Source organism: Hetaerina americana, unplaced genomic scaffold (genome assembly GCF_022747635.1).
Source record: "Hetaerina americana unplaced genomic scaffold, ioHetAmer1.1.p SCAF_1, whole genome shotgun sequence".
NCBI classification, from domain to species: Eukaryota; Metazoa; Arthropoda; class Insecta; order Odonata; family Calopterygidae; genus Hetaerina; species Hetaerina americana.
The window spans coordinates 117,463,628-117,607,806 of NW_027286069.1; the positions used below are offsets into that span (position 1 = coordinate 117,463,628).

Genomic DNA, 144,179 nt, shown 5'->3' on the forward strand with positions numbered 1-144,179 from the left:
CCTGCCTCCATAGGATTTCTCCCAACAAACCCCTCTCTTCACCCACCATACCAAATACTTCCTCATTTGTTTTCTTCTCAGTCCATTTCACCTTTTCCATTCTTCTCCACACCCACATTTCAAAAGCCTCCAGTCTACGTCTATCCTCTTGCTTCGATGACCCAGTTTCCGCGCCGTACATAGCTACGCTCCACATCAAAATTTTTACGAGTCTTTTCTTGATATCCTTACTCAACGTCCCTGTCATCAACTCCCTCCTCCTTATCAAAGCCTCTTTGCCTAGCGCAATTCTTCTCCTTACTACTTTGACCGTGTTGGTCAAAAACACTATCGAGATATGTAAACTGTTCTACCTGCTCTAGTTTTTGCCCTCCTATTTTAACATTTAGCTTAGTTTTTTTCTTTCTAGAAAATCGCATAACCTTTGTTTTATTAATATTGATTCTCATTCCATACCTGTCGCACTGAATTTCCAATTCACTCAGCAATGCTTGCAACCCCTTGGCTGTCTGACAAACTAAAGCTTGGTCATCAGCGAACCTAACTGATTTCATGAATTACCCACCCACTTTCATTCATGCCTCCTTAATCATTTCCTCTACATACAGGTTGAAAAGCAACAGTGATAATGGGCAACCCTGCCTTACACCTCTTCCTATCTCTGCCCATCTTTCCCAGTTCCCCGCTCGCACCTGAGCAGTCTGAGGCATGTACAGGTTGCGGATTAGCTTCCTATCCCTCCTATATTTTCCTATTTTCTGCAATATACTCATTAGTTTTCCCAATTCACTCTATCAAACGCCCTTTTGAAATCTAAGAAACAGGCAAATACCTCCTGGTTGTGTTCTATATTCCTCTCGATTAATAATCTCATTATTGCAATGGCATCATGCGTAACTCTCCCCTTCCTAAACCCAAACTGAACATCCCCTAAGTAATCATTGCCCTATTCTCTATCCTTTTGTTTATCATTCTGAGAACAACTTTAGCTGCATGGGATATCAAACTTATTGTCCTGTAGTCCTTACATGATGTAGCCTTTACCTTTTTTGGAATAGGAACTAAAACTGATCTCATATATATATATATATATATATATATATATATATATATATATATATATAACATATACATATATATATATATATAATGTATATATATATATACATATACATATATATATACATATATATATATGTATATATATATGTATATATATGTATACATATACATATATATATACATATATATATATATACATATATATATACATATATACATATATATATATATACATATATATATACATATATATATATACATATATATACATATATATATATATATATATACATATATATACATATATATATACATATATATATATACATATATATATATATATATTTATGTATATATATGTATAACCATAAACACAATAATCAACCCGAAGTTCGGTTTGGTATGTGATGGTAGTTCACTCAGTACTAAGCCCGACAGCATGTGAAATTCACACATCAGGGTAGTTCCTTTCCCTGAGCCAGTTATGGTTTCCCAGGAAGATCTGGAACGTGAAAAACCCCATAGCTTGGGTGGAGCTGCAGGTGATGGCCTTGCCCAGGAATCGAACCCGGGCCCCTCTGGTCAGCAGTCCAACGCTCTACCCCCTGGACTGCTGCGACCCACAATTAAATACATATATATATATATATATATATATATATATATATATATGTATCTATATACAATATATCTATCTATTATGCATAGATAGATATATTGTATTTGTCAAAGAAGAGCGACACTATTTTTTCTGGACACAACAATAAAATTCAAATTCCACAGAATTTATATTCTGTGTGATACGACATGCAACATCCTTGTGATTTATTTGTTCTTTTTCCATTTTTAATTTTATACTCTTCTTTGCTTAAATTCCGGTTTGTTCCATAACTGTGCAAAAGAAACCATGAAAGTGAATTCAGGTGGAAATTCAATGGAAAAATGAGTTCCTATTTATGCTAAGTTAATCATGAAAACCGTTCGTGAAAGTACTCTTTCACATATAAGAAAATTATGAAGCTTGACTTTGAGTCTGAGAAATGACAAGAATATTGAATATACGAGGGGATTCGATTGTGAAAAATATCAAATGCCATCCATTGTACTAGCATGAGGAATGTCCTGAGAGGGATGAGCCTCCTTTACTGGATGGAACCTCCTTTACTTTCTCACCATGCCCAAGCAGAGTTAAGCGCAATGGGCCAGAATGCCTTAAATCTTTTGCTGAGGGTCAGACAATCATGAATACCTTAGTCTTCGGTCCATGGGTGCCATTGTCAAGTCCAAGGGTCTCAAAAACAGCAGCCGAAATTCAGTTGTTTTGTTATCTCTACCTCACCCATGGACATGGGTGTGGTATCTTCTCCCCTATATATCCAGCGACGTAAATTACAGTAAATCAGTTTAATGCATATGGATAAGTTTTATCCATATACATTTAACTGCTAAATATTCTTAAATGACAGAATTTCAGCATGGGCAATGGCTTCAATTATTTGTACCATCAGTAATACGATGCTGATGAGCTCCTAGTTCTTCCGAACTCTTGTAATATCTTTTTTTTTAAACTGGCTCAACCTTAAAGAGTATTTTAACAAGTCCAGCAAGTTTCCAGAATTAAAGCATACATTGATTATAATGAAAAGAGAATGGGACATGTGAGTGAATAACAGATTTAATCACACTGTATGAGAGGCCATAGTTGTCTCACTTGTAGAATTTTTAGATTTTTTTAGTACATTGATTATGTTCCTTGTTGCGACCCAGCACCATTGAAATCAAGGACACAGAGAAGAAACAGAAACTTTGGAGTAGCCATAGGTCATTACATCTTGAACTTGTAAAATGTAATGTTTATTAATCAATGAAGTAGCTGCTAGAAATTTCTGGATGAATAGAGACAGGGGTGTAGTTTTTAGCTGCCCCTGTTGATTACAATCGAGGCAAACTTACGTTTCTTGGAGGAACTGTTTTTGAAGTCATTGTGAGCATCATCTTTTGCATTCAGTACTGCTGCTCTCCGAGTGATTGTTTGAATTCAAAACTAACTTCTAATGCCACTTCCCTAATTTTTTCCATCTCGGGAATGGATCAGTGACCATGAAAGTTATTATAATTATGAAGTTCAGAGGAAATAACTGATATTATCTTATATTTTAACATTGTAAAGTAACAAAATGAAGAAAATAAAAAAATAAAAGGCAACAATTTTATTTAAGTATACTGGAGAATTTGGAAAAATGCCCTCAAGTTGATAAACTAGTCAAATCCACTCCACCAAGTAACATTTAAAATGCACAAGGACAGGAGAGCCAATTGGTTAGATGGACTCGTTGCTGATATCCATTTTTGGTCTGAAGCTGATAAAGAATGGCCATATCACCTCAAACTAAGTGGTCAGAGAGGCACGTTTTTCGCCAGAACTGTATAATGTATTTTTTTTTAATGACTGGTTGATAATCAGCTCACAATATGACCTTCCCCCTCAGAAAAACACTGAGCAATGCACTTTATTCCTTAGCAGCATTGTGAAAAATTGAATCTTTCCCAAAGGAATATAAATAGCACTCATGGCCTGAGCTGCATAAGACCCAGGACATCACTGCCCAACCTTATTCCAATGGACCGAATTCACAATGAAATGTCCATTCCAATACCATAAATATAAAAATTATCCCTGGACCTGAATATGTTACCCTTACGTGGGATATTTTACAACAAACATACAGCATAAGAAACCATAGAAGAGCCACATATTTGATCACTTATTTGCCGTGACTATAACCATTGGTGGCAGAATGCATGTATTAGTCTCCTCATATTAGTGTACTCCACCTAGCTGCCCTTACAAAGGTCACCACATAAAAATGTTTCCTCTGTGACCAATTATCCATTAGGGTTTGCAGATTGACTGACATTAAGAGGTCCTCTTGTCAATAGCTATATTTTTTTCATTATTAGAGATGACTACTAGTGCACAGCACACAAACGCAATCAATTACCAAACAGGCTTGGCCAACAATGGGATCCTCTGGGTGGTTTTCTTAACCTTAGGGCTCACTGAGTAGTCTTTTGTAGAGATATAATTCAGAAATGTTTTTTGATTTCCACTCACAATCGGTACTCATTACAAATGCACTTACACCTACATGGGAAAATTCACTGAAAGGCACACCTTAAGTTCTTTTGGCATTCCTGTAAAATGCAAAAAGTCCAGTCCAATTGCATACATACACTCTCTCTTGTTTTATCAAGTCGCTGCAGTAAGTTGAAATTTATATGTACTTCTATGAATTGCTTTTAACAAAAGAGAATTGGTTAATAAACAAATGTAATAATTTCATAAAAGTATATTTCAGGATTGAAAATTCTGAGATATAATGTATACAAATATGAAATGGAGATGGACAAAATCATTTTATATTTGTTAGCTGAAAAAGGACACCATTCAAACAAGAGAAAATAAGTGTATCTCTTTTTTAGTTCCACATTCAACTGCTTGAATATATCAATACAACAATTTTAACAATATTTACACAAGTTTACAAATAAAGGTATGGGGATGTGAGACTTCGTGACAAAAATAAAGTGTATTATGGATATTAGATCTATGACACCACGTATTATTCAAGAAATAAATTCAAAGGTGGAGTCAACATTAAATTGTACATCACAATGACAGGAGGATATTGATGGCCTGCAAAGAGACAGACAGATAGTGAAGTTTTGTTGATGGTGAAGCCTCTTCTTGATTTTTCATCGTGGCCTGTGCACGGGATGCCTCAAAACTAATGCACTTTCAGCAGATATTATCGGAAGTTCATTTTCACAATGGTAGTTGATAAGGTGGCTCACACTTTCAAACATTCTGTCCTTAGTTCTCACCTGAAACCAGAATAACATTCATGAATGTCACCAGTGAACATTATTACTACATCCAATTACAAAATGAAATTACAAAAGTTAATGTGAGAAGAATTCTAAAATGAAAAACTTTGCGCAAAACACTGATCTGGTCTCAGGATGTCAGAGGGGAATGAATTGGGACAGTAAATCATAATCATGTGCATATTTGTTAGCTGAAAAAGGACACCATTCAAACAAGAGAAAATATATAAGAGAAAAAGCTTATAAAATCTGTCCGCCCTATTCTGATGCTACTCCCTAACCCTTATTTTACAATTAGCCATACACCTATTTGTACTAAATATTATTCATAAACATCAATAATAATAAATTAATCTGTATTCCTCAAAGAGGAGCACTTGCTACTTAAGATGTCCTCAAAAGAAAAACATACAAATGCATACATTTATTACCATGTTGAACAGATACAATAGCATTATAATTTAATCCATGAGAAGTCCAGTACAAAATATTCACTCAAAGAATACAAGGAGTTTGAAATCAACCAATCCTCAATTACAGTTTTGAACCTATTATATCTAGTCAGTCCTGCGGGGAAGTCTGCTATAGAATTTTTAAGGCAAGGTTATCAACCTGGTTGAAGGTTTTGGACAATCTGCATTTGAAAATGTCTAACATATTTCTTGACCTTGAATTACAGCTGTGTATATTGCCTCTTAACATAAAGTTATTCACATCATCATTTACATGAATTAAGCACTGGTAAATGCATATGTCCTTCATCACTCTTAGCCTGACAAATACTGGACAAAAGTGACCATGATGGCAAGAGCTAGTTATAATCCTAACTGCTTTCTTTTATAACACAAGCAGAGCTTTTGTGTCACTTGCATTAAGCCTTAAGCCATAATTAGGTGACTTTGGAAAAATGCAAATCAGGCAAGCCTCTAATGTTTCTCACAAACACGGCATTTGAGTTTCCTGATTGGGAAGAGATACTTGCAAAGTTTTTTGGAGGCTGAAGTTAATTTATTAGAGACACCATATACATACATCTCTACTTTTCGATCTCTTATATTTGGCCACCACTTCCAATATTTCAGATGGAGTGACCCACTTCCAGCAAAAGGTTTCAGTAGGAGCAGGAGATCTATTGAGGCAATCTTTAATATCCAGGTACGAATTAGGAATTTTACAAAAAATAGTCTCTAAGGAACTTGTGTAGAAGTTATCAAATTCAGTGGGATGTATTGCCGTATCTTTTGTCACATTAGTTGAGGGACCGTTTTCTTTACGACTGACCTGGCAGTTTTACATTTATTTGGGGAGCTGTCAATAATTTCTGTACGGTAATTGCATCTAGCCAATGATAGCTTCTTATGGTATCCCTTTTTGAGCTCATTGCACATTTTAAGGTCAGCATCAGTTGAATTTCTTTTAACATCATAGCAGTTCCGCAGCCGATTTTCTCTTCACTGTACAACTTCAGGTTTAAACCAGTTGCTCTGTTTATTTATTGGATCAAGCTAAATTAATTTTAGCGCGAATGCTTGATGGAATATTGAAATGAATGTTTCAAAGAACAAGGTAAAACTCTTGAAGGCCATTATCTGAAGTGAGCTAGGACACCCAAATCTATTTTGGCAAGAAGATGTTTTTGAAATTTGCTTATACAGCTTGGAGTATTTAGTCATGTAATTGTAGTTTTTAAAGAATTCACAACTGAAGTAACATTCTGCAAGGAAGGTCTGACTGAACTCCATCCTCAAAGATGGAAGTAACATTGCTATCATTCAAGAGAGCACTGCAACGAGAACTGTCCTCATCACACACTCAAATATTGGGTGCAGACACTCTGAGGGGAAAGAACCTCCCGACAACCACCTCATTGGGCCAGGTGAGACAATTAAACACTTTTTCATGTAGATGTGTAGGACCTGTAAGCTTAAAGAACAGAAGGTCTTCCCTTAGCATAATTTCGGATAGTGAAAGTTACTATTGGGGAATTTCTTGCAAAGGAGGTTAACTTTTTTGTCAGGAGTGGTTTCAGGATTATCCCACCCAACATACAGGAGTAGAATATGCAGGACACCTGAGAAGGTTGATTCCTCTTCTGTGAAAGAATTATTCCCGACCACAACGTTCAGCTTTTTCCATTTGTTTCTCTTGTGCCGGACCGCCTCAAAATCATCATTGGCCATGGAAATATCGCCATTATTCATATAGCCAGATTAATGGATTACTTTCTCTTGCGAGGACTTAATAGGTGCTCCCAGGATCAGTCTTACTTCTGTTTATTTTATACGCAGCAGGGTTTGCAAATTCTCGTTGACTTTGGGCATTTAGAGTTTAAGTAGCACTTTTTGTCTTAAGGCCTTAAGTACATTCACAAATGAGTCACTTTTTTCTTCGCTGATCATCCACTAAGTTGCATTTGAGAATTCTCAACTCTAATTTTAGAGCCTAATAATAAGCCTCCATTTTGACGAATTGAAACTTTCAATGTCGACATAGAAACGCTTCGAGTGCATGTAACTACAGTCACTCAACAATGCCGTTTAAACCGGTTTCCATTTATGATGGAAAAGTCACTATGGATTTTGCAAGAAACTCTCTTGTCTGCACACATGACTCAATAATAACTATAGTCTTTATTGGCTTCTAAAGTCTAAACTTTGGCACAAAGCAGAGTCATAGTTTACAACGAAGAGTTTAATACAAATCTGGTTACACAAAATAATCTTTAACTCCTAGAAACTTTTTTCCCGGAGGAAGGTTCTCAGTTTTTTTATTAGATTTTGGCCGTAAGAGAAGATTTCACAAATGCTGGGAGTTTATCATAAACTCTTGTGGCTGAATTTAATACACCTTGTTAATAGGGTATCAGTATGTAATCCTATCTAGGTGCATCACCTTTCTGACGGGTGCCACTGTCAAATCAATGCCCATCAGTCACAAAATGGATCTAATGGTATTCCTCATACATCTGTCTCTATCTCTTTCGATTTCTGAAGAATGCTCAATATCAAAAGAGAAAGACCTATTGAAGAAACTGGAAATCAATTAGTATATTTTATTTGGCAACAAACGGCTTAAAATGGTGTGCTTTGAAGGGAGTTGGATGAACCCAAAGTGGGAGAGTGAACGCAAGATGTGAGGTACAGTTAGGAGCTGAAGTGCCTTACCACTCCCTCAGGGTCCACGAGCAGGAGGTGCTTCTTGACACCGGACTGCATCCCTGTGAGGACATACTGCCCCGGAGAACCCTGGGACTCTCGCACAAGGAAGTCTCCATCCTGGAACACACACAGAGTAAAAAATTTGTTTAATAAACAACCAGCAGAGGAGGAGAACCATCGAAACAAGGCCAAGGGTACTCTTTTCAGCAAAATCCATTGCAACAAGTCCTTTCTCCATTGGAGATACATGTTGAAGTATGCAATGAGGAACTGAAATGACACAAATGGGAACCAGATTTCCATCATCTCTATAATTCATATTATAATTCATTAAACTCAATTATCCGCACTCAAATTATCCGAGTTTCTTCAAAGAGAAGAGAAAATGAAAATCATAGAGCTTACAGAAAAGGAAAAATTGTTATGTATACATAATCCACTACCGTGCAGTCAATCTTACACATTACAATGAAGAGACTCACCAATGATGCTGAAGCACCAATGTGCTTTATGTAGCGCTTGGTGATCTTTTTGGAAAAATTTCCTTTGCCCCTTGCACTATAATGCAGCACTTGCCAATGGCGCATAGTGTATGCCTAAACAGCAAAGACAACAGTATATCCTAACCATGCACTGCATGGTTAGGATATACTGTCGGCAGTGCATATTCGTACACTGCAATACAAATACAAGTGGTTGCGAATGACACACTTCCTTTCTAGCAAAAATTCCATTCCTGACACCTGAAGAGAATAATACCAACCATGTGTATTGATAGCACATTGACAAGTCAATCACAATCCCCTTCTTTTCTCATCTATTCCGCAAGCCCACCACCTACCCTGCCCAAGTTTCTATGCATCTCCTCCATCACACAAGGACTCACGACTGGAAGAAGACAAAAGTTTGAACTGAAGGCAGACATCATCTATGTTTAGTGTTTCAGCACCCACACCACCTCATTAGCTGGTGACTATTTGACCTGCACTGACTTGTTCTTGAATATTACCTTCACTTTGTGCAAAACCTTTTTTTTTAATTTTGCTGATCCTATTTTGCCATGAACTGGCATTACATCTAAAGCCACTTTCATTGCTGACTGCCCCAGAGTTAACTCTCATTTGCTCTTGACATGCATGCTTTCTGATTTTTCCCTTCATATCGACACGGAACCCACTACAAATTAGCAGTTATCGCAGGTTTCCACTTCAGAGAAAACGAATGCCCATACTAAGTAAGAAATGGTAAACCTTCAATTGTTTCTGGCTCAACCTTGTGGAAATTCATTTTAATGAAATTAAGAATACAAAGTAACTTTCCACTGTCCTTTATTAGCGTACAACCGGTTTCAACGCTCAGCATCTGATGATGCTTGAGCGTTGAAACCGGTTGTACGCTAATAAAGGACAGTGGAAAGTTACTTTGTATTCTTAATTTCATTTAAATGGTAAACCTCCCCAAGGATTGACTCCTGGCACAGACAAGAAAGTTCAATGCCAAAGGGATGATTCCATCACATATTTCAAAGATGATATTGATACAATTTTTCAGGTAATAAAATTGATATTATATGAATACTGATTTTATTGCTCAATGGCCTGCCTGCAATGCACAAACTTTTGAAATTGAACCATAATTTCAAATAATGCACGAGTTGATAGAAAAATCAAGAATTAAATTAATTGATTATTTCAAATTTGGGATAATTTTTTCCCAAGCCAATCGGACGCCCATGTCTCTAGCATAGCTTTAATCCAGAATACCTTGAGGAGTATGGTTTCAGCTTCCTTCCGACTGATTGGCCCATGGAACCATGCCTCGCTGTGGAGTTGGGCCTTCTGACTGGCGGGATTCAGCGGCACACCACTTCTGGAACCAGGTTCTCTTCCTTGCGTTGCCAGTGTCAGAGATGTACTGAATGGTTCTGTTGGAAGCAAGTAAACGGCTTAGTCTCTTTCATACACAATAATCTAATTGGAAGAACCCAACAGGATTGAAATTTGATCACCATTGAAAATTAGAGTTAACTTTTTATGCACTGAAGAAAATGGTTCTATATGTTGTCATGCCAATAACAAAAGAGAATACTGTCAAGAAAATGATGTACTCAGTTCATAAATGTTCAGGGACGATTAATTCCTTTTCTTTTCCCTCGCATTAGAATTTTTATAACAAAGTTAGCAGGTTTTTTGCTCACTTTCAACCATCAGATCCATCTCACAAATCTCTGCACCTTGCTATTTTTGTCAAAACAGCGATCCTCACTACTCATATGGAAGTGAGGAACACTCTGAGTGGCAGAGAGAAAAATTACTCCCAGGTGAGGACAATCCCATGATTTGCATGAAAAATCATTTTAAAATACAAAAGTTCTGACTTTTGAGATAGAAAACGTACACACACTGCCTCATACCATTTTCTCTTTTATCTGACAGACAAATGAGCAAACCATCAATATGGCATGACCAAACCGGCAATATCACAGCAAAATGTATTGAGAAGAACAGTTTATTAATTAAACAAGGGACAAGGGTACCAAGAATGAAAGTCAATATGACATAACATTCGGCAAAAACTGCAATGGGAACCTCCAAATCCAGGAAGATAACCATTATCTTAGGAAGGGTGAACTTGTAGTGTGAATATGAATATTGAGCAAGTGGTTACACCAGGAGATATGTCATCACAAGTGCAAGTGCTGGATGCTGTCATGATGAAATCCTTTCAAGATTACATGAAGCCATTTTATTCAGGATGACTCTCGGCAGGAGAATTGCTATTAAATCCGATTGAGAAAATCAAGCTTTCAGAGTTATGAGTTCAAGAGTTAATCAAAGCTTTTTACTGTAAATGGATCATTTCAGTATAGAAGAAATATATCCCAATACTTTATCTATGGAAAGAAAAACTGGATGGTACTGATAATAACTAGTCAAACAAGATGGTAAGAATTGAAGAATACAAATTGAAAAAATTTAGCTATACTCTTAATGGTACAATAGAATACACATGTCACAGCAATTTTATAAATTAAATACCTTTTGGGGGTTGAGAGGAGGAGGAAAACTGTTCCTTTTGGGTACACATGGTTAGCCATGAGCTTTAGGACACATATTACAGCAACTTTATTGTATTTAAACCCAGTGAAAGCAGAAACCCACCACACGTACAAGGTTTGTACAAACAGTAATGTGCTCCACCATACAAGTCCAGTGGTGGGAGGTCTGACCGGTATTGCGGGTCAAGCACCTTTGGGTGTTCGTGGGTGTTCGTTCAGGTTGGACTGAGTTTTAAGTGGACCTCTATTGAGTGACAAGGTGCAAGTTCAAAATGCAGTGAATTATCAATCAACAGAACGACATCAAATTTAGTGCTGGACTTGGGAAATCGAGCTTGGAGACATTGAGCATGATTTGCCAAATGTTGTAGGATAAAAGAATGGGTGTACTACATACTGTAGTTTTTAAGTGGCATAAGCTCTTCAAAGGATCCCTACTCTGGATGGCTGTCAACTTCTAGAACCGACAACAAAGTGCAACGTCTGCGTGAAGTGCTCAATTCAGAACACCGGTCAAGTGTGCACGTAATCGTAGATCGTATTGGCATTGATAAGATAACAGTGCTACTAACATTATCACTGAAAAAGTGGCAATGCAAGAGATCTGCACTGCACTGCAGCATGACTGGGCACTGGGCACCTAGCCAAACCTACTCCAAGGTGACCAAAACTACCTGATGAGAAAGAGCATCACAATGAATCCCCAACCTCCTCACAGTCCCAACTTGGCACCAGCGGACTATTTCCTATTCCCAAAAATGAAATCCTCCATCAAAGGACACCACCATGGAACCCTCAGTGCCATCAAAGAAGGTTACATGCATATCCTTATGGACCTCCTCGAACCTGCTTACCAGGGAGCCTTTGAGTCACGGAAAATCCACTGGCAAGTGTGTCTACACTCTAGGGATATACTTTGAAGAACTTGGAGGCATTGTAGCCATATCTGAAATAGATCTAATTTTCCTAAACTTTTCCTCATACTTATGTTATCTCTTTCACACTTCTAGAACCTTCCTATCAATTTGAAGACCCATTATCTTTATCTGTCCAACCCATAGAGTACCTTAATTTGTACCCTGATTCCCTTAGATAATTGCTTCCTCTCTATTCCCGCCTCTTAATTTGCCACATCATCCAAGGTATGCATTTCCTCACTCACGATTCCATTTAATTTTCCCTTCCATCACAAATCTATTACAAATACATTACCTATGTCACAAGATATGTACACCTTCTTTTACACGGGGTATTCCATAGTAAAGGAAGGAATACCTCTCATTTAAAGCTTCATTTAAGAACTATCCACTATTGATTTTCCTCTATCACATTTTGTGAAAAATTATAATACTCTTCAGTATATATTCCAAATTATCCAAGTTTTTTTTATCAATACATGAATGCCTAGCCCAATATGCCTAGCTTTCTCATAGTGATCACTAGTTTTCAAGCCTAATTTATTTTACTGCAGCAGAAGTCTTTATAATACAAGCACCTTTGTATTGGCTGTTCTGCATTGGACATGGATACTGTTAATCATCATTTTTAATTTTGTTGACGCATTGAGGATTTAAGAGGAGTTCAGTATAATGTCTGTATATCATTTATGATTCTCTGTGATTATAATAATATTATTGTCAAATGGAACATGACAAATTGTTTTACCTTGATATATATATTTTTAAGAGTTTTTCACTGCTTCTTCGACCAGCAAGTACAAGGTCCAAGCAAGTGGAAGGTTCTTCGAAACCTTCTTAACTCACATTTACTGATTTTTATTTAATCTGCAGTGTTAATCTTCCATTTTCTGTGGAGTATGTGAATGCTTCTTAATTTTTTCAATACATACAATAGAGGCTTATCAAGATACCTAACTAAATAAGGTCCCACGTGACTTAACCAAATGTCATTTTTCACTTAAGAATGCACTGTTGCTTTTTCACACTGTCCATCAATAATTTTACAATAAATTTTACTTTTGCACAAATTGTTCTGCTTTAACCCAGATTTTTCATACCTATATCCATTTGATATTAAATCGGGCTTGATACATAACAAAATTAGCAATTCATGTGGAAATGCTACAGCATAAAATCTGGGAAAAAATATTCACAGAATGTCACGTCACTAACAAAGAAAGTGGAAAGAGAGCGAGTGTATAGGTCAGAGCATCTAATGGGGAAAATGAAGGAAAGGAATCGCTTAAGTCGGCACATACGCATGTCAAAGACGTCCCGGGTGGGCGCCCCGATGCCGGTTGTTGCTGTGTCAGTCCTGGGCCTGGCTGGGAGAGTTGCCCCACCGCTGCTGTTCCCTCCTGGGTGGGGCCAGCCCCACCCCACCACGAGGTCGTTCTCGTAGTCATGCTCTGGTGGAGGCACAGGAACTTCACAGTGGAAATCTATCAGATTGTTTGTACTGCCAGAAATCTCAAGTCCTGTAAGTGAAACCAACAACCGGCTATACATTTCCAATCATAAAGGAAATTTTAAAGGTAATGCAATGCTTGTAACTAACTTCTTACATTTCCTTCTTGTTTTGAAACACCACCCATTTTCATGTGACTTTGCGCCAGCTTTATAGCCGTTTTGTACAATGATATTCATAAATGCTAATAAATATAGTGCTGATGCGAGTACCAACAACTGGTGATATAAACAAATACATTTTAGTCTACCAGGGATATTATATATATATATATAAATATATATATATATATATATATATATATATATATATATATATATATATATATACACACACACACATACATATACATACTACCTTGATCAAAAAGTTCCCGGAATAACCACCGTGTGGCGCTCCCATCGTTCCGATTTGAGTTCTGTTTTTTTTGTTAAATTGGTACATCTGTTGTTGATATTCCCTTTAAATCTTAGTGTCATAACTTGACATTTGCAAAAGTTACGTAGCCAAGAGTACATCTATCTCTGTGTGTGTTGGCGATTTTTTACAATTTCAGAAATGGATTTAAATTTGCAACAACGAACTTGTATTAAATTTTGCGTAAAAAACGGATTTAGTGGCGCACGGACGTTGGAAATGTTGGAAAAGTGTTTCGGCAACGATTCTCTAAAAAAAACGGTCGTTTACCAGTGGCACGAGCGGTTCAGAAGTGGTCGTGAGTCAATCGAAGATGATGAACGCAGTGGCAGACCATCGACATCGAAAGTCGGTGAAAAAATTGATAAAGTAAAAGAAATGTTGGTCAATAACCGCAAATTAACCATCAGAGAAATAGCGGAGGACTTGAACATTGCCTATGGATCCGCCCAAGACATTGTGGTTAATGATTTGGGTTTCCGTCGTGTAGCAGCAAAGTTGGTGCCAAAAGACCTCAATTTCATGCAAAAAAGAGACCGTGTTGACGTTGCAAAAGACATGATTTGCGAGGCTGCATCCGATCCCACATTCATCAAAAGGACCATTACTGGAGACGAGACGTGGGTTTATGAGTATGACACGCAATCCAGACATCAGGCAAGTGAATGGGGTTCACCAAATGAGCCGAGACCAAAAAAACCACGTCGTTTTCAGTCAAAAAAGAAGGCAATTCTGACGGTTTTCATGGATTACAACGGTGTAGTGCATCATGAATTTTTGCCAGAAGGCCAGACAGTAAACAAAGAGTATTATTTGGGCGTTTGCGTGAAGCAATTCGCCGAAAGAGACCAGAAATGTGGGCAGAAAACTCGTGGATTTTGCACCATGATAACGCACCGTCGCACAGTGCTATCATTATTCGTAATTTTTTGACGAAAAATGCAACAAATACCATCCAACAGCCACCGAATTCACCTGATTTGGCTCCCTGTGACTTCTTTCTGTTCAATCGAGTTAAAAAACCATTACGGGGAACGCGTTTTAGCAGCCGAGAGGAAGTAATGGAAAAATCGCAGAAAGCACTGATGGACATACCGAAAACCGAATATAAAAAATGTTTCGAGGATTGGATCAAGCGCTGGCATAAGTGTGTTGCAGTCGATGGGGATTACTTTGAAGGGGACAATATAGATTTAGATGAATAAACTTGTATTTTTAATTTCCTGAATAAATTCCGGGAAATTTTTGATCAAGGTAGTATACATATACATATATATACATATACATATATATATACATACATATATATATACATATATTATTATTTGGTAATCTACCGGTTAAGGTAGGTTTTTGGATGGACATAATTACTAATTAAATAATTTGTGACCCCTAGCAAAACACAACATCCTACTTTAAAGCAGGTCCCTCTTCAGCTCTGAGTACTTTCTTCCTCCTTTCATCCCGTCCAACATCCATATCCTATTCCTTCCCTTTCCTCGTTTGCCTAACATTCTCCCCTCAATTACAGTCTTCAACATCCCGCTGCCGGTCAACACCCCCTTCAGCCACTTTTCCTGCCTCCATAGGATTGCTCCCAAAAAACCCCTCTCTTACAGGGGTACAGGTACCATACCAAGTACTTCCTCGTTTGTTTTCTTCTCTGTCCATTTCACCTTCTCCATTCTTCTCCACACCCACATTTCAAAAGCCTCCAGTCTACGTCTATCCTCCTGCTTCAATGACCACGTTTCCGTGCCGTACATAGCTACGCTCCATACCAAAGTTTTTACGAGCCTTTTCTTAACATCCTTACTCAACGTCCCCGTCATCAAATCCCTCCTCCTTGTGAAAGCCTCTTTGCCTAGCGCAATTCTTCTCCTTACGTCCCTACTACTTTGACCGTGTTGGTCCAAAACACTACCGAGATACGTAAACTGTTCTACCTGCTCCAGTTTTTGCCCTCCTATTTTAATGTTAAGCTTGGCCTTTTTCTTTCTAGAAAATCGCATTACCTTTGTTTTATTAATATTGATATTTAATCCCATATCTGTTGCACTGAATTTCCAATTCCCTCAGCAATGCTAGCAACCCCTTGGTTGACTGACAAACTAAAGCTTGGTCATCAGCAAACCTAACTGATTTTACGAATTCCCCGCCCACTTTCATTCCTACATCCAGTTCTCCGCATGCCTCTTTAATCATTTCCTCTGCATACAGGTTGAACAGCAACGGTGATAATGGCATTACTGCAATGGCATCACGCGTACCTCTCCCCTTCCTAAACCCAAACTGATCATCCCTTAAGTAATCATTTGCCCTACTCTCTATCCTTTTGTTTATGATCCTGAGAACAACTTTAGCTGCGTGGGATATCAAACTTATTGTCCTGTAGTTCTCACATGATGTAGCCTTTACCTTTTTCGGAATAGGAACAAAAACTGATCTCACAAAGTCTTCCGGCCAGATTCCTTCCTCATAAATACTACGGATCAGCCCATATAGCCTCTTCCTCCCACATTTTCCTAAGCATTTTAAAAGTTCCACGGGAATGTTATCCACCCCCACGGTCTTATTTAGTTTCATCTCCCTTAATGCCCTTTCTATCTCATTGTATAGTATGCCTGGACCTAAGCTATCATCCTCTACATCATATTCTTTTTCAATGTCTAACTTTGTTGGTCTGAGTTCTTTACTACACAGTTCTTCTATATATTCCTTCCATCTCTCTTGGATTTTTCCTGCGTCGACTATTTTCTTACCCCCCTTATCTCTAACTGTAAGCATAGATCTCCCTTTCTTACTGTATATATATATATATATATATGTATATATATATATATATATATATATATATATATATATATATATACACACACATACGAGGGTCATCCGGAAAGTAGTACCCGTTCGTGCCGCATGAAGTGCTGACGACGCGAGTAGCCGCTGGACGAGGTCAGATAGCTTCAGTGGCTTGTCTGCCTTCTCTGAGCCAAGTTGCGTGACGCTAGCATTGCCTGTGTTGTTTCTGTGATTGTTTACAATGTTTAAAAAAATTGAGAACGCCGCCAGTTGTGAAGTGAGGGCAGTGATTAAATTCCTCAATGCAAGAAACATTCGCCCATGTGATATTCATCGCCAATTAAAGGAGGTGTATGGAGACAATGTAATGGACGAGTCGTCTGTTCGGCGGTGGTGTCGCAACTTCAACATGGGGAGGGGGAACACACACGACGATGAGCGTTCGGGGAGACCGTCTGTCATTACAGACCAACTGGTGAGCTCAGTTGACGAATTCGTGAGGAACGATCGGCGCGTCACAATTGATGACATCTGTGAGCATTTTCCCAATGTTTCTCGAACAATTGTTCATGAAATTGTTAAACACCATCTGCATTATGCAAAAATTTGTGCAAGATGGGTCCCTCGCGTATCTCAATGAGCTGGCGGCGAAGGACTATGCAGCAGGAATACAGAAACTTGTCACACGTTATGACAAATGCCTTAATTTGCTTGGAGATTATGTTGAGAAGTAGTTTAAAGTATCCTCTTTCAAATAAAATTTTTTATGTTTGTTAATATTTACTTTTGTGTCTTTATTTCACGAACGGGTACTACTTTCCGGATGACCCTCGTAAATATACTACCTTGATCAAAAATTTCCCGGAATTTATTCAGAAAATTAAAAATACAAGTTTATTCATCTAAATCTATATTGTCCCCTTCAAAGTAATCCCCATCGACTGCAACACACTTATGCCAGCGCTTGATCCAATCCTCGAAACATTTATATTCGGTTTTCGGTATGTCCATCAGTGCTTCCTGCGATTTTTCCATTACTTCCTCTCGGCTGCTAAAACGCGTTCCCCGTAATGGTTTTTTAACTCGATTGAACAGAAAGAAGTCACAGGGAGCCAAATCAGGTGAATTCGGTGGCTGTTGGATGGTATTTGTTGCATTTTTCGTCAAAAAATTACGAATAATGATAGCACTGTGCGACGGTGCATTATCATGGTGCAAAATCCACGAGTTTTCTGCCCACATTTCTGGTCTCTTTCGGCGAATTGCTTCACGCAAACGGCTCATAACGCCCAAATAATACTCTTTGTTTACTGTCTGGCCTTCTGGCAAAAATTCATGATGCACTACACCGTTGTAATCCATGAAAACCGTCAGCATTGCCTTCTTTTTTGACTGAAAACGACGTGGTTTTTTTGGTCTCGGCTCATTTGGTGAACGCCATTCACTTGCCTGATGTCTGGATTGCGTGTCGTACTCATAAACCCACGTCTCGTCTCCAGTAATGATCCTTTTGATGAATGTGGGATCGGATTCAGCCTCGCAAATCATGTCTTTTGCAACGTCAACACGGTCTCTTTTTTGCATGAAATTGAGGTCTTTTGGCACCAACTTTGCTGCTACACGACAGAAACCCAAATCATTAACCACAATGTCTTGGGCGGATCCATAGGCAATGTTCAAGTCCTCCGCTATTTCTCTGATGGTTAATTTGCGGTTATTGACCAACATTTCTTTTACTTTATCAATTTTTTCACCGACTTTCGATGTCGATGGTCTGCCACTGCGTTCATCATCTTCGATTGACTCACGACCACTTCTGAACCGCTCGTGCCACTGGTAAACGACCGTTTTTTTTAGAGAATCGTTGCCGAAACACTTTTCCAACATTTCCAACGTCCGTGCGCCACTAAATCCGTTTTTTACGCAAAATTTAATACAAGTTCGTTGTTGCAAATTTAAATCCATTTCTGAAATTGTAAAAAATCGCCAACACACACAGAGATAGATGTACTCTTGGCTACGTAACTTTTGCAAATGTCAAGTTATGACACTAAGATTTAAAGGGAATATCAACAACAGATGTACCAATTTAACAAAAAAAAACAGAACTCAAATCGGAACGATGGGAGCGCCACACGGTGGTTATTCCGGGAACTTTTTGATCAAGGTAGTATATATATATATGTATATGTATATATATATACATATATATATATGTGTATATATATATATATACACACACACATTCAAACACTAAATCCTGCCAAACGGCAAACAAATACTCATTTATATAGAAACAGATGTAAGGAAAAGGGATAGGAACACACATAGAGGACGAACACAGGAAAGAAAAAGGCGGGAGGCTGAAAAAAAAAAAAATATATATATATATATATATTCTTACTTGAAGAAAGCCAAAAGCTTAAACAATCTACAATGTTGAATGTCTATTTTTATGTATATATAAATATATATGTGAAATGGACCGAGAAGAAAACAAATGAGGAAGTACTTGGTATGGTAGGCGAAGAGAGGGGTATGTTGGGAGCAATCCAATGGAGGCAGGAAAAGTGGATGAAGGGGGTATTGACCGGCAGTGGGATGTCAAAGACTGTGATGGAGGGGAGAATGTTAGGCAAACGAGGAAAGGGAAGGAACAGGATAGGGATGTTGGACGGGTTGAAGGGAGGAAGAAAATACTCAGAGATAAAGAGGGATCTGATGTATAGCAGGATGCTGGATTTTGTATTTTGCTAGGAATCACAAAATATTTATTTAGTAGCTGTGTCCATTTCAAAAAATTAAAATAAACTAATAAAAATAAATTATAGATATAAAAACGAATCAATAAAGAAAGGGTAAACCAGGAATGATATTTGCTTTCCTTACGCGGGTAATTCCATTAGATTCTTAAAAATGCTTCACATTATTGAAACAATAATATGGTAATCCCAAAAAAGATACTTTGCCTTGTTCAGAAGTGATTGGTCCAGATTTCTGGGGTTCCGTCGAGATCCTCTCCTGGGTGGGTGAAGGGGGAGAAGGACTCCAGTGTCACTCACCTTTACCATGGCCGTCACCCGTAGTCACTATGGTAGTTGACCTCGCTTCTGCTGGGAAGGGGGGAGGATGTGGAGGAGGCTGGGAGTCCATTTCGCGGGTTGATGGGTGGGGGCCAGCCCCTCCCGAACCATGGTAGTGGGGCAATGGGGGAACGGGTGGTGGGCCAATGTCCGGAGGCACTTTCCCTGGGAGGTCGTTGTAATACTCTGGGTCGTAACTGCTCACTTCCCATGAGCCACCTCCAACACCACTGGGAGAAGCAACACTCACACCACCACCCCCTCCGCCACCCCTGCCCAACAAAGAAGACATTGGCACCGTCGATGACTCTCCACTCCCATGAGAATCAGGCCTGGCAACGAGAAAAAGATACCACTTTTCCAATCATGCCCTTAAGATAAGCAATTCCCCAATCAAATGTTTGAAAAAATATGGTTATAGATTCATCAAAAAATTACTAAGGAATATGATGTACATAATGTGAGTAAAAACAATGCTTGCAATTTATATATTCAGCTTCCTTCATGTAAATAAACACCTAATGTATCCTGTCAGAATTGTCACCTAAAATATGCTTTATATAGCCACTTCTATTAAGTTTCACAAGGAGACTAACATATGTAATTAGCACATTCAACAATAATATGTTTCACGGGGAGGTGTGAGTCGCAACAATTAGAGTAGGGAGGCTCTTTTGAATGAGAAAGTTTAAGATGAACACATGAAAATATGAATTCGATTCCCTCAGAACACTCTGAGTTTGTGAGAGAATTGGCATTTGCAGAGGTGCCTTTGCAACTTATTAAGCATCAGTGAGCAGTGGAAGGGTAGGGATAAATTAAGCTATATTTTGCATGAGTGTGACCCAGGAGAAAAAATGGCAATAGTTGGCACGAATGTTTGGGTTGGTGTTGGAAGGGATGCCTCTGGAAACGTTTTAGGGCCATTTAGTGACCTTCACATGGAAGACTATGGAAGGAGATCATCACATAAATGCTAGAAAAAAGGATTTATCATCTCAAATATGAGCTTTGGATGTAAATCTTTTGACAAAGGGATTGCTTGCTCTAAGAGCTTTGTGATTTAGTTGTTCATGCATGGTGGAAGAGAAGGATATAAGGGTAAGGAGAAGCGCTGAGTCAGAAAGAGGGAAATTTTTGGTTCTCTCTAAAGTGGATATGGAGAAAATATGGCAAGCAAGAGTGGAACAGCACTTAAAAGGTAAAAGCTCAAAATCCAAAAGAAAAGAAATCTTGAGAATGCAGCATTGATTCAGGCTCATGGATTTAACTCTCCAGTGAAACGCTGGAGCATGAGTGAGAGTAAAAAATGCACTGAGTAAAATGAGGAAGGTGCCAAGTCACTAATGAATTGCCAGTGCACTCTGTTCAATTCATGCTTGCAAACTTTATTTGATTAGAAGAAACAGGATAGTTCCCTTATATTGTGGGTAGGGGTGCAATTGAAATGTGCAATCATTCTTTTGAGTACACAGGGAAAAGTGTTCAGTAGAGCATTGAATTAAAGGGTGTGCAATGTTAGATTGCAAAAATCTGGGAGGTGCCAAGTGGTTTTATGAATGCCAAGGGATGCATGGACCATCTGTTTGCATTACAGTAAAAACTTGGAAGTGCAAGGATGTGCAAGAGGAAGTTTATTGCACATTTATAAACTTAGTAATGGCACAGGATGGAGTGAAATGAGGGAGAGAGTGTCATATTTGGAGAGAATACGGAGAGAGAATAAGCATTTGTTTTTCGCTACGTCACATGCCACGCATTAAAATAATAAGCATGGGTAAGATTAATTGACTGTTGAGTCCGAAACTTGGTGGAGTGTCCATACTGATGGTAAATTTAAAAGCTATACATGATTTGAGCATACCACAGGTAGAATGATAGTATAACAACTACTATAACTTCATGGAAGCATTTACAGATGCTATCGTGTAGAGGTGGGACTTTGACTGACTGGTGTTAAGTAAAGCAAGTAATGAAACAAAGAAGTATAATGCAACTACAGACTACAGACAGACGTGTGACGGATGGATGCAGGGATAAGCTCGGTGTAAAGATTTGAGATATTAATGAAAATACCAGCAATGCAGCAGAGTGGACGAAATATGGGGTAAACACACCTAAAAAGAAAGTAATTTTGTGTAATACGGATGATACAAAAAATGATTAAATAGAGAGCATATGCGGCAAAGCGATTCTTCAAGTGGACTTTTTTGCACATCTTGGCTGAATGTAGGTGAAATATTTCAAGATAGATAAGGAGTATGAAATGTTTGCAAATCCAAATGTGTGCGGAGTACATGAAACAATAAATGTTTACATTAAACAGCAAAAATCAGAGCTTCCCACAAAATTGCACTGAACTGGAATTTGGGTATGTCATGAGGTAATTTCCAGAAATCACTCTTAAATAAGCCTAATTTGATTTTTCCTACACCAAAGGTGAATGGTATGAAGGACATTTAATTTCCTTTAAAATTTGTTACATTGCGCATTAAACAGCTTTCATTCAATCAAAAATGGAATGTCATTCAATATAGTCATGCACTATTTTTAAACCATTCAACAATTGCAATCTGTATCAAATAGCATGCTAAATTATCACCTCTAATACCTATGGCTAAATCAATTATTTTTATTGCATTTTTTAAATTTACAGATCTCATAACTTAGCACATTAGATAATCAGAACAGTTAGGTATTCAAAGCATAAAAAAATGAAGTTAACGAATTTCGTATAAAAAGAAAGAAAACACAGCAATTCCACATTTACACTTTATTCAGACGACCATGGCTTCACCACTGCGTGGCATCTTCGGGTGGAAGATGCCACGCAGTGGTGAAACCATGGTCGTCTGAATAAAGTGTAAATGTGGAATTGCTGTGTTTTCTTTCTTTCTATACGATGGAAAAATTCCACAGAGTAACGGCTAAAACAGTCTCTTAACTAATTTCTTCATTGATATTCACTTTGAGATCCCAACTGTGGGGCAAAGCTCAGTGTCAGCAGATCTCACTATTGGAAATAAAGTTCAGTTTCTCTTTCAGTCATTCAGAGTATACTTTCAGAAGAACCATCCTTATGTCACGTCTCTCACATGAATAATAAAAAACTGCATCAGAGATCTCAACTCCTCACAGGCTTTCAAATACCCAAATAGATGAGCACACTTGTGTCTGTCGAGACCGTTTTCTCCCCAACAAATTCAAATACTCTGAACAGTTTTCAATCATGAATTCATTTATTCACAAAATACACAACACATCCCAAAACCAGCTTGTTTGCCACGAGATGGATTTGCATGCATGGCAGAGATTCAGCTAGTACCAAGAAAGTGATCTGCAACAATTACCTAGTCAAAGTTATGCACCAAAAGTCACAACGCATAGTGAGCCCATCACAAATTTATAATTTTCCAACCTATTCAATTAAATGCTGCTAAATCATTTTCTCAAGAACATTATGTTAGGTTACATTATGGTGGTAAAATTGCATCTTCTAGAGCAAAAAAAAATAAACAAATTAAATCTGAATATAGAGACATTTTTAATGCCTTATGATATTTACCACCCTGTCCTACCATTTTGGGAATGTGCACAATTTCACCAATTGAAGGAGCAAAAGATACATCATACTCAATGAAATCAATACCAATGATGGTCGCTGTGATTTAAGCCTACTTAATAAATTATAATAATGGACGTGAGAAATGGGTGAAATTGTGTCGAGAAAATTTTTTTTGCAAAGAAATGCCACCGGGAGTTGAAATCAATGCAGTGGCAAAATTTTCTTTCGTTACTTTTATCAAGATATTTCACTTCAACTTGAAAGAGATTTTGATGGGAGATACGCGATAGATAAGATTGCAAGAAACTAAATTTTGCTCAATGATATAGGTCTCTTCAACTGGGCGGCTGGGCACTGATACCTCCTCGGAAATCATCAATTTATAATTCAGATGCATACATAAATGTAACTATATCTAAAGCAGCTGCTATCTCAACTATTTTGCAGTCATGTGAAACTGTGGAAGGCCAATAAGTAATGCCCACTTCATTAAAATCATGCCAGTGGTTGACGGTGTGCTCGAGTTGGGAATTTGGTGTGACCCAGCCGAGGCCTCCTCCCTGTCTCAATTCCCCTTGGGCAGAAGGCATGAAGAACAAAACAATGCAGGACAAACAAGAGGAAGCACATCAATTCAAAGAACATAATAATCATTAAGGGCTGTTCAAACCTATCATTACATTAAATGAATGACTAGATTAGATTAAATTAAGTTCAACAGATTCAGGCTTGAGGTCGTGGAAGTTCATCATAATGAAATAAGGACAATTTGCACTTTTCCACAGTTTATTTAACGTACGACGGGTTGCAACTCACAGAGTCATCATCAGGTACAATACATTGTACCTGATGATGACTCTGTGAGTTGAAACACGTCGTACGTTAAATAAACTGTGGAAAAGTGCAAATTGTCCTTATTTCATTAGGTTAAATTAAATATTAGCTAGATTACATCAAATGAATAAGATATATAAAATACACTTTAACTTCAGTAGCTGGGTATCTTTTTCAGGAGGCTGAAGAGTGGCAAGTGGTGTTCCAAAACCACATGAATCTAACCTTTGTGAATTTGTGTGTTGCACAGGGTGAAAATAATAATAAGTGATAGTGGGAGATGCTTTTTCTCTTTGTCTAGACGGAACCCAGGTGAGAGGTCGTGAGAGCATAACAAGGTCATAAGACGTTGATCGAAAGAGCCACTCAATCACTGAGAGGACAATTCATAGCGATGGAGTCACTTACTTGCCAGATATGCACATCACTTTTGGGGATTTCATCAGGTACTCCTTGAAGCGCAACTCGAACGCCTGTCCCACCGTGGCGATCACATCCTGTGCCAAACCTCCCCCACACTCCAGCACAAAGCAAGCGCGCCCATGCCTCACGTCTTTCGCAACGTAAGCGATGAAATCAAGTGTGTCCTGTGAAGTGAGGGAAGGGTGTACACATCGATTAGTTGATGCCCATAAATCCATGTGACACCATAATTCAATCGTTCCCTTCAAATCCAAGGCTGAGCCTCCTCTGAAGGATGTAGCATTATCTAAAGGTCATAACAAATAACACACGGCCATCACTGATACTCTTCACACAAGCTCGGCTCATCCCTCAGATAACTATGTTTACTTAAAGGAGTTTGGGATCACATTTGAGATGGGGAAAGGACAAGTCATTGATGGCATTACAGAATAAGGGGGGAGAGAGAAGAGATCATCTTTGAAATCTGCTCAAGAGTTGGTAATGCAAGTGGACCTGGATGAATAGTGATTACCCAAGGAGTAATTGGGAGCACTTGAACTATAGAATTTTGCCATCTCTGCAACATTATTTATACAAAAAACTTCTATGAAGTTTTAAAGTTAAAGGGGATTTGAAGTTTGATAGTTTGTAATAGATACATATTATTGAAGAGGTAAAAATCAAAAAAATATAGTATTATTATATAATTAAAACCTTTATATATTTAGTTGAGAAAATTTATTTTACATTCTTTCAATTGACCAAATCCAGAAATCCAGACCTCATCTCTGAAAAAAAATTTCATTGGAACAAATTAATGGACATGATCGACCCATTTTGCCCACCTGAATTATTACCTTGAGGAAATCATTCATTTTACTTCATCAGAAAGAGTAAGGAGCGATTCCGTTTGTTTCAAAGGTACCAAGACTAGAATAATTAAGAAGCAATGATCTGCTAACTTTGCAGAAAGGTATACTTGCTTTAAATACATTTCCATACTCAGTAAAAGGTGTCAGAGGTAAAAGGTGTAAAATGCAGAACTAGGTTTCCACCTAGTTCTGCATTTTAACATTAACACATCTAAATAATAAGTATTTAATATGACAATCTGGTGGTCAACTTTATTGAAAGGTGTATTAATGCTGATCATATAGTTTCCGGGACTTCAAGTACTACTCAGTCCAATAAATACATGAACTGAGGCCATAGAAACTTTATTTTGCACAATTTAGTCCACATCCATTTTGTCCCCAGTTCAAAGTATTCTCCACTCGTGGGCTATGCACTTATTCCATCTTCTTTGCATGCACTGTTTAAAGCACCTTTGGAAGTCCTCGGCAATTTGGCTTTTCAGTTTTCTCGTCATTTCTAGCTTCATTGTTTCCACATCTTCCCAGTGATGTCGCCTCATCACATTTTTGCATTTTGGGAACAGAAAATAAGTCGCAGGGGGCGACCGATATCTGGTGAGTGAGGAGGATGATCAAAGATGGTGATTGAATTTTTTGCCAGAAACTGGCGAACAATCAATGCTGAATGTGCAGGTGCATTGTCATGGTGAACGAACCATCCATCATGTTCGGTTAAAATAGTGTGCACTTATGATTTTCCTAATTTCAATTCATCTGCTATCTTTCGGACAGTTTTTCGACGATCAATAAGGACAAGGGACCGCACACGATCAATGTTGTCGTCAACACAAGTGGATGAAGGTCTTGCCACGGCCTTGCATCATCCGTGGTGTCTTGTCAGTCATCTTTAAAACACTTAATCCACTTGAAAATTGATGTTTTCTTCAGATCGTTTTCCCCATAAACAGCTGTCAACATTTCAATAATTTCTTGATAACTTTCACCGCACTTCACCAAGAAACTTGATGTAGATTCGTTGCTCCATGATTTCGTCAATTTCCATTTTCGAAAAAGAGTAAAAACAAGGACAACATAAACTAATATAACTGGCATCATATGCACAGCTTGATGATCCAACGAGCACAGATGGATCATTTGATGCAGCTAGTGGGCAGGGCTATAGTACAGGCAGGGCGCAATAGTGGGCAGGGCTATAGTACGCCCCAGATTGCACCAGTATGTGCATTTATTGCGCAGACCACACATAGCAATATGTTCAAGGAGCTTATCTCCTTGGTGGATCCTGGTAATTTGGCCAATCAGTTCCACAGGGGAACCACTTATTTGGAACAAGGCTCAATGAATTTCAATGAACTAAATTGAAACAAGGCCTTAGTTGCTGAGTTTTCTTGACCTTATTGGAGCAGTGCCATTTATCCCAACCAATTAACTTCAATCCATTCTTGAGAACAATCAATGGGAAGATGAACATTTTTTTCAGACTTGTACAGGGGTTCTGTGTATTCTCCATCCATCTTCATTGTACTACACCTCTTAACCACCCCATGCGACCCATTATCTCCACAAACCCCAGGAGGGGCTGATGGAGTTACAGGGTCTTCTTGATATCTCAACATAATCTTGAGATACTAAGAGAACAAGTGAGACATAGACTTTTAGAAAAGTTAAGAACAAAAGAGTTTAATGATGAGACCAAAGGAAATATCATGGCCCTACACTACTTATGTAAATCAGATCACAGAGATAAAATAAGGGAGATAGATTGAGGTACAGATAGATACAAATACTCATTCTTTCCCCAAACAGTCAGGAATCATAATAGTAAGAAACCAAAGTCATTTTAGAAACATAAAAAACATTTAATTTACAAGTCGGAACAAAATTAAACATAGCAAAGCCATCAGGTATACTTGTAGGTGCATTTGTATGTTAGTTGGTAGTTTGAGTGTTTGCATGTGCGTGGGGTGTGAGGATTTTTGCATGAATGTACATAAAGCATGTTTTGTTTAGGGATTGTATAACATTGTGCCTTTTGCATGCGTTATTTTTTCTTCATCATGGGTGGTGCCCTAACACCCCCCACATGCCACACGCCCTTGTGGCGGCTTGCGGGGTATTAAGTAGATGTGGATGCAAGTAAGCAAGCTCTGAGTATCCTGATGCTCAGGATGTGTGAAATTAGAGACATTTTTATCACCAAAAATATTAAGTGGTTGCATCAGGAGTCCAATTCTGAAAGTATTGCATTTCATTTTACGTCATTTGGAACTCGGGTATTAGCTAAAAAGCTGGGCCTTGACGGTTGGAGGTCAACAGCTGGTTAGTTGCCCTGATAGGAATGAAAGAATGAGATAAGATTCAAGAAATCACTTGAAAATAATGTAAAAAGTAAAAAAGAAGCATGGATACCATATGTGCGATGGATTGGCAATTTAAGAAACGGCCCAAAACGTTACTTCAAAAAAAAATGTACATGATATTTTTCATTTGCATGAAAGAGATCAGTTTTATCATGATGCACTAAAGAGATTTTTGCATTACAGCCATATGAGGTCAAAACAGCAATGGATTGGATTACATCCTCCAAAGATATCCTCAAATGCAGTGGTTCAAACAAAACACACAGAATTTAAGAAATTGAGCTCTAAGGCCCCATAAATTAATGAACGGTCACTATACACCGGGCACTATGCATGGGCACTATGCAATTTATAAAATTCTACCTATCACGATAAAAAATATCCTTTAATCACATATGACGAATGAAATTAACTCTACTCTTAGCACTAATTACTTTATACCTGGCTTTATTCCATCCAAAACGCCCATTCTTTTCCACCTTCTATCATATACTGCTTTCCCAACATTCTCTGTTTCATTACTGCATCCCATTGCCTCTCAGTATCTCTTCCATTCGTCTTGCCTTCTTCAATTTCTCCAAAGGACCATCTCTCCTCCCCTACACCACTTATGCCTCGCACCTCTTTCCCTTTGTGTCCATTTTTTTTCCTTCCCCCTTCACACCCACATTTCAAAAGCCTCCAATCTATGCTTATCCTCTTGCCTCAATGACCACATTTCTGAGTCATAAGGGGATCGAGATGGTGCGGGGGCTAACGTACTGGCTTCCCACCCTGAGGGCGCGGGTTCAAATCCCGGCGGTGTTGAATATTTTTCAGAGGTATCTCGATCCCTACTTGAGGTGCTTTGTGGAGGGTACTTTGAGTGAGTACGCCGTCCGTCGGATGGGACGTTAAACTGCGGACCTCTTGGCGCCTTTCGTAAAGAGTAGGCTAATGCCGACGCCGGGTTTCTCTCCACCCTTCATCCTTTCCTGTCCATCCCCTATGGCGCAAATGACCTTAGCTGTCGGTCGCCTCCCCTCAAAACTACTACTACTACTGAGTCATAAAAAACTATAATTCATTCAAGTATTTATTAATCTTGTCTTCATATCTTTACTCAAAATACCCATCCATCATCATATTAAAAGTCTCTTCACCGAATGCAATTCTTCTATCAAAGACCTAACCATTTGGCCAATCTTCTTATAAAATACAGGGTGGGGCAGAATGGACTCATTAGTTTCAAAATATCACTGAAGAGCACGCAGGTAATTTAGCGGAGTGGGAGTGGTGGCATTAGCTGGGTGAAACAATGCCATTTTCAGCAGTCACCATGCAGTGGTCTGGTGAGCTTTGTCATAGTGATCGAGGCTTTGTCATAGAGACGTTTTTTAAAAAGAATAATAGTTTGGTGGCACCGCAGTGAGCTTATCGTAGGTGGTTTGGTTTGACTTGTCATGACAGAATTCCTGGTGCTAAAACCATTAGGATATGGATTACTAGTGTACAGACGACAGGATCTGCACTTTCTAGAAAACCAGCTGGGCGACCTCAAAGTGTGCAGACACCCGTAAACATTGTGGCAGTGAGAGCGTGTGGCAATGACTTCCTTTGCAAACTTCACCCAACACCTCTCCATAGCCCCAAAGTGTTAGTTTGGTGCGCTGTGTCCTCCACATGCATTATCGGACATTATTCTTTTGAATCTTGAGGTTTAACTGTAAGTGTGAACTAAGTGCGCTACTGTGAGATGCTGAAGAACTTTTTACTCCCCAAAATGGAAGAGTATGATGAGGAATATGACACAGAAGCCTTTTGGTTTCAACGGGATGGTGCCATGGCTCATACCGCTTGTCGTTCATAACAAATCCTGCAAGAACAATTTCCCAGCCGACCGACCTCCTTATGAGGGGATGTTCCATGGCCCCCTCGCTCCCCATAGGATTTGAGCCCATGTGATTTGTTTCTTAGAGGATATCTCGAAGCAGGGGTTCACAAAGTTTGACCAAGGACCTTGAAAGCTCTTAAGGTGGCAATTACAAATGTCATCGCTGGAATAACCCAAGATCGGCTGAGAAGAGTTTTCAAAAACTTCTTGGTTGTTTTTTTTTACAATTCACCTGTAAAATCAGAAAGTCCATTCTGCCCCAACCAGTACTTATAAATAGAACAACTGCTTCATCTATTTTATTTTGTTTCCCACACGTTTAAAGTTTATCTTCCCCTGCCAATTTCTTGAGAAATACATTACTTTCTTCATCTTATGGCTAATTCTCATGTCATACCTGTCACAAATATTCTCTCATGTGCCGGGCAATGATTATAATCCTTTGGCTACCTGGCTAATCAAAGTTTGATCATCCAGAAATCTGAACGATTTAATGAGTTTTTACTCCCAACTATTTTTACTCCAACCTTTAACACTTCCTACGCATCTTTGGCCATTTCTTTCACATCGTTGAAAATGGGCAGCTAGATGCTCTGGCTAACAATGGCCATTTTGACTCTCCATCTGCTGTCAACAGTCTGAAACATATGCTGGTTTTGGATTGGTCATCCATCCTATCAGTCCACTTCTAATTCTACAGAATACTTATTAATTATACACTATTGAATGCCTTCTCAAAATACATGATGGCCACAAATACAATATGCTCTATACATATCTTTACCAGTGGCTTTTTTCTTGCTGAGGCACAAATCACACTCATCCCCTTTCTAAATCCAAACATCAACTCCTAAGCATCCATTTCCTCTTTTCTCCATCATTTTTGTTCATAAACCCCAGTACTAACTTTGCTGGATACAAAATCATATTTATGGCCCTATAATCCTGCTGATACACTTCTCTTTTTTGGGAAGGGAATCAATGCTCATCTAATCAAGGCTCTTGGCTAATTCCTTCAACATAAATACTACCGGAGACCCCATTTCGACTTTTCCATTCACATTTTCCTACACTCTTTGAGTCGTTTTTTTAAGGGATGACATCTATCCCCACAGCCTTCTCCTTTTTCATTTCTCTTTGTGCCTTTCCTATCTTGCACTCAAATATTCCTGGTCCAAAGCTATTTACATTAATATCATATTCCTTCTACGCATCTAAACCAAATCAGATACAACCTCTGCCATTTAACTTTCTGTGAATTCATTTTTCAAGACTCTCTTCTTTTATGATTGATATACGTGGTCTGTGCAATAAATGCGCCAACTGGTGCCACCTGGGGGCCATGACGAGGACTATAACCCCGCCTACTATTGTGGCGCTAGTTGCCTGAGACCCAATGAGCCATCTGTGCTTGGCGGATTGTCGAGCTGTGGGTATGATGCCGGTTATGTTATAGTTTCTCTTGTCCTTGTTTTTGCTGTCAAAAATGGAAATCCACGAAATCACCAAGCAACGAATATACATCAAGATTTTTGGTGAATTGCAGTAAAAGTTATCAAGAAATTACTGAAATATTGACAGCTATTTACGGTGAGAACGCCCTGAAGAAAACATCCATTTTCAAGAGGATTCAATAAAAAAATCAAGAAAAAGCCGATTGAAAATCAGTCGTGTTCCTGGTTTTCTTCAATATCGAAGGTGTTGTTCATCATGAATTTCTCCCCGAAGGACAAACAGTAAATGTTGAGTTCTACCTTACAGTTCTCAAGCGTTTGAGAGATGGCCCGTGACCAAATTTGACTCCAGGCGGTGGATTGATCCTTTGCCATGACAATGCACCTACCTGCACATTCAGCATTTATTGTTTGCCAGTTTCTGGCAAAAAATTCAATCACCATCCTTGATCACCCTCCTTATTTGCCAGATCTCGCCCCGTGCAACTTTTTCCTATTCCCAAAATACAAAAATGTGATGAGGGGACATCACTGGGAAGATATGGAAGACACAATAAAGCAAGACACGACGAGAAAACTAAAAAAGCCTAACTGCCGAGGACTTCCAAGGGTGCTTTAAACAGTGCATGAAAAGAAGAAGGAATAAGTGGATAGCAACAAATGGAGAGTACTTTGAACAGGGGACAAAATGGATGTGGACTAAATTGTGCAAAATAAAGTTTTTATGGCCTCAGTTTGCGTATTTATTGGACAGACCTCGTATTTCCTATTGACTCACTAATAGTATGAACAAGGTTCCCTTTCTTTATTTCTGATAGTTCCTTTCACCTTTCAGTGCCCATATTTCCCTCTCTCGGTCAATTATCTATATTTTCACATTGCTCTTTCCATCACTTTCCTTTACCTTATTAGTTTCTCACCTCAGCTTACTGTTTAGCTCTTTTTATTTCCTCCCATATATTCTGGGTCTATGGCCTTCCATTTCTTCTCTCATTCATCTTCCTAAGCATATCTTTTGTCATACTTATCTTCCTATAGCTTGATTTGCATTTTTCTTTTTTAATATAATCTCATGTTTCTTTTACAGTAACCATCCTCTTCCGTCCCCTTAGATTTGTGTCAACCACTTGCCTTCATATTCCTCCCATTTTGCCTCAGTCAAGACTTCTTGATTCTATTTTCCGACATATTTCTCCTCTTTCTTTCCCGTCAATTTATCATTACACTTCATGAACACTGAATGCTTTTTATAGCATTGTTACTTGCAATCAATGCTCTCTGCATTGATTACAAGTAACAAGATTAATTACTCGAGACTGAACCAAGGGCATAAGAGAAAGAGGCATTTCTTCCATCAATGCATACTTACAGGATCGCCTCCAGAAGCAAATGATATGGTTGGCATTTCATGGTTTGCAATTACTTTTCCAGTTTCAAGTAATGTTAACTTGAGACAAGTACTTGTAATCAGGAGGTTAACATTGGAGCCTGCATTCTCCATTATTGGCCTGTCCCCAATTATGCGCTGGATCTTCCTGTCCACCTACAATGAGACAATAATGCATGTGAAAACAGAGCAATCATTCTATACTTACGTACACTCTATACTTAGAGAGCATAATTTGACTAATTTCAATGTAATTATTAAAACATAAGTCATTTTGAGATAATCACCTTTCTCTTCTTATCAGCTGTTTTCAGGCCAGCCTCTTCACATACCCTGTTTATACATTCCCTAAAAAAGTTATAGCATTGACATTAGAGTAATTTAAAAAAAAATCAAAACCTTTTTTGTTTTGTAAGAAATTACATTCAGTTTTTTTCAGAAATTACATTCAGTTCAAACAGATAATCAATGTCACGAGGCCACCGTGGCCAGATTCCAGATAATTTAAAAGGTTCCCCTGGCATTTAAAATGGAGAAATAATACGTTTCAATTTGGCTTTTGAATTTTCAATTTGACTTATCTCAGGAGACAATGTCTCCATTAAACTAGGCAAAATGCAAAAGTGGTATATTGCATTGACCTGGTCTAGAGTCCCCTCTATCTCCAAAGTGTTCAACATAAAAATTTTAAGTTGACGGAATCCATTTCAAATTCAAAGAGAGTCCATTTCAGTCAACTGGCTGAATTGCATGCAAGAAGTAATGGAGAAAACCACTCACTTAGCTATTTGAGAACGTGTATCAAAATCAAGAATCTTCATTGACGTATTCACCTCTAAACAGCCAATGTACTGAGGAGAAGAAGAAGAAGTCATTAGTGCAAAGGTTTTCATGGGGAATGCACAAAGACTGAAAGAATAGCACTGACATTATTCAAATGGTTCAAAAATGGTCCGCTGTCCTCCCTCTTACCATGAATTTTTATGATTTTCCACAATATGACAGCAATAATCACTCTAATTACTTATGTCACACTTTTGAGAAAACTGAGAACTTACTGAATCAAGCGACTCAATGAAAATAGTGGTGTGATTACCTCTGTTTCAATGAAAAAAATTTGTTCCGGTTAAAAAGCGAGCTTTTTAACCTTTGTTTTAATAGCACTCAACCTGAATGATGATTGAAATGCTCATTTAACATGCATATACATAAATATTATTGAATTAAAGCCTATGACAAACTAATTAGGGAGCACAACATAAAAGGTTTTTTCGGTAAAAGGGAATTATCAGGGGCAATGGGCAATCACTGCAATGAGGTAACACTGGGTATCACTGCAATGGGTATCACTGCAATGAGGTAACTCAATGCAGTGACTGTTTTTTAGTTTTGGTACAAGAGAACTTCAATACAGACACCAAAGAATTCTATGATAAAATTAACGTTGCTAGGTATAACTTGGCGGAACCACTGCACTGCTGAAGAAAGCAAAACAAACATTATTCATTGAGTTCCACAAAATGCATTTTATCAATAGCGCCCCACTGGTTTCACCGACAACGGTGTCCTCGTGCACACATGCATCAACTAACGATGCCGTGATCGGCAAAAACCTCCGAACAGTTAAAAAAAAATTACATTTTGTTGAACTCTATTAAAGTTTACTACACGTTCTTCAATAAAAATGCCATGTTAAAAAACTTCAACACTTTCTAGTCAAGCTACAGTTTGTTTTCACTAAAATACCTGTTATACGCTAATCAGTTTTGGCTTACATGGAAGGTCTGACGTTTTGTCTATCTTTCAGCAAGATTACCAAAACTAAAAATATAAGAACTAAGGAAGCATTAAAATTAAAGGCTTTAAACGTTTCAATAAACAGATTATTGCCCATTATCTTACACATTTTACAAATAGCTGCTCAGTAAATTTCCTCAATATTACAGCAAAGAAGTTGACATGAATATCGAAGATATCAAAAATGATTTCACAATGGAGACAACATTCACCATCAGCATGATTGCCCAAATTTTATCTCTGAAATCATACTCACTGTGGTTTTTAGCATGAAGCAATGTGTTTAAAAGCAGGTTGTTTGAGAGAAGGCACATCAAACTAGGGAAATTCAGGTCATGTTGGACATGACACAGGGCAAAACCATCATTAAACACAACCAATAAAAAATGAAAATTTCATGCATAAAAATGAAAAAGGTATGTAGTTGCATACGTTGTTATGCTTAGACATGAGACTAATTCATGAATGAATCATTCTAATACATGAATATTGTGGATTTTTGCAACTCCTTGAACGAGGGGTTACACTCCCAACTTGTGCCATGAATTCTCATACAAATGATGCAAAGATGTAATTTTGGGTATTTGCACCCAACTCCACAAGAACTCCATCGCACAGTTTTTTGACATCTGCACATGCCATTGGAAATTCACCACATTTTTACTCTGCAGCAGGAATAGGAACACTTTGGTACTCACACACAATTCACACCCAAACAGCACCATTAAAGAGAGAGAGGGTGTGGGTGGAGGCAGGGGCTCGGACTTACCCTGACTGCGTAGCTGACCCCTTCCTTGGCAATAGTCCTGTCAGGATGGAGCCAGCCCCGCGCCGGTTTGTTCACGAACCCCCCACCCCCGGAGGCGGAGGGAGCGGGGGGCGGCTGCGATCCCCCGGCCCCCACCGGGGGCGCCGCCGGGCCGGACCCGTCCGGATACCGGGGCATCCCTGCGTAGACCACGGCACCGGGGCAGGAGACGACGAGATGCAGCGGGTCGCCGTTGGTCACCGAGAGGGGGCACGCGTCGCAGTGGGGGAACGCGTGGTGCGGCAACGAAGGCGCCCTTACCGGCGCCACCCGCCTAAGCGCCTCCTCGCCGCACTCCGACGGCCGCACCCGGAACTTGTGGTTCCTCTCGAGTGAGCGCCAGCCGCTTCCGCTGTTGCCGTTGAAGGCGGGAGGTGCGCAGGGCGAGGAGGCCAGCACCACGGCGGCGGTGGCCGCTCCCGGCGTGGCCGGGTACACCCGGAAGTTGCTGGCCCTCTCGAGGGAGCGGGAGCGGCGGGCGAACCTCTTGCGGAAGGCCTCGGCGTCCTCGGACGAGTCGGCGGACGACGGCGGCAGCAGGTGGTGCTGCTGGTGGTGGTGTTGGTGCGAGGAGGGGGGGATGAGGAGCAGGGAGGGGCGGCCGACGGGCAGGAAGATGTGGTCCTCGGAGCCGTTCTTGAAGAGCCGCTGCAGGGGGTGGCCGGGTTTGTGGTGGTGTGCGGCCGCGGCGGGGGTGGGGTTGACGGCGAACCGCTGGAGGCTGTTGTCCGACTTGGATCGCCCGCCGAGCCTCTTGGCCCTAGCCGCCTCGCTCCGGACGCGGTACCGCCTCAGACACTTGGGGACCAGCAGCCCGCTCGAGGACTTGCTGCTGCTTCCTGGAAGGAGGAGAGGGAGGCCCGGTGGTCGATCACGCGAACGCCCTACTACGAGGATTTCATCTGGATGGCGCACTGCTTTCGAGGCGAACCATCCCCTCTTTCCCGCCATGCGACACGGACCCGATAACGGGGTCGAGCGGTTTATTCGGATAAATGCGATCTGGAAACCGTTTCTCACAAACCACAATCGATGCATTTTGCCAAGCAAAGTTGATTTGCAAGTCCTCTGAAAAATTCTATACATGATATAAAAATTCGAAGTCTGTATGCTGTGTAATGAAGGAAGATATTGAGGCGCGGAGCCATTTATTAACGCCAACAGCAGACTCCGTACGGGTAAATTATTACTAAAAGGACTGGTAATCTGACTTGAGACTTTATGAGTTACACAACTTATGCCAACAAGTGACAAACAATTCTCGGGGAACAGGAAATTTGCAAAAAAAAGAGGGTTGCACTGGAATTTCTGTGAAATTGGGGAGGATTGGGAACCCCGGCTGACGCAACAGGGTTGTTCCAAAGAAAATGTGGAATTTGTAACTAACCACAGCGTCCAAAGGAACGATATGGAAATTCCCCGGGTTTTCCACGATTCCATCTCATAAATTTTCATATGTCGAGTGTAATTCCGCGAATGACATTGGAGGGCGACTCGGTTCAGTTTTTGTCACAAGCGTATCGCCATGTTTGTACGTATCTGATCGCACTCCTTGGGCTTAACTAATTGGAGGATGATTGATACAAGTTTATACTTCTGAAAAATAACATTTCATTACATCATTGACTGTCAAAAGCATAAAATGAAATTTTCAATATATAACTATCAAAATATTAATAATTTAACAAAAAAAACCGACGAATTAAGATTTCGTCAAATTCTATTTTGAAATTCCTTCACTTTACCTGACCAAACAAATAATCCCTAGCTTCCCTAGGATAAGTGTGGTCGCCCTTAGTCTTTTCTCCCAATTTAACGAGTAATAATAAACTATTTTCTTTTGCTCTCTCGGATCAGCTTTCCTTAAAAATATACGTACTATGCATAATTTTCATAGCAAATTCAACTGATAGTTGAATTCCTTGCTTGCAGGGGAGACAAAAGCGTCAACAATCGGAAATTCTCACAAAAAAATCCCCAGATATTGTAACTGAGCGTTGACTTTCTTTTCGCTATATTACCACACCTAACGAAAGGCTGCGGTGATATATTTAAAAGAAGGCCCGATCCATCCTCGTTCCATAAAGCCAACGTTGAAATCGCGTTTATATTATAAACGGTCGTGTATCCGAAAAAATGCAAAAAAAATATTATGAACAAGTTGGCATGGAGAACGATATTTAACAGCTGCCAAAGATAACATTTCCTGGGCTGTCAAGATAATCGTATGTGCTCTTTCACCAATTGGCAGACGTATATTAACAACGGTGGTCCTCAAATTGCCATTCACTAATCTCTCTTTAACGGTTCACAATTCGTCTTTGCTTATTACTATAATCTGAAAAGACTTACGTCTTATCCTTATTCCATCCTTCAGACTTCCTACAGCCCTAAATCCACGAATTTCGCAACCGTCTCCATCCTAAACGACACACGTAGACCACGACGGGCGAGGATCGCATTAAAGAACAAGTGCTGAACAAGAAAGAGAGCTCTTTGGTCTTAGAAAGAGAACTCTATGGTCGTTTTCAACATCCGGCGACCGCAAGTGTTAACTTCATCGGTCGAGTCAATGGCCACCCTTCAACTGAGAGGCATTTCTGGTATTGACACAGAGAGAGAGAGGCAGGCTTAATCCCCGCTACCATTGACTCATTGCCCTCCAACGTCCTCCACGAAGCAGGGCAATATAAAGATTTAATCGAAGTGCATTCAATGGAGCTTCGACGTATTAATATATAACATAAGATTCGCACAAATCCATGATTTTTGGGAGAATAGGGTGTGTAAAATTGACCGATCCACACGCAGTACAATTAGTATTATACCAATCATCAAACCTTAATACAAATAGTGCAACAATTTTAACAGTAATTCGCGTTCTTCCCTCGTCACCACCCCCGTTTTAGAAATGTCTCTCTTTTTATTGCCTTTTCATTTTTCCCGAGGCAAAGAAGTTCACGCCTTCTGCGCTCTTCAATTCTTTTCCATCTCCTTTCAGGGCGCTGCGAAAACATTTAAACTACCCCACCTGCTCAACAACTGCTCATACTTTAAAATAATTTTAATAATTCTCATAAACCTTTATTTCCTTGAACATCTCAATAACGTAATGAATAACTGATCGTAGCACTTTTCCAATCGATAAGCGGAAAACTTATTATTATATTATCAAGTGAAAATGTGCTTCGATCAGTTATTCATTACGTTCGACTTCCACCACATCACGCCTGAAGATACTTAATTTGATCTCAATAACGTCTTTCACTCACATTTCAGTGCGTTCACCCCTTCAATTGTAATCCTCGGTTGACTGGTTCACCGAGTTCTTAAACGTACTCTTTCAACTGTTATGACGCAATCCACATGCCGACAACCCTCTCACTCCCCCTCCCACGCTTCGGTGGGAAATAGCCATCTCGGCTGGGTCAATCCCGGGAATGAAAGTGCATTCGAATGCGCCAGGAACAGAGCCCGAAAAGGTTGAACGGGCTCTGTGAGCCCGTTCAATCTTTTTTTAAGTAGTCAAGGGCTATCAACCGTCGTAGTTCGTAATTGTCAGTGTGTTCGATATAATGGACCGACTCAGCACACCAACAGCACGCGTACCTATCAGGAAACAAATGAACGCCAATTTCCGTTAATCAAGGACGTCGGGCGATTGTTCCATTAAAGGCAGATGAGTGAATGAGTCGCCGGGTGAGTCAGAGGGCGGGGAAGGGGGAAACCCGGGGAGTCCGCTCGCTCCTAACGAATGGCGCCAGCGGACCCGGGGCTACGGCGCCCTTCGACAGTGAAGAAGGGCGACCGAGTGACGCGCCCGGAACAGCCTTTAGCATTCGCCGGTCTTGGGGGGCGAACCTGGTCCGTCAGCGTGGGATCCAGCACACTCCGCAGCGTTGGGATGCGAACAGGATGCACTGGTGCGAGATGAGTGAAGTGTGTGAGTTGCCATGGGCACCACGTCAGGGAAGAGAGAGTGATTGGTGTGGGTGAGAGGAGCGCTCGCGAGTGGGGGTCGACCGAGTGTATCGTCGCGGGTGAATGAGGTCGCAGGAATTCTCGCGCATTTAATCTTCAGAAACAGACAAGCCCTTACGAAACAATGCATGAACTTAAAACGGGAATATGCACGGGTGGAGTTGCATGGAAGAAATTAGTCAAAGGAAGTTTCATAACGTGAAGCCTTCTTTTATTCACCGTGTCAGCTCGGAGAGGGAACGGCGGGAAAGCCATCTACGTATGCTACGATGCTATCGCAACGTTGAAGGGTTGCTATATTTTCAGCCTATTAATGAGAAGACAGTAATTTATTGTTTAAAATGGCTTTGTTGTTTTTCGAAGTATTCTCCATGATGATCAACACACTTTTGCATGCACTCGAACCGATTTTCGCAACACTTTTTCCTCTCCGATTGAGGTACTTCCAAAACATGGTTTTTGAATGCATCGACGGCATCTTCAGGAGCTGATAAAAGTAGGTCACGCAATTTTCCCTTGATAAAAACGGGAATAAAAAGGTCATTTGGTGCTAAATCAGACCTGTACGGAGGATGACCCATCGATTCGATGTTTTGTCCGGTAAAATAGGTAGTTAGTTGTTTCAGCCGATTTGTGAGAGCTTGAATTGTCACGATGAAGAATGATCCTTCGTTGCCGCTTCTTTTTCCGTATTTCACCAAGCACTTCTGGCAAAAAAATGCTCGTGTACCATTCAGAAGTCACGGTTATTGATATACCAGTGGTACGATTGCCACATGTCCAGTTATTCCGATGGAACAGGCGGTCATTTGCTTCGATGTGCTTCGTGCACGAATCACTCTTGTCGGATCGGCTGGCTCTTGGCTCGTCTTGGAAGGCCCATACAGTGATTCGCTGTTTTGTTCCGGGCTCATACGTACAACGAAGCAGATAAACACACAAGTAGATTGACACTAACCAACGAAAGCTTTCATTCTTAGGTATTTTCTTATTTCACACATCGTGAATAACAACCAAGGGAGAAATGAGTGGGGTGCCAACTTCAACCATTAGTAATGCGAAGAGCGACCGGTGATGATGAAGACGAAGTACTAAAAGGTCTCCTGAACACCGTCTTGTACATGTACCAGGTTCCAACATTTCCTATTCCACTCGTATCACTAACATACCAACGTTAAATTCCTACTCAGCTATTCCCTCCGTAGTCTTAAACGTACTCTTGCCAATCCGTGGCCTCTTTGATTTTGTCTCTCTTGTTATATTTTTGCTTAAACTTACTTTCTCCAAACTAATATTTTCATTCAATTCATCTGCAGTTTATTTTCTATCTTTCGGATCCTGTTTTGTTATTATACGTGTATTATCGGAATTTTTCGTTTGAAATCAAAAGAAGAATCATTTCGCAATCATCGAAATCGCATTAAAGAACATATTTTGCGCAAAATTACGATTTATTGTCTCCCTTACAAAGTAATGAGACCGTTCATATTTTGCACAAAAAACGTACAGCTCCGTATTCTACTTTTTAAATTGAGATACCCAAAGCATTCTCATCCCATATCGTATTTCACGGTCACCGATGGCGAGACAAAAGGGCGTTTGAAGAGGAGCATACGTACCCAAGGGTGTTCCCACACCTGAACTCGTGGCACGCGAGGATAAGACGTGTTTGTTTCTTCGACCGTCCAATTTCGGCCCTTGGCTATGGGAATGGTAGCGAGCAAAGTTTAGAATCTCTAAAATGTCCAGGAATGCACTGGTACGCATGAAGTAACTCATGAACGGACATCTTTGTCGTGTGTCGTGCCATAGAAACCACAAATGTCGCTTAACGTGGTCTGCCTAAAAAATACGCGAACTGGTGCAATCTGGCGGCAATGGCGCGGACTATAGCCCCGTCCACTAGCGGCGCTAGTGGCCTGAGACCCAATGAGCCGCCTGTGCTTGGCGGATCGTCGGGCTGTGCGTATGATGCCAGTTAAATTAATTTCTATTGTCCTTGTTTTTAATGTTTGCCGAAAATGGAAATTAATGAAATCACGGAGCAACGAGTCAGCATCAAGTTTTTCGGTGAAAGACGGTAAAAGTTTTCAAGAAATTACTGAAATGTTGACAGCTGTTTACGGTGATAATGCTCTGAAGAAAACAACCGTTTGCAAGTGAATTAAGCGTTTTAAAGATAGCCGAAAAGACGCCACGGATGGTCCAAGGCCGGGACGACCTTCAACCACCCGCGTTGACGACAACATTGATCGTGTGCAGTCCCTTGTCCTTGCCGATAGTTGAAAAACTGTCCTAATGATAGCTGATTAACTGAATTTAGGAAAATGAAAAGTGCCAACTAATTTTTAGACTATCATAAACAAATGACGCGCACCCCAGATTATGCGCGCATCTGGAATCACACTAATAGGCAGACGGAAGGGAGAAGCACTCAAGCGAGTCCGCGAAATTCTCCTCCGTGACCTTTTTTTAATCGATCACACAAATGACGCGCCCCCTTTTATGTCCTCTGCACATCTGGAATATTACTTCCGGAAAGAGGGCGGGAATAGGGCCAGGTCAACACATCCAGCCAATGTCCACATCAAAAAATCCCAATTTCAGCGCTCACTAGCTCAACACGCCCACCAACCTTCCAGATACAATTATTAATAATTCAACAAACTGTACACGGCAGAGCTACCGATCCCGCGAAAAAAATTATTTATTCATGTACCCTGCAAGCCACCGCTAGGGTGTGCGGCAGGGGGTGAATACACACCTGACTAATTTTGACCCGAATATGGCCCTACCGCGGTCGGGAAATGTGCCTATGATCCCTTCTCGTTCGTGGAAAAAATGATACCTTAAATCTATCTGTTCCACACTTAATCCCTCTAATTTTACTGTCATGATCGCGCCTACCGTGGTACGATGGGGGTAATAATACATTTTCAACATCACTTCTAATGAGACGTCCTCCTAATTGAAATGCAAGAGATTTAATCTGTAATTTAACCTTCGCTCCGTGAGTGATTCCCACCGTATTAAGAGTTGGCACGTTGGAATTTAAGCCCAGGATCACCCAGAGGGTAATTCGACTACCGGCAACGACCTCCCACGATTACGTTCATCTTCAATCGGGGTGGCATTTTCTGCTAACACACTTTTCGTCGCTGAGGACTATTATTGAACTGATAAACGGAGGATTCGAAGAGATTGCCTTAAAATTTCGCATCCTTAGAAGTTTTCGGACTTTCGGCGAGGAAAGCAAATTGTAGCGAGGATGTTTATAAAGGGATTTGGCGCTGCCCTTCCGACCGAGTGAAGGGAGAAAGGTGCGCTGGAAATATCGACATTTCGGGGCGTCCTCAAGGGCAACCGATATCACCCGACCGAAATCCCGATCGCTTCCACGAAATCTTCCCATTAGCAAACGCCCGAGTTTGATGATATTCTTACTTGGAGCAGAGAGCGGACCTTTTTATTTTTATTAAGATGGTTTGATTACAGCGGTGACCTAATTGATATAGTTCGTCTTCACAGCTACTGAAAGGACTTCTTTCCCAAAGGTTACCATGGAGGAAAACCAAACAAATCTTATATTGCGTATAGCAATAAAGGCTGAAATGAGTCAATTTCGTTTAATTTTTGACAGGTTTCCGCAGATTTTGAGAGGAGTTTGACGTTGCTACTTATTTTCCAACGCCATTGGGTCCCCTAATTTTGAATAATTTTTCAAATATATTTTGCAATATTTACATTTTTGATTAAAAGCCCGACGGCGTCTGCATTTCACACATCAGCGTACCAGCGCCCAGGAAGACCTGGTGCCCGAAAAATCACATAGCTCGGGTGGAGCTGCAGGTGCCCTGGCGGTTAGTAGTCCAACGCTCTACCCCCTGGACTCCCGCGACCCACTTATACGTGTGTGTGTGTATATATGTGTGCGTATATATGTATATATGTATATGTATATATGTGTATGTATTTGTATGTATGTATGTATATATGTATATGTATATATGTGTATGTATTTGTATGTATGTATGTATGTATATATATATATATATATATATATATATATATATATATATATATATATATATATATATATATATATATATTCAAACACGAAATCCCGCCAAACGGCGAATAAATACACATTTATACATAAACAGATATAAGAAAAAGTGATAGGAACACACATAAAGGACGATCACAGGAGAGGTGGGGAAGGCGGAGTCCCTTTTCCTTATATCTTTTTCTATATAAATGTGTGTGTGTCACATAAAATATCATATATATATATATATATATATATATATATATATTTGATATTTTAGAATAAATACACATACTATATAATTAGTCGTAAGGATCTGTGTGCTCGATGAGGCAACGGAGGTTTTATGCAAGGTTTGGTTAGGAGGGATTCCTAAAAACTAGAATGGAAACATTCTGAAGCAGAATGGAGAGATTCCTGCCATGGAAAAACGGATAAATACCATGGCATTTGGGGGTATTGCGCTGCATACAGCTCTTTGTTTTCGATTCTCATAAAATAATTGAATTGCTAACAGCAGCTGCACACCGCTCAGCGCCGAACGGTTTAAAAAAAAGTGGGAAATGCAGTATTTTTAGTGATTATTATTAATTTCAACATGCCATTAAAAATGGTAGCACTCTTTGCTCGCTAATCTGACAGGAAAAAATAAGCAGTGCCGGCGGCCAATTGGCACACGCTCTGATGAATTGTGATACCCCTCAAGTTGGTTTCCTGCTTCTCCTTTGTGGGATTTCAGGTGCCCGACCAAAAGGTCATGATTGCGGGGAGTGCTCGTTGAATTGGTCATCTTTCGAAACGCATAATTCGACAAGTGATTTGCAATTTGTTCAGCGTAAAATAAAGTCATGGGATCCTCCCTCCTATTTCACTGCCTTAAAATTCAACCGTTTCACTTTCAATTGCAAAGCGTTAATGAATCTTCGGCGAAAGAAATAACCCCACCATGTTCGTTGGGGGTTACAATGTCGCCTTCGCTTCACGTCTCATTCCTCGAGCGGAAATGGTTGACACTTAAACGAAATAAGATTAATTAATGCAATCATTATGACTCCGTGTGGTATAAGAGGAGCATACATTGGAAAAGCCCAAGAAGCTACCACCAAATTGCAAATCACAATGTCGCCCGAGAGGACGGGCAAAATATTTTTACATACGATAACATATTCTGTGTACTATGGGGTATTTACAAATTTCAAAATACAAATAAATAAATAAATTCGGACGGAAGAAGAAAACACAAAATAAAATAGAGAACACGTAAAAGGACACACACATTTCAGAAAGTTTAAGCTTTCGGCCTTCTCTGAAGCCTTCTTCATGTCAGAATGGGAAGTTTCTGGCGGTGGGAATGGGAGGTATTGGGTGTGTTAGGCGCAGGGTATTCTGGGAAGGGAATTAGTGATCAATGGCGGGAATTTCAAAAGATCGGAAAGTAAATATATATGCACGGATTCGCGAGTTCTCACCTCTATATTGGAGGCTGATTGGATGGTAGGGATTCTAGAATGGTTAGGGAGAAGCACTGGTGGAAGGAAAGGTTGTGAGAAGAGAGGAAAAGAAGAGAGTGGGGCAGAACATGAAAGTAGATATACGGAAAAGGGATAGGAACACATAGAAAGGACGAACACAGGAGAAGTGGGGAAGGTGGAATCAGGCAGATCATAAGCGCAAAAATATTTCCGTGACCGGGACTTGAACACCGGATCTTTCGACTTGCCGGGCGGATGCTCTAACCACTTGATCTATCGAGGAAAAATAATTTAAACTGAAATATGCAAGGATGCTTGGTTCCAATAAAATGGAACCAAGTGTCCCGATTCTTTGGCCAGAATATGACGTTAGGGAGCTGCACGTCTGGGTCCGGAGTGGGTCGGAGGGGGGTGGTCGGGAGCTGTCAGTAGTCCTGTGTTTTGAGCATTCTGTTCATATCTTTCGCTGATTCCGCCAGGGACACAATATCATCTGCAAGCTTTAATGCTGTGTATCTTTCTTCCATTTCTCTTTATACCATTGTTGTCCTCTCTTCCATTTTCTCTATATCCTCTTTATTATACAAGGCAAATATATATGGCGAAAGTGGACATCCTTGTCTTACTCCTTTTGTAATCTTTGCTTCTTTCTAACATCCACTTACTCCTATAAAAGTGCTTTGGTCCTGGTGGAGCAGAAATATAAGCCCTCTGTCTTTGTAATCTATTCCTTTTCTTTTCATTTATATCACCAAGCACCCAAAAAACGAATAAATTTCGCTTTCACAAAACAGCTACATTTCAATTGGCCTTCCTTTTAAGCCTCCACGCTCAAACAGGGACCACCCCGTTGTTGCTTATACGCACACACACTCCCTCGCTCACAAACACTCTCTGACAACATGCCCACCATAATAATGCCTCCCGTTCAATCAACGAATCCGCGCGTGACTGTCGTCAGGAATGTGTATCATTGACCTTGGCTCCAAAGGTCCCGTTAGATCTCTACGTAATCAATAGATACAGTTTATGTTCAGTCCTCACTCGATATTTTTTTATTCATTTTCAAATGCACCTTAACTTCGTCAGCGACTCTAGTCTCGTGACGAGCGATCTCTTTACAATAAATGCCCGCGAGACTCGATGCACCGCGTGACATTGACGGCGAGGACCATGACACAACCGCAGTGCCGTTGTATGTTTACCTCTCTTCATCTTGAGAATGGAATATCAAGCAGACTAGGTCAACTAGATCTCCAATACGTATTTCACATACACTGGTCCATGATGAATCTTCACCCCACACCCCCCGCCATAGTCCTCTATAGGCCGTAGGATTTGTTAATATGTATTACCAGAGGCGATTTTCTTATTGATGTCAGAGGCGACAGAGGAAGATGGGTTGACTACTCCACCGTGCATGCTATGGATCGGGCTTACTCGCCTCGCATTGCAAGATCGCCATCTGAAGAGGTTGCTCGGGTTACCCGAATCGATCTGAGCTGAATGGGCCGATATGGCATCCTTTGATAAACACATCATACGCACTTGAGCATGGCACTTGCGTTACTGGGGAATGATTCTCGACACGCTCGTGGAGGGGAAATGTGACTGAATCAATTGAACTTCTTACAATACAATAATTGCAATTGCAAGGTACAAACAAATTTAATTTAAATAAATACGGCCTATATGCGTAGAGATTAATTTAAGTGTGACATTGCTTCATAAAATTCATTTATATAACCTTTTTGAAAACTAAAATCACTTTTCACTTCGTCCATAGAATAATACATGCCTTTTAAGAGTAAGTAGACTAAAATAAGTGACACTGAAGAGATAAGTACACCGCTAATATTACTTTAACATGAAACACCACGCGACTATGAGCAAAGGCCGTTATTTATTCCAATCGGAGTGCAATGAAGAGCCAAAACAACGCCTGGCAACACGTATTGAAACACGTATCCCATGACATTAGGACAGGGTGCAGCGCTTAAATCCGGACAAGCACGCCTTTACACGAATGAGATTTCCTCGCCGGGTCAGCGAAACCTTCCCAAGTAGACTTCTCCGAAGCATTATTATACTTAGCTAAAATATCGTAAACAGTTGATCTGGGGTACCAGAAGAATCGAACTATTTCACTGGGCGAACGCCCAGTGCGAACACTTTCGATAATAGCGGCTCTTAGATTGTACTCCGCACTTTTACGTAACATCTCGGCCATTTTCAGGTTATGACTGTTTACTAGATGCCCATAGCTTTCAAGAACGTCAATTGCGACCTCCAGTGGAACTACGATGTGGCGGGAATTTCAAATTGAAATCCATTCGGATGTAAGCGCCGCACACTATACTATATTCCCTTACAAGATCTGTCCCAGAAATAGTATCACTTATTTTTTCCCGGATAGACGGACGGACGGTCGGCGGTTTCCCTGGCTGAGTTCAAGGGAGGGGAGTCCATCAGAGAAGGCTGGAGGCCGGTGGCAGTTGACTCACAGCCTTTGCGGAGAGCGGATCGTTCGTTTGCGAAACCTCTATAACGTGACCTCGTTGCCTTCCATCACGAATCGGTTATTGGAACAGGGCTACGCTATCAACTTTGGTGTGAAACTGAGAAAAGCCGGGAAAGAGACTCTTGATATGCACAAGGCAGCTTATGGTGGTATAACGCCATGGGTAGTTCGGGCGTCTTTGAGTGTCACAAGTTGTTTCGGGAGGGAAGAGAAGATGTTGAAGACGTCGAACGTTCATCGGGACGCCCTTCGACCTCAAAAAGTGGCGAAAATATTGCGAGAGTGAAGGTTTTGTTGGACAGAGACAGCAGTTTAAGCGTTCGCATGGTTTCTGATAAACTTGGCATCCCTAAAAGTGATGTGCATCGAATAGGGACTGAAAACATGGACATGCGAAAGGTGTGTGCGAAGTTGGTGCCGCGAAAGCTGTTGTTCCAAGAGCCGAAGGAGGGAACAACCATCTCTGTCATGTGAGATTCCGGCCACCGGTAGGTAACCAGAATGGACCCCCTTCACACTAGTGATCAACGTAAGTGACCGGCGGGTCTTAAAACAGCGACCTTCACCAAATATCAATTTCCTACTAGCGACTATTGCTACGATCTGTAACCACTGTAATAGAGAAGAATTAATCCCTGGATACCATGGTATATTTGAGTCCATAGCTCGATATGGCATCGTCTACTAGGGGACTTCGGCACATGGAAACATCAATAGAATACTCACCCTTCAAAAACGTGCATTAAGGGTTACATTTAAACTATATGCAAGAAAATCCTGCAGAGAGTATTTCAAATGTCAAAAAATCATGACCATTCGATGTATATTCATGAATAATGTGATTATGTACGCCTGGACCAAAACCCCTTCTCTGGTCAAAAATAGGTATTGTTCACAAGTACGACACCAGGGGTAAGGATAATCTTCATAATGGCCATTGCCGAGTAGCAGTACTACAAAAAACCCCAAAAGTTTCAGGAAAACTGCTCTTTAATCGACTTCCGGAAGAGTTAAAACGAATACTCCCCCGAGAAAATAAATTTTAAAAAATGTCAAAAGATTTCTTCGTAAATAATGTTTTTTATAAGGCCCAAGAGTACATAGAAAGAGCGAACGCAGGGAAATCTGCTTTCTAAATATTTCATACTCATATATTTCATGTACATTATTGTTCCCATGAATTTGTATGCATCTAATGTACCTGTACATTTAATTAAAAATATTAACGAAAGCCTTACAATTGTGTGCTGTTCTATGGTGAATAAATCTATCTATGTATCAAAGTCACCGTATACCTTGGGGAGGGGGGGAATTGAAATTAGACATTAGGTCGAGAATTTAAGCGGAATTGAAGAACAGTTTATTTTGGCGTGGGGTGTCAGGTTTAGTCTTGTTAGGTGAGGCTAAGAAATGCAGGAGCGAAGTCCATCCAAAACTACGAGGGCGATTCGAAAAGTAAGGTCTCCTATTTTTTTCATGAAAAATCAATTTTATTCTCAACTTTGCGAGCATCGTTGGAAAGGTTGAGCATTTAGCTATTTTTCTACATAGTCGCCTTGACGATCGATCAATTTTTGCATCCTTGTAAGCAGCTCTTTAATACCGGCGTCGTACTTTTCTCCAGCCGCGTCGCGAAGCCAACTGACGACTGCATCTCCGATAAACATTCATCGCTATTTAGTGGAAGTGCACGGTTAGAAGTGTAAGGACATCAAAAACGTGCGGGAGTGGTGCAGGGAGTTTTTTTGATGGCCGGGAGAACGTCCACGATGAGCAGCGGTCGGGGCGGCCGAGTTTACCGGATTACCGGTGGCTCCAATTGACGAGATGGTGCGTAATAACCGGGGAATTACCCTACATAAGATAAATGAAGGACTTAATGAAGAGAGTGGCTACTTCTCCGAACAGAATATTGTGTCGGAGGTACCCGAAATGTCGGAGGCCGAGAAAATTTCTGCTCAGTAATCGTCGAAATACATTCTAGAATCCCCAAACCCAAAACTAACTTTCATAATTCATATTTTGTTAACCGAACATGCGCAAAACGCATAGGAGAAAAAATTGCTCTTAGATTAACTTCATGATTTTACAAAAAAATCAATTTCACAATTCTATTCGCGTGAAATGAAATGAAATCCTTCCTCCCTGCGAGTTCCTATCCGCGAAGCCATAATTTCAGAAGCCTGCTTCAAAAACGTGAGTCCTTCGAATACCAGGAAGGCACTTGAGAAACTATTTTGCACGCGCGGACACAGAAAATGAGGTCCATGAAACACGCCAACTTGTTTATTTGGAATTAATGCATTTGTTGACGTCGTTGTCATGGATAGGATTGCGAACAATTATAAACAAGCAAGGAAAATTATTTCATTAATAGTGAAACATTTGTAATTCCATTAATGAAGCAAATAAACTTTTGGGAAAAAAATTTGGGAAGTTTTCTTAAAATTTTAATTTCACAATTTGTACCTATGGAAAACTCCTCGTCTGAAACACAACTATCATGTTTATCTGAGACTCTATCGAGGGTCAATCTTTTTCTAAGATCCCGACGAGGCAACGGAGAGGTCACAAGTCACCTAAGGCCCCTACGTAACGAAAGATAACGGAAGGGACACGAATTGTGGGCATAGGTTATGTTGATTAACTTTTATTGAGATGAATTCATAATTAAACCAAACTGTGATTCGTAAAAAAAATGCTCGTCCACAAGAGAATTCTACTTATTTTAATTGAATGTATTTTTATTTCGTTTGTTATATTTATGGTTAAGTTTGAAGTTGGTAAGGAATTGCTATGTTTATTGATTATATTGTACTCTACTTATGTTTATTGAGTCTTAGTAGTCTCCCAACCTTGCAAAAGTAAAATATTATCGATTTTGGTTTATGGGACATCCTCGATTCTTCACTACAAAAAATCCGACAGTGGGTTCTAAATTGAGCTAAATACAAGGGCTGACCAGAAAGTGACTTACGTTTCGGTTTGGCGTGGCGGTGGGTAATACGGCTAGAGCCACCATCTCGGTGCCTAAACATCCCTACAATCAGTCCACGCATCCTGCTGTGGTAGTGTAAGCAGACCGTGGTTATTCTATTTTGCTCCCTCTGCGAACTGTTAAAATGTGCGCCGCATGTAGAAAATCTCGCGAGTTGTGAAGTGCGATCTGTGATGAGGTTTTTAGTAGCAAAAAACTACAAGCCAACTGAAACTAATTGGCAACTTAATGAAGTGTACGGATACTGATTGATGAGTGAATTGGGGTGAGGCAGTTGTGTATTCAGTTTAAAAATGACCACATCACCAATGTTTACGTCGAGGAGCGCAATGGACGGCCTAGCCTTGTGACAGATTAACTAACGGTGAAATTCAACATGAAAATTCGTTAAAATCGCCGATTTACAATTACGGATCTCTCGCAACACAGCGCTTTGACAGTGACGTAGAATTGCAGAAAGACAAATCGAAAAGCTAGTGTATCGTTATGATGAATGCCTCAATCTGCATGGCGACTATGAGGAAAAATAGTTTAATAATGTGCCTTTCAAATGCATATGATGAAAATTTGTCTTGTCATTAAGTTCACATTTCATTTCAAAACGCAAGGTAATTTCTGGACAGCTGTCGTGATTCAATCCCATCCCAAGGCAACAGATCCTCCCAAGTCGAAAGTTTTGATAATGAAATTTTAAAGTTAATTTACAGAGTGTAATAGGATGCAATAGCGACGCAAGAACGCTAAAACGTGGCAAAAGTTTCATTAAAAATTTCTCCCCCATATAACCTGCAATGCACAAATATGCTTAAACATGACACCACGTCTTTTTATAAGAGTCTCACATTAAATAGTAGCTTGTCATTTTTGAAATATTTCTGGGATGCCCTTGGACTTCCGCAATTGACACGCTTCCATCAACAAGCTTCGGGAATACGAAAGGCATGTGGGTTTCAGAGCGAGGAAAACCGCCAAGAGAAAGGGAACGCGAAAACATATTTAAATGACTCAAGGTTCTGTTTATTTTACGGTAAAGATATCAGCCAATTGGAAATTTAACTTTCGCGACGCCTTTTGATTGGAGGAATGATAAAGCAGGGATGAGAATGCAGAATAAAATGAAATAAATTCCTTGGTTTTCATTCGCCAAACCACAAGACTTTGCAATCGTTTACTTAAACCTCCTCTAAACCTCACTCCCATTGATGCTGGCGATGCCGATCACAGAACTCGGTTGACACTCTGGTGATACCTTGAACGTGGGCATAAAACAGCAGCCCCAATGATTTACAATAGATCCCGCCTAAAAGGAAACTTTGCTGGGCTCGATACGTTAGGAACTCACGCTTCGATATTCGATATCAATACTGGGGTGGAAACAACCATTCCCTCGTGTGCAGCTGATCGAATCATATTTGATAAGCAGCACTTGCGATGTTAAAACGAGTTGAAGTCTATCGTAGACCGGGATGGCGTCGTGTTTACGTACTCGGTTTACTGAACTTCCCTTGATGCGGTTGGACCGCATATGTGGAGGTCGTCTTGTGTATATTAAGTTTCGTTCGGAGCCAAGTGTTAAGATCCGATATTAAGTTGACATCAGTCCACAAAAAAAACATGCAGTACTCCGCACTCCTCATAGCAATACACCAAGAAATAAAGACTATGAACTTCGGTGTAACACCATGTAACAGGGGTTTTCAGAAGAGGAGAATGTAGTTTTATTTGAAACTGCACACTAATAAACAAGAGTCATCGGATTTCCTCCGTTACGCCTTTCCCACTGAGCAGCAGCAGGCTTCGTCTAAAGGATCAACATTTGTTGAATAAACCGAATAATTCAGCCGATTTGAATTTAACAAGCCGAAATTTTTGCAATTTCAATCGAGAAACTGAAGTAGTTTTGCAATAAAATTACAACACAGCCCCAGATCCTAAAAATTCCCGCTTACAAAGCCTCTATCATCCAGTACGCATTCTGAAAATTCACAGCAGTTACGCCAATATAAATTTGTTGGGATAGTGTGCATTCTGAAAAGAATTCCCTACTTATCTATATACCTGTTACGTTCATCTTTCATCTGTGAATATTTGTACAATGGAGTCCGCAGACTGTACACAAGAAACTTCCCTTCCCATCCTTGGCGTTCTTATGCAGCTTGTATTACGTTTATCATTGAGAATATACGTACATATTTAACAAACTGAAGTTTTCAACACGATTCTTTCACACATCTTTCAAAATGGTATATTTCTTGATCCTTTTCTCGAGGCTTTCCTCTTTATCAGAGTTGATGTTGTCACATTCTCTCTTCTTACTTCACATTTTGAATTAAAGAAGTGAAACGTTAAGACGATGTGTTAGGCACCTTCTTCAACCCTAAAGTTACGCGCGATTTCATTTAGTCATTAAGGATTAAGACGAGCAACACTGTCCACCGAAAGAAGCTATAGTTGCAAATGGTTAAAGGGAAGAATTTGGATAAGCGGACATGAAGATAAGCACAGCGTGGATATTTACTACCTTGAATTTGAGTTATGATAACGAACAATTTACTCCTGGCGTTTAGATTTTGCCTTCAACGATCTGTTTCTGACTAGCGATAGAAACACTGGAACTTCTGCTGACTATACGCATCAAATAGCGTTCTCCTATTCTTTCACCGAAGTAAAACGTACAATTGGGGATGTGGCCGGTACGCAGTTATTGGTGGTCGGATCCCAAGGTGGCAGCGCAAGGGGACACACTCGTCGCACCCTTCTCTTTCAGACAACAACGGAACAGCTCATAGGCCAATGGACGCCTAACAGATCCCGACACCCATCAAAATGGCATCTTCCCTTTGCAGGGCACACTTGACTGTTGAATGCGGCACACCTCAGCAGAGACGGTCGATGCCTCGCCCCGTTTAACAATCCACCTGCGTCACACCCCTCGCCCTGTCTTCCACTCACCGCCCTTGCAGTTGGGGGCCTCCGTTGAAGGATAGGCCGTCACGCCCCGGTAGGTGCGAGTCAGGGCCGTGGGGTGCACGTGGGGGTCCCCGGAGCCTCCCACCGACGTCCGCCGACCGCAGCAGTTGCAGCACGCGTTGGCGTTGCTGTTGGCGTGGCGGGTGGCCGAGTGCCGGCCCTGGGCATCCCTGCACAGAGGGCACCCCTCGCCCTCCCCTGCCTTCCTCTCCAGGCAGCGAGTCGCGGCGTTCTTCAGTCGCAGTCCTAGGGCGGTCCGGAAGCTGTGGAAGCCGCCGCCGCTGGAGGTGTTGCCGTTGGGGGTGGCGCCAGTGGCGCAGCCGTTGAGGGCCGCCGGGGCGCCAGGCAGGGCCGGAGCGCCGTTCTTCTGCGGACTGCCGAGCGTGGATGGGGGCTCGGAGTGGCTCTTGCGCCGGCCCTGACCCGTCTCCTCCCGGCCCTGCAGCGGCTCTGTCGGAGGAAACAAGGACGATGCATTTGCACGAATTGTAGGTGCTCCCGACATCCAACCGCACATTCTCACTCAGCAATTCTATCAATTAGATCTCTCTCCATTTGGTCCCACACACAAAACTTTAGGGACTTCCAAAAGTGGATTCCAATATTATGTCTATTCCAGCAGGGAACCGCACTTCATCCAAGTCATCTTTTTTAACCCCCCGCCTTCTCTTAGCCTGAGAAGTATGCAAAACTCTTCAATAATTCTGTCCTAGCGTCATCGATCTTCCCTTCGAAAGAATTTTGCTAATTAATCAAATATCTCTCCATCTTAAATTATCTTCCGTCGTCTTTATATTTCTCTCGCCAACCACTTCCTTTCCCCTTAAAGACTTCCAATTCTCGAGTTTCTTCTTGACTTTTCCTCAGAATGTCCAGAACATTTTTCCAAAATCCACACCGCCCGGTTTGTCTTCAATCTACAAGCATGCGCGCCTACATTACATGCTGCTCCACTTGATACAGACCTTCTGGGACACATAAATCAGAAGAAGAGCAGAAATACACACCCTGGGGGAAATTTTTGATAAGACTCACAGAAGGCGAGGGGTGATTGATACTTGGAAGGGTTTTCGTGGCTGAGAAAGTGCGCGTCTACCACTCGCGGCGCGGTTGACCCCGAAAGTACTCGCGGGTGCACTGCCCCTTGTCGAATTGACCACGGAGGCGAGAAACAAAGGAAGGACGATGTTGTAAACTGTACACTCCCATAGTTTAAGCTCACATTCCCGGTGTATTCAGTTAGTCCTAGCGAAAGGCTTGTGCCGTGGTTCCCGGGCTATATGCACGGTGGAGAGCCCAGAACGGCATTCTCCACACCAATTACAAATATTACAATGAGGTCAGGAAATTTCGTTCTCCAGTCAATTTTCATGAGCACACCAGGTCACCTGAATGAATACAACAGGACTCAAACAGCATAGTTAACTCCCAAATGCTCCGCATATGTATAGCGTCAATGCAAAGAAATAATACCTAAATTTCCTATAGGATTATATGGCTTTTGGAATTCCCGTCACATTTTCTCTTTTTATTGGAACGTACGGGAAAATAAAAAAGTGTTCACCCTTGTACCTAGTCTTTATAAGGAAGACTATGATTTTTTCACAGTCTGGGATAAGTACACGAGGATTTATTGCCTTAAATGCAGTCGACTATAATTTTATTCGGCTTTCATTATTTTACAGGAAAATGGAAATACATTCAGTTTCTAGGAAAAACAACAAAGGCTATCAATCTCGTTTTCGTAATTTTTTCTTAACTCATACGATAGTACACCTTTTAACATGCATCCAAATCAATTTTGATTTCGTATTTCATGCAGATTGAAATCAAATAATTGAATGAGAAATTTAGTGTATACGCAACACGTATACACAAAGATGATGCGATGAAGCTTAAAGGGGATATTTTATAATAAGTACGTAAGATAAATCAACATATAAGTTGGTAGAAGTTAGTATAAATGATCGAAGCTAATCTAACTTGGTATTAATTACTAATATGCAATAGAAAAGGAAGTTGGAATAGTTTAGCATTACCAATTTTTACAGCTTAAAGAGTACATGAAAGTTAAAGTGTCGGCGATGAAAACAGATTCAACAGTGAAATGTTCAGCAGTGCCGGCGATACTATTATGGCCAAAATAGAGGTGGTATTTCTAATCTTAATAATTATGCTAAATATCAAAATGTTGGCATATTCGAGCAGTTATCTGCATGTAAGTTGTCCAATACTAACCATAGAAACACAACACACACGCACATACTTGTATATCATTCGGGAAAATGATCAAATTGAACGCCGGACGACTGAGCTGCGTGAATTGAGAAGAAGGCATTTTAGTCCTGTCCGACCTGAAATTCAGGGCATCCAATCCAGAGTCAGGAAATCTAGGAAGTCATTTAACTTAAGGGATGAGATCCATGCAACAATTTCAGAGCATAAAAATCATTCGCCTTGACTGGGACTCGAACCCAGATCCCTCAATATCCGGTCGAGTGCTTTAGCCACTTAAGCTACCGAGGCGTCCTCTTAAACTCTGAAATTTTGGGGCTTTTTAAAGGAACTAGATGTTATGACGAAATACCGTACATACAATGTCACATGCATTCGTAGTCGTGCGCGAGGCGCCACTGTCCACGAGGTTAAAAGCCAACTTTAAACACGTATGGTGTTTTCCCTTTGACAAATTCCAAAGAAACTACGGGAGATGCCGCAACAGTAACTTTTAACGGAGTCATCCGCTAAGATTTTTATGCTCTGAAATTGTTGCATTAAAATGCACATTAGCGGATGACTCCGTTAAAAGTTACTGTTGCGGCATCTCCCGTAGTTTCTTTGGAATTTGATGAGATCCATATTAGTGACGCGGCATGCCGTGGTACAAATTAATTTACAACTCCATGCTAGCATTCTTCAAATTAAGGTTTCAGTGCTAGGCAATTGAATCTGACGAATTGCCTGAAGTCGAGGGACCGAAGGCGAAAATCAGTCGAAAAATGTTCTGCATCTGCAGTAAATTCTATGTTCTCCTTTTTCCTAACAGGCACGTCAAACTATATTCCATCAATATTTTATCCTGACTCTTTCAAAACATTTTGCAGCCACTTAAGTGAACTTTAGCCGGGCAACTCTGTGATAATTATTAATTTTGGCGCTGGTTTTGCTATCGTTATTTGCTTCCCTGCCAAACGTTAAGATTATGAGCACGCCATAGAGATACTCCAACTCCAATTGCTCCAGCAGATAACAAACCCTCGCCACATCCCATTCATCCATTCCAACACCAACTGACCTCCTGACCCAGGTCGAAAGAACATTTTGACACCTAATGCATAATGGATAAATCCCAAATCATAATATTGGAATCCCATTTGATTTATTTCGACAAAAGTAATTTCATTCCCTATTATTGGCAGTAAATCACCACTAAGTAAATTATGTCTACTAATTGCACGTGCCAATTGCACCTTATTGGATTCGAAAACACACAAGCATCTATCCTTAACTGAAGATGCTGCACATCGAGTCCGCCTCTTTGCATATGGTGAATATCGGTTCAACACTAGAAAGCCATTTCTCAAGTAACAACGTTATCTCCCAAGAAGAACCCCAAACGCTTCTTTTGCGTAATTCTGAATTGTAGATCTCGTCCTGAATCCCGAAGAAATCATTTTTTAAATTGCCTCTTCCAGGGTTCACAACTTCCCACTATTTTTTCGTGATGCGGACGATGTATTTTTCTTGAAGTCGATTGTTTATATAAAGAATTCGCGAATTAAAAACGTTTCAGAATCCCGAGAGTGAAATCGTCACAAAGAATCAGATTGCATTTTACGTGAATACATAGTGCATAAGTCACCTCAATCACGAAATTCAGTTTGACCAGTGATAAAATGACGAATATCTGGACAATAGGGATAAGAAGAAGACTTCCACAGCGCACAATTGAAAACAATTTTCACCACCTAAGTAAGCAAAATTTTCGGGCGTGCACACAGTACGTGTGTATAGATACTATGCACAATTAAACTCAGCATGTGGCACGAAATCGACCGATTTGGGACTAGCTTGGAAAAGGTACTTGTATTATTAAATTCACATTCACTTAATTATGAAAGAACAAACTCTCAGTTTCTTTAATTCTAAGACTTATTAATGCATGTATAAACTAAGCCTTCATTTAACCAACGTTCTGCACCAGAACTATTTTTATAATCACTATGTACGTCCACAACCGCTCATTAAAATGCAATTCAACCATGAACACGGAATTACTACGGATGTTACTGTTGGGAATTTACTAAAGAGCAATCTAAACTGTTTATACAATCGGATATTTTGATAACCTTCACATAAGGTTGTTGCCCACGTTAACTAACAACTGAACTTAACAAGACGCTATAAAACCGGACCTAAAAATCGCTTATAATCATGAAGACGCTCTCATTCGTACACATTGAGTCAACATTCCGTCGTTCGTTAGAATGTTCCTTAATGCTGAATGCTGTAAGTTCGACGGGACGTGTTCGCATACAAAGTGGCCGAGGCAATCGACTTTCTAAACCTGAAATATTCAAGGAATGATGCTCTTATAAACTTACTTTTACTATCGGCGAAAATGAAATGTAAGTCGCATAAAGAAACTGAAAGTTCTGAACTTAGTGTAACAATGTCCATCACTTGTGTGAGTTAGCGCGACACGCAGTTCAATTTTAGTCATTTGTCACGAGTTTGTTTTGTAATAGTCGATTCAATTGTTTCCATTCAACCACCTCATCTTAATGCAACAAGTTCAGAGTGTAAAAATCATTCGCCTTGACCGGGATTCGAACCCGGATCCCTCAATGTCCGGTCGAGTGCTTTAGCTAATTAAGCTATCGAGGCGTCCTAGAGTTTCTAAGGACGCCTCGACAGCTTATCTAGCTAAAGCACTCTACCGGACATTGAGGGATCCGGGTTCGAATCCCGGTCACTGCGAATGATTTTTACACTCTGAAGTTGTTGCATTGAAATGCACATTAGCGGATGACTCCGTTAAAAGTTACTGTTGCGGCATCTCCCGCAGTTTCTTTGGAACACCTCATCTTAGCCCAGGGAAATATTAGTTTTTAGGGCGTGTTATTAAGTATTCTCTTTCTTCGCATCAAAGCTGAGGGGACGACTTTAACAAACAACTGTTGAAACGTAAACTCATGACACGCTAAATTAAGACGATTTACTCGAATAATCGCTACATAGGGTTGGTTTTTCATTCGTTAAAAATTACATTGACGTTATATCTGTATCGTCTTTTTGTAAAATTAGGAAGTGTATTGGGTTATTTTCCTGCACCTCGACATTATTTTGCTTCATTAAAATTTATGAAAAAAATGTTACGCTTAACGATTTCCTGCAAGACCGAAGGAAAGAATAAGACACCCGAATAACTGTATTTCTGTTGGGAGTCAAAGAGACAGACAGTTAATTTTTGACCGATTCCGGTCAGATAGGTATAATAGGTAGGCTCAAGATTTAATACAAGCATGAATCACATCAGTTACAAAAATAGATACCTTTGAATTTGGCGCAATGCCACACCTTAACACGATAAACCCCCTAAATGAATTAATGAAAAGCATTTGTAAGCATAAGGGAAAAAGGGATAAAACAAAAGGGAAATAATTTCAGCGGGGAACATTTTTACCCGCGGCAATGGTAATGCTAATGACAAAATACAATTAATGGGAACTCTGACACATTTATTCAGGATAGCATTTCCATACTTAAAGCTGGATGAAATGTTTGACCATAAAAGAGAAAACAGAAAGAAAAAGCGAAGAAGAAAACCAATCCAAGCCATTGTTAATCACCGAAGCACGGCAATTCATACGTACCACCCAGGGAAACCCTCTAAAAAACAAACATATCGTCGTGTTAAATTATCACACGAAAGCACTGAGCTCCCAAGTATATTTTCCTAAACTGTTCTCTACATTCGAGTGTTGTAGAACTCCAACTAACTCCATGCATAAAACTCATGTAAATGACCAGGATGTCATAAATGACCCAATTGCGACATTAGACACCCTAAGCCTACGTAGACACCCCGGCGTGCCGATTATCTTCGAGATACCACGGTTCAGACAAGATTCAAAAAAATATTTTAAGGATAACAACAGATGTCAACTGGAAGGTTGATCATCTCCGTTATGTTATAAAAAATACACTGGTATAGACAAAGAAAATCTATTATTTCATCTCAAAACTATACAGCTCTACTATTATTATACATATTTTCCCAACACATTTAAACATTTGTCATGTCTCTGAACTAGTTTACGAATTCCTTCAGCATAAAATTCAGCCGCCTGAGATCGCAGCCAAACGATGACGACATCTCTTGAAGTTCCTCGTCGAGACGAGCACAAAACAAGTAGTAGCCCAACCTTTCAGTCATGTTTCCATGAAGCTGAGTCGTCGAAATCAGCGGAAAAGATTTCAGATATCGTAAAACGCGAGAGTTCACGAACTTTTTCATTAATTTTTAGTTGCAGTTCATCGCTCACTATAGACAGGGGACCACTTCTGTCACCATCATGGGAATTTGTGCTCACTCCGAAAACTAACGACAACACTGATGCTCAACTCTTGTCATTCATCACATTTGGCCCAAAACAGAGCACTAATTTCCCGACGATGAATGTCAGGAGCTTTGGAGTTTTTTATCAGTCAAAACCTTATCATTGAACGGACGTCAAATTTGGCGGGAATGTCAATTATATCGCTCATTTTGACTCATTATTGTAAACAAACGACAATCGACTAGCGACCTTCCCTCCTCTGCAGATCGAGGCGTACTGACCTACTATGCGCGTCAATACATTGGCCATTTAGCTCCCTCTTCCACTGCTTCTCAAGCTACACGAAAACGGAGGTTACTTTCCGGGCATCCTTCGCATGGCCAAACATTGCTCCCTCTAAGAAGTTTTTTCTTCGATGCAAACGCGTTCTCCGAATTCATACGGTACAAGAAACAGCACACCCAACTACATCTCCGAGATATTTGTTAACCATCAACAGAAAAAAACAGAAGAGCCAACAAATTCACCTTCCATCCAAAAGACAACAAAAACCCTACCGATATGATTGCAGCACAAAAGCGGTTGAATATGGGCGCGAGATATACTTGTAGCCTATTTTGAAGGGGTTCCCCTATATAGTAGAAACCCTTAAAAAGGGTGAAAGTACATAATTAAATGAAGTACCGCTTCCAGAGCAGGGAATGAAACGCACCATTCATGAAAATGAAACTTTGGACTCGATCACGTCCTCCAGCGTCGTAAGACGGGCACCGCGACCCATCGACGGAGCAAGGCCAGACTGTGGCGACGGACACGGGAGTGCAGCTCAGGCGAAAGCCTCGTCACCACCCCTTAGGAAAACCCCCAAAATAAGACTGAGGTTGCATAGGACAAGGAGGCGCTGCACGGAAGCTCCGCTTGCCCGTCATCGGGGGTGGACCGCAAAGAGGATCGCTGGGATATTATATCCAGAAGGCTAAAGGCTAAGTGAAGGAAAAAATCAAAGAATTCAATTTTCCGGTTGCTCATGGTGCATTAAGCTCCAAACCCGACCTTTTCCGCCAATTTTAATCGTCTTTTGCGATCACAAAGGGTCTGTCCCGAAAAGTAAGTAAAACGATTTTTCCTAGCGAAGCGGACGACTGGAGTGGGAAGATTTATGGCGGGAAAAAAGGTGAAACGTCCTGGGAAAGCAACGCGACCCACGTCAGTCGTCTGCGGGGCCGTTGCAGGGCGCGGATGTCTCCTAGACATTACCCCTATTCGAGCATCTCTTCACGAATTCAGGATGCCACTTTCCAAGGAGCAATTACACGCGATAAAATGTTGTGTTAAGCTCAGGAAATCGAGTTCGGAGACTAGGACCATAGTTAAGGATACTTATAGAGATACACGGATGTCCCAAGTGATGGTTTTCTGCTTCTGCACAGGATGGTCTGGGAGGTTAACGAGGAGGTTGACGATGAGAATGCCCTGGACATCCATCAAGAACAACACATTGTGATGGGAACGTGCAAAAAGCGTAACATGAAATTCCACACTGTTGAGCCAGAAAAAAAACCGAATTTGAATAAATTACCCGGCGATGAAACGTGTGACAAACAAGGTAAATTAAGGGAATTGACAAGTTTTCTCATTCACCTCAACTCCACATACTTATGAAATAGAAAATAATAAGTAACTCTTTACGGTCCTACACCACGTGGACCCGAATAGAACTGAGTCGAAGGCTCAAAAGAAAGGAGGAGAATTAATTTAAAAACAGAAGTGAGGACATGAAAAGATAATGGTCGAAATGTTGCAAGGGGGAAAGATGCGATGGCACCCAGGGAAGGGAGGAACCCTCGTAGTCAGGCTGCCGACTGGCGATTCGAGGATGGTGGCGAGGGAAGGAGAGGCGCGGGGGGCAGGCAGGGGGCCGCCCCCCCTCGCTCCACGACTGCGGTCGACAATAGGGCGGGCGGATGGTTTGCGAAGGGGTTCGACCCGGGAGGCAGCCACTGACTGCTACGTGCAGGGAAATACAAGGGATACTGTTCCCCAAGAAAAAAACATTAAGTGTAGCGTGGAACGAGCATTCAATATTTCCCAAATATTAAAAATAGGCAATAATCCTTCAGTTTAAACATACCATACAATATTACTCTAAACAGAATTGTGATAACCGATTATATACGAGGATTGGGATGATGCAGTGGCTAACGTACTGGCTTCCCACCCTGAGGGCCCGGGTTCGATTCCTGGAGACGGCAAATATTTTTCAGTGGTATCCCGATCCCAATTTGAGATGCTTTGTGGATGGCACTTGAAATGAGTACGCCGTCAGTCGGTTGGGACGTCAAACTAAATGACCCCTTGGAGCCTTTCCTCATTAAGAGTAGGCTAATGCCGACCCCAGGTTTCTCTCCACTCTTCATCCTTTCCCAACCATCCCTACCGGCGCCAATGACCTCAGCTGTCAGTCGCCTCCCATGAAAACTACTACTAGCGATTATATACGTAAAAACATATGCATTGGAAGATTGCACAACAACTCTTCCTTATCATTTCTTTCAGAAATATACTTTAAAACCTTCTCCAAACAATAATGTCGTCAGGTGAGAATCTCAAGAAGAAAATGATGAAGGGGCCAGCTTAACATTAAAGCAGGAGGGAATAAAGCAGAGCAGTAGGCATAAGTGAGCAGTATTCTGGAGGTAATCGTGAAAAGTGGTGGCGACATTAGGAGTTACATTACGAGGACGAAGGAAACATTTTCAAAAGGAAGGGAATCCATGGACGGGCCAGTTAAGTAAGAAGAAGACTTAAAGGAAATATAACTACTATAGATATTTTACATACTAATGAATAATAATAAATTAACTAATGCAAACGCAAATGAGTAATCCCAAACCTGATCTTTGAGGCAATATTATCATTAGAGAGAGTAGATGTGGAAAGGAATGAAAAATATTATTCGGGTAGAGTTAAAATACGGCAGAGTGGGTAAAATTTAGTCTATTATTCAATTAATTTTAAAGTTGACATTATAAGATGATGAAATTGGGAGAAAATAAAAAATAAATGTAGGAGATACTTAGAGGAATTGTGACTCTGAATGTCACGCTAGAAAGGAGAACGTTAGGCACACCGGGTGGAAAAAGGAGGGTTTTTAATCGGTACTAGGGCACGCACAGAGTAATAAGTACGTGCTCTCGAAAAAGGGAGGCAACACAAGGAAAACAGGATAAAATTCAACACGATACGACATTGATCAGCACCGTCCGAAATCTACCTCTGATGGATAGATCACCCGATGAAAATACTGTGAGGCGCACGTCTTGAGGAGTGCAGGCGAAGGAAACGGATCTCAATCGGGTGGAGCGGTGAGGATTTCAAGATTTAACCGTTGAATTGTGAGTCAAAAGAAACCGTACCACGGATGAATCTCAACTATACATGCAAATGAATATCAGTGCCCTCTCTCACACACGCATACACACTCCCATTTTATCGTCGACGCTGGTGTGCCACTATTGCTACGAGAGATCGATCGTCACGCTCTTTAAGACAAAGAACAGTGCGATGTACATACCAGGTGTGCAATACCCGTCGCTCCAAATCGCACCGAAATTAAGATTCCACCGACACCCATAACGTTTCGCATCGAAATGCTGCTCGTAAAATAAGAGAAAATCGCAGACTCAGGTTACGTAACAACGGGAGCAGTGGGGAGGATGGTCAGGTTTGTTTAAAAGACTGTGAAGCAAAGTCGTGGCGCTCAAAAGGTCAAAAGAACCTCAAACCGAAGCGACAATGTCCATTCGTCATTCGTAAAATTATGATTTTCCGAGGAATCGGAACCACGGCCTGACTTTCCAAAGCACAGAGACTATTACAATTTGCCACTTGAAAAAGATTTACTTCCGACTAATTTCGATGCACTGCATCATTTTAATAGCCTTCGTCTCCGTTAGTATTACGGAACAGTTCCACCATATCACACCTGAATCTGTAATTTATGTTAATTTTCGTTTTCGTGAAAAAGTTTTATTTATTTATTTATGTCAATTGCGTAGTTTCAGGAGCGGTGCCGTGGAATTTGAAGATCATTATGAACAAATGATGATAATCAATTAAAATAATCGAAATAGGTAAATATAAGTCGCCACCTGAGTGTAGTCTTCACCCATGGCCGTGGTTCAGCGAAACCGGCCGTGGTTTAACATCTAGTGGGAAAGTACTACGCACTATTTGTTCATTATCCTACATTCCACACGACGCTTTGGACGTACACCGATATAACTCAGTAGCGAAAATTCGGCGATAAAATCCACTGCTACCAACATTTAATCTCAATCTTTTAACATGCCCTGGCATAATGTCTTGCTGCCTGAAACGTGTCCATGGTTATGCATCCGCACAAGGAACAAGCCTACCACCTCCTTCGTTTTACAATTCATGGAATAATTAGCTAAAATAAATAGCCAGATAAATATAATTGCACTGCATAGTATTCAAAACGCGAGGAAATAAATTTAAATTAGATACACATGCATCTTAGATTGGTGGCCGGATACTTGGCGGGAGTCCATTATAAAACAAAGATATGAATATCTCTGTTATTCCTCAGAGCAGGTAAGGTTTGCTATGAAGCAGATTCTCAACCTTGCCATTGCTGGGATTTTAGAGGAGGCACTCCTGGAAAAAATATTTCGTAGAGAAAAATGGGCAAAAAATGCCTTGCTTTAAAATGTAAAATTCAATTTTTTGCATCTGACAAATGACCCAATGTTCACAAGTGTCAAAGCAAAATGTTCATTCCGACATATCCACTTCTTCAACAAACTTATAATAACAAACCGATTTCCCGGGTGGACATGTCGTGAGTGGAGACGCTGGATGCGCACACGTGACGATACTCTGTAACACGGGGCGCAGATGGCAGAAGAAGATTTTTCATTCGTATGAAACGTAAGGAATCAAAAAATAAGTGAAATTAAGAGACAGAGCAAAATAAAATAGCCGTAATAAAAGTATATAAATGAAATTTAAAACAATCAAGTTGAACACTCACATATTTTGAACATAATTACATTCACAATATTGAACAAACTGACGGCAAATAATATCGTTACTAAAACTAACTTCCCACGATTCTCTCAAAATACGTGTGTTTCTGCTTTAATCTCACCCCGACGAAAGAACTGAGAATAATACCACAAAAATAGAATGGAGCGTGAAAAACGTCTTCAAAATCAGAGAGAAGAGACCGAAATCGACTGATGACGACCTCGGCCCCTCCCTACGGAGCAAAACCCGGTGCGAAATACTGAAATCCCCTCGGGAGTGAGACACACGAGCGGAGGATTTCCATCTCCTCCTCGATCCACTTTCATTTTCGAACAAAAGCGACGCTCATGTTTTCGCGGGAGCGGAGAACAAGCTCAACGACCGAATTTTGAGTCATCGATTCGGTTTATTTGGCGTCGAAATCGTCAATTCGCACATTCCCCACCCCCCCAGCGCCCCGCCCCGGGTGCGTGGCGGGTCCCGCGCCACAGAGTGAACCCTCTCCCCCTTTCGACCTCTCTCTCTAGCCATGAATGGGGGCCACACTACCCCCAAAACGCCCCTTATCGATCCCGCCCCCGCTCGCCCACCGTTAAGCGGGGGAGGGGGGCGAGAGGGGCCGGGAGAGGAGGGGCGGCAAGGAGTCGGGGCCGCCCCCGGCCATCGCAGCAGCAGAGAGAGGGCCCGAGCGAGCGCGCAGGCGCCCATTCCCGTGACCCCTTCGAACTCCCCCGCCCCACCCCTCCCCTCCGCATCTAATCTGTCGGGTGGAGGTAAGGGGGTGGTTTCCACCCCCACCCGCCCACGCAAGCACTCTCTCCCTCCCTCCCCCCTGCTCCGCTCAGCTCCTCCGAGAAGAGCGAAAGGAAGGAGAATGTGCGGCACCGCCTCCTTCCTTCCGCCCCCCCTCCTTCCCCAACACACTCCGGCGCTGCCAACGTGCGCGCGCCGACGAATCTGGATCTAGATGAGGACGAGTGAAGAGGAAGGAATCGATTCGCTCCGCAAAATCGTGCAAACGAAATCGAATTTACTCCCGTACCCTGGAATTACACCTGAGAGACTTTCAATGGAAATATTAGGAGAGCTGTTTCCACGGAAACCCATACCTTTGACGAAGGAACTATACGACATGAGTGCCCTTGGGACGCACACGAACGCATCTCCCTGCGGAAAATCTCACGACGACATCGAAATCGCCGTTATCTTCTTAAGCATGCGTCGATTGGGAGGGTCGACACGCGTGGGGGATGCATTCTTCACTGCTCAGCCACTAGCCTCAATTGAAGAACCGACCGGGTGATACGAACGTCACATTCACTCCAGGAGGTTACGCATTTAGGAGGAGGAAGCCCACGAGGTTACGCGCCCTCATTCGCCCTCCCGGACGACTTAAGGGCTCTCTCTTTCTTCCTCACCGGGCCCACACGGTGACCTTCACGAACAAGACCCGGCCTAACCCTTGCATTTAAACACGGAGGTGGACCGAAATACTATATGCCTCGGCTTTCCTACTGTCACAGACGCGCGAAATTATGATTCACGAAAGGTAGGTGTCACTCTAAGGAAAACACCTTGATTCGCTAGAAATTATAACGCAGGTCTCTGGATAACTTGTAAATACTCGATCAAAGTCGATCTAGTCACGGAGATGACTTTCTTGGATTGGCGGGGAAGGTGGGCAAAATATTTGCAGTAAGATTTATTGCTGAGGCGAGAAACCATCGACGTCCGAAGTGAATCGGGAGGGAAGGAGAAAAGCCCCGAACACGTCAGCCGATATATGCACAATGAATCCTTTCACGCAAGCACGGATCGCGATCACACATGCAAAATAAAAACATAAACACAGTCACTCAACGTGACCATTAGGATAGGAATATAACATTCGTTTGGCATAGAGAGATCAGGGTTTTTAAAATCACAAAACTCCCAAGCGGTTTGAGAGTCCCTCACTTGCGCAACAGCGCCGGTTTACAGTGGGCGCGCGCTCAATATCCCGACCCGAGTAACACCGAATCGAAGCGAGGACTGATCGAATCTCACAATCTCCCATTCCGAACATCGGCTAGTGCAATCGATTCCCGAGTGAATCGCCGAATCGGTATCGCCAATCGCCTTTCCCTCCCCCGCGCGCGGATCGGCGTGTCTTAGGAGGGGCGGGGAGGGCAAGCGATGGGGGTGGGCATCGCACCCCCCCCCCAAATGGGCGGGCGGGGGAGGGAGGGAGTGGAGCGCGTTTGGCCTCAATGAAGGGAAGAATCCTCCCCGTGATCCGCCCCGCCAATAATCAATCACGACCGCCCCTTCGCCTCAATCGGAACCAACTCGCACCCCTACAAGTCCCCCAATCATTCAGGGACGATCTGCTCCCACGGAAGTCTGAATAGGCCTAGCCCCCACACACCCCCTATACGAATCGCGGGTGGACAAAAAAGTAAGTATATATATATATCCCTCCCCGGACTACAACCTTGACATGGTGGAAGGGCTTGTGCGTTCCGATGACCCCTAGAGCTGTACTGGCGGGAGTAATAATTATTGCTCCTGGTAGGGTCACCCATGCCAGATAGGTCGAAGGTTAGGAGCCAGACGAAAGGTAGTCCACGCAGCGTCTGTTCCTCAGTGAGGCGGCTGCAATGGCGTCTGACCCCAGTGGGGCGGCCAGTAAGTGATGGTGTCACGTTAAAAACACTATTGAGGAAGGCAACGGGAAACCACCTCAATTATCATTCCCTAGAAAAATATGATGGACAATAGAGATATTTTGAGTCCTGGCAACCACGGGGCTCGGCCCAATCGGCCGTGTGTCGTGCCCGGCAGCGGGGGAGGCAAGGCTTCCGCGGTCGTCATCCCAAGAAACCCTTGCAAGGGAAAACCAGCAGCAGCAGGACAGAAGACGCAGGAGAAGAAGACCACATTAGTTAGAATAGGAACGTGGAATGTTAGGACAATGATGAGGACAGGGAAATTGGAGAATATTAAGCGAGAGATGGAAAGGGGAAATATAGATATTTTAAGTCTATGCGAGGTGAGATAGAAGGATAGCGGGGATTACTGGAGTGATTAGTATAGAATAATATACAGCGGCGGGGACGAGAGCCAACGAGGGGTTGCCATAGTATTAAATGAAGAGGTAGGAAGAAGCGTAGTCAACATAGAGTAGGTAACGGATAGATTATTAATAGTAGAGATAAAAGCAAATCCGAACAACTTGGTTATTATTCAGGTATACATGCCACCGAGCAACCATAAGGAAGAAGAGGTCGATAGGATATACGATCAGTTAGAGGACATAAACGCGTGTGTTTCTTCAGGGAAACATTTGATAGTGATGGGGGATTGGAATGCGATGGTAGGCGAAGGAAGACATAGTGATGAGGTGGGGGACTACGGTTTAAGCACGAGGAATGACCGAGGGGAGAAAGCAGTTGAGTTCTGCAGGAGACAGGGGTTAGTCATCACCAACACTTGGTTTAGGCACCACAAAAGACGCAGGCATACATGGAAAATGCCAGGTGACTCAGAAACGTATGAGCTAAATTATATCCTGGTTAGACACAGGTTTAGGAACAGTGTGGTAAATCCGCAAAGCTTCCCGGGAGCGGATGCGGACTCTGACCACAATTTAGTTGTTATGAAATGTAGCGTCCGTTTCAAAAAGATAAGGCAGGGGCGGCGAGTTAGAAAATGGAATGTAGAAGCATTAAATGGGTTGAAAAGGAAAGAATACAAACAGGCGTTAGAGGAAATCATGGAGGATGGTAAAGGGCTTAGTACAATCGAAGAAAAATGGGAAATGATCAAGAAAGGTTTGTCTAAAGCCGCAAAAGACACTATTAGAACCGTTAACGCCAAAAGGACTAGGAAACCATGGATCACGGATGAGATGATTACAAAGATGGATGAGCGGAGAAAATGGAAGAATATAAATACAGAATTAGGCAAAATGAAGTACAAAGAATTGAACAATAAATTGAGGCGGGCAACAAATAAATTAAAAGAAGCATGGTGGAAGACCCAGTGCGAGGATATGGAAAGTCTGCAGAGGAAGGGTGAAATCGGTGCGCTGTACAGCAAAGTTAAATCGTTATCGGGAAGTAAGAAAGGAAGAGCTATGCTAACAGTTAGACATAAGGCGGGTAAGGTAATAGTCGACGCAGGAAAGATCCAAGAGAGATGGAAGGAGTATATAGAAGAACTGTATAGTTAATAACTCAGACCAACAAAGTTAGACATTGAAAAAGAAAATGACGTAGAGGAATACAGCTTAGGTCCAGGCATACTAGACAATGAGATAGAAAGGGCATAAAGGGAGATGAAACTAAATAAGGCCGCGGGGGTAGATAACATTCCCGTGGAACTTTTAAAATGCTTAGGAAAATGTGGGAGGAAGAGGCTATATGGGCTGATCCGTAGCATTTATGAGGAGGGAATCTGGCCGGAAGACTTTGTGAGAGCAGTTTTAGTTCCGATTCCGAAAAAGGTAAAGGCCACGTCATGTGAGGACTATAGGACAATTAGTTTGATATCCCACGCAGCTAAAGTTGTTCTCAGGATCATAAACAAACGGATAGAGAGTAGGGCAAATGATTACTTAGGGGATGATAAGTTTGGGTTTAGGAAGGGGAGAGGTACGCGTGATGCTATTGCAGTAATGAGATCATTAATCGAGAGGAATATAGAACACAATCAGGAGGTATTTTCCTGTTTCGTAGATTTCGAAAAAGCGTTTGATAGAGTGAATTGGGAAAAACTAATGAGTATATTGCAGAAAAATGATTACTTAGGGTAGGTTTTTGAATGGACACAACTACCAAACAAATATTTTATTACTCCTAACAAAACACAAAATCCATCATCCTACCCTATATCAGGTCCCTCTTCACCTCTGAGTACTTTCTTCCTCCCTTCATCCCGTCCAACATCCCTATCCTGTTCCTTCCCTTTCCTCTTTTGCCCAACATTCTACCCTCTATCACAGTCTTCAACATCCCACTGCCGGCCAGCACCCCCTTCATCCACTTTTCCTGCCTCCATAGGATTGCTCCCAACAAACCGCTCTCTTCGCCCACCATACCAAGTACTTCCTTATTTGTTTTCTTATTTTCTTCTTCTCCATTCTTCTCCACACCCACATTTCAAAAGCCTCCAATCTACGTCTATCCTCCTGCTTTAATGACCACGTTTCCGCACCGTACATAGCTACGCTCCATATCAAAGTTTTTACGAGTCTTTCTACACACACACACACATATATACATATATATATATATATATATATATATATATATATATATATATATACATACATTGTATGTAAGTATACATACATACATTGTATGTAAGTATACATATATATATGTATGTACATATATATAAAAATGTATACTTATTTATTTATATTTAAACATAACATTTGGATGGCACAATAGAACACAAAAATAAAAAGATAGCACGAAAAGGGATACACATGTCCGAAAGCATAAGCTTTCAGCCTTCTCAGATGGATTATTGAAGATCAACTTTAAAACTTACAACGGTATTACGCAAATTTTAGGGATTTTAGGGGATTTTAGATCATACCTCAAGAAAATAGGGAAAAAAAGGAGGGGACGTGTGAATGCATGATGGAGGAGGACACGGAAATACACAGAGTCCTTTATTTCCCAATTTATGCCGAGGAAAGACGCGAACTGGAAGCTATCATTGGATATTTGCATAACGTCCAACAAATTGGGCAATACCTACATGAGGAACCGATTAGGAAAATATTGGAAAGATTTATCAACAAAAGATAAAGTAAGAACGGGGAGAGTAACGGAAAGGAATGGCATGTAACTCATATTTTGTATTTTTTAAAATTAACGAAATTGTATTGGGTGTTTAAACATAAGGCACCCCAAAAAAAACTGAAATTGAAACAATAAATTGCCCGATCCTGCTCGAACGGGCCCAATTATTATTATTATTCAGGGCACATACTGACCTGAAGACAAACGAGAAGAAGGCCGAAAGCTTAAAATTTCTGAAATGTGAGTGTCCATTAAAGTGCTATCTATATAGTTTTTATGCTCCACTGTGCCGTCCAAATGTTATATCGTTCTCGGGAATGCTTCTACATCATATATATAGGCATATGTGGACACAGAGAAACACACAAAAATGAAAATCGCACGTATTCCGAATTTTTGATGGCCAAACCACCTTTCTTAAGGAAGAGAAGGAACTGAGAATGTTTGGCCACCGAAAAATTGCTTGTGCTTCTCCGTGTTTTTGTTCGCTAGCGCTATCTAGTTTCTTCAATTTCCTTATTTTTACATCCGAGAGTTTCCTCCAATATATTTCTGTTCCCACTATCTGGTTTATCCCCATTCTTGATAAAAGACCCACTAACACGTAACAGACACTCACCGAAACAGATTACTGATTTGCTCCTAGTTTTTTTTCCGCAGAGTCAAACACATGACAAAAGGAATTCCCGGGCGGCGAAACTCGGACTTAGGGCACTAAATAATTAGCCTTTGAACATCTGGAATCGTGCAAACGTAAGTGTGCCCAAGTGATTCAAGATCTTTTGACTTTTATCACTCATTTCTCTTAGGTCTTATTCGTTTCTTGGCACGTACTACTGGGGAAATTAACCACTCAAATCCTATGTACAAATCGCAGCAATGAATTGCAGTTTTCGATGAGAACGAAAATCCTCACTTCCCACGAGAGGAAGAGTACATGAATGTGCATAGAGGCAGGAGATTTTGCTGGATATCGAATAATATTTTCATTTAAGAACATAACTTCAACCATTCGAACTCGAGGCTATTTGAACAGTGGATTCCGAAATTAGCTTGGTTGGAGTCACGGCATAGAAATTGAAAAACGTTCCCCGTCTCTCTGACAGCATGCCTTCCAAGGGGGCGATTAGTCTGTATTCGCGACTAGCCTGCAAAAACCAAGGGCGCCGCGCACTTTACGAACTGCCCATATCGAGAAATATAAGGCTTGTATATTAAGTACCGCTGACAGCCTTTTCCTTACGTGAGCATGAAGTGCTGAATTTAGACCGTCGGTTAAGAGCGCGCATGATCATAAATTGGCATTGATAAGATGACAGTGCACACACCATCATCACTGAAAATTTGGCGATGCGAAATATCTGCGATAACTCGTCCTCCTGAAGGTCTTTGGACGGAAGACCAAGAGCAATAGAATACCTGCTTGCGGGGACCTTCTACAATGGCATCACGACGATTTTCCAACACTCTTACAGTCGCGGCTTGGCACCAGCAGACTATTTACTATTTACAAAAGTGTAATTCACCATCCATCAAAGGACACCACCGTTGGACCCTAAATCAAGCCATCAAAGAAGCTCGCGCGCGTACCCTTAAGGGCCTTCTGGAATACGACTACCAGGGAGGCTTCGAGTCGAGTGGAAAGGCCGCTGGTCGACGCTCTGAAGGGATGTACTTCGAAGAATTACGTGGCATTGTAGTACTATCTGAACTAAATCTATTTTTCCGAAACTTTTCCCGATACGTTTAATGCAAACCAAGAAGAAATTTGAGTTTGCATTGGGCAAATGATATGATTATACATTATACGTACCCGTGTTTGACGACAAATGGTGTTCCTGAGGGAAGTTTATGTTATCATCGTGTGCTGCCATCTATCAAACGACGGTGAAACAAATTTCAGACTGATTTAAAGGTTAGTTTGGATTTGGTAGCCATTCGAGTAAGACGTGTTTCGTGATTTTCGCTAAGATGGAAAAAGAGCAGAATCGCTCGGTAATTCGCTTTTTGTTTTTGGATGGGAAGAAATGCAAGGAGATAACAGCAAAGTGGGATGCTGTTTATGGGGACACTTCACCATATATGACAACAGTTAGATATTTGCTCAACGAATTTAAACGTGGGCGAACATTGTTTTTGATGAGGAGCGACCAGGACGTCTGGCAGACGTGATTACCGAGGAAATCATTCAAAAAGTCCACGCCATGGTTCTCGCTGATCGACGAACGAAAGTGCGCCAAGTAGCAGAGGCCGTGGGTGTGCCGCCCGGAACGGCAATTAATATTTTACATGATAGGTTGGCGACGAAAAAATTGTCGGCCCGATGGGTGCCGCGATTGCTCACGGTGGACAACAAGCACCAGCACATTCATCCGGAGTTATCGCCGCCAAACTGCATGAACTACGTTATGAATTGCTGCCGCACCCCCCATATTCACCCGATCTGGCTCCCTGCGACTTTTTCTTATTCCCTAACATGCAGAAATGGCTCGCAGGAAAAAAATTTAGCTCAAACGAGGAAGTTTTCGCCGAGACAGAGGCGTATTTTGGAGAGTTCGACAAATCCTATTTTTTTGAGGGGTTAAAAAAATTGCCGGAACGTTTTAGAAAGATACATAGAAGTGTATCTTTCTAAAAGGGGATTATGTTGACAAATCAAAAAAATGTTTTTGAAAAAAATGGTTTCTTCATTTCTAACACGGTCACTTATTGAACCGACCTCGTAAGCAGCCTGTTGTGATCGAATTCTTTAACAGCTGAAAAAGTGACTCCTACTGATTTAGTTGTAATATTCGACTAAAATAGTTCTGTTACGCAAACAGTTCATTGTGGTTTTTTGCGGAATGGATTTTGAATTTCATTATTGTTTGGTTAATTTAACATAATTTCATTTTGCACAAAAGCAACTTTTGTTCACACCAAAATTAATGGCTGAAGATATGGTTGAAGACCAGCGAGATGTTGCACACGATTCCATGTCGTTCCTCTCATTAATTCCCTCCTCCTTGTGCGAAAGCCTCTTCGCCTACAGCTATATTTAACTCAATTCAATTTTAAATGTTGTGCCCTTACATTAAACGTGAAGGTACTCCCCGCCCTGCCTTTTAACCCAATATATATGCGTAAAAATATCAGAAATCTATGCAATTGGCGGCTTCCCTGAGAAAAAAATCGTTTTCCAAGGGTCGCCAGTCACCCTTCCCCTTACATGCATCTTAATACTTCATCATTCCGTTCGGATTCGGGAGTCACAGATTTTAATTTTCCTGCAGCAGAGCAAAGCGGCGGCCATAAGAGGAGGATGTGTGGAAACTGAAACACTTGGTTTTTCTGCATTGAATTCTTCATGATTAAATACATTTTAAAACATAATATAACTTGCTATACACAATTTTAATAATTAGCATTTAACTTTCAAATAAGATAAATACAATTTAACTCTGCATATTTATCCCACCAACTTGTTTTCAACTCATAGGTCGAAGAGTAAAAAAAGAGGCATTTGGGCAATATATTTTTTTTAGCTGATGACCATGCGAGTCAAAACATAGGTCGTGGGTTACGGTGCATAATTTTTTTCGGAATAATCGTGTGTTTCAATCTCATTAAGGAAACACTCCAAGGAAGTGACCACCAAGCCGTGTGTCTTTAGTATCGTATCTCCAACACAACCCTTGTCACGAACATTTGAGTTTTCTAACATTTGACTCATTTTCCAAGAAGAAAGCCCCACTATAGCGCATGCACATAATCACAGGGTCATTCGAGTCAATCGTTCGTTGGAAGATGGTCATCGACGGATTGCTACGGCCCGACGCCGGGTGGAAACGACAATCAAAGTAGGAGAACACCTTCATCCTATGACCAATCCTAGGATTAGGACGCCGCCTCTCCACCACCACCGCTCGACTCCTTTGTCTTCTCCAACCGCGCGTTCACATTTCTCCGACTCCTTCACCGACTGACTCACGCATTCAGCGTCTTCCATAACTTTCCTCCTGCGCCAACTCGTACCTCTGTTGCTCAAACGAATCACGGAGCCTTCTGATTTCCATGATTCCATCTCCTGCGGCATCATAATGACCCGAAACTTTTCGGCACGGCGACCCGAAACCACAGTTTCCGCACGAAGAATAAAAATGCGAGACAATTGCCGCTGGTAACCCGAGTTCATCTAGGTCGCGAGGAAAGAGTTAACTCTACGCTAACTCGTGCTAAATGTGTCTCTGGTAGTCCCCATATTGCGACATTCGCCAAAGGGAGGCAGTCCCTCGAGAGAGTCCCTTTCACTGTTTACTTGAGCTGTGGCCGGAAGTGTGCTATGGCCGGGCGCAATCACGATTCGTGCGCTACAGGAACGAAACAAGAGAAGAGTCGTGTTGAATCGAGTTCTTCCCTCAAGAGGAGGAGAGCTAACGGTGCCACAGTTATTCTCAACTCAAGAGAAGTTTATTTGGACGCATAGCACTGAAATGACAGAGTTCATCAAACTGTAAAAAAGACTTACGATGCAATTCATGTTCCAAGGAGAGAGTGACCATTCCTGGGATGCAATGCACAAGATCTACCGCTACGCAATACCCTAAGAGTCGTTGCAATTGTGTGCGGAAGAAGGTGTTGAAACAGTAGATATGAAAATATAAGAATAACTGTGTATTAAGGGGGCTATATTTCAAGATACTGGTGTTCCCTATTCTTTGTAATTTGGTCGCCTAATGGGTTCGAGGCAAAAATTAAAATCCATCAATTCTCCATGCTCGAATTTATTTCACCAATTTCGTGAACGCCTAATCTTTCAACGAATTGTGCGAATTCGATCAACCTTCATTTTTGCAATTGAAATAACATGATTGACGCCTTCACAATAACATCAGATGGGCGTAAGGGGAACTAATAAGGAACTATATGAGTCGCTGAGGTCACAAAATGTTAAGAGCAGTCTCCTTTAGTAGTATAATGAAACGTGGAAATTCCAAAGAAACTGCGGGAGATGCCGCAACAGTAACTTTTAACGGAGTCATCCGCTAATGTGCATTTCAATGCAACAATTTCAGAGTTTAAAAAGCATTCGCCTTGACTGGGATTCGAACCCAGATCCCTCAATATCCGGTCGAGTGCTTTAGCCACTTAAGCTACCGAGGCGTCCTCTTAAAAGCCCCAAAATTTCAGAGTTTAACAGGACGCCTCGGTAGCTTAAGTGGCTAAAGCACTCGACCGGATATTGAGGGATCTGGGTTCGATTCCCAGTCAAGGCGAATGATTTTTAAACTCTGAAATTGTTGCATTGAAATGCACATTAGCGGATGACTCCGTTAAAAGTTACTGTAGCGGCATCTCCCGCAGTTTCTTTGGAATTTGTCAAAGTATAAACACCGTAAGTGTTTAAAGTTGGCTTTAACCTCGTGGACTGTGGCGCGTCGCGCACGACTACGAATGCCTGTGACATTGTATGTACGGTATTTCGTCACAACATCTTGTTCCTTTAAAAGCCCCAAAATTTCAGAGTTTAAGAGGACGCCTCGGTAGCTTAAGTGGCTAAAGCACTCGACCGGATATTGAGGGATCTGGGTTCGAATCCCAGTCAAGGCGAATGATTTTTAAACTCTGAAATAGTTGCATTGAAACGTGGAAAGTTAACATTCGATGAACGCATTCCAAATGATTCGCTTTAACGGTATGAAACCTGATGAATGACTAATAAACATTAACTTAGGTTCATAAAAAATTGCATTGAAACTACAGCGAAAGAACAATTGATATTTTAATGTCTTGAGTCACGTATTTAAGAAAAGGCGAAAAGGAGAGAATCGCAAAACTAGTTTATTCATATATGATTAAAAATTATAAAAATTTCTCTAAGAGATTTATGATAATTCGATTAAATGCTGGATAAAATAAGTGCGAAGCATTTTTAAATGCATGATTTCTCAGATTTTTGATTTTCTGAGCAGTTGAATTTTTTTCTGAAACAGTGTAACCTATCCAAAGCATTTTAGTCCATGGACTCTCATCTTAGGTACCCATGCGATTGAAGAAGAAAAAAGGGACAGTTTAAAGTTAATGCAAGATTGTATCAGAGGCAATATATCAAAATATGGACAGAGTGAATATCATTATTATTTGCGATGGTTAATAGTGATAATTGATCAGCGCCCCCCCCCCCCCAACCAAGTGAAAAATTATTCATTTGTCGTGTTCTAAAAATGTAAATTACGTCAACACCTATAGGAAAGCATGTAAGCAAGATCTTCGTGTTTTCCTTTACCGCCGCTAATTACAAATTAGCAAGCATGAGTATTTAAGTGAAAATATTCATAAATTCAGGCGTTAAAAACCATTTCCCGGATAGTTATCAACGGACTGATTCTCAACAGACTGAATTATCAACAACTGACTCTTTTCAAGACTGATTCAATCTAACAAGGTGTGCGCTCCTTAAAGATAAAAACAAGAGCCGATTAGCCAATCGAGACCCGGACCAGCAAGTTCCTCGCAGTGCACGAATGCCCCCGGGAGTCAGGCTCCACGCACACACACGTTTGCCGCGTGGGTTGCACAAGCAACCAGGAGCTGCCGGAAATCCACGACCGTTTGACCGGCGCTCACCGAAGGAGAGGGGCGGGAGGGAGAAGTGGCGAGATCTCGAGACCACCTCGAGATTACCTCCCCAAAATTACAATATTCCGAGTTCAAAGTTAATCTGTAGCAACACTTTCGAAATGAGTGATAGACGACTGATTCCGTTCTGGCATTTGGGGAAATGGAATCAGCGTGAAAATTTAAGAGGCATTTGAGAGATACGGGCTTGGGAGGGGGGGAGAATGGGGAAAATTTGACGGTAAAAGTTGAAAAAGAATTGGAGGGTAGAAACAGAGAGGGTGGTGATATGCAGAGGGTCTTTTGAGCGGAGCCGAGGGTTCTGGGTAAATAGAGAAGACGGCTTTTTGGAAGGCCGAGGAAGATATTAACGAAGGATTCTCACATGAGGACGTCGGAGGGGTGCTCGGGAGTTCATAGCGGTGGCTAAGCACCGTCCAAAAGCTAACTGCCTCTAATCAAAAGATTACCTTTTACGATCATAAAAGTAATATTAGCCTCCAGGAATTTTCTAAATTCAGTAGAAGGAAACGCCGACGATTATAAAAGAGAGGGGAGGGCGTTAGACTAGGCGATTTTTTCTCAGAGAACAATGCAGATTTCGGATTTCATGCCCAGAGTTCTTAAGATAGTAGTTATCTACTTCGATGCCGGTTTCGTTTCACGCCTCTGACAACTTTTACATATTTTCCACGCAAAAGTTATTTAGACCGGGTACATTCGAAAATCTCTTTTTTAACCCAAAAATTGAACATGTCAGCGGAGAACACTGATCTTACGAGGCATGAGGACCTTAAAACGAATGCTTCCGCCGTCGAGAGACAATCTACGCCATGAAAACCGCGTTAATGCACCTTTGAAAAACGACATCCTTCTAATTGTGACGAGCATTCCATTGAGATTGAATGTCAATGGAAAAGGACTTTGCGGTAGGCTATGAAAATATATACGGCTACCTATTTCAAGTAACTATAATAAAAGACATTTTCTGCGCACATATTTGTCGTGACAGACACTAAAACAACCAAGAATATTAAAACAGTAATAAATAAATTAATGCCATTTTGAAATTAAAATAGAGGTGCAAGTACTTGGTTTTAAACTAATCTGAAGCAATCCATAACGTAAAAAATTACAATGTTTTCTCGAAATAAATAAAACATATTCGACAAAAATCAGAGTTTTTCTTGAATGAACACGAATTATTATCAGAAACAAGACTTCATGCACTGTCATTTTGCAATTGACTGTAGAAAACCGATTTCCCTTCGATGATTTGGTTATTATCTCTTAAAAAGATGCCATATAGGTTTAAATTAATAAATCCTAAACACCTCATAACGTCGCCGCATACACTAGACGATTTTGAGACGCGCCGCAAAACAAACATTATTTAAAATCAAAAAGAAATATTATAAACATGATCACCTCTTTACAATTACGATAGGGCAGGCGTTGTTCCACATGAAATCTCACTGCTAGATGTAAGAGAACATTCAGAAAGACGAATGCTTTAACGTAATTCACGATGCAATATCCTGGCACTGAAAGGATCAGGTATGTTAAAGTTATGCCCTATTGCTATAAATATTATAACAATCCCTATACAACTGAAAACACCGCCAGGTTTTCCAGAAAATTCGACAACCGGCATTTTTTTTAAAGAGCGCGAAACGGTGAGTAATCGCCACTGTCCAGGCAATCAACCCCGCCGCCATCCGATCCTAGAGCCGCGGAAGGAATCCGAAAATGTGTTCATGTCGGGTGCAGCCAACGAATCCCGGTCCTCTTCCCCGGGGCAGGAAGGACGGACGGACACGCGAGAGGGATAGTCGCCGTCGGCCAACAGGGGAGGGGGGTCCCATTCACCCCTACATGCCCACCCCCCACCTCTCACCGCGCGCGCCCCGCCCCGCATCGCCCCATTCACCCGCCGCGTGTCGCCCCATTCACCGCCTTCGCCCACAACCTCCCGTCACCGCCCATTCATCGATCGGTCATTATTCACGAGATGCACACGCCGTTCCCACGGGGGGGGAGGGGAATTAAGCGAGGGAAGAATGTTGGCGGGAGTGGGGGCACCGTGAGCGCTCGTGTGCGTGTGTGTGCGCGCACACGTGTGCGTGCTCAGCCGCCAACACGCACGAACAACCGAGGGGGTGGCGCATCGGTGGTGCAATCGGATTTCTCGCCCCAACTCCCCCACTCGGAAAAAGAGAGAACGAGATATACGGAGAGGGAGGTGGGGGGGGGGGGGTCACCGAAGAAGTCACAAACGAAAAGAGATCTCTTTTATCACCGGAGGGGAGGGGCGCAACTATTGGTTGCGTGATTCTCTCCGTAATTGTTTCCGCGAAATGACATACTGCGACTTTGTTCTCAACGTGAAATCCCGATCAAGACTGCAAGTAAACAAAACGAAGAAGTGATACCAGCTGATTGAATAAAATATGGAGAGAATGAGGGACTACAGGGAAACAATTCTATGAATATCTGTACAATAATGGACATAAGACTATCCTAATAGGCTAGTTTTTTTTAAATTCATACCTAAAAAACGCAAGGAAGATATATGATGTCTATAATGTCGTTTGCAACACCTCATATCGAATAAGGTGAGAACGTTTGTACATAAATAATGTCAGTTCAAGTTTATTTCATTATATTAAGTCAAATTGATCGTTACAATTTTCCGTCTTTCATCCCATCATCACGCAAAATCTATGCCATGTTTCTGTACAGCAAAGGAATTTGTGTTACAATTTGTGTAATAATTTTTGAAAATAGGTTCCACATAAATGTTTTGATATTATTTTCAATGATTTCGATACAATACCATTATTTTTGTAGGCCTGCCACACTAAGTTGGTGATAACTTGGGCCAATAACTCTTGGAATTACTTAGCTTTTAACTGCTTCGGTATTATTCCGATCATCACCAATCACTTGTTAAACAGAGCAGCTCACACTAAACTCGAGTAATGAGGAGCTTTTTCCAATAACACACAAAATTGGAAGAGACTAATTCAATCAAGATACTATTTCTCCTTTGGTGGTTGAAACAGCCCCCTGACGCCATCTCTTGGCTGAAAGAATCGGGGCGCTTGGCGACATATTAGACCCACGGATCTCAGGGTAAATTGACTATCCTCGATAGCTCAAGTGGTTAAGAGCATCCGCCCGGCAAGTGGAAAGATCCGGTGTTCGAGTCCCGGTTGAGGAAATATTTTTACTCTTGTGATCCGTTCGATTCCGCCTTCCCCACCTCTATTGTGTTCGTCCTTTATATGTGTTCCTATCCCTTTTCCTTATATCTGTTTCTGTATATATGAGTATTTATTCGCCGTTTGGCGGGATTTCGTGTTTGAATGTGTATTTGGCCAATGTGGCTCATCTCTTCCTTCTGGCTATGCGTGCCACGAAACGCACTGTTCCTTTCCTGTATGATGTTGTATGAATTCTAACCCACTGTCCTTTCCTTTCCTTGTGTATTGTCTATTTCTCCTTTGGTGGTTGAAACAGCCCCCTGACGCCATCTCTTGGCTGAAAGAATCGGGGCGCTTGGCGACATATTAGACCCACGGATCTCAGGGTAAATTGACTATCCTCGATAGCTCAAGTGGTTAAGAGCATCCGCCCGGCAAGTGGAAAGATCCGGTGTTCGAGTCCCGGTTGAGGAAATATTTTTACTCTTGTGATCCGTTCGATTCCGCCTTCCCCACCTCTATTGTGTTCGTCCTTTATATGTGTTCCTATCCCTTTTCCTTATATCTGTTTCTGTATATATGAGTATTTATTCGCCGTTTGGCGGGATTTCGTGTTTGAATGTGTATTTGGCCAATGTGGCTCATCTCTTCCTTCTGGCTATGCGTGCCACGAAACGCACTGTTCCTTTCCTGTATGATGTTGTATGAATTCTAACCCACTGTCCTTTCCTTTCCTTGTGTATTGTCTATTTCTCCTTTGGTGGTTGAAACAGCCCCCTGACGCCATCTCTTGGCTGAAAGAATCGGGGCGCTTGGCGACATATTAGACCCACGGATCTCAGGGTAAATTGACTATCCTCGATAGCTCAAGTGGTTAAGAGCATCCGCCCGGCAAGTGGAAAGATCCGGTGTTCGAGTCCCGGTTGAGGAAATATTTTTACTCTTGTGATCCGTTCGATTCCGCCTTCCCCACCTCTATTGTGTTCGTCCTTTATATGTGTTCCTATCCCTTTTCCTTATATCTGTTTCTGTATATATGAGTATTTATTCGCCGTTTGGCGGGATTTCGTGTTTGAATGTATATATATATATATATATACATATATACATTTATATATACATATATATATATACATATATACATTTATATATACATATATATATATACATATATACATTTATATATACATATATATATATATATACATATATACATTTATATATATATATATATATGTACATATATACATTTATATATATATATATATATGTACATATATACATTTTTATATATATATAATATATATATAATATATATATATATATATATATATATATAGTGTGGCCGTCCTTCAAACTTTTCAAAGACACAGAAACCCTAGATTGATATAAACGGATGAAGGAGAGCAGATAAAATAAAAAGATGCCTGAAACAAGGTTGCCCCCTGTCACGCCCTTAACCTATTTAATTTATTAATAGAGGAAGAATTAACAAATATCAAAGGAAGGACCAAAAGTATTAAAGTGAATGCAAGAAGAATCCACAGTATCCTTTTGCTTTGCTGATGATACGATAGTAATAACTGCACATTCTTGAAAAGGACATGAATAAGATGCTCAAAATACTATCCAGAGACCTAGAAGATTTGAAATTGAAAATGAACAATAAGAGGATCAAATTAATGGTAAAAGAAATTAAATTGTCAAAACTTGAAGGGCCTTGTCGGAACAAGCATCATTTAAAGCAAGATTAAATGACAAGTCAAAAACATATAAGCATAGATACCAGGAAAATGTTCATAAAAATGCATTGTAAATTGGATGTGAGACACATAGACGATCAGGAAAACAGAAATAAAAAAGCTTGAGGCAATGGAAATAAGGCCTTAAAGAAAGTAAAACAAGCTGAACGTAAAAAGAAAAAGTAATTATAAGTATTAGCCGAAGTTAAAGAAAAGAAATCGCTCTTAAGAACGATTGGACAAAGAAGAGCAACATGTTCGAAAACTTTTAACGCTATCATCCGCTAATGTGCATTTCAATGCAACAACTTCAGAGTGTAAAAATCATTCGCCTTGATCGGGATTCCAACCCGGATCCCTCAATGTCCGGTCGAGTGCTTTAGCCAGTTAATCTATCGAGGCGTCCTCTTAAACTCGGAAATTGACTTTGAATTGAAAACTCTGATGCTCTCAATTTCAGAGTTTAAGAGGACGCCTCCATAGATTAACTGGCTAAAGCACTCGATCGGACATTGAGAGATCCGGGTTGGAATCCGGGTAAAGGCGAATGATTTTTAAACTCTGAAATTGTTGCAAGAGCAACATGAATCGGATATTTATTAACACGTGACCAATTCCTTAAGAATTTGCATATTTGAAGGACATGTTGTAAATAAGAAACAAAGGGGACATCCCAGAGCTGCTTTCTTCATGAACATGGGAGCATCAGATAGACTCCAGATTATACGCTAGCGGTGAATAGAGAGAGACGTGGGTGGCTTGCGACAAGGTGAGGGGTCAAGGGTCCTTTAGTGTTTGATGATGGATGTGTCGTATAAAACTTTATAAAACGAAAGCCATGCAGCTCTCAACAAAAGCGAAAGTTACTCGCATATGAATTCATTTGTGAGTTGCAGACACGTTAGGCTAATAGTCATCTTGCATTAATTAAATCATCCAAACTCGTAAACGTTGACACGAATTCACTACGCCGACTACGCATTCTACATGTTATGTCACACCTAGAAAAACACATTATACGATTATTTCCCATTTTTGGGAAATAATAAATCAAGAACCGTTAATTAAAACTGTGCGCGGACATTAACACGTGAATATTTCACATACCCCCCCCCCCGGACTACAACCTCGACGTGGTGGAACGGCTAGTGCGTTCTGATGACCCCTAGAACTGCGCTGGCGGGAGTAATAATAATAATTGCTCCTGGTAGGGTAACCCATGCCAGATAGGTCGAAGGTTAGGAGCCAGACGAAAGGTAGACCACGCAGCGTCTGTTCGTCAGTGAGGCGGCTGCAATGGCGTCTGACCCCAGTGGGGCGGCCAGTAAGTGATGGTGTCACGTTATAAACACTATTGGGGAAGGCAAAAGGAAACCACCTCAATTATCATTCCGAAGATAAATATGATGGTCACTAAAGAGATTTTGAGTCCTGGCAACTACGGGACTCGGCCCAATCGGCCGTGTGTCGTGCCCGGCAGCGGGGGAGACAAGGCTTCCTCGGTCGTCATCCCACGAAACCCTAGCAAGGGAAAACCAGCTGCAGCAGCAGGACAGAAGACGCAGGAGAAGAAGACCACATTAGTTAGAATAGGAACGTGGAATGTTAGGACAATGATGAGGACAGGGAAATTGGAGAATGTTAAGCGAGAGATGGAAAGGGGAAATATAGATATTTTAAGTCTATGCGAGGTGAGATAGAAGGATAGCGGGGATTACTGGAGTGATAAGTATAGAATAATATACAGCGGCGGGGACGAGAGCCAACGAGGGGTTGCCATAGTATTAAATGAAGAGGTAGGAAGAAGCGTAGTCAACATAGAGTAGGTAACGGATAGATTATTAATAGTAGAGATAAAAGCAAATCCGAACAACTTGGTTATTATTCAGGTATACATGCCACCGAGCAACCATAAGGAAGAAGAGGTCGATAGGATATACGATCGGTTAGAGGACATTAACGCGTGTGTTTCTTCAGGGAAACATTTGATAGTGATGGGGGATTGGAATGCGATGGTAGGCGAAGGAAGACATAGTGATGAGGTGGGGGACTACGGTTTAAGCACGAGGAATGACCGAGGGGAGAAAGCAGTTGAGTTCTGCAGGAGACAGGGGTTAGTCATCACCAACACTTGGTTTAGGCACCACAAAAGACGCAGGCATACATGGAAAATGCCAGGTGACTCAGAAACGTATGAGCTAAATTATATCCTGGTTAGACACAGGTTTAGGAACAGTGTGGTAAATCCGCAAAGCTTCCCGGGAGCGGATGCGGACTCTGACCACAATATAATTGTTATGAAATGTAGCGTCCTTTTCAAAAAGATAAGGCAGGGGCGGCGGGTTAGAAAATAGAATGTGGAAGCATTAAATGGTTTGAAAAGGAAGGAATACAAACAGGCGGTAGAGGAAATCATGGAGTATGGTAAAGAGAAATGTACTATCGTAGAAAAATGGGAAAGTATCAAGAAAGGGTTATCGAAAGCCGCAAAAGACACTACCGAAACCGTTAATGCGAAAAGGACTAGAAAACCATGGATCACGGATGATATGATTACAAAGATGGATAAACGGAGAAAATGGAAGAATGTAAATACAGAGTTAGGCAAAATGAAGTACAAAGAATTAAACAATAAATTGAGGCGGGCAACAAATAAAGCAAAACAAGCCTGGTGGAAGACGCAGTGCGAGGATATGGAAAGTCTGCCGAGGAAGGGTGACATTGTTGCGCTGTATAGCAAAGTTAAATCTTCATCGGGAAGCAAGAAGGGAAGATAAATGGTAAAAGTTAGCAATAAGGCGGGTAAGGTAATAGTTGACACAGGAAAGATCCAAGAGAGATGGAAGGAGTATATAGAAGAACTGTATAGTAAATAACTCAGACCAACAAAGTTAGACATAGAAAAGGAATGTGACGTAGAGGAAGATACCTTATTCCCCGGCATACTAGACGATGAGATAGAAAGGGCTTTAAGGGAGATGAAACTAAATAAGGCCGTGGGGGTGGATAACATTCCCGCTGAACTATTGAAATGTTTAGGAAAATGTGGGAGGAAGAGGCTATATGGGCTGATTCGTAGTATTTATGAGGAAGGAATCTGGCCGGAAGACTTTGTGAGATCAGTTTTAGTTCCTATTCCGAAAAAGGTATAGGCTGCTACATCAAGTGAGGACTACAGGACGATAAGTTTGATATCCCACGCAGCTAAAGTTGTTCTCAGGATCATAAACAAAAGGATAGAGAGTAGGGCAAATGATTACTCAGGGGATGATCAGTTTGGGTTTAGGAAGGGGAGAGGTACGCGTGATGCCATTGCAGTAATGAGATTATTAATCGAGAGGAATATAGAACACAACCAGGAGGTATTTGCCTGTTTCGTAGATTTCGAAAAAGCGTTTGATAGAGTGAATTGGGAAATATTAATGAGTATATTGCATAAAATAGGAATAGATTGGAGGGAAAGGAGGCTAATCCGCAACCTGTACATGTCTGCGACTGCTCAGGTACGAGTGGGAAACGGGGAGTCAGGATGGGCAGCGTTAGGAAGGGGTGTAAGGCAGGGTTGCCCATTATCACCGTTGCTGTTCAACCTGTATGCAGAGGAAATGATCAAAGAGGCATGGGAAGAACTCGAGGTAGGAATGAAAGTGGGCGGGGAATTCGTAAAATCAGTTACGTTTACTGATGACCAAGCTTTAGTTTGTCAGTCAGCCAAGGGGCTGCAAGCATTGCTTTGTGAATTGGAAATTCAGTGCGACAGGTATGGGATGAGAATCAATAGTAATAAAACAAAGGTTATGCGATTTTCTAGAAAGAAAAAGGCCAAGCTTAACATTAAAATAGGAGGGCAAAAACTAGAGCAGGTAGAACAGTTTACGTATCTCGGTAGTGTTTTGAACCAACATGGTCAAAGTAGTAGGGACGTAAGGAGAAGAATTGCGCTAGACGAAGAGGCTTTCACAAGGAGGGAGTTGATGACAGGGACTTTGAGTAAGGATGTTAAGAAAAGACTCGTAAAAACTTTGATATGGAGCGTAGCTATGTACGGCGCGGAAACGTGGTCATTGAAGCAGGAGGATAGACGTAGACTGGAGGCTTTTGAAATGTGGGTTTGGAGAAGAATGGAGAAGGTGAAATGGACGGAGAAGAAAACAAATGAGGAAGTACTTGGTATGGTGAGCGAAGAGAGGGGTTTGTTGGGAGAACTCCAATAGATGCAGGAAAAGAGGATGAATGGGGTATTGACCGGCAGCGGGATGTTGAAGACTATGATAGAGGGGAGAATGTTAGGCAAACGAGGAAAGGGAAGGAACAGGATAGGGATGTTGGACGGGATGAAGGGAGGAAGAAAGTACTCAGAGCTGAAGAGGGACCTGATGTAAAGTAGGATGTTGTGTTTTGCTAGGGGTCACAAATTATTTAATTAGTAATTATTTCCATCCAAAAACCTACCTTAACCGATAGGTTACCTAATAATAATAATAAATTATAATTTCACATAATCAATGCGAGAATACGCCTAACCCTGAGAGCTGTGTCAATCATGAAAGTAGGAGGTCGATCATTGGATCACTTCGCTTAATTAGGAAATGGATCCTACAAAATAAGCGGATTGTTGAGGACATAAGGAGAAGAGTTTCGGGGGGAAAAGAAGCCTTTCCAATACCGTAAGGGGGTGACGAGTGACTGGGGCTCACGGGCTTGATTCGAGTTGAAGTGCGACGTGAGTGGGAAAGGGGCGAAGGGTTCCCACGAGGTGAAAAAGTGGAGAGATCCACGGAGGGAACCAGGAGAAGAAGGTGGGAGAGTAGAGGGCGAGAGAGGGAGAAAAGAGAGGAACTGGAAATGGAAGATATTGAGAGGCGGAGGAATGCGGACCCAGGGACCGAAGGGAGAGTTCTGGGGAAGGCGGAGGCGACGAAGAGGCATTTGAACGAATGGAAGTTTGACACGCCGAAGATTGTCCCTAGTGTGCATGAAAAGTATCGGGAAAAGTTAGGAAAAAATGGAGTTTCTTCAAATATATGCCTAAAAACGCCTCAAAATTCTTCAAAGTACAACCCTAATACGCACTTTAGCCATCGATTTTTCCACGACTCGAAGGCACTTGAGTAGGCAGGTTCCGGAAGGTCCTTCAAGGGCACGCGTGCAAGCTTCTTTGATGGCACTTATGCTCCCATGGTGGTGTCCTTTATGGGACAGTTTCACTTTTCGGAATAGTAATAATAGTCTGCTGGTGTTAATTAGGAACTTTTAGTGGGTTGGGGAATCGTCGGGATGCCATTGCAGAAGATCTTCGCAAGCAGACATTCGACTTTGCTCTTGATCGTCCTTCAAAGACCTCCGGAAGTGTGAGTTAAGCGCAGATCTTTCGGATCGCCAAATCTTCATTGATAATGATGGTGTGCATCGTCACCTTATTTATGCCAATATACGATCTGCAATCATACCCATGCTAGTCGACGGTCTGAATGCAGCACTTCACGCGCACGCGTCAGGAAAAAATTGTTACCGACACTTTTCATACAAATCTTGCATACGGCAGGATTTCAAGTGACTTTGGGGGAGCCCTTAAGACATCCACGGTGACCGTCGCGGAAGACTTCCCGCGAACTGTCTATCTAACCGGCCTCTGATAGGTCGACTAGCTCAGACAATAATGCCTCCTTGAGGTTAATGCAGTAGAAGATATTCGACATGCTTAATATTGCTCCACAAATATTCAAGTACGTTTCTTTCTCTTCAAGCATGAGTCAACATGTATTTCATATGTTGACTCATGCTTGTGTTAGTCAACATGTGTTTTATCCATCCGCGGGATCGTCATCATTAAGTACAGCATGCGACGTTTTGCTGCAAATTGCGGAATTCATTTTCAATTGCATTACTTTTACCCTTCATATACTTTTAAAACACTCGGGAGCGCGATATCGGGCGAGTGGTAATTAACCCAGAGAAACGATTAAAAAATACGTCAAAGAAATACGCCCGCGTGACAAATGCATACTCGACAATAAAAAAAACCGCGGATCTTTAAAAAAATCTCATTTTCAAGGCAGCGAAAAATATTTTCACAACAACATAGCAATGGTATAGGCGAGAGTTTCAAGGTAATATATTTTTTCGGTGATTTGAGCGAGGTACACACGGTTGGTTACCTCTCGTAAACATGAAAGATCTTTGCATGATCTGTAGCACCCGCTGCGTGCGCACGAAGAGGAGTGCAAATGATTTTTTTTATTAAGAAACGGCTCATACCATCCGCAAGTTATGCAGGTGGATTTTAATTTTCGGAAAGTAACCACGAAAACTAAACTGAAACAAGGACGAGAAGGATGAATGAAAGGGCGGCTAGGGAACCTTTATATCCTGGTGCAGCGTCAATACTTAAAAATCAGTTCTTTGATTTGACGATTCGCTCGTCGTACGAAATCTACCATTAATTTTGAGCAGGCACACAGAAAGAATCGTCGCGAAAGCCAAAAAAATCGTTTCCCTTTTCCTTCAAAACAGAAATTCATCTCCGAATCCTTGGTGTGTTTCCCTTCAAAGGTAAGACGTGGAGCACATACATACGAGAGAATAACGATGGGTTAGTTATTTCTTTCTCATTTGTTATTAGGAAGAATTGACAGTCTCTAATGATTAACATGATTATTTAGCAAGTAAAATCTGATGTTTTATACTGCGTTAATTTCTCCGGAACAGTCGTGTATTTGGCCAATGTGCCTCTTCTCCATCTTTTGGCTATGCGTGTCACGAAACGCACTCAGCCTATCCTTTATGATGATGCATGATTTCTTTCCCTACAATCCTTTCCTCTAGTGTCACCCATCTCTCCTAGGTTCTAGGTCCTAGGGGGTGAAACAGCTCCCAAACGCCATTTCCTGGTCAAAGAATTGGAGCACTTGGTTTCTTAAACCCCCAAGGGATTTCAGCGAAAATTGCGTTTCCTCGACAGCTCAAGTGGTTAGAGCATCGGCCCGGCAAGTCGAAAGATCCGGTGTTTAAGCCCCGGTCAAGGAAATATTTTTACACTTGTGGTCTGCTCGATTCCGCCTCACCCATTTCTCCTTGTGTTTTTTTCCTTTATGTGCCTTCTTATCCCTTTATCTGTGTGTATGGTGTATATGTATATATAAACCATAAACACAGTAATCAATCCGAAGGTCGGTTTGGTAGGTGATGGTAGAGTTCACCCAGTACTAAGCCCTATATATACGGCGTGTGAAATTCACACATCAGGGCAGGGGTGCCAGTTCCTTTCCCTGTGCCGGTTATGGTTTCTCAGGAAGATCTGGTACCCGAAAAACCACAGAGCTTGTGTGGAGCTGCAGGTGCCCAGAGAGGCTTGCCCGAGAATTGAACCCGGGACCCTCCGGTCAACAGCCCAACGCTCTACCCCCTGGACTACCGCGACCCACATATGTATATAAATACATACATACATAAATAAATATATATATATATATATATATATATATAATATATAGTGAACGGGGACTCTGCTCCTTCAATGTCAACCGTTAAAAAGTGGGCAGATGAATTTCAAACTAGTGGCACATCCCTCGAAGATGGCGCACGTGAATGACGGCCAAAAACCACAACTACACCGAAAACCATCGAAAGGGTGCACCATATCGTACTGGAGGAGAGGCGAGTGGAAATAAATGTGAGATAGCTTTAAGGCCGTGTGGGGGATATCTGAAGTAAGGGTATGGAACATCTTGCACAAAGAATTATGGAGGCGAAAGCTCTGCGCCATGTGGGAGCTGCATTTTCTGAATGTTGATCAAAAGAAAATTCGCAAACGATGTTCGCAGCAATGTTTGGACCGATTTAAGAGGGAACCGACCGATTTCGTGCTGTGATTTGTCACCATGATGACACATGGCTCCACCACCACACGCTAGAAACGAAACAGCAGTCGAAGCAGTGGGTGGAAGCCGGTGGTTTAGCGCCAAAGAAAGCGAAGTCGATCGCGTCCGCCTGGAAGGTCATGGCCAATGTGTTTTGGGATGCGAAAGGGATACTGTTAATTAATTACCTTGAAAGAAACAGAACAATTACAGGCAAATATTACTCCAACCTTCTTGGCCAGCTGGATGGCAAAATTCGCTAGGAGAGGCCTGGATTGAATAAGAAAAAAATATCATCTTTCACTAGGACAACGCGCATCTGTTCACAAAGGTGCGTTGTGGCGATTGGGAAAACTACGGAATTTAGGGTACGATTTGCTCGGCCATCCTCCCTGTTTTCCTGATTTAGAACAATCAGACTTACATCTGTTCTCAAACTTGAAGAAATTTGTTTCTGGGAAGCACTTCAATTGAAGAAGTTGATGAAGAGATGTATATTTTCACAGTCTTGCAGGCTCTCCCTTCCAGGAAGGAAGGACTCATGTTGGAGAAACAGTGGGCCAAGTGCGTTGAAGTTAAGGAAGATTATGTAGAAATATAAAATCGTTTCTTAACTGAAAATCGCAGTCTTTCATTGTCAGGCCGAGTGCTTCTCACCACCTTGCCCACGAATGTGTATTTTCCGCCTCCCTCACCGATCCTGTGCTGATCCCTCACGACAGTTTCTATCCCTTTTCCTACATGCATGTGAAAATATACATTTAAGTGTGTGTGAGTTTATACATACCACACAAATATCTAGTACTCTATTACTATCACCGGTCCGGAAAAGGGACAGCGTGAAGGTTAAACATTTCTGTTAGCAAATGGATGCTTTTGTATAAGTTGGCAGACTATATACGAAGCATGGTAGCATAATGGGAGAAATCAAAAGACGTTAAGGCCCTGGATAGGGTTGCTGATTTAATGGGGAGTAAGAAATGAATGGGCAGCTGGAGAGGCAGTGCATTCCTCCCCACTTTATTGAACGAGAGCAAAATTAGGGTTCGCCAGGATAAGCATAAATGTCGACCAAATGCAATAGGCATGGTGTACGTACAAATATTTAAGAGGTAAAAATATGAGATATTGTGATAGAGGAGTCAATTGCTAATGAAGTAATGCGGAAGCGATTGACTGCTAATACACAAGGAAAGGAAGTGCGCTCAGCTGGTTGGATTCTGTTGAGAGAATGGAGTAAAAAGAGCAAGAATAGAACACCGTTGATATTCTCCAACCATAAGATAGGATCGGGCGTCGAGTCAACAAACAAATATATGAGAAAAGAGTTTAAAACAAGGGCTACAAAAGGAATGATGCGGGCAAATGTAGTCAAAGAAACTTATGAGAAAAGGAATATTAGAAGCTTCACTAAGAAAAGAACCTGTACGAAACAAAATTATGAATGTAGCGGAGAAGAAAGAAGTGTTCCATGATTGGGATTATGAAAAGAACCAGCATGAGACGGTAAAGCTTCCATTCTTATTTTACTGTTTTCTTTCTCCGCAGTAATTTATTAAGTGTATGTGTGCATATATAAGTGTGTGTGTGTATATATACATATATATATATATATATATATATATATATATATATATATATATATACATAATAAAGATATAGGTCCGAAAACTAGCCGACCTGCGTTCATATCTCCGCATTGGTGCTAATTGCATTTGATTGAATCACACGCTCCCAGCGGTGCTTATACATCTTGAAGCAGTCTTCGAACGCAGATTTCGTAATGGCCTTCAGCTCGCGCGTCGCAAAACTCCGAATCGTCTCGATGCCATCGAACCGATTTTCTTTGAGCGCCATTTTCAATTTTGGGAACATCGAGAAGTCTGTAGGGAGGCTGGCGGACCTGTACAATCTTGTGTTTCGCCAAAAATTGCTGCACAAGGCTCGATGAATGTGCTGGCGTGTTATCAAAGTGATGAAGCCAGAAACGGTGTCTACTTTGAGGAAGGCAAGGATGCGGATGTCTAAAAATCTCATTTTTCTCAAGCATATGAACGCAATGGGGGCGGGGGTAGACCGGAGGTAGAGCGTCCGCCAATGGAGCCGAAGGTCGCTGGTTTCCCGTAATTGACGAACATTTTTAAGCTTACAAAAAAGTTTGTTGATGGGGTTTCGGAACGATGCAACCGCACATCAACAGAAAAACGATAATAATGGTATTTCGGAACGAGACAACGAGTTAAATAGACTCCTGAACACATGGTGAAAGGCAGCAGTTACACCATTAGGCACTGGTGGCGTAGACTTGGTGGGTCGGCCCGGCATCAGCTGCAGGCGAGAGTGAAGTGCCTGGTATATGTCGCAAATACTGCGATGTGGAAGGCAACGGGAAACCACCACATCATTATGCTCCCTAGAATATGCAGCCTTGCCTTGCATTCTACGAAGAGTAGCAGCTGGAGTAAGCCAATCCTAGGAATTAAATACTAATGATGATAATCAACGCAATAACATGAGGGTCAATTTCACTGAATTTGTCAATTCAGTAAATATAATGAGTACAAAGGTTACTGCGAACAAATTTTGCTCCCTTACAGCCAAATGCTCGGGCACAGCCTAAAAGCGGCCACAACGGGCAACGCTGAATTGGATATCTATCGATCGTGAAGTTTCGAAGCATGATAGTCACGTGGTCATGATATTTCCTTCGCAAAGAGGGCACGGCGTGTAAACAGTATGCTTACATGCGGAAACCGATTCCTTTCAAAACGTTGGCATTTTAACAACACCCCGACGACCTCGCCCCGTTGGGGTGTGTGGGACGAGGAAGGGTCGCGCCACTCTCGAACCCCACTCTCCCTGGGCGATTGCCCTTGCCAACAACATCTTCTCTCTGACCATCACCCTCCCCCCTGCCTCCGCAGCCCCTTTGGAACCACACGCGCGGGGCCAGGTGGTCGGCCGTTCGAGCCACGCGAGTCCTCCCGCCGGATATCCCTCCCTCGTGGCGACCGCTCCTCTCCGCCCGATCATCGCTCCCCGCGAATGAATCTTCCACCATCGCACTCCTCTCGCGATTGCAAATTACAATTGAAGGATGAACGCGACGGGCGCATTCTTCCGCTCGTGGGATACCGTCGAAAGCAGGTGGGAGAGCGATTGGTCGAGAGGGGTGGGGGGGGGTCGGTGCGTGAGGGCAGCACCCCAGTCGGTGGGAGGGGGTCAAACCGGGACGCGCCCCCCGAAGGCGACACGCACCATGCTCGAGCTCCCACCCGGGGTGGGGGGAGGGGGAGGCGAGGTCGGGGACCGAACCGTGGGCGTACTGCGGTCACGCGTCCACCTCCCCCACCCCCTCCCGCCCCCACAGAGGTCTCTCCAAGGATCCAGGGAGCGAGATTGAAGGGGGGGGGGGGGAGAGCAATCAGTTTATGTCCCCGGGTATACTTCGGGAAAAAAGTCTTTCCGACTATGAAAAGGTTACTCCCACAAAAGTGTATCAAATTATTTACTTATTTATTTGACAGCTTTTTTTTTTGAGACGAGATTGGCACTTAATAGTCCCTTCTTCCACCTAAGCCCCTGTATATCACATTTATAAACACCCAAGCCCTAGGTGGGGGGAAACTCACCTTGGTTTGGAATCGTACCGGCGATCTCTGGGTTGTCGGGCGAGGACGTTACCCCACCGCCGCCGGGGCCGTCATACTAAGGAGTTGAAAGCTCAAATGCACATCACATGCAAATGAGAGACTGATCATTACGATAACGGGGGCGCGTTGAAGCGAAACAGACGAAGAGGAGAGAACCTCTCCCTCCTTTCGCCTCTCCTCTTTCTCGCCTTCCCTTCTCAATGGCGATGTTTCTCCGCCCTCTGCACATACAACAATGCACGCGTCGCGAGTGGCCTTCTTAGAATGATACGAGCACCAGTGTGCTGATGGTCGATTATCGGTTAATGCTTTCCTTTCGCCTGCGGGAGATTTATAAGGCATTCAATTCTTCGTTGGGAGTCAAATTAAATTCCTTCATTTCAATAAATTCTAATCGTTTCAAAAGTTCGCAGTGTTATAAGCAAAGGGAAAGGTTGTAGGGATAGGAACCTCTCTTAAACTATCTTTCCTGTTCTTCCTCACTAATCATCTGGCACTGAATTACGGCTGGCATGTTATAATGTTCCTAGGATAAACGCCTCAAAAACCGTGTTCACCGAGACGTTTCGGTTTTCGTTAGTCGGTTGATACATTTAAATTGAGATTCACTTTTGGACACACGGTTCTACTTTTATTACTCATGCGATACTTCGCAGATTTGAGAGGCGACTGCGTCAACATGTCAAGGTGATCAAATTCAGTAACTCGAGGGGACAAGGTGCACCCACTTCAAGTTATGAGCAAGGTCACAAGCTGCTCAAGGATAATCACGCCTCATTTGGTACAGTTCAGGGGAAGGATCATTTATTTTTGTACGATTAACGAATACTTTCTCCTTCTTACACGCATCAATTAATTTCTTTAGATGTTTTTCAAATCGATGTTTTCATGTCCTTTTTTGAGTTTTTCCACGGTGGAAAGCTCAAACAAAAACAAAATGTTTTTACATTTTGCTGAAATATTTATTCATCGAGGAAACAAGCGTACATTTTATTGCGGCGTCTCCGGGATATCAGGCTGGGAGATGGACAGAATACTTCATGTGAGCGGGTAACTCATATACTTAATGGCTTCAAGGGAGACGCGATAACAAACAGCAACAGCAAGTAGGGTTGCAAACGCTCGCATCTTGACTTCTCATTTTGCCATTTTTCCTCTACCTTTCACCCTTACCTTTAACGTGCATCCAATTCGAGCTTCAACTAAAAAATACGTCTTCAATCAAGATCAAATTCTCAAGATAATCTATACGAATTCTTAAGTAGCTACGCCACTGAAAACCTGACGAAAGCCAAACCTTAAACAAAGAAAACATATTTCCTTTTGTGAATAGCAGAGAATTAAAAAGCAAATTTGGAGCAATCTTAATAGAATTTTAATTTTAAAAATATTTCTACTTCACATCGCATATGAAGTGGTAACCCTCAAGTGACAATCCGCCCGTTCCGTGCCATTCTTCAATCACAACAAAAAAGTTGGCAATCATATCATCGGGAGGGGGTGGCGGAGGGAGGGAGGGAGGGAGGGATGGAGGGGTGTGTGTGTGTGGTGGGAATGGCGGAAGGTGCACTGTCCTGAACGGAGGGAATGCGTCCTTCGAGTCTCCCCCCACCCCTCCTCCCTACAGTGGCGACATCTTCGCGAACGTACCCGAAACAAATGCCGATCCATGCGGCAGGGCTTCCCCCGCCCAGGCGGTCGGCCCCATTCGTTACTCAATGGCGGCGCCGGCACCAAGGAGGAGAGGGGGAGGGGTCCCCGTGCGTGGGCGGGGGACGACATACGAAAAGGCCCCGGGGGGGGGGGGGGGGAGGGAGGCCCCCAATCCGCCCTCGAAACGGAAGAGGCGTTCTGCAGACCGTGAGCCAGCCGAATGACCGCTGGCTCCATCTCCGTCCCCCCCCCTGGCCTCCTCCTATGGTGGGCACACTGCCAATGGGCCCTGCGGAAGACCAGTGGGCCTCCGTACGTGGTCCCTCCCGGGGAGGCCACGGGGGATCTGAATTGCTTGCCGGGTTATCTCCTGGCTGCTCCTGACCGCACGCCCTCTGGCGCGGAAGGGCATCGCGACAACGGAATGAATTCCAGCAACGCTCGGTCAACCATAATAGCCCATTCAACCGGATGACATATTGATTTATAGATTTCATTTATTTCACATTAATCAATATGTCATTTATGGATATCAACAAATTAACAATCAAATTATGAATGACCTCTCACTTAATTTGTCGAATCGCTGTTTGAGCTTCGTCATGTGCATTTCGGGATGCAGTGGTCAATCGGCACCTCATCAATCCACCTCTTTCAATAGAGGATAATCCCAATTCACTGCACGCCCGCAAGCGTTTCGCACCGCTCCGACGACGGCCCTTGCAATCCGGATGGCCCGATCCGTCGACCCTCAGAGGACCACCAGCGTGACCTCCCTTTGGGCGCCGCCGGACCCTTCCTGCCAAGGGCATCCTCTCTCCCCCCCCGCCCTTAATGGGTTCCTCAGAGGTCAGACCCGGGACGATTTGGGCAACATTCACGCCATTACATAAAAAAGCGAGCCCGGAAGAATACGTACATGAGGGTGGTAGTCCACGGCGTCAAACGAATTAAAAACAACAGCGATTCTAAAACGGAAACATTTCGTTTTTCAAATGGAATCGAACCGATATTTCACACAATTAGGAAGAAAAACACAGACAGGGTGGCGACCCTGTGAGTGTCAACTACGAGGCTTTTCGGGAAATCGAACGGAAACACGGGAAAGAAACAAACGTCAAAGAAATGCGTCAAAATTCGCACGCATTCGCGGCGGCCTCCACCTTCGAATATCGAACAGGTTCGTGTTGATGACGGTGGCATCGATGCCTTTCCTAGCGTCGCCACAAACACACTCGAAGCGTGAAAACCAAGGTCCGATGCCAATAAGGATACGAAAACAAACCCGCGTTTTTTGTTCATAAATCAATATGTTAGTCTGGACTAGGTTACAGGGCAATTTGCAAACTTCTACTAGAGTACCACATAAGTACACATAGGCAAAGACGACATTGGCAACGAGAGGTAGGTTGGGGGAGGGGGGAAGAGGGACTCGCGTGGTGGGTGGGAGAGAGATTACACGGTGGTGGAAAGGGGGGTCACGGAGGGGAGGGGGGGTCACTCACTGGTGTTAGCGGACGCGGTCTGCTGCTGCTGCTGCGACTGGGCCAGGGGCGGGTAGTTGTCCTCCTGGAGCGAGCGGTAGGCCCTGGTCGTCAGGCATTTGAGCATCTTACCCAGCTCCGAGGTCATGGCTCGCCGACCCACTCCCCGCTCCCCTCACGCACGGCACACACACCCACACGCACACACACACACGCACCAAGGGGCTCGCCCGCCCTGCCCGCACTCCCGGAACCCTGGCACGGGGGGGGGGCTGAGGAGGGGGACCGTCGGACCTCCTCCTCCTCAGCGGCGGCGGCCGTCGGCGGCGCCGGGTGCCGGGTGCGGCGAAGACTCGGGGTCCGGACCCAGGAGGATGCTCGGCGACCGGGGGTCCCGGGCGACCCCCCATCGTCTCCGTCGAGGCCCCGCGATGACCCCCCCGCCCCCAGGGCGCCGAGGAGGAGCCATCGGGGGAGGGGAGGCTGGAGGAGGGGGTCGTGCACAGGGGGGGAGGGGCAGAAGAGGAGGAGGACAGCGGCGGTCTCACACGCGTCGAGGATCCCACCCCCTGCACGAGTACCGCGGGCCGCCACCGCCGGCCAAACAGTGGCAGGGAGGCTGGGAGGGGGGAAAGGGGGAGGAGGGGGGAAGTGTGTGCTCCCCCCTTTGGCGTCGGGGGTTGCTGCGCCGCTCTCTCTAGCCTTCCCTCCCCCGCTCCTATTTATTTCGGCGCGCGGGTCCCGTGTCTGGTGCGTATCTCCGCACCCGCTCACCACCACTCCCTCCCTCTCTCTCTGAGGCACGCCCGCGCGGGAGGCAGCGGCCTCCCTCGACACCTCGCCCGACACGCGCGCACACGCTCCGCTCCCGCCGAGATGCGACTGAGCAACCGAACAACGCTGCCCCCCTCTCTCTCTATGTTCGACCTCTCTCTCCCCTTCCCGCCCCTTTCGCTCGGAGGCCTGCCTCCCTCCCACCCAGGCCTGCCGCCCTTCGCCCCACACTGACTGGGGAGTGAGCGCCCCCTTCCGCTCGCCGCCCCTGGTCCTCCTCCCGCCCACGCACGTCAGAATGGGGGAAGAGGGTGGGGGGGGACGGAGGGGGCTGCCGTATATCGACGAGGGGGTGGGAAGGGTCCCAAAACAATACCTCCTCCACCTCCATCGCTCCGCGGGGACGAGGGGACTAACGTGGCACGGGGGAGGGCATTAATTGTACATTCTATCCCGTGCATACGTCATTTATTTCGGGGCGCTCGCAAGGTCAACTGCTAAAGGTCATTATACTCCGTTTGGCCGGATGCTCCCCTCCGCGATGCACTGCCCGAAAGAGGTGTCCGGCTCCGGAGGGGGTTGGGGGGGCGGGGATGTGACAATCACGGTACGTCGTTTGGTCATGCTGGTTGAACAAGTGCCTCGTGTTCTGGTAGGGTGGCGACACAATCACCTCTGCCCCCGCAAATGCAGGGAATATAGCAGCTGGACACGTTGAAAAGTTATGATTAAGTACTGCCGTCTGATAACAATCTCAAAAAGAATCGAAATGGAAATTTTAGGTGCAGTCACGAATCGACAAACCTTGCTGAAAATGGAATGTAAATATAAGATTTCGTATTTCGTAAATTTGAAAGCTCACCGCGGTCTTAAGATGATAACATCACAAATCTCATCCTACGACCGTGTATTGAATCATAAACAATAAAAGAAACGCTCGGATGGAAAATGCCTTTTTAAAACCTTCAGAAAAATTCGTAATGTCAGGTAGGGAATGAAAATTTTACCAGGGACGAGAATAGTTATCGTGGGAGTTGACTCGACATAAGGCACAGAATTTGTTAAGCCAGTTCTAGCATTTATATCTATTCTAATACTCGGAGGACACCCTTCTCTGGGCCGCCCGCTGTCACTCAGGAATGTCCGTTATCCGAAAAAACACACACTTTTGGAGTGAATTCCACGTCGCCTGATGTAACCTCGACCCGAACCCATGATTCAAAAGCCGAACGCTCCGCCCACTGCGCATTTGACAAAAAGGTATGTTATATCTTGTGGTCTCTCCAAACAGGTCACTTGCGCGTATTGTGATTAGTTGACGTCTGTAATTACAGCACCCCACGTCGTGGAGGTGGCTTGCACTCTCCGAGGCACCCTCGAAGGGAAATGCCCGAAAGGAAGACGTGACACTTGCCCCCCACTACATCCAATTTCCTTTCTTTTTATGTATAACTTCCGTTCCCGACCAAGTGTTCCCGATGATGGCAGCGCCGAAGCGACCACTTGAGTAACTTCCTTATAAGAACATGCACCCCTTAATTGCCCCCACTTGGCGCTCATCTCCGCCACGACGTCCGAGGGGCGAAGCGAGGCGGGAATGACCCACATCATCGCTCAGGCAACACGCCCCCCCACCGATGCGGTCGAGTTCCCATGCAGCGGTCGCCACGGGGACACGGGGTGCCTCGGATAAACAAATGCTCGGCTACTTCACCGCGAATGGAAAGGAGAGATCTCGGGGAGAAAACTCTGGGCGAGGAATCATTCATCCAGAGGATTTCGTAACAAGTAAAAGGTTTTGAGGGTTTTAAAATGATATCGCATCGTGTGTATTTCCCAAAAAATATATACATTTACATCGCAGTGGTTTTATTGCAGCCCGAGTTCTTTATACATTTCAAAATATCATGAATAATGGCAGGAAATCCATTGGATCAGTTCCACCAACAGGTACGCGTATGAAGTGTCTGATACAACGTGCCACTGCACCTATGACATACACAAACAAAAAAGATAACCCATCGAAAGTCTTGGAAGATATTCAATAATATACTGAATGGCTATAGTTTGCGACGGGCCACTGAAAATATAAATTCCTCAAAAGTAGGTGAGACAAAAACAACCGACAATATTCGTTTCCATGACAAGATTCCGAATCCCTTTGACGAACCTGTTCGCTGCATCTTGCAATTCGCTTTACGGCTTGAGCGCCTTTTCAAACATGGAAAGCAATAATATTTTCCAGATGGTCACGTTAATTTGCGTACACACCGACTGAGGAGAATTGGAGCGCGCAAAGACGCGACATCTTGCGCGGAGACTACGTGCCTACGCCAGCGTCGGAGTCGACACGTCTGGTTCAAGTCAGCGTCAGAAATCCGTTAAGCACGGATTAAATGGCCCGTCACGGACACGGCAAAAGTGGCGCAACCCAAGGGTAGACTGCATGCACGCCTAAGGTGTGGCCTTAGTTAAAAAAAACCGCGAGATACTCTCAACCTTTGTGGGTTTGCATGTATGTGTTGGTTTTGAATGTGGTTTTGTTCCCTTTTACGGGTGGTGACCTAACACCCCTCGTCACACGCCCTTGCGGGATATCATGTCGATGTAGATGAACCTTTCGAGTATCGTCCGTCTCAACCGTCGAATCACTTTCCGTATTGCGCTAAGAGAACAACGCCTACTCGGACCAGGCATCGCCCATCAGGCTGTGATAGGGGACCTTCAGCGCCCTTGCTAGGTGTGCAGGGACATCATCATCATCAGTCGTTCAATCCGAAGATTGAATGATTGCAGCCCTCCATTCACCAACTCCCTCTAGTGTCCTGGCCGCTCTTCTGTCCTACATCGATCTGGCAGATTTATTCGTCCCTTGGCCTTCGTCTAAGGGACCTTCCCATCTTTTTCTCAATCTCTTACATCTTTCACAAATTCAGCGTCTTCTCGTCTCTAGGTCTCAAAATCATTGTGCCTTAACGCATGTCGAATTCATCAAATTCTCCTGTTCCTTAAGGGGCTCCGTATTATCTTTTTCTCTTCTATTCTTCTGTATACTTCTTCATTTATTACTTTACCTGCCTATTATGTTTTCAGCAATAGAACCAAATTTCTAAGACTTCTATTCTCCTCTGGTCTTCTTTTCCCTCTGGCCCATGCCTCCGATCCAGACAATGCCACACTCAACACTTTACACTAAATTGTTTCTTAATTCCAATCGCATCTCCTCGCATTCTTATCGCACCTCCGAGTACACACGTGCAGCAGCCTTTCCATCATTAAAGCCTTCTTAGCTTGTGCTATTCTGCGCTTGATATACATTGAGTATCTTCCATCCCATATCACGGTGCTTCGGATGTAGAATGCTCCCACTGTGTTTTTTTTTATTTTTCTCCTTTCATCACATCTGAATTACGCACTTCTCTTACGAAATTTAAGATTTGCGCTTCCTTCTCATCTTATTTCCGAGCTGTAACCATGTAACGCACGATCCGTTGTGCCCAAGGATGCTTTGAGGGCCTTCTCGATACTCCGTTATAACTGCGATGTCGTCCGCTAAGCTGAGCAAGTTCATTTCCTTTCCATTCACCCCAATTCCTTTAATGCATGATTCCTCGTTGCCCCATCATTGCTTCTTTCAAGTGCAGTGCCATTCATCTATTTCTTTCCACGGAAGTTCAGCTGAATTCGCAAATGCTTGCATATCTCTGTGACAAGCGAGACTTGATAAATTACGTAGCTTGGTGGCTTCGTTTTCGATTGGTCAAGCGCCCGCGCACTTTTTGAGGCATTCGCGATTTCAGGGGTGTTGCGGCGGCGGCGGACGGCGGCTCGGTAGGCCGAGGGTTCGGTGGTGGTGCGCGGTGCGGCGAACACGCGCACGGCTCATCAGACGATCGCGGAACCCCGTGCACCACTGCATTTAACCCATCTGCGACTAGGGCAATATTTCCCATCCCACCACAGGATTGGGGCAATAAAGGGCGGATGGTGTCCAATAGACTCCCCTGATAACTGGCTATACAACTTCTACAAAACACGAATGCGAGAACGTGGAACGCGGTCGATGGTCCCCAAAACATGCGTCGTCGACGATTGAAACGCGATTTCAAACACCATTGCATAAAATGAAAAGAAGGGTCGACGCATATTAAGCAGCAGCAATGATATGTTGAACTGCTATTTAGGATAAGCGGGTCATGCGGGCGTTAACCCCCAACAAATTATGAGTTGATTTTAATCGCCTATTTGGACACAATATGGGAATTTAAAGGTGATGACTTCCTAGTCTTGTGCACCATCAGGGCCGGCACACGGCCGCCACCCCTGGATGGTGAGGACCCCCCGTCGCCGCTGTTGCTGGAAATCGATGGCGCGCGCGGGGTCGCTCTCTCGAGTCATAAGCGTCGGCGTCGGGAGGGGGTTGAGTGGGGGCGTGAGAGGGAAGGCGCGAGAGGGTGGAAAGGGGTCCCGTGCCTGCCTCGCCGTCTCTGGCGGGAGCAGGGGGGGGACGGACGCGGGGAAGTGACGGCACGCGATGGCCTTCAGGGAGTGGACCAGGGGCGCGAACTCTCGAACGCGAGCGGTCCCAGCGACGGCGAAACTTGAAGATTAGTGATGACCAGCTGATGCACACGACGATGCAAAGAATGCCGCGGCGGTGCAGAAACAATTCCGGACATGGACCCCTCCTCCACTTCCCTCAGCAACCGCGTGAATTATCGGGTACCAGATCTTCTGGAAAGGAACTGGTCCCCTTTATACCCTGTTGATGTGAGAATCCCACACGCCGTATGGGGCTTAGCATTTGGGTGAACTCTACCATCACCCATACCAAACCGACTTTCTGGTCTGATTACTGCGTTTATGATTTTATACGGAGTTTAGTTTTGAAGTGCTGCGAGACATTTACGATCAGAGCGACAGAGGAGAGTAGTTTGAAGGCGAAGGATATGGATGGATGGGGAAATTAACAATTGAGTAAGCAAGAGGGTTGTTCAGAAAGTAACCTCCGTTATGCTATTAAATAAATACACGGGCATAGATAAGGAAAATTCATTTTTTCATCAAAAAGCTGCATATCTCGACTATTTTCATACATATTCGTCAAACAGATTTTAACACTTGCCATATCTCTTATAGAGTATTCAAATTCCTTCAGCATAAAATTCTGTTGTCTGAGATCCCAGCCAACTGATGACGGCATCTCTTGAAGTTCCTCGTCGAGACGAGCACAAAACATGTAAAAGTCTTACTATTCAGTCGTAAGCCCATGCAACAGAGTCGTCGAAATCTACAAATCTGCATTTTAAACGGAAGACAACACTGACGCATACGTAACTCTTGTCTCTCATCACATTTGGTCCGTGCAGAGCACAAATTTGCCAAAGATGAATGTCAGCAGCTTTGAAGTTTTTTTCAATCAGTCAAAACCTAATCACTGAACGAACTTCACATTTCACTGAAATTTCAACTGTACTGTTCATTCTGACTCGCAATTGTAAACAAACGACAAGCGGCGCCACCTTCAAGCCACTGCAGCTCGAGGCGTGCTGACCTATGCGGTGTGCGTCAATACAGCGACCATTCGGCTCCCTCTTCCACTAATTCTCACTCTACTACACGACAACGGAGGTTACTTCCTGGACTGCACTCGTAGTTGGGAAAATGGATGAAGGGAGAAGCCTGTGGGGGAAACTCGAGAGGAGAAGACGGAAACTGATTGGGCATGCCCGGAGGAATGACAGCTCACCGAAGACGCAGACAAGAGAAGAGCCCGGACCAATCACTGAGAAAGGCCAGAGTCAACTACGAGAGGTAGGTACGAGGATTTCTTGGAAACTTGTTTAGAAACACTCCGGCGATTAATGAGTGCTCATGAATTTATCCAGCCATACAAAATTCACGCATTCATTCGCCGTTCTTCCTCCAAGCTGAAGTTTAAGTTAAAATGTAGGCTTCTTATCTACAGCACCCACTGCCAATTGCCCCTTAGGCACTGATAACCCTTTGGCCCCACTTCATTTGACTGGATGTGCGAGAAGGCAATAAAAATGAAAATGACACACACATTGACTAGGAAATAATTCGGTTTGGTTTCCAGAAGAAGCTGATTTTCTGAAGTATAACACACCCAAAATCAAGTCCTTTACCTTTGCAAGAAAAAGAAACAATCTTTTTAAATTACACAAACCCAATCTCCTCGCTCATGATGAAATTTCCCGTCCAGACGAAGCACGCGCCCTTTCCCTGATTCCTCCTTATTCCCACCACTGGTTATGTCGCACGACGTGAGGAAATAGGAACATTAAGGGAAATTATCTCCGCCATATCCCATTATGGCGCTTCTTTGATTGTGTTTCGGGGTAATTTCTTCTAATTTCGCAAATTATGCGTTTCCATGAGCGAAAAACCGGTCCCGACAGCTCAAACTAATGCAGTATCAGTGCTTTTGCGATAATTATTCTTACATTTCGCGTTCCTTTCGAAAAAAAGGGCGTTTGGAAAATTACATTTTTCCGAATACATAAAGATGGTTGCTGTAATTACATATTGCCTGAAATGGCATTTCAATACCTTATAGCGTCCCTATTTTTACAAGAATACATTATTTTACGCACCAAACTGTACCATGCGACTAAAAATGTAGTACTCTACCTAGACGTGTAAATATAAAATGAACGTACCTACGGTCTTGAAGCAATGAAAACGGGATAGTCTTCACTCTACCTAGACTACTTTTATGGTCTTTTCGTTTGGGTTTTTCTAACTGGCATACGTCACTATTTTCTTTTCTACAAGTTATTCTCCTTCCAGTGGTGCTCATAATGCGGGTTACAATTTTTGAGCAGGAAATGTCAGCATTATTACGTATGTTACACTTTCTTCTATTGGTTTGTTAAAATATCATTGATCATAACAAAAATATCAGCATGATTCCCGATTATTGGTCATTGACATTAAAAATCTGATATTCAATATAATGAACGGTTTCTACGACCGATACGAATGAACGTATTAATTCAATATGTTTTCCATAAAACGCTCTCGTTTTGGACCTATGATGTACGTAAGAGAGATAAAAACACGGAATAGTTTTCTTAAATGAGTAACTCGGAAGGTAATCAAATAGACATTGGATCGGAATGCCCATAATTAGACTCTAAAATGTAACGCTACGGTTTCAAACCTTTCCAAATGGCATGTTAGAAAAGGAGGTAGAATTTTTCAAGCCATGAACTCTACAAGGTCTTTCCCGAAAGTATTAGGAATTATTTTTTTCCCGGGTAGACGGACGGGAGGCGGTTTCTCTGGCTGGATTCGAGGGAGGAGAGTCCCTCAGAAAAGGCTGGACGCCGGTGACAGTTGGCTCCCAGCCTTTGCGGAGTGCGGATCGCTCGTTTGCGAAACATCTATAACATGACCTCTTTACGCTCCGTTATTAACAGGTTATTGAAACAGCGGGACACCCTTCAAATGTTTTGTCAAACTGGGCAAAACCGGGAAAGAGACTCAAGGCATGTTCAAGGAAGCTTATGGTGATAACATCATAGGTACATAGATCGGGTGTTTTTGAGTGGCAAAAGTTGTTTCGGGAGGGTAGAGAAGATGTTGAAGACGCCGAATGTTTAGGAAGCCCTTCGACCTCAAAAAGTGAAGAGAATCTTGAAAGAGTGAAGGCTCTGTTGGACAGGGATCGCACATAAAGAGTTCGCATGGTTTCTGATGAACATGACATCCCTAATAGTAATGTGCATCGACTTACCGTGACCAGCAGCATGGCCATTAGAAAGTTGTGTGGGAAGTTGGTTGCCGCGAGTGCTCTCGGAAGAACAAAAGGAGACTCGCACGCGGATCTGCCGAGAGCTCCTCGACCATGTGAGGAGTGAGGATCCAAATCTTTTAGACAATGTCCCACCAGACTTCTTCTTCTTCCCCCTCCTCAAATCCGCCCAGGAAGAACGTAAACACGGCTCGGTGGAGCGTTACAACAGGCTGTGACGAGGGAGCTTATCAGCATTCCGGGCGTAGCCTTCCAGAAAGCGCACGAGGCATGGTAAACCCGCTGGCAGCGGCAAGTGGACGCACAATGGAGCTAATTCGGAGACTTAGGAGAGAATGTATTCCAATGTACTACTTTTGGGACATTGTACATAAAGGTTTACAATACAAAAAATATACAAGCAATTAACAATGTTAAATATTTTTAAGAGTTTACTTATTGTTCTCAAAATAACCTAATCCCTCACTTCACAGTTTTAATAGGGACAATGATTGATTTCCATGACTTTTACATATTTCGTACTTAACAAGTTCTCTGCTTCTGAATCCATAGACGGACTCGCTCGTCTCGGCTCCGCAACGCACCTTACGTCTTATTCAAACGACGCAAAACAGACGTCTCATTATTACCACGCATGAATTGCAGCGATACTACGAACATTTCCGCTCAATTATGAACACGAAGGTTTGGAACATTGGGACGCCTTTGCACTGCACCTGAACCCTGGCGGAAGCAGGTCAGTTCTCTCGTCATCCATTCGTCAATGGGAGATGGTACGCCTTGAATTCTCCGGATGCAAGGAGGAGTGCCAACCCTAACGGAGGAGTATATCCGCGTGTGTATCCGTACGCAGTGCATTGCTTGGACTTCCGATCGTAGAGGCGCTCTAGTTGAAACGACAGGAAATGGAATGGGGTGGGGGAGGGATAGTGACTTCCGAAGCATTCGTCTAAATTAGTTGCTCCGGCGGCCGCCTTGGCGCTAGGGCATCATGCATTTTTTTAATCGAGGACGCGAGAATATTTCAAGGACACTTTTGAGTGGCGAGGCGATGAGTCGTTGAAGCGGGGGGGTCTCCCCCCCTTCTTCTCCTCCCCCGCCGCCCGGAATGCCGTGCGTGGGCGTGTCCCATCGGCCCCGTCAACGTCAGACGCCCCATCCCCCCTCGCTCTCTTCACGCTGCCGCCACCTTCCCTTTGACCCAGAAAGCGAGGATATTCGAGCGGAAAAAAATAGAAGGATGGATTAAAAAAAAAAGAGAGATGTCTATCCTCGTTGCACCGCAACCCACTCTGCACGCACGCACCCGTTGGATCGGTCTCGCACGTATTTATGACGCCGTGAAGTTATCGTCGAAGTTGGGGAAAACGTTCCCGAAGTACAATGTGTATCTTGTGACGAGAACGAATCGCACAGTGCCGCATTGGTTGCCACAAAATTCAAGTTTCTTTCTTAAATTCAACAACGCAGTTATTATGGTACACTAAAAAAAATTATCCTGAAATTGTAACGTTTCTAAAAGGGTTGCTATTTATATTTTGACCCTTGACAACACCAAGTGCTTTAGGCGCCATTTGACGATTACATCTGAAAGCTTGGCCCTTTTAACGCTAACTTTCTTCAAAACATTTTGTCGTTAGATTATAATTTGTGTTGCTTACATTGACTCGAAAATTTTATCTCAGCGAAAAATTGGAGACAACTCGTGAACACTTTCGTGCCATGATTTTTGACGACTTTCGACGTGGATTATCAAGACAGGAGTACTTCGATCAACTTACTGCCACTTTTGACGATAAAGTCCCATCCTTTGCCACTGTAAAACGCTGGTACAACGAATTCCATCATGGCCGTCGTTCGCTCGGCGACGAAAGTCGTGAAGGTCGCCTAGAACCAGTTGTGCCAGAAAACATAGATGCTGCGCAAGAACTAGTAAAGTAAGATGTGACTTATCGTGAGATTGAGGCATCCTTGGGGATTAGTATGAAGAGCATTAATAAGATATTGAATGAACATTTAGCTGTGAAAAAAATTTGTTCGCGTTGGATCCCGCATAATTTGACAAAACCTCAAAATGTGTCTATTGGTTCAGAGAATGCTCAAGAAATACAATCTCGGTGCATCAAAAGCAGTGTATACCATCCACACAGGTGGCGAATCTTCAATCTATGCGTATGAGCCCGAAACATAACAGCAATCCACTCTATGGATCTTCCAAGACGAACCAAATCCAACAAAAGTGATTCGTGCACGAAGCACATCGAAGCAAATAATCCCCTGTTTCTTCGGAATAACTGGGCGTGTGGCAACCGTACCGTTAGAGCAAGGTAGATCCGTGCATTCCGAATGGTACACGAATGGCATTTGTTTGCCAGAAGTGATTGGTGAAATACGGGAAAAAAACAGCAACCAAGGACCATTCTTAATCATGACAATGCACGCTCACAAAGATCGGCTGAAACAACTAACTACCTATTTGACTGCCCAAAACGTCAAATTAATAGGTCATTCTCCGTAGAGCCCTCATTTAGCACCACCTGATTCCTATTCCCGTTTATCAAGAAAAAATTGCGTGGCCAACATTTTTCGGCGCCCAAAGTAGCCGTTGATGCATTCAAAAACAATGTTTTGGGGGTAATTTGATTGGAGTGGAAAAAGTGTTACGAAAATTGTTTCGAGCGAATAAAAAAGTGTATTGATTATCATGGAGAATACTTCGAAAAGCAATAAAGCCATTTTCTACAACAAGCCTTTTTTCATTATTAGGGTCAAAATATATATATATACAGGGTTCGTCCGGAAAATAAGTGTACTGACTCCTGGGCTGGGCGCGCCCAGCACCGCTCTGACGGGCTGCGATTGGAGGGGGGTATGTTGGCAAGCGACGCTGAAAAAGGCAGTCGGCTCTGAGCTGTGGTGTAGTGAGGAGCTCTGTTAACGCGAACCTCCACGCTCGACCCAACGTCACGGAACGTCTACCGAAACTGTCGGTATGATTAACCAGGCTTACGGGGAGTCAGCCATGTCCAGAAACATGATCTTTCGGTGGCACAAGATGTTCGTGGAGGGCAGAGAAGAGGTCGACGACGAGTCTTCGAGAGGTTCCCGATGATGCCTTCGCGGGAGCGTTCCAGGAATGGGAACGCCGCTGGAACAAGTGTATCGACTCACAAGGGTCCTATTTTGAGGAATATTAGCTTAAGATATGTAAAAGTGTAATAAATTTTTTTTCCTGAGCTCAGTACACTTATTTTCCGGACGAACCCTGTACAGCAACCCTCGTATTATCAGGGCGTCCGCTGATTCAACTATCAAAAAATTCCCCAAAACTTCCCGGGAAAACACTACGTTTTCTAGGACCTCACGCTTCTCCACACAAGCTTATGTTTCGGCAATACTAAGTTCGATGCGTCCTTAGGAAAAGAATAGAAAAACAAATCACATTGAACGTTATACTTAATCTTTCCAGGCGCAACTTTGTGGAATTGTTCCACGATGAATAATGTTCAAATAATACTTTGTAAATCCACACGTATGAAATGACCTTTAATGCGGTGCAGCCTCGATCAGGGCTGTTGATGCTGCACCGCAGTGAAACGTAGAGGTAGCATTAAAGTTTATTTCATACGCTTGGATTTACAAAGTTTTGTTTTGACATTATTCATCACAAATCACACATGGGCGAATGTTTTGCATTTTTCAACAGGAACTCTTTTTTGCTGAATGCACATTTCCCAGAATTTCTCAAAACTTTTTTAAAGCCATCGAAATGGAAGGATATCGGAATGTCCTCAAATTAGGTACGATATACTGTACGTACGTATTAGCGATGAATTCCTTCGACGAGAAAACGAATCCACCGAGCCATTTTTTTCGAGTTTGGAAATTTAAAAAAATCCCTGGAGGAAAAATCAGATGAATTCGTCGCGTGTTTTAATTTCATTCGAAATTTAATTCCATAATTTCCGCCATAGGAACTGTGCGAATGTGTACCCGTGCATTGTCTTGATGAAAAAGAATTTTTGTATTGCCAAATGAAAATGCCATTGTCCTAATTAATTCGCTCAACTAGTCCATTAAAGGTGCATAATATTACTCTCCATTTATCGTATGTCCTTTTTTTAAGTAATCGATATAGTTGATTACGCGCTCGTCCAAACAAACTCTGGACCATCACCATCTTGGCCGATTTCACCGTCTTCGGAGCTGGAACGCCTTTCGAAACCCACTATATCAGACGTCCTTATGTTTCAGGAGGGTCTTACGCAGTGTTTCTATGTTTTGTCTACAGTTACGTATCGATGCGGCAACTCGTCAGAATCGCGAGTCGAGTCGAGCCTCCGAGGCGATCACACGATTTCGTTTATTCGCTCCATTGGGAGCAAACGCGACACCAATCTTGCCGATATTGTCTCTCACGCCCAATGTTTGAGCGAAATCGAAACCACTGTACTGTGGCATCAACTATTTCGTGAACTTCAATTCGTCGATTACTCAAAACCGTATTATTTCCTGGATTTTGTCTAATATTTCGTACGAAGTCCCAAACGATGTTCGTCATTCCTGGATGTTCCGTCACTTTTTAACTCTTTTACCCAATATGAGAGAAACAAATTTGCAGTTTTCCACAGATTTATTTGTAACGTACAACGCGTTTCAGTTCATGTTTTTGTATCTGAAGATGGTTCGATGAACTGAAACGCGTTGTACGTTACAAATAAGTCTGTGGAAAAGTGCAAATTTGTTTCTCTTACAATGACGAACTTCCACCACATCTAGCCTGAATCTGTTGAATATATTCTTTCACCCAATTGTAAAAAGTCGCAAACACAGAAGCAGACGTGCCATGAACTCCGTCAAACCCTGCTTTCATCTCTTTCACTGTTAAGCCTAATGAATAGCAGTGCTTGATCACCAGGCGAGTCATTTACCCCAAATTTTCTAAATAATAGTTTCTTCATTCAATGGACCATGAAAATGAAACCACGAGGTGAATATAGCTTAAACTTTAACAGATGTCTAGTAAGGGATGATGTCAACCTATAGCGAACCTTCAACGATACCACAAGCTCCATATCTTGGGTTATCTAAGAAATTATTGAACGAACCATGCGTTATCAACAACCTTAAGGTATCTTTCAGCAAAAATGAGCCTTTTAAGCGCAAATTGGCGCCAGATTAATGGAAATTAAAAGGATATACACAAAAAATATCAAAGATAATGATTTACTGAATGGTTCCAAGAACTTCCAAAACATTCGTACGCAATTACTTCATTGGCGTAAAATGGATCTCGGATGAAGTTTGTACTCCATTTTAGAGGATTTAAAGACTATCGAGATTCTGTGCTTATATCCACGTGTGCTTTTGATTTAAAATAATTATAACACATTGAGTTCAAATTTTTAATGATGATGGCTACGATTCCAAGTCCTGTAGAGAAAATTGTTAAATTAAATCTGCAGTGTAGTTAAGACTTGAAGACTTAAGAATGAAATAATGACTTTCGTTAAGATTTATCAATTCCGAGGCCCAGTAACCCCGTAGATACGCAGACCTCTGAGCTACACCCCCCAGAGGGGCTCGGTTGGGCTCGGGGTGACGCCTCCGGGCACCAGCAAATTCCCTCTATCCACATGATAACTTCCCGGCACAGCCAGGTTGTAGCTCCGCAGGAATGCTGTCTACTCCCAAGGCCTTATTTTATTACATCTCCCTTAATACCCTTTCTATCTCATCGGCGAGTATGCTTGGGCCTAAGCTATCTTCCTCTACGCCTTGTCCTCTTTCTACGTCTAACACAAAAATATAAATAGAAAACGCGTATAAGGACAGATTTGAGAATAAATTATAATATTATTAGGTAATCTACCGGTTAAGGTAGGATTTTGGATGGACACAACTACTAAATAAATATTTTGTGACTCCTAACAAAACACAAAATCCAATAAATAAATATATTTATAAATATATGAATACATATTTACAAGTAAATACATAAATATACATACATATGAATAAATAAATATACATGTATACATATAATTTAAACGAAGGAGCAAGATATAAGTTCCTTCTTTCCCCAAAGGAAGGAGGTTTGGCCACCGAAAATTTGGAATACCAGTGAGTGTCATTTTTACTTGTTTCTGGGTGTTTTTGTTGACTATTGACGCCCCACTCCTTCGTTAAAATTATTATTCACACCCGTGAGATTTTCTAACAATATATATGTGGATCGCGGTAGTCCAGATGGTAGAGCGTTGGACTACTGACCAGAGGGTCCCGGGTTCGATTCCCGGGCAAGTCTATGGGCACCTGCAGCTCCACCTATGACTTTTCAGGTACCAGATCTTCCTGGGAAACCATAACCGGCACAGGGAAAGGAACTGGCCTCCCTACCCTGATGTGTCAATTTCACACGCCGTCGGGCTTAGTACTGGGTGACCTCTACCATCACCTACCAAACCGACCTTCGGGTTGATTACTGGGTTTATGGTTATATATATATATATATATATATATATATATATATATATATATATATATATATATATATATGCTTTCATAGACGTAACACGGAAGTGCCGAATAGTACAATACACAGTAACACAATATAGAAACACAAAAAAAGAGAACACTCACACGTATTTTTTTGATATTTTGACGGAAACAATCCGTCTTCCTCTGAAGATATAGAAGTAATGATATATATATATATGATATAATGATGATAGTATATATATATATATATATATATATATATATATATATATATATATATATATTTTTTTTTTAAAGGTAATCTACCGGTTACGGTAGGTTTTTGGATGGACACAACTACCAAACAAATATTTTATTACTCCTAACAAAACACATAATCCAGTCTCCTACTCTGCATCAGGTCCCTCTTCATCTCTGAGTACTTTCTTCCTCCCTTCATCCCGTCCAACATCCCTATCCTGTTCCTTCCCTGTCCTCTTTTGCCCAACATTCTACCCTCTATCACAGTCTTCAACATCCCACTCCCGGTCAACACCCCCTTCATCCACTTTTCCTGCCTCCATAGGATTGCTCCCAGCAAACCCCTCTTTATATATACTACCTTGATCAAAAAGTTCCCGGAATAACCACCGTGTGGCGCTCCCATCGTTCCGATTTGAGTTCTGTTTTTTTTGTTAAATTGGTACATCTGTTGTTGATATTCCCTTTAAATCTTAGTGTCATAACTTGACATTTGCAAAAGTTACGTAGCCAAGAGTACATCTATCTCTGTGTGTGTTGGCGATTTTTTACAATTTCAGAAATGGATTTAAATTTGCAACAACGAACTTGTATTAAATTTTGCGTAAAAAACGGATTTAGTGGCGCACGGACGTTGGAAATGTTGGAAAAGTGTTTCGGCAACGATTCACTAAAAAAAACGGTCGTTTACCAGTGGCACGAGCGGTTCAGAAGTGGTCGTGAGTCAATCGAAGATGATGAACGCAGTGGCAGACCATCGACATCGAAAGATAATTTTTTGACGAAAAATGCAACAAATACCATCCAACAGCCACCGAATTCACCTGATTTGGCTCCCTGTGACTTCTTTCTGTTCAATCGAGTTAAAAAACCATTACGGGGAACGCGTTTTAGCAGCCGAGAGGAAGTAATGGAAAAATCGCAGGAAGCACTGATGGACATACCGAAAACCGACCGTAACTTTTGCAAATGTCAAGTTATGACACTAAGATTTAAAGGGAATATCAACAACAGATGTACCAATTTAACAAAAAAAACAGAACTCAAATCGGAACGATGGGAGCGCCACACGGTGGTTATTCCGGGAACTTTTTGATCAAGGTAGTATATATATATATATATATATATATATATATATATATGTATTTTTATATGAGTCGCGGTAGTCCAGTGGGTAGAGCGTTGGACTGCTGACCGGAGGGTCGCGGGTTCGATTCCGGGGCAAGACACTCTGGGCACTTGCAGCTCCACCCAAGCTAAAGTGATTTTTCGGGTACCATATCTCCCTGGGAAACCATAACCGGCACAGGGAAAGGAACTGGCCCCCCTACCCTGATGTGTGAATTTCACACGCCGTCGGGCTTAGTACTGGGTGAACTCTACCATCACCTACCAAACCGGCCTTCGGGTTGATTACACTGATTACTATATTTATTTATTTATTTATTCCTTACTCTATGGTACGACATGATATTTAGTGGTCGTTCGAGGGCCGATGGAGAGGGCATTGATGGAGGGCACTCGGCCCACGCGAGAGCGTTGCCAAGCGCCGACCCCCCAAAGCGATTCCCCCGCCTCCCATCAATCACCTGCACGCATCCAACCGGACCACTTCTGAGGGCGAAGGTGGGGGAGGGGGGGTGAAGGTTCACCCTCCTACTCCACGTGACACCCTAGGGTACGCACTGCTGGAGGTAGCGAGGACAGTCACAAAAGCCCTACATGATTTTAGGAGTGGGGAGGGAGGTCCCCGCACCCTTGACATGCCCGACATCCCACTACCGACTTCACGGACGCGACATTTCAATCCCAGACGTCATGACGTCCCATGCGTGCAGAACCAATAAAAATAAAATACTTTGTTAAGTCCATTGAACGGCGTTATTTGTACATTCACCGGCCTCCTCGCTGCGAGAATATGACGAGCCACGAATTTGTCAAGTTACAGAGCATCTTCTCATTTAATATTCATAGATGACTAATTTCTCATTTGGAACTTACTACATCAATCAAACTTTAAAAATATGCTCTGTGCAATTATACAGCTCTATGGTGATAAAAGTATTCTAAAAATTAGCTTTGGAATTACAATCATTATTACAAATCACAGAGTAAATTAACATACTTTATCGATCCATACCATTCTTTCACTATAGGAGCAAGGAGTCAATACAGGGCATAAAAATTACGACACATTGAAACCGTGGTCGCAGAATGAAGGGAGTAGAGTTTTTCACCATCTATAATTTCTTTATTGGATTCAAAACGGAGAACTTTTTCGGGGTCGCGCCTGTTACTTTCCCATTTCTCTTTTAGCCACCCGCAAAATTTCCCTAACATCTGCTTCGCAACACTTGTCCGGAGGGCATATTCATTTCATCCAATTATTCTTTTTGGAAGGGAAGGTATCGTAACTTCTCAACCCCGGAACCAGCCCTAATAAGTAGTTGGTGAGGTGAATCGAGGGTTAAAAGAAAAAAGACACCGAGGGGGACTCGGGAAAGCGTGCGCGTTGCCCGTGCGAAGTGGGGCGAGGGGATGCTGCGGTCTCGTCTTCCGTCCCAGTCTCAAGTCGGTTGCGAACTGGCGCAATCTGGCGGCCATGACGCGGACTGTAGCCCAGCTCACTGGCGGCGCTAGTTGCCTGAGACCCAATGAGCCGTCTGTGCTTGGCGGATCGTCGAGCTGTGCGTATGGTGCCAGTTATGTTAGTTTCTGTTGTCCTTGTTTTCACTGTTTGTCGAAAATGGAAATTGACGAAATCACGGAGCAACTAATCAACATCTAATTGTTTGGTGAAGTGCGGTAGAAGTTATCAAGGAATTACTGAAGTGTTGACAACTGTTTACGGTGATAATGCTCGGAAGAAAACATCCGTTTTCAAGTGGATTAAGTGTTTCTAAGATGGCCGACAAGACGCCACGGGTGATGCAAGGCCGGGACGGCCTTCAACCCCCTGTGTTGACGACAACATTGATCGTGTGCGGTCCCTAGTCCTTACCGATCGTCGAAACACTGTCCGAAATGATAGCTGATGAACTGAATTTAGGAAAATCAACAGTGCACACCATTTTGACCGAACACGATGGATGGATCCTTCACCATGACAATGCACCAGCACATTCAACGTTGAATGTCCGCCATTTTCTGACAAAATATTCAATCATCATTCTCGATCATCCTCCTCATTCGCCAGATCTCGCCCCCTAAGACTTATTTTCTATTCCCAAAATGTAAAAATGTGATGAGGGGACATCACTGGGAAGATGTGGACACAATAAAGCAAGAAACAACGAGAAAAATAAAAAGCCATGCTGCCGAGGACTTAAAAGGGTGCTTCAAACAGCGGAAAACAAGAAGATGGAATAAGTGCATAGTCTACGAATGGAGAGTACTTTGAACAGGGGACAAATTTCATTTAGACTAAATTTAGCAAAATAAAGTTTTGTTATGGCATCAGTTCGCGTATTTATTGGACAGAATAGTATATCTCGAAGATCATACGAGAAACTTTGATCACTCCCATGCAATGACAACATTAACATTGGTTATGCTTTTACACGCAAGAACGGCAGGCGATTTATCTTAATTAATTAAACGATTACGACAGCAAGATTACGTTGAAATGTGGATTGCCAGGCGCAGAGCACTTTTCGTGAGGAGAACGATTAAGGTAAAACACTGAGCGACCTTATCGTAAAACTTCGACCAGTAGAGAAATATTCTCCCAAGATTCCTAGTTTAGGTGCGATAGGATCAAAAAGCGGCGAGAGTGAGCGGACGAATTTATTTTTTCCCTCGGATTCACATCGAGTAAGTGGAGCGAGATAGATACGCGCTAGGTTGAAGGAAGAAATGGTGGGGAGGGGAGAGCTCGTAGTCGTACGTAGCAATTCGCGAGTGTGACGCGAGAGGGCGTTTGTCGAAGGGCTGCGGAGGCGGCCGTGGGCGGAAGAGGTCGGTGAGGTGCGTGGGACGGGAGGCGGAGGGAGTGGACGTCTAATGGGGGGGGGACGAAATATGGAACGAGCGGAGGCGATAAAGTGGAACCGGAGAGATGGCAAACGAATTACATTTCAGGTTCATTTCAGTTCATTAGCTATAAGAGTTTCATGGTGAACCATTACGGTTTGAAAACATTGTCACGACACGAATAAAAAAAAGTCACTAAATCAAGAGAAAAAAATAAAGGAAAACATTCCAATTTTTTTTAAGGATCCTTCTCAAGCAAGACGTACCACGCTGAAACAATCGCTTATAACATTAGCATGCTGGGGAGATGTTCGCACGCACCAATGAAATTTCGCCGACCGTCAGATTTCGGAAAAGATAACGAGAGTTGATTTCACTTATGAACTTTGCCCTTTTACATCTCTCAGCAATCAATCGCAAACATCTGACTAATCCACGGCGCCCCCGGACAGTCACATTCTAATATCGCCGACCGAAAATCACTGATTAATTCACCATATTCGATCAAATACAATCTCAATAATATTCCCTTAGGTCCGAGCAAAGAAAGTTTTGACATGTACGCCACCTTCGATAATAATGTGATCTACTCGTAATGTCACGAAAATCTGGAATTTGTTAATTCGGCGTTGGCTTTTCTTTTCGATTAATCATGGCAGTACAGATGACACCATCCGAGAAGTGGAAGGCCGATCTGGGATGAGTAGAGATGGGAAAGGACCCCGGCACAAGGGTTAGAACGCCAGTCCTGGAGTGGGGCAAGTGGGGTTATCGTGGTATTTGCTGTCATGGGCAGGGTTCGTGGGAGAAGGGGATGGGTGGGGGGGCGAAATATACACCCGCACCCCCTCCCCCCCGCGGGGCCCCGGAAGAGAGAAGGGAGGAGTGGGAGGGAGTCGGGCGTGGGTGGGAGCAGAGGAGGGGTGGGGGCGAGGGGAGGAAGGCATCGATCAACAGCCGCCCCAGTTGCAATACGCTCCCAGCTACAAACTTGAGCCTCCTTAGAGCGGTCCCCAGGGGCGGTTTTAAGAATGGAGGACTCCTTCATGACTGCACTCTAACCTAGACACCGCATTTCATACGCGATCATTATCCCACCTGCACTGCGAAACTAATTTTTCCAAGGGCATTAAAATCACTTCCGTGCTCTCGTGACCCGGAACTAATCCTTCAATACTTAAAAAGAAAATATCGACACTTTTATATTTATTTATTCATTTATTATTTTCATCCTGTAATATTAAAATGCTAAAACATAAGTTGATGGTAAATTATTAATGATAAAAATAAATCACGGCTCCAAGTAATTGCTCCAGCAAAATAATGCAAGCGTTTTTAATACAGCGCAGGGTGTATTTTACGAGAGAGATGCATTAAAAAGAAGTAACAAGTTTATGGAAATAAAATTATAGTCAAATAGGAAATATAATTAAAGCAAACAATAAATATCATAATAATTCAAGACGCATTCACCTTTCCCCGCGCCAATAGAACAGGGTAGTAGTTAATATTTATAAGGAAAGTCTCAGTTCAGATACCAGGTAAATCCACATTTATACAATAAATTAAACACCTGTAACAATACTGATTCTTTATTAAATTGTATCAGCCAAAATTTACATTGAAAAAATGTCATGTTCATGATAAATATAGCTGACGGATAGGTTATTATAAGTTGATGAAAATAGGAAGCAGATCATCCCAAATGCTTTAGCAATATGAATGGTTCCAGTGCTGCCATTGGATACCTAATTTCCATCTTGCTAAGTTGATTAAACGTTTTGAAGCGTACAATATTAGTAGACCACATATAATTAGCACTCTGTGTGTGAACCTTCGGTAGTACCGCAATAAAACACGAAGGGCGAGTATCTAATACCGGTATTATTTTTCCCACCGATAAGAATGGAATACGAGTCGGATGACCGAACCGATACGCTCTGAGAGGAAGGGTTAGTCCGAGGATGGGATGGACGAACGTGGTCGGAGGGACGGGAAGCATTTAGTGCTCACGAAAAGAAGAGCACGCGTTGAAAAACGTGAGAATGCGACGGAGGCAAGAGAAGAATGCACAGAGAGAGAGCGTTGTTAAAGAGATTATCGAAAGTAAGGAAGTTTCCGGAAACAACTTAAAATTATGCCTTTTTTGGCTTCGCCCATCCCCATTGGAAACGATGCAAGGAGCATTCATAAAAAGTACCGGGAAAAGTTTCGGAAAAATAGATTTATTTCGCAAGGCACATCCCTTCTTGCCCTCCCCGGACTACAACCTTGACGTGGTGGAAGGGCTTGTGCGTTCCGATGACCCCTAGAGCTGTACTGGCGGGAGTAATAATTATTGCTCCTGGTAGGGTCACCCATGCCAGATAGGTCGAAGGTTAGGAGCCAGACGAAAGGTAGTCCACGCAGCGTCTGTTCCTCAGTGAGGCGGCTGCAATGGCGTCTGACCCCAGTGGGGCGGCCAGTAAGTGATGGTGTCACGTTAAAAACACTATTGAGGAAGGCAACGGGAAACCACCTCAATTATCATTCCCTAGAAAAATATGATGGACAATAGAGATATTTTGAGTCCTGGCAACCACGGGGCTCGGCCCAATCGGCCGTGTGTCGTGCCCGGCAGCGGGGGAGGCAAGGCTTCCGCGGTCGTCATCCCACGAAACCCTTGCAAGGGAAAACCAGCAGCAGCAGGACAGAAGACGCAGGAGAAGAAGACAAAATTAGTTAGAATAGGAACGTGGAATGTTAGGACAATGATGAGGACAGGGAAATCGGAGAATGTTAAGCGAGAGATGGGAAGGGGAAATATAGATATTTTAGGTCTATGCGAGGTGAGATGGAAAGATAGCGGGGATTACTGGAGTGATAAGTATAGAATAATATACAGCGGTGGGGACGAGAGCCAACGAGGGGTTGCCATAGTATTAAATGAAGAGGTAGGAAGAAGCGTAGTCAACATAGAGCAGGTAACGGATAGAATACTACTAGTGGAGATAAAAGCAGAACCGACGAACTTAGTTATTATTCAGGTATACATGCCACCGAGCAACCATAAGGAAGAAGAGGTCGATAAGATATACGATCAGTTAGAGGACATGATCGCGTGTGTTCCAGCAGGGAAACATTTGATAGTGATGGGGGACATGAATGCGACGGTAGGCGAAGGAAGAGATGGTGATGAGGTGGGCGACTACGGTTTAGGCACGAGGAATGACCGCGGGGAGAAAGTAGTTGAGTTCTGCAGGAGACAGGGGTTAGTCATCACCAACACTTGGTTTAGACACCACAAAAGACGCAGGTATACATGGAAAATGCCAGGTGACTCAGAAACGTATGAGCTAAATTATATCCTGGTTAGACACAGGTTTAGGAATAGTGTGATAAATTCCCACAGCTTTCCGGGAGCGGATGCGGACTCAGACCACAATTTAGTTGTTATGAAATGTAGCGTACGTTTCAAAAAGATAAGGCAGGGGCGGCGAGTTAGAAAATGGAATGTAGAAGCATTAAATGGGTTGAAAAGGAAGGAATACAAACATGCGGTAGAGAAAATAATGGAGGATGGTAAAGGGCTTATTACTATCGAAGAAAAATGGGAAATGATCAAAAAAGGATTGTCTAAAGCCGCAAAAGACACTTTTGGAACCGTTAACGCTAAAAGGACTAGGAAACCATGGATCACGGATGAGATGATTACAAAGATGGACGAGCGGCGAAAATGGAAGAATATAAATACAGAATTAGGCAAAATGAAGTACAAAGAATTGAACAATAAATTGAGGCGGGCAACAAATAAGGCAAAAGACGCATGGTGGAAGACGCAGTGCGAGGATATGGAAAGTCTCCAGAGGAAGGGCGAAATCGGTGCGCTGTACAGCAAAGTTAAATCGTTATCGGGAAGTAAGAAAGGAAGAGCTATGCTAATAGTTAGAGATAAAGCGGGTAAGGTAATAGTTGACGCAGGAAAGATCCAAGAGAGATGGAAGGAGTATATAGAAGAACTGTATAGTAAAGAACTCAGACCAACACAGTTAGACATTGAAAAAGAAAATGACGTAGAGGAAGACAGCTTAGGTCCAGGCATACTAGACAATGAGATAGAAAGGGCATTAAGGGAGATGAAACTAAATAAGGCCGTGGGGGTAGATAACATTCCCGTGGAACTTTTAAAATGCTTAGGAAAATGTGGGAGGAAGAGGCTATATGGGCTGATCCGTAGCATTTATGAGGAGGGAATCTGGCCGGAAGACTTTGTGAGAGCAGTTTTAGTTCCGATTCCGAAAAAGGTAAAGGCCACGTCATGTGAGGACTATAGGACAATTAGTTTGATATCCCACGCAGCTAAAGTTGTTCTCAGGATCATAAACAAACGGATAGAGAGTAGGGCAAATGATTACTTAGGGGATGATCAGTTTGGGTTTAGGAAGGGTAGAGGTACGCGTGATGCCATTGCAGTAATGAGATTATTAATCGAGAGGAATATAGAACACAACCAGGAGGTATTTGCCTGTTTCGTAGATTTCGAAAAAGCGTTTGATAGAGTGAATTGGGAAAAACTAATGAGTATATTGCAGAAAATAGGAATAGATTGGAGGGAAAGGAGGCTAATCCGCAACCTTTACATGTCTCAGACTGCTCAGGTGCGGGTGGGAAACGGGGAGTCAGGATGGGCAGTGTTAGGAAGGGGTGTAAGGCAGGGTTGCCCATTATCACCGTTGCTGTTCAACCTGTATGCAGAGGAAATGATCAAAGAGGCATGGGAAGAACTCGAGGTAGGAATGAAAGTGGGCGGGGGATTCGTAAAATCAGTTAGGTTTGCTGATGACCAAGCTTTAGTTTGTCAGTCAGCCAAGGGGCTGCAAGCATTGCTTAGTGAATTGGAAATTCAGTGCGACAGGTATGGGATGAGAATCAACATTAATAAAACAAAGGTTATGCGATTTTCTAGAAAGAAAAAGGCTAATCTTAACATTAAAGTAAGAGGGCAAAAACTAGAGCAGGTAGAACAGTTTACGTATCTCGGTAGTGTTTTGGACCAACACGGTCAAAGTAGTAGGGACGTAAGGAGAAGAATTGCGCTAGGCAAAGAGGCTTTCACGAGGAGGAGGGAGTTGATGACGGGGACTTTGAGTAAGGATGTTAAGAAAAGACTCGTAAAAACTTTGATATGGAGCGTAGCTATGTACGGCGCGGAAACGTGGTCATTGAAGCAGGAGGATAGACGTAGACTGGAGGCTTTTGAAATGTGGGTGTGGAGAAGAATGGAAAAGGTGAAATGGACAGAGAAGAAAACAAATGAGGAAGTACTTGGTATGGTGGGCGAAGAGAGGGGTTTGTTGGGAGCAATCCTATGGAGGCAGGAAAAGTGGATGAAGGGGGTAGTGACCGGCAGTGGGATGTTGAAGACTGTGATAGAGGGTAGAATGTTGGGCAAAAGAGGAAAGGGAAGGAACAGGATAGGGATGTTGGACGGGATGAAGGGAGGAAGAAAGTACTCAGAGATGAAGAGGGACCTGGTGTAGAGTAGAATTTAGGGTTGTGTTTTGTTAGTAGTCACAAAATATTTGTTTGGTAGTTGTGTCCATCAAAAAACCTACCTTAACCGGTAGATTACCTTAAAAAAAAAAATCCCTTCTTGACACACTTTTGCCAGGGAGGCTTTTCCACGACTCGAAGACTCCCTGATTCCGGAATGTCCTTAAGGGTACGCTGCTTCGACGGCACTAAAGGTCACATGGTGGTGTCCTTCGAGGGAGGATTTCCCCTTTGAGAATAGGAAATTATAGTCCGATAGTGCCAACACTAGAGCTAATTGAGAGTAATCATAGGGACTGATGACTGCTCTAGATTTCATTCAATATTCTTTAGTTCAATAAATTAAGGGCAAAGCGACGGATGGCAATAAATAACTCCATGACTCATTGATGAACTTACGACAGATTTCCACTTGTATATTCAACTACTTTTTTCCGTGTATTTACAAGATTTGTACAAAAAGTATCGCTAACAATTTTTCCTAACGCGTGCCTGCTGAATTGAGACCTTCGGAGTGCGCATGATCGAAGATCGTCTATTGGCATTGACAAGACAGTGAAAGTGCAAACCATCATAATCACTGAAAATTTGGCGATGCGAAATATCTGCGCTAAACTCGTCCTTCCGAAGGTCTTTGGATGGACGACCAATAGAGCAGAGTCGAGTGTCATTGCTTGCGAAGACCTTCTGCAACTTCATCGCGACGATTCCCCAACCCCCTTTGAGTCGAGTAGAGTAGACTTGGCACCAGCACACTATTTCCTACTGCCATAAGTGAAATTGGCCCTCAAATGACACCACCATGGCACCCTAAGGGCCGTCAAAGAAGCTTGCACCCTTTACCCTTCGAGTCGTAAAACATTCGTAAGGGTAAAAGTGTGTCGACGTACATCAAGGGATGTACTTCGAAAATTTTTGAGGCACTATAACAATATCTGAAATAAATATATTTTTCCGGAAAATTGAAAAATACTCTTTACATAAACCTTGTCAATTTTTAGCACAGACACAGACGTGGTATTTTTTCACTCTTGTAAATGAACTGCTATTCGAAAGTAAAGAAAATAATTAAAATTCCTAATAATTATAGAATTAGAATAAAAGTAAAGGGGAAGTAAAACATAAATATTCCTTCGGCTGAAACAAATTTCATCCGCAATATACCTGTATATTGAAGACCAATTGTACATTGAGCTTTTATTTTTACGCAAGTATTTTCTTTTTACGGAAGTTCTCATTTATTGCTTTCGTAGAAAAGTAAATTCATTATATTTTTTTTTTCTTTTTGTGAAAAAAACAGGGTGAAAACTTCTTGGGAACTAAATATATATGCACAAAATACAGAAGAATGCAAAAAACGAGGCGAAATATGGGAGGGTTGGTAACACTACGTATGCTTTACAAAATACTGTGAAAATGGTCACGAATTTGAAATGTTCGTATTTATCCTACCTATTGACTCTCTCATCTCACAATTGATTTCTAGTATACCCTAGCAATTTCGCGCAATGTTGGTGGTTACACCTGGCACGGCACTTCCGAATTACGAATTTGGAAGTCTTTTATAACATCGCGCAAAATAACATAGCATAACTAAACCCTTTTCACACGTGATTCCAATGAGGGAACTAAAGTACACACCCACCTGTCCGGATTGGTGGAGTCTACTTTCTTTTTTATTAATACACTCTAAGAGAAAGGACCTCTGCGTGGCGAATGACTGCGTCCGACGGCGATACATCTAAGGGTCGTCTCTCGGACAATACGGATGAAAATAAATTGTGAAATCGATAACCCCTCGTGACATTTTTCACCAGGAAAAGAAGGACAGCCAAAAGTTCGAATCTTTCCATTCATTTATACCACAATAATTCTTACCCGTCACTGAAAATCTATTGAAAAAGTTCGAAACAGTTGGCTGAAACTAAAAATTCAGTAGGATACATAAAACATAAAATACAGTCGAGTCCCCGTAAGGACCATTACAGCCATCCACGATTTACCGCGGTAATTATTCAATTTAGCGTATTTTTTTCTTGCTTATTCGTCATTGCAGGGTCGTGTTTCACGCCAGTAGTAGAATTCTGCCCTTGCTTAATACCAAGTTTGCTTTCGACCTTCATGTGGAGCAGATGGGTATGTGGCGATGACAGACCTTAAATGTCTCCCTCAAGAAGAATACTAACACGCGACTCATCAGCTCGACGCATCGCATTTACATGTCAAATAAGAGTAGAATGTTCAAGTTGAGCTGGAATGTTTTAAAATAGTAGTAGTAGTAGTAGTTTTGAGGGGAGGCGACCGACAGCTGAGGTCATTTGCGCCATAGGGGATGGACAGGAAAGGATGAAGGGTGGAGAGAAACCCGGCGTCGGCATTAGCCTACTCTTTACGAAAGGCGCCAAGGGGTCCGCAATTTAACGTCCCATCCGACGGACGGCGTACTCACTCAAAGTGCCCTCCACAAAGCACCTCAAGTAGGGATCGAGATACCTCTGAAAAATATTCAACACCGCCGGGATTTGAACCCGCGCCCTCAGGGTGGATGTTTTAAAATCTGCATGGCACAAGGATGTCTTCAATTATATGTATGTATTAAAGGGAGCACGCAGTGAATGACATATCTTCGGTGAAATACTTACTGCTAATATCCAAGCGAAAAATAGTAGATTATCTATCACTGATCAATTAATAATAACAAAATGGACATTCGAAAGTTGTATCTGCGTAATTGATTCAGAGAACCTAATTCAACTAGTGCCAATGGCACTCAGGTACCGAAACCATGGTCGGTAGAATAACTTGGGAGCATACGAAATGTAATGTAGAAAGTGATGCCTGATAACATTTCTCATGTTGATTCAACCACATCTGTTCATATACTACAGTCACAAATCATAATACAGCTCACATACTCTATTCTCCCCCTTCTATTGTGCACGAAAGATGACGTCATAATAGCACATTGCCCAATGGCAAATAGATATTTCTATAAGACGAGAAGACTCACGCGTTTACACTTTAATTAGGCGTTTCAAATGCTTCGATATAATATCTAATTTCTAATTTCAATTAAGTAACTCGATCGTAGAGATATCACTTGAGGTTTTGGCGCAATGAAACACTTACGTCCAAATCTCCGACTATTTGCACCAAAGAACCCCTTATTTAGGAGTGGAGGGCCATTGCCAAGCATTTAAAAGCTCACACACACAGACACAAACATGCACACCCAAGGGAAACAATATACAAAGAAACTATCTTCCTTCGAGCTGTAAATCTAAAAAAAAACCATTGAAAAACACGTGTAGCGCCTAAGGTACCCCAATGATCAAGACGGCATGAAAATACAAGGACAGGAGAGTGACAGAGATTGCCTGTTTCTCGTTAGCTCGAGTGCACTCGGAGCATGTATGGATCCGTCTTCGAAAATCGATTCAAGAATGAAGAGGCTGCCGAGGGAAGCATTTATGGTCCGTGACGCTTTCTTCGGGTGGCTAAGCGAAATTGAAAAGCTCCACGCAAAATACTGCACGAATAATCTAGGAAATGAGACCATAGAGAAACGACTAAATAAAACATTATTAAAGTAACAACTACGCCTATTGGATAACGACACAGAGGGGAACAATCCACAATGTCGGACGATTGAGGCAACGGCGAAGTAACGGAAGACTCACACCATCAAAAACTCGTAGTCATGGACACGCCTTCCCTTCCGCCCGCTCATTTCCTTCCCTCTCGCCCGGTTGCGGGGCTCGGGCCGTGTAAGGCTCAATGCAGGTGACCCTTACCACCGCTCGCTGGGCATCTACGCAGCGGTTTTCATAAAATCGAGAAATGTCACGCATTAATTACGCGCCGCGCACGTCGAAGCGGTCCACCGTATGTCAATCAATCGGCTGTCGCAGTGAGCATGGCAGCGGCTCACCTCACACACACCCCGAGACCACAGCATCGTGTGCGGGGGCTAATTCCATCAAGTCTCCACACTCCTCGGGAGAACAACCAGAGAGAAATTTACAACGATGTCCCACTGTAAATCTCTCCGGAGAATCCAGGGCATCGTATCGAAGCTACAGGAAATACTTGAACACATTTAAAAAAAAACATTTTTTTTCAAATAATCGAATTTCCACAATCGCCGAAAATGGTTGATATCTCAGATTTAAAAATTAAAGGGGATGTTAGGGTGGCTGCCTGACAGGCTTCCCACCCAAAGGGCCAAGGTCCGAATCCTGGAGACGGCAGATATTTTACAGGGGTATTCCTAATAGAGGTGCTTTGCGGAGAGCACTTAGAGTGAGTGCGCCGACCGTCGGATTGGACGTCAAACTAAGCGACCCCTTGGCGCCTTTCGACAAGAGTTAGCTAATGCCGACGCCGGGTTTCTCTCCACCCTTCATCCTTTTCCATCAACCCCCTAATGGCGCAAATGATCTCAGAGTTCGGTCGCCTCCCCTATTACTATTAAGACTTTAAAGATCAAATCACACAAGTTCCATCTATGAATAGTGCAATATGAAATATATATCGAGAATACACCGTGTACTGGTCACCCAAAGACATTCTAGCACGCGGCAAATGCTTGACGATGTAAATAGCTACATGGGAACCTCAGAAGCAGTTCAGCGACACCCACATCTCTCCATTTTGCAAGTTAGGGGAATTTAATCTAGAATATCTCCAATATCGTGGCGTAAAAAAACTTTGCATTCTAATTTCAATTTGTTTCATTTTATATTACGACTCAAAATTACGTTGCAAGTTCCTCGGCGCATGGAGAAAGTTTTATGGAAACAAAAACGGCAAAAACTAAGCCCGTTACACTAAAACAAAGTGGCCCCGCTATCCAGAGTTAAGACCCGCTGCAACGAGGTCAGGAAGCACCGACAACCCTCGGCCAACATCTCCAATTTGACCTGCGCAAGTTTATATGCGCGATATCGCCTTAACACCAAATATTACGACGAAGCGATTTCATTCATCCATATTCACCGGTCGGTCGTTGGGTTGATGATAGGCATAAGTAATTACCCTAGCTACCCATCGGACAATTCGATCATGGAACACAGTTTATTTCCCCTCGAAATCCGATCGACGATCAAATTCGGACATGGCGATCGAGCCTCGACTGTTGTAACGGTGAGGAGGGACCCAGAGCCCATTCAGTTTGGTTTGGGAAACCCGGTGCTCGGGGTCGAGGGAGATTTTCGGCGGCGGCCCCCGGGGGGATGGGGGAGGGGGTAGAAAGGGAGGGAGCGCTCTCTTGGTCACGGCCGCTCTCGTCACGTCCACGAGTCACTTCGCGGAGGTACGATCACGCGTGACACGAGCACTTTTCCTTGGAGCCACCACTTAAAAATCCCAAGGCCTCTTAATATTCCCCATCTCTCTCACTCTCACACCCCCCACTTTCACGTCAATATCACTCACAGTCTCCCTCGTCCATCTCCTCTACACCCCCCACCCCCACTTCCTGCCGCGGGGCATAGGGGAGCCCGCCACCCTCATTTTTTACCCCCCCCCTCTGGAAACCGCCCACCCGGGCCGACCCCTCCCCTCCGCCCCCGCACCCACCAACCCGGCGGCGTATGAATGAACCAGCACCCGAGGGTGAGGGGGGCGCGGCGGCGGGGGGGGCGACGCAGGGTTGAATGGGGGAGAGGCCGAGGGTCGAGCGGGGAACCCTTCCGCCCGGCCGCGGGCGCGTGCGCGGCAGCCGGCGCAGAGGGTTGGCGAGGGCGGGCGGGCGGAGGGGGAGGAGACGGGGTGCTCTCCCATGCGGTGGTGTGCGTGAATGGGGGGCCAAAGGAGGGGCGGGGTGGGGCACCGGGTCTAAATCGATCGCAAAAGGGGAGGCGAGTCCCTCCGTGGGCGAGAGGGAGGTCGGTTAACAGACCGGGGGCCCCACTCACGAGAACACTGCCCTCCACCCACTTCCGGCGACGCAATTGCCGCCCCCTCTTCCCCGCCATCAATTCGTCGGAAGGAAAAGAAGGCGTCGTGCGATTATTAGAAATCGGGCAACGAGGGAATCTCTCGACTGTCGAAGACTGCACGCGAGGCCGATTGGGTGGGTGAGGGTAGGGAGGGGGGGTTGAATGGGGGTTGAGAGAGACAGCCAAGTCACACGAGTGCCAGTGCTGATGATATTACGAGGGAACAATTCTAGCCCCGCGTTCACCTAGCCGTTCTCTCGCGGAGCCTGGGGTGAAAACTCGATACAAAATGAGACTATCCGACAAACGAGAGCAATTTTCTTTTGCGCACCATTTGTAACAATAGTATTATGAAGCACTGGAAGTATGTAAATGCCGAAATTATCAACCCCTTACTAAGAATTCTACCGTTTCACACCTGACGTGAGTGAAGTAACATAATGGAATACGTGAGTGTACTCTACGGGCATCAGGCCCGTGCTCAACGAATTCTCTTGAAAAGTTTTAAAAAAATCTTTTAATCTGTATATATTTACAAAATTATAGATAACCCTATTTTAAAAAACAAATTCTACTTTCCCATAAAGTGGATTGATTGATCACGTCTCTTTCACAAAATTCATATTAACATATACTGAATTATCACAATTAGCCGTTTTCCACCTTGCTTGACTCAAATGGGATCCGAAATCTTCTTATATCCTAAAAACTAAATTTCATGCCATAAAAAATTTATTAAAAACTATCGACGGACTAATTTTTGACTGTAAATGTTTTTTTTCAAATCCAACACCGCCTAAATCAACTACAGTAATTTTGGCACACAAAGTAAACTTGCGCATGATAGGTTAAATGAGGTTTGGAGGGTTTCAGTATTGCTAAGTGCCAATCGTGTCATTTGGTTGAATTAGGGTGTGCACCGGCCATTCAAAACCCGGCTGGAATTGAGTGGTGCAAGGAGTATGCAGAGATGCAAGGAGACCACGTCAGGTCATATTTTAAGCTTAAGGGGCTATCATTTCAAAAACGGCTAATCCACTGCCAAAAAGAGTAATTGTCGACATACATGTAGTCACCATTCTTTCAGGAGAGACAAACTTAAAAGAATACCATACATACATACATATATATATATATATATATATATATATATATATATATATATATATATATATATATAATAATGTAAATATACGACGGCGGTTAAATAATCCCAGTGTTTGACGACAAAGGGCGATCCTGTAGGAAGTTTATGTTATCATCGTGTGCTGCCATCTATCAAACGACGGTGAAACAAATTTCAGGCTGATTTGAAGGTTAGTTTGGATTTGGCAGCCATTCGAGTAAGACGTGTTTCGTGATTTTCGCTAAGATGGAAAGAGAGCAGTATCGCTCGGTAATTCGCTTTTTGTGTTTGGATGGGAAGATGTGCGAGGAGATAAAAGCAAAGTGGGATGCTGTTTATGGGGACACTTCGCCATCTATGACCACAGTTAGATATTGGTGCAACGAATTTAAATGTGGGCGCACATGTGTTTTTGATGAGGAGCGACCAGGACGCCCGGCAGACGTGATTACCGAGGAAATCATTCAAAAAGTCCACGCCATGATTCTGGCTGATCGACGAACGAAAGTGCACGAAGTAGCAGAGGCCGTGGGTGTGTCGACCGGAACGGCAATTAATATTTTACATGATAAGTTGGCGATTTAAAAAAAGTCGGCCCGATGGGTGCCGCGATTGCTCACGGTGGACAACAAGCTGACCCGGAGTTGTCACCGCCAAACTGCATGAACTACGTTATGAATTGCTGCCGCATTCACCCGATCTGGCTCCCTGCGACGTTTTCTTATTCCCTAACATGCAGAAATGGCTCGCGGGAAAAAAATGTCGCTCAAACGAGGAAGTTATCGCCGAGACAGATAGCGTATTTTAAAGAGTTCGACATATCCTATTTTTTGGAGGGGTTAAAAAAATGGCCGGAACGTTGGGGAACGAATGCGTATCTTCCTAAAAAAGGAATATGTTGAAAAATGAAAGAAATATTTTAGAAAAAATGGTTTCTTCATTTCTAACTCGGGTACTTATTGAACCGACCTCATGTGTCTATATATATTTATTTTTTTTTAAGGTAATCTACCGGTTAAGGTAGGTTTTTGGATAGACACAACTACCAAACAAATATTTTATTACTCCTAACAAAACACAAAATCCATCATCCTACACTATATCAGGTCCCTCTTCATCTCTGAGTACTTTCTTCCTCCCTTCATCCCGTCCAACATCCCTATCCTGTTCCTTCCCTTTCCTCTTTTGCCCAACATTCTACCCTCTATCACAGTCTTCAACATCCCACTGCCGGTCAACACCCCCTTCATCCATACGTATATACATATATATCCATTCCTTTCTCTGTCACTACCGCTGAATCTCAGGATATTCATCCTCCACTTCCCCAACGTGAGATAGATGAAGGCCTCCCTTCAGCCTTCCTTCCTTCCTTCCTCCCGCCCACCCCTCGACCCACAACCCCTCCCAAACCCCCCCCCTTCTCGCCCTCCACCAAACACCCACTCCCGCCTACCCAGGCTCGACTTCTCTTCATTTGCTTTCATTTCCGCTCAACTCGATTCCTCCATCCTTCTCCAAACCCAAAACTCGGTAGCGCTTTCTCGCGACTTGCATACTCTTCCCTAATGGAGTCCTCGTTTCCGGGAAACAAAACATCACAATCTACTCTTATATTGCTCGATTGGGGTAAACGTTGGCCTCTTAATGATTTTTGTGCAAATACAGGCATGCAATGAGCTTACGCCACAAAATCGTCGTCTATTTTTAAAATGTTGATTTAACCATCATACTTTTATGAGGAAGTAAAGAAAAGATGAGTGTAAAACATAGATCGAGGGCCTGGAGTTGGAAGGGTGGAATGCCTGGAGGATCAGAGCAGATTGGAGTTTCCTGAGAGGATGGAACATGTGAAATGGACGGAAAGAGAAACAGAGGAAGATTATCTAGGCAAAGTGGGGAAGGAGAGAGGGCTGTTGGACAAATTCAACAAGAGCAGTAAAAATGGATGCAGGGGAGAGAGGGTGACAATGGTATGATGGCTAATTATGAGCAAGAGGAGAACGTTGGGTGAGGGAGGGAGAGGGCAGGGAAAGAATACGAGTAGGTGGGCTTACGGGAATGAAGGGAGGCGGGAAGTGCGCGTGGAGTAAAGCAATTGACTTGTTTAAAAGCAATGTTTCGGACTGTCAACTTGGTATCTTGCTAAGTTATACATAACTTGGATAAGAAACGTGGTTTTATACAGTTCGGAAACTTGGTCGTTGAAGCAAGATGATAGCGGCACATTGGAGTCTTTGGAACGCGGGTGTGGAGGAGGGAGAAGTAGAAATGGACGGAAAAGATGGGAGAAATCGATTGAATGTTGAAGACTGTGATAGAGGGGGGAAGATTGGGGAGTTAAGGAAGGATAGGGGGAGAAAGTGGGACGGAAATAAGTGAGGAAGGAAGCAGGAGGAACTGCGGAAAGATTTGTTACAGAATATGACGTCCGGATGTGTCTTACTGGGCGAAGATTAGAAATGTAGCGGAGTTTAGTGCCCATTCAAAACACCTGCATTTACAAGTACACTACCGAATAAAGAGTGGTACTTATGAGTGTAGCAGTTCTTAGGAACAGAAACCATTAGAAATTACCTTTACCGGGAACAAATCTAACGCAATTATAATGAAATAATGCATGGAGTAAATACGTGGTCTGTGCAATAAATGCGCGAACAGGTACATTCTTGGAGCCATGACGAGGACTAGCGGCGCTAGTTGCCTGAGACTCAATGATTCGTGCGTGCTTGGCGGATCGTCGAGCTGTGCGTATGGTGCCAGTTATGTTATAGTTTCTCTTGTCCTTGTTTTTACTGTTCATCGAAAATGGAAATGGATGAAATCACGGAGCAACGAACTAACTTCAAGTTTTTGGTCAAGTGAGGTTAAAGCTATCAAGAAATTACTGATGTGTTGACAGCTGTTTACGGTGATAATGCTCTGAAGAAAACAAATTTTCAAGTGGATTAAGCGTTTTAAAGATGACTGACAAGACGCAATGCAAGGGTGATCCAAGGCCAGGATGGCCTCCAACCACCTGAGTAGACGACAACATTGATCGTGTGCGGTCCCTTGTCCTTACCGATCGTCATAAAACTGTCCGAATGATAGCTGATGAATTGAATTTAGGAAAATCAATGAGTGCTCACTATTTTAACCGAACATGATGGATGGATCCTTCACCATGACTATGCACTTGATGCAAACAATCTGCAGTGATTGTTCTCCAGTTTCTGGCAAAATATTCAATCATCATTCTTGATCATCCTCCTTATTCGCCAGATCTTGCGCCTGCGACATTTTCTATTCCCAGAATGCAAAAATGTGATGAGGGCACCATAAAGCCAGAAACGAGGGGAAAACTAAGAAGCTCAACTGCCGAGGACTTTCAAGGGTGCTTTAAACAGTGGAAACGAAGATGCATAGCAACGAATGGAGAGTACTTTGAAGGGGACAAAATCAATGTAGACTAAATTTTGCAAAATAAAGTTTTTAATGGCATCAGTGCGCGTATTTCTTGGACATAACTCGTATATCGCCATGCTCTACAAAAGTAAACCGAATGATTCGCCTGGCTCAGGGAAGTCGAAGTAGGGGTGCGCGCGGAGGCACATTTGAGGGTTGGGGGGTGGGGCGGGGGAGAGATGGCGGAGAGCTCTCGAAGAAGCGACGCCCTGCACGGGAAAACAACATACGCGCCACGCCATCAGGATTTCGCATTGGTGGGCACGAAGAACGAGAGGTACTTGGTTGCGATCGTGAATAATACTACACCATATCATCCCGTATAAAAATCAATTGAATAGCAATCCGGAAACAAGGGTGCCCATTATTTCAACTCGAACCGAGGAAAATCAGGAATAACCGTTTACATCGAAGTAGCGTCTTTAAAAAGAGATTTCCCCTGGCTTTATATTAAATACATTTCCATAGTTTACAAGCTTAACTTATCAGCAGGAAAGGAATGGTTTACCTGTTGATAAAAGTTACCTCACCTCCGCCGTCTCGTGCGACGAAATCGGTGACTGAATGATCAAAGGGCAGCCCAGGGACATGGGTTTAAAACATGGCGCGCAAATTCGAAGTCGGGTGTTCTCTTCATTTCCTTTACATCTCCGCCGTTCGTCCGGTTGTCTTTAATTTCAATGGTCAACGTTGATGTAACGGGGGATTGGCTGCAGCAACGGGAGACCGACAAGAGTATGCGAGGAGGAATAAGAGAATTGGAGTAGAAAATATTCGAGTGCAGACAGAGATGCCCTTCGCTGTTTAGAGTTATAAAAGTAACACCGCGTGGGATTAACAATCGCAAAACCCAATTACTCTCTTGCATACAATCGATACCCCTGCAAGGAGGGCTGAAAAAAAGTTCTGGATAGCCGACCGTATACATGTATCCACATTAACGGCTATGATATGGAGAACCGCTATTTAGAATAAGCATGGCATGCAAGCGATAATCCCGACATGAAAACTAGAGTTGATATTAATAGGCTATTTCGACACAACAATGGAATAAAATGTGATGACTTCCACATTACACCACAGGTACTAATGATACTATTTATATAATTATTATTATCGGTAATTTACCGGTTAAGACAGGTTTTTGACAATAGCTACCAAGCTACCAAATGGTACAGAGAAAAATTGCCTATTCCAACAAAGAAAAACACAAAATTCTACTCTACAAGAAATTCCCTCGTCATCTCCGAGTACTTTCTTCCTCCCTTCATCCCGTCCAACATCCCTATCCGTTCATTCCCTTTCCTCGTTTCCCTCAATTACAGTCTTCATCATCCCACTGCCGGTCACTACCCCCTTCATCCACTTTTCCTGCCTCCATAGGATTTCTCCCAACAATCTTCTGTCCTCGACCACCATACCAAGTACTTACTCATTTGTTTTCCTCTCTGTCCATTCCACCTTCTCCATTCTTCTCCACACCCACATTTCAAAAGCCTCCAGTCTACGTCTATCCTCCTGCTTCAATGACCACGTTTCCGCACCGTACGCTACGCTCCATATCAAAGTTTTTACGAGTCTTTTCTTAATATTCTTACTCAACGTCCCCGTCATCAACTCCCTCCTCCTTGTGAAAGCCTCTTTGCCTAGCGCAATTCTTCTCCTTACGTCCCCACTACTTTGAGCGTGTTGGTCCAAAACACTTCCGAGGTACGTAAACTGTTCTACCTGCTCTAGTTGTTGCCCTCCTATTTTAATGTTTAGCTTAGCCTTTTTCTTTCTAGAAAATCGCATAACCTTTGTTTTATTAATATTGATTTTCATCCCATACCTGTCGCAATGAATTTCCAATTCACTCAGCAATGCTTGCAACCCCTTGGCTGACTGACAAACTAAAGGTCATCAGCGAACCTCATGTACAGGTTGTGGATTAGCCTTCTGTCCCTCCAATCTATTCCCGTTTTCTGCAATATACTCATTAGTTTATTCCAATTCACTCTATCAAATGCCTTTTCGAAATCTACGAAACAGGCAAATACTTCCTGATTGTATTCTATATTCTTCTCGATTAGTAATCTCATTACTGCGATAGCATCGCACGTACCTCTCCCCTTCCTGGACCCAAACTGACCATCCCCCAAGAAATCATTTGCCCTACTCTCTATCCTTCTGTTTATGATCCTGAGAACAACTTTAGCTGCGTGGGATATCAAACTTATTGTTCTGTAGTCCTCGCATGATGATGCCTTTACCTTTTTCGGAATAGGAACCAAAACTGATCTCACAAAGCCTTCCGGCCAGATACCTTCCTCATAGATACTACTAAGGAGCCCATATAGCCTCTTCCTGCCACATTTTCCTAAACATGTTGTTTCCCACGGCCTATTTGATTTCACCTCCGTTAATGCCCTTTCTATCTCATCGTCATCAATTCCTGAACCTAAGCTATCTACCTCTACGACATATTCTCTTTTTATGTCTACAAGTAGCTTCACTGGCCTATGCTCGTTACCATACTGTTCTTCTATGTACGTGTATTTCTTGCATCTCTATTGGATCATTCATGGTTCGATTAGAATTTCCCCCGACTTATCTCTAATTGCTAACACAAATTTTCCCTTATTACTCCCCGAGTGTTTTAACCTACTTTCATAGCGTAACAATGGGGATCACTTATCACACGCGTTCCCGAAATATACGAATCAGACAAATACATCATGAATGTATTCTATGCTTCCCTCTATTAGTGACCTCATTGTTAATTTGACAGTCGGGAATGTTGTGAATCACCACAGCCTTATTTGATTTCATATCCATTAACAAATCCCTCTCTATATCCCCACCGAGTAAGCCTCGACCTATCCTGTCCTCATTTCCTCTTTTCATGGGTTAGCTAGCTTGACTTTACAATACAATTTTCCTATGCATTCTTTGTACCTCTCTTGAACTTACCCAGGTTTAATCAACACTTTTCCTTAATTATCTTCGCGTGGATACACGGATTCTCCCTTCTTATTTCCGGACAGTGTTTTCACCTTCCAGTAAAGCACCCCAAGTTAACCCTTACTTAGTTAGCTTCCCACATCTTAGCAATACGTCTTCCACTACGCTTCTTTGGCTCTGTTTTTTCCGCCTAATTTTATTATTTAAATCTTTATACTTACTTCGACCTAGTATCTCTGTGTTTACACTCTTCAATTTCCTTCTCTCGTCTATCTTTCTAATCATATCTTCCGTTATCCTAGGTTACCTCGTCCTTTTCCTATGTACTGTTCCCATAATTTCATTTGCAGCATTCTATATCCCTTTTTGATATTTTGCCTCCATATTACCCGGACTCCGTGCCCTAAAAGAGAGATTTAAGACGCCAATTTTCCCACGTACGATGAGGGTCAGAATAACGTCCGACCGCGGTGTGTGGGGAAGTAATTTGGATCAAAAGTAGTCTCGAGTGTAATCACCCCCTGCCACACACCCCAACGGTTGTTTGCAGGGTGCCATGTAACCAATGAAATGAACTCGGGCAGAGGCCCAAGTCAGGGAGTGAACCTGTCTCTTTTCTCATTCAGTTCACTCCGAAAGATTCCCACCCCGTTTCCTCCGATAATGCCGACTCAATCGATGTTCTTCTTGGGACCGATTCCGACAAACCAACGAGATCCTCCTTGGACTCATTGGTTCGGACATGTGTAAAGACGCGGACCTCGTCGTTGGAGGATTTTCCCTGCCTTTGATGACAGCGGTGTGCATCGAAGTGCTCGTCCATGGCGAGGAAGTGGGGCGGGTCGACTAATGTCTCTCTTTGGGGGGTTGCCCACCTGCCTGCCGTCATTGGTGGGAGTGAAATTGCAGACGCTAGGGAAATTCTGGCAGAGAGAGAGAGAGGGAAGCAGGGGTGTGGGGAGCGGAGATGGCTCCGCGCGCCGATGAGGAATTCGCCGCGAATTCAAGAGGATTGGATGGCGGAGATAAGGTGCAGAGATTCGGCCGTTGGGTGAGGAGGCCTTGGGCACGACGGGGGTCCGTTCGTTCCCCCCTCGCCGGCCATCGAACGACAGGAACCGCGGAACGCGCCGCCTCACTCGTCTCCGAGAGAATAACCTGATTTTGGAGATTGGTGGCGAAGAGAGTTTGTCTTTAGCTGTTGGGTTATTTGTAAACTAAACAATTATTATTACAGGAAGGAAACATTTGATAGTGATGGGTGATTGGAATGCACCGATAGGCAAAGGAAGAGATGGTGATTAGATGAGGGACTACGGTTTAGGCACGAGGAATGACCGCGGGGAGAAAGCAGTTGAGTTCTGCAGGAGACAGGGGTTAATTATCACCAACACTTGGTTTAGACACCACAAAAGGCGTAGGCATACATGGAAAACGCCCGGGGAACCAGGAAGATATCAGTTGGGCTATATTATGTTTAGGCACAGATTCAGGAAGATTTTTCATTCAGATTCCCTGGAGCGGAGAGGAGTATCAGCAGGCTTTGGAAAAGGGAGTGGAGCGATTTCACCTATCTTTTCCAGTTCCTCGATAAGAAGGTCGACAATTATTCTCCAGTTCCCTGTTAGTGCGTTCAATTGCAGTCATTGTATCATCTCGGTTGTATTGCCACCATGCTGAAGATGAACTTGAGAAGATGAAAACGGAATGCTGTTAGTAGATAAGACTTGGGTAGCGTATTAGAATTATAAGAGGATCTAGGATGGGATTCACTCAAGGAGCGAGGGCAAAATTACAGAATAAATCTCTTGAATAAAATGTAGGGATCTCTCTTGAGCGACGATGTTGAAAATGAATTATTTACCCCAACCTACTACGGTAGGATATATCATGTAAATACAATCAATCAGAGATATCAAGTGCAGAACAGATTTGAGATTTCATTTTTCCAATAACTATAAGATATTTATGAAAAGTATCGGTGACAATTTTTACGCGACGTGTGTGCGTGAAGTGCTAATTCGGGTATCATCGTGCGCATTATTGCAGATCGTATATTTACATTGATAAAATGACAGTGCACACCACTGAAAACTCGGCGATGCGAAAGATCTGCGCTAAACTCGTCCTAGGGGCACCCAGCCACACCTGCTCCAAGGTAACCGACTACTTGACGAAAAACGACATCGCGACGATTCCCCAACCCCTTTACAGCCCCGGCTTTGCGCCATAAGACTATTTCCTACTCTTAAAAGTGAAATCCTCCCTCAAAGGATACCACCATGGGACCCTTAGTCGAGCCGTCAAAGAAGCTTGCACGCTTGTACCTTGAGGACATTCCCGAATCCCCCAACCAGGGAGGAGCCATCCGAGTCGAGCGGTTTAAAGTGTATCGACGCTCAAGGGATTCACTTTGAAGAATTTTGAGGAATTGTAGCAATATCTGGAATATATTAATTTTTCCGAAACTTTTAACGATATTTTTCATACAAACCATGCACAAGGGATCAGAATAACGTTGTACGACAGCGCTAGGGGGGGGGGGGGGGGAAGTATTTTGGGTCAAAATTATTCTGGTGTGTGATCATCCCCTGCCACACACCCTAGCGGTGGCTTGCAGGGTACTAAATGATGCAACTGAATGACCACCTCTCAGTCAGTAGCGTGTGGGGGTGGGCGTGAGGAGGGTGGCGGCGCCCCCGGTTCATCAATTCACTCCCCCTCTCGCCAACGGTAAGGGGTCGGGAGGGGGACCCTTGGGATGTTGACGGTGATATTTCGCCACGATAACATTGAACAAGATGGATTCATAGCATTACATTCGGAGCAGTTCCTTTTTATACATTAATAATGCGACCTTTAATGTAATACATTGCAGTGATGACTCCGACTATTCTTGTTTGTGTGAACACTATCTACTCATGGAACTGTGTGCAAGCCAGATGTGGGAACGGGATTCTGAGGAGAGGAGAGTGGCTTACAAAAATGTGTCCATTAAACAGAACATTCACATTTTACTGTAGAATTTCAAATTGTTCTAAAAAAATCAAGTCTTTTGCCCTAATACTCTTAGTGTAGAATATAATTTACATGAGTCTTGAAATGACATTTGTATTTCTCATAATGACGAACTTCAACTACATCTCGCCTAAATTTGTTGAATTTACAATGGTTGTACTGCAAAATTGCACTTGCCAATGATGTACTACATACCGATGGAGTTACGTCATTTCCTATGCAAATCGACGACAAAAGCATCCACACAAACCGATACAGCGGAATTTTAACTGGCAAAATTCTCGATTCAATTCACTATCGTTAATCTTAAAAGTTCACCAAAAGAATACGGATGCTTTTTTAAATAAATAAGTGCCATCCCTTATTGAAGCAATTCGTTCAGGGTAAGAGGAGAGGGGTCAGGTTTAACACACCGCGCGAAACACATATCGTTTGCGCGATGAAATGAGGAGATTAGAAGAGAAGAACCAACTTAAATGACGGAAAATGAATCAGAATGGTGTGTCCGAGGTCAACTCCAAAAAAGGGAGGGTCACTTTAGGCATGAAAAAAAGAGTGCATGAATCACGGCCCATGTGCATTTGTCGCCTGGCGAGACTAACTACAGCTGGTCGGTGATTCACACCACTTTCGCGCTGGGAATACGTCGATTTGATGAATTAGTGAATATATCTACTTCCCGTGAATACGGAGTCACCCTTTCCACAGCCTGACTTATTTACACACCGAACTTCTACGCATGACTCTGTAAACTTTCGAGGGTAGATTGAAACACAATGCACATATGCTTGTAGAGCGCGGAGAAAAACAAATCGAAAGATTGGGCACAAAGTTCATTTAAGAACAATTCAAAGGTTTCAAAATCTTATATTTATTTTTCAACATAGTCACCGTTAAGGCTAACACATTTCTCCCAACGTGTAACAAGTTTTTTCCACCCCGTCACTGAAAAACTCTTCCGACTTTTTCTCGAATCCAGGACTTGACAGCTGCCTTCACCTCATCCTCCGAGGTGTAATGATTACCCTTGAGGTGTCTCTTGAGTTGAGGGAAAATATCGGGGGAATAAGGAGGGTATGGAATTGGTTCAGATTTCAGGTTTCGCAGAGCCTCTCCAGTTGCGCGCGAGGTGTGTGGATGAGGGTCATCATGTTGCAAGATAATTAGCACCAAGTTGCTTTTAGAACGACAAACTCGACCAATATGGTTGGCGATACGCTTTTGAGTGATTTTCCGGTCATTTTGAGTCAAATCTTCGACGAGTTTGCGATGTTTATCGTCTGTGGCAGTGATCGGACGTCCGCTGCGTGTTTCATCAACAATTATGGCTAGCAACCAACAATTTTCCAGGCTCGCAACCACGAAAATTTATTACCCATCGATTTACAGTGGACCTATTCACAGCATCGTCACCATAAAAAGCCTTTAATCGACGATGAATCTCAGTAGGAGTCACCTTTTAAAGCGGTTAAAAATTCGATAACAGCACGCTGTTCAACTCGCTTTGACATAGCACTAGAACACGTCTCCATACTTGCGCTTCTCGAAATACACTGGATGAATATATCGACCTCAAACCTGTTCATGCGTGTTGAGGGTTAATGTTTACTCCACATGACACCAGGAGTGCTTCTGGAGGTCATTTTGTTTGTGGCCTACAAGCATGTGTGCATTAATTTTCAACCTACCCTGGTATTAGCGCATACGGGATAACCACGAACGAAATTCCAGTAACAGCAACAGGACGAGATTGTCATCCTCCCGCTTGCCGACCCCAGTGGCGGCGGGGTAACGTCCTCGTCTGCCATTCCAAGGGTCGCGGGTTCGATTCCCGCCTGGGTGAGTTTCCCTCCATCTAAGGGCTTGGGTGTTTGTAAATGTGACCATTTTTATCGTTGTTAATAGTTCGATGTAAAGGCCAAAATGTACTGTTTTCGGACTAATATTGAATAAATAAATAAAAATAAAATATTTTCTCACAAGAAATACGAAGGAACAAACTTCACTCGTGCATCCCGGAGTAGGACGAGATTGCAAATGATAGCTCCAGCTCTTGCTCCACACCTCAACCGAGTAATTTGAGCGAGCAAGGTGAGCAGATGAGCGGGAATGGACCTATGTATTTTTTGCAAATCATTTAATATCGTTTGGAGACGGAAAGAGACGCATTAACGGTGAAAAAACAAGGCGTACACGATTACGCCCTCCGCATGATCTACACCCTTGACGTGGTGACAGGGCTATCGTGTTTCTGTAACTCATTGAGTTGCGCTGGAAGGAGCAATGATGATTGCTCCTATTAAGCTGACTCATTTCACAATAATAGGTAAATTGGTAGGAGTCATACGAAAGGTGAGACTAACTACAGCTCCCTCGTCTCACCAGGATCTACTCCTCAGAGAGACGGCTGCATAGGCATTCGATCCCATTGGGGCGGTCGTATTAGTGAATGTCGCAAGTCAAAAACATTAGTGTGGCAGGCAATGGGAAACCACCTAAATTACTAATCCCAAGAAAGTATTATGGAACCTAAAACGAAAACGAGTCCTGGGAACAAAGGGACTCTACCCATAGGGCTGAGTCCCATTTGTTCCCACGACTCGAGAGAAGGTTGTCGAGTGTCATACCCGGCATCGGAGGAGTCAAGGTTGTCCTCCACTGTCATCATCAAACGAAATCCTTGCAAAGCTGAGCAGGTGGCCAAGTGGCGGCTTTCAGGGTACTATGTAATGTACGAGTAAACATTTTATGCTTAGAAATGGGATATTCATGTGTGATGGAAGCTATAGAAGAGCGCTACGAATGATGCTGTATGTTTCTGTTTCATGGACTTTGAGAAGGCATTCAATAGAGTGTAAACTGTGGACAATTAATGAACATTTTGAAAAAGACAGGAGTAAACTGGAGGGATAGGCTACGTATCCAGTACCTTTTCATGTCTCAAACTGCACAGGACAGATAACCTATTGAGACTTAGGACTGGCAATGCTAGGCAGGGAAAAAAATGACAGGGATATTGAAATGAAATAATTGACTTTGTAATTCCACACACTTTAAAAAACACGACCCTGGTTTCGACGTTGAACGTCATCATCAGGTGACCGTCATCATCAGCATCTGATGATGACGTTCAACGTCGAAACCTGGGTCGTGTTTTTTCAAAATAAAGTGTGTGGAATTACAAAGTCAATTATTTCATTTCATTGCAATATGTTATGCAAATTCCATAAAGTTACGCCTGAGACAACAAACAACAAAAAAGACAGGGATGTTCATTATTACCTATTCTTGGGATCTTGAGATGTAGGAATGGAGAAGAATCGAGAAAATAAAAGAGATAAAAAGGAAAACAATGATGTAATTCAAAACTTGTCAGGAGAAGAGAAATTCAAATAAGGCGGGACAAGTGAATGCAGGAGATACTCTAAGAGGCAATGAGATGTTAGAGAGGGGGAAAATGTTCTGAAAAGCGATCCAATGAGGAATGGAATAAGGATTTTGAATGACATAAAGAGAGGTAGAAGGTATGAAGAGCTAAAGAATGAATTACTGTATATTCCAAGAAACTGTGGGAGATGCCGCAACAGACATCCGCTAATATGCATTTCAATGTAACAATTTCAGAGTGTAAAAATCATTCGCCCCTGGAACTTTGTATGTACGATATTTCATCACAAGATCTTGTTCCTTTAAAGCCCCTAAAATTTCTAAGTCTGAGTGGACACCTCGATAGCTTAACTGGCTAAAGCACTCGGCCAGACATTGCAGGGATCTGGGTCCGTATCCCGGTCAAGGCAAATGATTTTTACACTGTGAAATTGTTGTATTGAGTTTCTGTAATATGAGGTGCGTGTACAAACATGAAAATCACCAACTACTTCTTTTGCGATAGAAGGGAACAAATTAACTTAATTTCTTAAAAAAAAAACAACCCCGATATTTTCTTTCAAACCCTGACAGATTTGCACTCTTATTTGAAGCCCAGTTTGCTGTGCAGCGGAAAAATACTCAAAATTTTCTGTGTGTTCGAATTCCTGCATGTTTTTAATGAAATTGCTCTCCAAATGAGCCAACTCTACAAGTTGCCACCCTCTGCTCTTTCAACCATGGGAGGGAATACCATGGGCAGGCCTGAACTGAATACACACACTAGCGCAACCCTGCCCAGGGGTTAAATTTCAATGCACTATCTTCCCTAAATCCTTCGCTAAAGTTTACGGACTATTTTTTATTAGAAATGGCTTAGACGCCGCACTATGGAAGGGTGGTTAATGCTTCAATGAACTATTCTTCCCTTTTTCCCAAGTTGGGCCACACCATATTTTAAGTTAACACAAAGGATATACATATAAGCCATAAAACATTTATGGCATTATGATGGCTTTCAGCATTTTTAAGGAATTCATAGTTGCACCTAAAAATTAAAATGTTACTCATTTGAAATGTAATTGGCTGTTATTATTACTGGCATTTATAACATTTGGATTCATTTAACTGCCCATTATGAACTTCATGGCGAGCAAAACTTATGATAGAATGAATGTGGATTTTTCTAAAACATTTAATGAATTAACTGTCATTCATCTAAGGCTAGAGGCACCCTATTACAAGCTCAGCGTTTACGTTTTACAGCCTATTTCCATGGAAACACCTTTGAGATTACATATAATGCCTCTAAGGTGCTCTGCTATCTCAATGATAGCAGAGCACTTCAAGCAAGAAAGGGAATTTAATGCAGAACATTTTTAATTAGGATAGTTTCATGAAGCCTTTTCCTCCTAATTGTCTCATAATACCTCATATGCGAAGACCAAATGAACTCACGCATTGCAGCATGAAGCAGCTTTTTGGTTGTTTTTGAAATTAGACATGAAGTGTACATATTTACTCAAAATTGACATAGAATTCAAATTGTTGCTAGAGAGAATAAATTTAACAAAAACTGAATTTACTGTTGCTTAAAACATTCAGATGCTAATTTTTTTTAAATGCAATTAACTACTTTGCTAATATCCTTCGTCCAAACTAACTCAATCAGGCGCATATTAGCAATAATTCATAAAAGTATTGCAACAAATTACTTAAATGCATAACTCATTTGAAGACCAACAAGAGAGCTGAAGCTGAATATATTTTCATATTACAGTTTTGTCTACCAGCACAGGAAATACAAAAAAATAAGTCCCTTTTACTTGGCATAGGAATAGCCTACACAGTATTATACTGATTCTACAAATATTACACCTGTCCATCAATGTGCAATAACATTATACTATGAGGAAGCAAATATTACATTGCCAGTGGCTATAAAATATGACAAATTTAATCATGGTGGGTCGCAGTAGTCCAGTGGGTAGAGCGTTGGACTACTGATCTAAGGGCCTAGGTTTGATTCCCAGGCAAGCCTCTCTGGGCACCTGCAGCTGCACCCAAGCTATTTGATTTTTCGGGACCCAGATCTTCCTGGAAACCATAACCGGCACAGGGAAAGGAACTGGCCCCCCTACCCTGATGTGTGAATTTCACACGCCGTCGGGCTTAGCATTGGGTGAACTCTACCATCACCTGCCAAAATGACCTTTGAGTCAATTACTGTGTTTATGGTTTTTAATTCAATCATGGAAAAATGTTATCAAAATGAATTTTGCTATCATGATCAAGAGACACCAAGGAGTGTATGTATATATGCTGGAAAGTGAATACTATATGTACAAGTGGTACCAGTACATATTTCCTTTAAGACCATTTGTTATTAGAAGAGCAACGGTTTCTTCGTACAGGACAGAATACATTGAGCTTGATTCTCAAATTCAACTAATCATATGCGAAGAATCTCTTTGAAAGATCCAAAGTAAAATGACACTGATAGAAGGAGAAACCATTTTCCATTCCACAAACAAGAGATTATGAGTGTAAACCATTTGAAATAATCATAAATATGCTTTGCTGCCCAACAAATCCTTTACGTAAGGAAAAAATTTTCATATTTACAAATTAGTAACTTAACTATGAATCGATCGATTGAGGCAATTTTGGGTACAAACCTAAAGAGGTCCA

At 42.6% G+C, this 144,179-nt stretch overlaps 1 protein-coding gene across 2 annotated transcripts; it reads right to left on the reverse strand.

Moving 5' to 3' along the window:
• Positions 1-4,143: 4,143 nt before the first annotated feature.
• Shc (SHC-adaptor protein) lies at positions 4,144-97,039 on the reverse strand. Of its 2 annotated transcripts, XM_071594619.1 has the most exons (12): positions 96,869-97,039; positions 53,226-53,693; positions 35,215-36,092; positions 33,429-33,499; positions 32,936-32,996; positions 32,631-32,804; positions 24,703-24,881; positions 19,875-20,227; positions 13,385-13,603; positions 9,872-10,032; positions 8,115-8,225; positions 4,144-4,947 (listed from the first exon to the last, which is right to left on the reverse strand). In XM_071594619.1, exons 1-12 carry the CDS (start codon positions 96,993-96,995, stop codon positions 4,819-4,821), a joined length of 2,931 nt encoding a protein of 976 aa, XP_071450720.1. In that variant the 5' UTR covers positions 96,996-97,039; the 3' UTR covers positions 4,144-4,818. The 2 variants fall into 2 exon arrangements, with proteins under 2 accessions (XP_071450720.1, XP_071450728.1); XM_071594627.1 differs by lacking the exon at positions 53,226-53,693.
• Between the last annotated feature and the right edge of the window lie 47,140 nt (positions 97,040-144,179).

Excerpts from the sequence above, each read along its gene's own strand:
- Shc (XM_071594619.1), bottom strand. The coding sequence starts at position 96,995 with ATGACCTCGGAGCTGGGTAAGATGCTCAAATGCCTGACGACCAGGGCC. Across the intron at positions 32,997-33,428 it reads ACACGTTCTCAAATAGCTAA|GGAATGTATAAACAGGGTAT; the intron begins GTGAGTGGTTTT and ends TAACTTTTTTAG. Across the intron at positions 24,882-32,630 it reads TTGCTTCTGGAGGCGATCCT|GACACACTTGATTTCATCGC; the intron begins GTAAGTATGCAT and ends CTCACTTCACAG.